Source organism: Salarias fasciatus, chromosome 9 (assembly GCF_902148845.1).
Source record: "Salarias fasciatus chromosome 9, fSalaFa1.1, whole genome shotgun sequence".
Classification (NCBI taxonomy): Eukaryota; Metazoa; Chordata; class Actinopteri; order Blenniiformes; family Blenniidae; genus Salarias; species Salarias fasciatus.
Genome location: NC_043753.1, coordinates 6,049,383 through 6,193,561, shown reverse-complemented (window position 1 = coordinate 6,193,561; position 144,179 = coordinate 6,049,383). Strand labels below are relative to the sequence as shown.

The 144,179-nt window shown below is 43.8% G+C and overlaps 4 protein-coding genes across 4 annotated transcripts; 3 read left to right on the top strand and 1 right to left on the bottom strand.

Annotated features, from left to right (window-relative positions):
* Positions 1 to 26,962: 26,962 nt before the first annotated feature.
* On the bottom strand, positions 26,963 to 93,157 carry sugct (succinyl-CoA:glutarate-CoA transferase). The gene is given in 17 exon segments (XM_030100045.1): positions 26,963 to 27,222; positions 29,640 to 29,767; positions 29,769 to 29,811; positions 33,324 to 33,387; positions 70,132 to 70,234; positions 71,459 to 71,556; positions 72,345 to 72,382; positions 72,385 to 72,415; positions 78,971 to 79,066; positions 84,593 to 84,736; positions 86,020 to 86,134; positions 90,916 to 91,034; positions 91,327 to 91,377; positions 92,182 to 92,267; positions 92,366 to 92,439; positions 92,538 to 92,586; positions 93,025 to 93,157. Coding segments are annotated over 17 exon segments (1,632 nt in total).
* LOC115394688 (B-cell receptor CD22-like) lies at positions 93,156 to 103,511 on the top strand. Its single transcript, XM_030100044.1, is given in 10 exon segments — positions 93,156 to 93,177; positions 95,554 to 95,736; positions 95,739 to 95,831; positions 95,834 to 95,935; positions 97,265 to 97,348; positions 97,351 to 97,578; positions 97,657 to 97,911; positions 99,564 to 99,639; positions 99,759 to 99,795; positions 102,452 to 103,511. Coding segments are annotated over 10 exon segments (1,338 nt in total). The 3' UTR covers positions 102,710 to 103,511.
* A 5,195-nt stretch (positions 103,512 to 108,706) lies between these two features.
* On the top strand, positions 108,707 to 116,953 carry LOC115394686 (B-cell receptor CD22-like). The gene is given in 8 exon segments (XM_030100043.1): positions 108,707 to 108,785; positions 110,188 to 110,301; positions 110,304 to 110,355; positions 110,357 to 110,544; positions 113,954 to 114,109; positions 114,112 to 114,267; positions 114,345 to 114,622; positions 116,696 to 116,953. Coding segments are annotated over 8 exon segments (1,281 nt in total).
* Positions 116,954 to 120,016: 3,063 nt separating this feature from the next.
* Positions 120,017 to 125,715, top strand: LOC115393937 (B-cell receptor CD22-like). The gene is made up of 7 exons (XM_030099049.1): positions 120,017 to 120,090; positions 120,198 to 120,584; positions 122,599 to 122,913; positions 122,992 to 123,246; positions 123,934 to 124,009; positions 124,124 to 124,160; positions 124,603 to 125,715. The coding sequence occupies exons 1-7, from the start codon at positions 120,057 to 120,059 to the stop codon at positions 124,855 to 124,857; spliced, it is 1,359 nt and encodes a 452-aa protein (XP_029954909.1). The 5' UTR covers positions 120,017 to 120,056; the 3' UTR covers positions 124,858 to 125,715.
* Positions 125,716 to 144,179: the final 18,464 nt, after the last annotated feature.

Sequence of the window (144,179 nt, the reverse complement as noted above, 5' to 3'; positions counted from 1 at the left end):
CAGCTCTACAACATTAGCTCTCAGCATGTCTCATCCACTCCTGAGGCCTTCAAACCACAGAGGTCTTTCAGCTACCTGGTGACTTCCACCAGGTAAATGGACGTGGACCCCAGAAGCCTCAAACCCTGAATCCTGTAAGAGAGGGAAAAGATCCTCAAAGTGTTCCATCCACCGCCAGATGATATTCCCATTTCAGAACCGAGGGTGTTTCTTGAGAAAGACCCCTCTAACCCCTCCTGAGCTACCCAAAAGTCTTTGTCCATAACTTGTTCTGCTTCTGCAGCCCTTTCTGGTTAGCTAATTGTCTCCTGTGCCAGCTAGACCCTAACAACCCCCTTTGTCAGCCTGATACCTTCCCAGACCACTGGGGTCCACCAGCGGCCTTGACAGGCACCAATAAGCTTCTGGAAGATGGAGGTTTTGAACAGAGTTGACTCAGACTCCATGTCTCCAAACTCCTCTGGTGCTTGGGAGAGATTCTCCCAGAAGTGGGAGTTGAAAACATTTTGGACAGAGTCCTCCAAATCCATCGCTACTGCTTTTTTACACATTTCTACTAGGGGTGTAACGATACACAAAAATCTCGGTTCGATACGTACCTCGGTTCTGAGGTCACGATTCGGTTCGGTTTTGATACAGTAGGGAACAAAATGCAAAACCAAAATGTTCTTGTTGTTGTCCATGCTTCCCATGTCCGTGTCTGTGTCCGCTTTGCGGCACATCACCGATGCGAACGCTCTTCTCTCCTGCTACATTTGGGCTCAGCTGTGTACGTTTCATGCAGGCGCACTGATCCACGCATCCTCAAAGCTTTTCCGGTTCTCTAGACTGTTTATCTGCTCCTTTATTTCAGACTATTTATAGGAAATGAGGCACAGACATTGTCAGTACGTTACCATTTAGTATCAGAGTTTATTTAGCCTTATTTTTTCTGTTTCTGAATCTCGGGGCGGAGCCCGAGCGATTAGATACTTTCACTCAGGGTGCAAACTATGGGGGAGCCAGGGGGGTCTCAGCCCTCCTTGATGAGACATGAGCCCCCCTGAAAACATGATTTGGGGAAATATTGGGGGGGGGGGGGGCCTAAATATTGTAAAAATGCTGTTTCCCCCATATATTTCCTTTAATTTATTATTATTGATTTTGTATGATCATATTCAAGGATTATATGCAGAATTCAGCCAGTTTTAATGGATGATTTTAATAAAGATGCCGGCCTGCATGCAGTACTTGTCCTCACCATTGAAGCGTGGGGGCACTATGCCTTAGCGTCACTTAAAGCAGACATATTCCCTCCGAGGCACGCGCATCCCCCCCAATAAGTGAGCCCCCCGACAGCCGCGGTACAGTTCGCACACTGCTGTCACTTCTGTGACAGACCTTCTCCTCCTCCTCACAGAGTCTGCTCTCTCCGTCCTCCAGCTTTTCTCTGAGTTTCTTCAGACAGAGTTGCAGCCTGTTCGCCTCACAGACTCACTTTACAAAGTTGCCGGTGTACCGGTGTAGCGTGTACCGGTGTGACGTGCGCATACGCGCAATGTGGTCACAAAATCTGTCCTGCGCGCGGACGTCCGTGGACAGAAATTCATGACATGACGTCCCAGGGACCAATGCGCCACGCGGACACGTCAAGCATGGACGAAGCTGCTAGCAGTAGCAATCATGGCTGCAGGTGTAGCTGCACATGCTAGCCGCAGAACGTAAACACACGCACCATCCGACCCGTGAGCCGGGGGGAAAAAAAAACAAACTTTGGCCCGTGAACTCACCCGTGCACAGCCCTGTACCGAACCGAACAGCCCGGACCGAAACGGTTCAATACAAATACATGTATTGTTACACCCCTAACTTCTACTGCTCCCATCTTCCCTCCTCTCATCCCATTTCTATTGCTTTCTTCTGTCCTGCCATTCATTCATTTCTTTCTTTCTTTTCTTTTTTTTTTTTTTTTTTTTGCTGTCCTTGCTTTGTTGACCTTATTGAATGAACTTTTAATTGACACAAAGTGCAAATTTCAGAGCCTCCTTGAATGCACCAGTGTACAACGCTTCCAAATAATGACTATTATCCTTTCAGTCCAAAAAAGACTCCTCCAGGAATCAACTCTGACAGATCTGGTGAAAATAAGCTCGATGATCCCCCCCAGAGTGTCAGCTGACCTCAGGCCGTGACGTCAGGATGTCATCAGACTGCTTTTGTTGTTCTGGTGGGGTTTTTTTGTTCCATTTTAAAGAGATTTATCCTTTCACGGCAGGAGGGTGAACCAAGGTCAAACGACCCACATGACACCTCAGCTCCACAAACACACTGACGACCTCTGCAGAGCTTTATTATGTTGTTTCCGGGTGAGAAAGTTTCCAGAAGCAGAAAGTTTCCAGAGCGGTTGTTGTGGGGGGATTCCTGCAGAAGACGGAAATGAAAACCTGCGTTTGCTTCTGTGCTGTCTGCAGGATATGAGTGTTTTACTCAACAATGACTTATCTCTTATGGAAAATATCACATCATACATCCATTTATAATTCACTAATAACTAATTAGCAAGTAATAAGTAAGAAATAAGTTGCTACATTGACTTTCAGCGTTTTTCTGCCACCAATGGTGGGTCGCAACCCCCCGGTTGAGAACCACTGCTCCGCAGTGCCCTCTCCCTCGGCCAGTCGTGCAGCAGATCATCTTTCAATTGCAAGGTTGCAGGTTCGATCCCATACCTGCTCCTGTCCAGATGCCTTTGAGCAAGACGGCGAACCCCAAACGGCTCCCAACGGAAGGATTGAGCGACTTGCGTGGCTTTGCTGTGCGGGTGTGTGTAAATGTGATTAACAGTGTGAAGCACTTTGGGGACTACTAAGGCAGCGGAAAAGTGATTTATAAGTGAAATCCATTTAGCCAACCCAAAAACAACTTCTGCCTCGACGCCATCACTCACCGCTGACAGCACCGCCCGGTCCGTTCAGAACTCCGGCCACGTTCTGCCGTGGTGAACGTAACTCGCCCTCACATGATTAAAGGAAGGAAAAAAAACATGCACCTACAAACTTCATCTGGTCCAGAACTCTGCTGCGTCTGACCAGAAATCTCTCCACACAAGGCGTCATGCACAGAGCAAGAAGAGGAGGTCCAGTCAGTCGACGAAGTGTTTTTGGTTTGTTTGAAGGAAGATGTTTGAGCTGATCTGCTCCAAGTCTGTCCAACTTTAAATCACGTTTTAGAATCGGTTCAAACGGGCTCATAAACACTCTCAGCTAACTACTGCACAGTTCTTCCCTTACATAACGGATGTACTTTATATTGTAACCACGGTTTGTATTCTTCATGATCCATCAGATCCTTTAACCTCCGGTTGTCTCCAGGTCCATTTGGCCAAATTTCAAAATGCTAATAAACTTAATACTTAAACTTTTAACAATTCAAAAGACAATAACTTCAATTTTCTGTCATGTAAATTCCCTAAAATATCAAATATTGTTCCAAACTTTGCTCTCCTGCAAGTGAAACTAATGATGACTATATTTGTTGAATTATGTGTCCCTGCTTTAGAAAAGAAGGTTAAAGTATAAAATTACAGTCTACTTTTGAGACGACATCCTGTCTAAACGTCAGCATGTTCCAGTCTGGAGCTTCCAGATATTCAACTTGTGTGTTCCTGATACTGATACTGTAGTAATAATCCATCTTCTTTCATGTCTGAATAAAGTATAGTTTTATTTAAACAAGGCCTGTATAGAATACTTAATAAATGCTGAACTTCATGAAACTGTAGCTGTAGTTGTGAATATCACGGAGGTGCTTTTCTGTGTGTGTCCTCGGCTTTGAATGGGAAACCATGTGTTTGTGTTTAGTTGTAGATAGTTTGGAGATCACAGCGCGGGGCTTTGGCAGTCTTCCTCTGCCTCCTCTTGGTCTTTATCTTCTGTTTATAATAATGGTCCATCTCCGAGGACTCCGCCCACCCCGAGGAGAAGCTGCCGGTCCTCTTCACCGGCGTAAAGGTCGGATGTCAGGAGCGCCGGCGTGTCGCCCCCTGCTTCTTCATTGTGCTTGATACAAAGATGTTTCTTGATTTTGTTGTGCGCGTCCACTCCGGACGCGGCGTCCCCCGAGGGAGGCAGTTCACAGCCAGCTTTAAGAGGGCCCGGCGCACATCCCAAGAAAGGCTTTTCCACTCATGACTGCAACGGGTGTTTCCAGTTTGAGTCTTCAAGCAGACGTGTTCAGATGAATCCAGCTGTATGTGTTTTCCCAGAGCTCGGTCTCAGGAGGAAACGACCCAGACGGGCCAAATCCGTCCGGATCAGCTCCTTGATGGCTTTTATGATGACCTGCAGGTAACGGCAGCTCCGTCACTCAGATAATCATAACCACGTTAGAGGAGAACTGCCTGAGAACTGACAATGGACTTTACAAGAGGGGCCATTCATCAGTTGTCGAGACAAATTGGCAGATTTATGGCGGCCTGCGGTGGATGTAGTGACACACAGCAGCACGAGGACTGGTCGTGGTGTGAATGTTTGGTGGCAGCATTTCACAAAAGTTGTGTTTTCCACGTTTCTCAGGACGTGGAGTCAGAGAGTCAAATTTAGACAAAAATACTGGTTTTGATTACAGTGTTTATCATAGTGTTGCCAACTCATAACAGAGTAGCTATCCACTGATTTTGGTGCGGGTTGACGTTCCCGGTTATTCTAAAGCTGGTGAGTAAAATACAGAAAACAATGTTCCTTTAAGACTCATGAGAACCTTTTGGTGGAAGAAAATCCCAGAGTGAAGGCTACAGAGTTATGAATGAGAGGGGGAAGTGTGTGTGTGTGTGTGTGTGTGTGTGTGTGTGTGTGTGTGTGTGTGTGTGTACACTCTGTAATGGAAGTGTATGGGCCCACTGGGAGAGCTGAGTCACTTCTCTCTCTGGCTGACCTGATGGTGAGCGCTTCAGGTCTGGGAAACACATCGGAACTGACGGCCGACGCAGACTAAAGGCTTGCGCACACGCACACACACACACACACACACACACACACACACACACACACACACACACACACACACACACACGGGCACACACACGCACAGAGGCTTTCCCTCAACATTAAACCACCAGGTGTTTGGGTCAAAAATGTAAAGATTTACCTTATGGGTACTTTTACTTTATGGTCACACACACACACACACACACACACACACACACACACACACACACACACACACACAGATATGAACGAAACTTCTGGGGGAAAATATCATCTGGAAACAAAACACAGGAAGTAGAAAGAAACAAAGACGAGTGTTTGGAAGAGAGAAGATGGAAAAGAAGAGGAATGGCTTTTTAAAGAAGTCCAGATCGGTCTGGAGGACGAGGCCGGCATCGCACTATATTTGCTGTTGCCTTGTGTCTCTTTGCGGTTGTGTGTTCTTCCATATTTCTTTGAAGGTTTGGTGGTTGTTTCGGTCTCTCTGTATCTGTCCTGACTTTGTAGTTGTCTTATGTTTCTCCAGGGTTTTTTTTTCTTTTTTTATGTTGCTATTGACTTATTTACATTTGGTTGTTCTTTCTCTAAGGAAAACAACAATCCCACTATTGAATGTGTTATCTATTCCATATATTCTGCCACTTTTTAAAACATAAAATAAAACTGCATCTCAACATTAAATCAGTTGGCTAAGAAATGAATAGTGTGGAATGACTTTTCCACACTGCTCGTGGCACGGCTCTCATAAAACCTTCCAAAACACAGAGGAAGAAAAAAAAGAAAACACACACCCTCCACTTGAAGTGATTGAAACCAAGACTGACCGATCCAGAGCGCCTTTAAGTCCTCCATCTCATTTCCCCAACAGGTTGTGAGAGCTTGAATAAATCTGACTTTTAATATGTCTAATAGTTTTTGCCACATCTGGATTCAGGTTTCGATGAGATGTTGGACTGTTTATGAGTTTTTAATAGCACGGATCAATGGTGTCAAACTGATTTTAGATCAGAGGCCACATACAGACCAACGTCAAGTTACATACGAATCACCGGTAAAACAGTGGACCTTTGAATTCAAGCTTTAAAATTTTTCTTTGTTGTTGGGATATTTTCACAAAACCTAAAGAATCGACATAGAAAATAACAACAATCTCTACATGAAGCTAATTCTAATGAAACCGTCTGTGACAAAATGCAGTGAAATATCAAAAAAACATCTAAACAATACAACAATCTCCCCCTGACAGCTTGGCTTTAGGGCTAGTTTGACAGAGACGAGTTATTTTGATTTATTCGCGGCATCACTGCTATCTCAGTCCGGGTCTTGTTGTGTTGTGCTACTTTTAAGAAATTTGTTAAAATTTCTTTGAAACTTTGATAATTTTCTCGGTGGTTCGGTGGGCCGGATTGGATTTTCTTGGCTTAAGATCACTTCCAGACTTCACACACAAATTACACATGAAATGGGAGGCTTTACTGCAGTCGGTTTGGCGCCCGTGTCTTTTAAATGCACGCTTTCTTCTTTCAGACTGCCGCTACTCCATTCACTGTGACAATTTAAGAAAAAAATTCTGGGCTACTGCTAAAAAAATCAAAAGTATAACCAGTTCTTAACAAGCACCTTTCTCAACGCACTCAAACCCAATGAATTACGCATAAAAGTTTCGCTGCACAATTCGAAAAGACACATGCAACACAAACGTAAGGACACGCACATTTGTTATGCAAATGCACCACAAACAGTGAGAGAGACACACGGTTTTCTACAGCTTTCTGTTGCATGTTTCTGGCGTGTAAACATTATTTCTGAGGGACGTGGCTGCAGCAGCTGTGTGTCGCTCTCACACCAAACCAAGCCGACCCACACACACACACACACACACACACACACACACACACACACACACACACACACACACACACACACACACACACACACACACACACACACACACACACATCAAATCGTGAGATGAACGTATAGACGGAGTCCTCGCTCGACAAACATTATGTAAACAAATGTTAGCACCCCTCGTGTTCATGTAAGACTCTCCAACATGCACTCCAGCACTCCCCGGGGTGACTCACTGCACACACACACACGCACACACACACAGCAGGATGTGTTCAGGGACTCACTCACACCTTGTTTTGTTTTCTCCACATAGCTGCGCAAACATGAAAAAGCACAATTACATCCCGACGACCTGCGGACAGTTTCACTGGAAATGTCCTTCGATTGGAAACACACAGCGCATTTTTCCACAGTGGAATTCTGCTTTACAGCTGGGTGTCTTTCCACTGCAAACTTCCCGTACAAACTCTTCCTGCTCTTCTAAGATCTTCAATCTCAAGATTCAGTTTTTAAATACAAACAATTAATTCAAGAATTTTTTCTAGTTATTTATCATAATTTAAGTTGTTTGAGTAAAGTTTGAAATGTACTATGTACTGTACTGTACTGCATGAAAGGTACTTACAAATGGAAAGTGTTGCACAGCAAGAGGTGAATAAAAAGATAAGGCTGCTCGAACCTGAACATAAATGCACATTTCAGAATCAGGGAACAAGAAATGATTCAACAACTCCAAGCTGTTCTGCAGCAAACGATGCTGATCGAGCCTTGAACGTTGGTGCTACCAGTTCCTACAGGCGTTTCAAATTTTCTGGATTACTTCCAACCTACTCTGTTTGTATAAAAGCAGTGCTGGACACACTGAGGTGCCAGACCCTCGTGAGCATCAGCTGAACGGTACTGAACTGCAGAAGAGTGTTCACCATGGAAGACAGACAGACCATCAAAACACTCAAGATGTCTTTTCAATGAGGAAATTCAAAGAAACTCAAAGTGTCAGTGATTCCAGGTTCCTTCAGAAACTGAGACAGGAAGAAGTCTGAAAGACCCAAAGCCAAGACAAGCTTTGACAAGAGCGAACAGCTTTTCTAATAGGTGGATCAGACGGCCACAGCTTCAAGCACAGATCAGTAGTGATCATAGCAAGAAAGTCTCAGTTTCCACAGTGACGAGACGACCTGGAGACCTGGGTTTGACAGGTTTGCAGCCAAAAAAAAAAAATCACTAAGATGTCAGGATAAGATAAAGAGGCTTGTCTGGGTTATGAAACACAGCTATTACACTGTTCTCTCTGGTCACCAAGTAAGACCCTCCGGTATGAGGAATACCCTCTGGTTTGGGTCAAGATGGGACCTTTATGAACTGGAACAGAGAATGAAGAACTGTCTGAAGAATGTTTGATTCCCATTATCGCAACAAAGCCACACGTTTGCTGTTATATGCTGTTATATGCTGTTATATCTCCAACATAAAGACTGCTATTTTGATATTCAACGATCTCGATTCCACTTTTGTCCATAAATTGAAGAAGATTGAAATATAGACAGACTGATGTTAGAGGTGAGAAGGTCATATCTGTGAGGCTGACATCAGGCGTTGATAATATTTAAAGCATTTGGCTTGTAAACCTGCAGAGAAATCTGAAGAAACCGAAGGCAGATGTTATGTAACTTGGCGTTACTTGAGCTGAAACACAGAAAGCGCGTTTACGGACTGTAAATTAGTCCGACGACAGCTGACGAAGACGTACGGGCAGCGAGGCCGTCCCTGTTTATGCCTCGCCACTTCCAGCGGGCCGCCTCTGCATCGCCCATTAACACCTCCACACCCGTGAGCGCAGGGAAAACACGCCAGCGAGGACAAAGGTGTAAAACAAATGTTGCTGCAGGGATTCATTCGCACTGCGTGTGTGTGTGTGTAGGTGAGGAGGGCGCCAGATAGATGGGTGGTGACAGTTTGACCGCCTCTGGGTCTCCAGCCGGACACACACACACACACACACACACACACACACACACACACACACACACACACACACACACACACCTCTGGGACGAGGCATATCTTGTTCATCGCTTAAACACACAGCATGTTTAAGTGTGTGCATCAAACTCTCCCTCGTGAGGCGGGACTTGCCGACAGGTTGAATTTATAACTGACCAATCAGGGAGTCGCAAGCGACCAATTAGAGACGTGCGCTGATTTACGAGCCGCAGCACACCTGTCTTCACCGGAGCCAATAAGAAGCACCGCGGCTGCCGTTGTAGAGGAATGTTTGTAACTTCACAGCTGTGGACGGGGACGTGCTTTGCTGCAGTCGTAGTAAACAGTTCTTCCCATTCTCAGTAGACGGACATTAAAAACACTGTTTCCGGTTTTCCTGCGAGTTTCCCAGGAAATTGACATATTTTTCAGAACATTGCTATGTAAAGGTGAAACTTTTTGGAAATGAAAATGCAAAAAATGGTGCGTTTTCACTTGAAATGTTGATTTGTAATCCTTTCTTGTCTCACTAGAATATCACCTTGTCACATGATAAAGTTGAACTCAGCAGTCAATCAGCTGTTCAGTGGGAAGTAATGACTGATGAGTTTAACTCAAGTTGTATTATTGGATCCATAAAGTGTCATTAGGCTCCAGAGCAGCTCTGCGATCAGCTGTCGTCACCGTGCACTGTGGGATCCGTCACAGAGAAGGGTGGATGCTGTCGTTTTCCATTCACACAAACTGTAACTGATCTTCATTTTCTCCTTGGCAGCCATTTTTCTTTGGGGCATTGTGGGGATTCCCTCTTTTCTTCCAGAGCAGACGTCGCAAACATCCTCCCTCCTCCGTCTGCACTGCCACGACCTTCACATCTGCGCCTCATAACACGCTTTAATCCCGAGTAAACAGCCGCTGAATCACTGGCTTCGAGTGACCAGGGCCCAGAGATGATGTGTGTTCACAGCTGACACACAACAATGAAGGAAGCCGTGATGTTTACCACAGCGCGTCTCAAACGGAACTGTTTTGTTCCTCAGTACAGCTGCAGCAGAGATGAGACTGCTTGAGGTTTAGGAAGAAAAACTGATTTAATTGTATTATTCATGCGTTGGAGTTGCTGCGTCTCTTTGAGGCTGTTTTGTGTCTCTTTATAGATTTTTTTTTTGTGTCTCTTTGTGGTTTGTTGTCTTTTGGACATGGCTATTAGTGTGTTATTTTTGTGTTCCTGTATTTAATTTGTCTCTTTGAGGTTGTTTTTGTCTCTTTGTAGTTGTGTTGCCCCGGTTTGTAGTCGTCTTTACAGACGTTTCTTTGCTCCTGAGATCTTCAGATGTTACTTACGTTACATAAAGGTTTTGGAGTTGGACCAATCCGGGACAGGTGTTGTCCAGATAGAGGTCTCTATGGCGACGCTGATTGACGGCCGTCCTGCAGGACGCAAAACAAAGATTATAAACATGAAAAAAAACCAACAGAAGAACAAAGAGAGAGAGAAAAAAATGGAGGGATTCTCTCATCCGTCCACACCCGCAGCTTGACATCTCTCTGCTGTCCACACACAGCTGCTCACACACACACACACACACACACACACAAACGCATACACACACACACACAACTTTAGATAGCATCACGCCCCTAATTTCCCATGGTGCATTGTAAACAGAACACGCCCGTCCGCCTGTGGCAGCCCTTCAGACATCCAAACACTCACATATATTTAACACACACACACACACACACACACACACACACACACACACACACACACACACACACACACACACACACACACACTGAAGCTCATCCAGGCGCTGCTTCCTGATGCGAAGGCTCATGGGAATCAGGCGTTTTTATGAGTGTTTGGAGTGTGACGGTGTGAGTCTGCTGATTTTAAGGATGCAGATCTGCTTCCAGTGTGTCTGCTGGTCTCACTGCTCTGTGGTTTCTGGTCTCGTTTCATTTTGTCTCTGTGTAGTTTTCTATGTTTTGTGCATCTCTGTGGTCGTTCTGTGAATTTTTCTGAACACTTCCTGTATCATTCTTGTTTATTTGTGTAATTTTTCACAGGTTTTGTGTTTGTCTTGTTTGTTTTATGACTCATCGTGGCTTTGGGGATGTTTTATGTCATTTTTTAAATCGTTTTTGTCTCTTTGAGGTTGTTTTGTGCCTCGAGCATTAGACTGCATCCACACAGCGCTAACAGAACATAGAGCATCTTCCTCCCACCCACTGATGTAACTGCAGCTCATGTCCAGCACAGAGAGCAGCTTGTTCCATTAATTGAAGCAATCGTTGTCATTAACATTTTTCACAGCTTCAGTGTGACTTTTTATAGATATCCTTTACAGGCAGCTGGAAATCCTCACGATTTTCCGTTTTATTTATTTATTACTAAAATCCACCCACGGGTGTCTGCATATTTAAAAATCAAACTTCTGCTCATTTCCACTGGAGCTCTTGGAATCACAGTGTCTCTGCTGGATGATAAATGTTCTCAAAACTCATAAATTGCACTCTGGAAAACATGAATGCTCGTGAGAGATGAAACACTTGATTGAGAGATACATTTATGGAGGGCTTTTTTTTTTTTTTTTCCTGCCTTCCCTTTAACCTTGAAGAAACAAAAAGCTTTGAAATGTTTAACATGAGTGAGCCATGTGAACTCCTCCGACAGCGGAGCACAATAGGACGTCGGAGTAGGAAACAATGGAGGCTGTGGAGTTTAATATTTCGCAGCTGTGCGATCCATCAGAGAGCGTCCTGTGTTTTATCAGCCTGACCAGCCTGTCAGACCACACCGAGGGCAAAGCGCGCCCCGGGGGGGCGGCGGTTAGCGGGACGTTTCGGGACGCGGGCTCGCTCGCTCAGACGGGTACACGACGTTAACAACTCGAAAAACTCACAGTGACGGGCTGGAGGAGGGAGGGGTCAGAGGTCGGTCGCCTTGCCCGAGGACACTTCGGCAGGACAGAGGTGACCGGCGAGCCCTGAGAGGGAGGGAGGAAATCAGGAAAATCATTTCAAACTCGACGGGACAATGAAAAGCAGGAGACAGTAAAATAAAATCCAGATCTGCTTTAAACTTTTACTTCTCCTGAGAGAGCTGACCGAACTCCACCCCGCACGCACACACACACACACACTCACACACACGCGCAACAACACACACACCTGTCAGTTTGAACCACTGATGAACCAGTTTTCCAATTTCACCGATGAGTTCAGACTCCTTGCGCTCAGTAATCACATTTGTTTTGTGCTGATTAAAGAAGAGAAACACAGATGTTCCGGAGAGTGAGCAGAATAACAGACGAACAGGGGAGGCGGTTCCAGTTTGGAGCAGTTTGCATCAACAATCACCTTCAAATAAACAAAATATAAATGCATTTGACAACAGTGTATTAAAAAAAGTGCAAAAAGGTCAAATAAAAAAAAAAAAAGCTATTATTATTAGTAAAACTACCAACCTATTGATAACTATTGTGTCATTAGTAACATAGTTGCTGAGATAGAAGACAGTGAGACTGGCTGCAATACTACTGCAATGCTACTTGTTTCATTTCAAGTGATAACAGAGCCTCTTCCTCCCTCTAAAATCCAGATTACAGAGCATCTTCCTCCTACTATTCTCCCACTAAAATCCAGGAACTCATCACATTAAAACAGTCGAGTTTGACGGACATGAAGTCTCGGTTTGATGGAGACTGAATTCTTCTACCGCACCACTGTAACCAGAGTGTTTTTTCCTCTTTGTACATTCAAAACCACGTTTGAACCTGCCGGCCATCCTTTGAAGACGAGACGTGAAGAAAAGGTCTTCAGCACGCGGTTAAAGTTTCTTCATGCAAATATAGAAACACACACACACACACACGCGCGCGAGTGGACGCGTCCATTAGGGCGGTGGAAATGGCCCAGGACAGTTTCCATCCGACTCGCGGCTCACCTCTCACCTCACAGCTGGATCAGTGTGTGTTTATTGGTCGGTGTCGCCTCCAGCTGCAGCCGGGCTCACACCCGGCACACATGGAGCCCATTTACACACACACACACACACACACACACACACACACACACACACACACACACACACACACACACACACACACACACACACAGCGGGCAGATGGAGGACATTTGCACACTGTGTAACTGATATTGTAAATACCTTGATCACATCACCATTATATAACAGGACATGTTCACTTCCACACACACACACATGCACACAGGCACACACACACCCTCAGGTCAGAGTGTTTCACAAGAACTGAAAGGTTTACATAAACTTAATATATCTTAATTAAAAGCCATTAATTACCGCCTGTCAAGTCTTGAGCTTAACTTTATACTTCAAGGATAAATGTGGATTTTGATCAAAAATGAAACTAGTGTGAGACTAACTGTGTGAGCTTTATTTTCCCAAATTAAAAACAATTACTTAAAAGGGAGCGATACATTGCTCACCACTATATATTTATATATATAACTATATATTATATATAGTTAAATTATTTACAATATATTTAGTTAAAATCAAGGAAAATGGTAGCTGTTGTGAAGCGTAATCTTCTAAATGTTAACATTAGACGACCATCCAGTTTTAACAGAGATTCTAACTCTCTCTTACCAAGCTAATTAGCCTGTTCGCTACCAAAATGTTTGAAATAAACTACATGCCTAATTAAACGTGAAATGTTGGTTTCAAAATATCAAAACACATAAAGGTACCTCCAATTAATGGGTAGAATAAAGTTTACATGGTGGAACAGTAAGTTTTCATCACTAATAACAGTAGGTTTATTCCTACGACAGGATTGAGAGTGTATTCATATCGATCGTTAAAACACACAGAGGACAGACTCACACAGACGTGTCCAACAATAGGCCCTCAGTGTGGTCTGACAGGCTGGTCAGGCTGATAAAACACAGGACGCTCTCTGATGGGACTCACAGCTGCTCAATATTAAATATTACTGCCTCCATTGTTTCCTGTTCAAACTACCTATTGTGCGTCTCCCAGTTCACAGAGCTCCACACAAAAGAAGATGAAACAATCGCATCCGAATCCGTTCAGCCAGAAAGATCTCAAAGATTCAGAGTAAAACATTCAGAATGATTGAATTTCATTTCCCACAGACCAACAGTTCGGCTGAGGTAAAGATGAGGACTTCGGTCTGTCCCATATGAGCCATTACAATCCAACAGCCGCGAGGATTAGTCACGAAAGGTTACAGCGTTTTAACAGGTATTATAAAATGCTCAGTATGACCAACGTCACATATTATATTAAACTAATATTCAATAGTTATGCAAAATTAACAAAAAAAAAAAAAAAGGACTGATACAATTGAGTGAAAATTAATGTAAACCTCAAATATTCTTTGGAACAATAGTTTTATTATTATTTTGTACCAATTTCAGTTGTTTAAATCTCTTCCATAGGAAGGAATCCGTTTCAGGCTGTCCATGATAAGGCCTTGTTTATGTATTTTACAATAGATTTTATGTATTTAAAGATGCAAAAGGTAAGAAATTTACTACAGAGACAATAAAAACTATTCCCATTTTCCACCTGTCACTGAAGAAACATTCCCTTTAAGCAATCTGTCGTCTCCATCAATAACTGTCCTGATAAAGTTTTTTTTACTGACATAGCTTTAAAAAATGTAGCTCTCAAATTCAAAAGGCTTGACAAGCGTAATGTTACTGATATTTAGGTTGTCTCGTCTTCTTTCCAGCATCGTCATTTTAAATGACCTTGAGGTTAAGTTAATGAATTGATCACACTGACAGGAAAACACCAATATTTTACTTTACGTAGTAAAATACCGGGTTTAATGTAAGCAAATAAATAATATTAAAGGAATCAAAGGAGTCCATGATTCTGAACAAGGTAAAGTGTTGTCGAAGTTTGTGTTTTATGTCTGAAGGTAGAGAATTAAAGTATTTAAGTCATTCAGAAAAGTCGAGGTGAGTTCAAGTTTCCTCTGCTGACGTCTCCAGCTATCAGTGACCGGAGACATCAACTTCTTCCACCCCGAACGCCTCCATCACAGTCTTCTTTCAACCCACAGTAAGACTTTCTTTCGCCTCCGTGTTCCTTATTCCATTATTTTGCCAGATTTCACGCTAGAAAACAAGATTTTGAGGTTTCCTTTGGAGACAGAGGCAGAAGATTCTGTCTGAACCTCAAGAGGAGACTTTAAATCTTTGCAGGCCAACGTGTTATCAGATCGACCATCTCCACGCTTCATCCCCACAATGTGTTCTGGATTATTCACACAATGGCTCTCAGTCAGATGCGTTTTCTTCGGCTTTGTGCCGCTTTCACTTCAGACAGCTGCAGAGACGCAAACTTTCTGAACCTGCAGAGGACGGGCTGTGGTTTGAAATAATCTGGAGGGATGGAGGGAGGACAGGGGATGGATGGATGGACGGATGGAGGGAAGGGTGGAAAATGAAGGGATGGATGAATGGCTGGGTGGGATAGATGGATGGACAAAGGGAGGAATGGATGGAAGGACTCAAAATCTTACCTTTAACTGGTTTTCGGTGAATATCTCTCACCCCACTTGACTTATTCATGCTAAATGCATCGTTTTCCGTGTTTACAGGCATCTTTTTCAAAACGTTGCTGCGTAAACCTTAAACTCCTCTGAAACAAAAACTCAAAAACGATGCGTTTTCAGTGTAAACGGGGCCGGATGCTTTTACAGTCTTGTGCTCGGTTCAATTCTAGAACTTAATTTGCAGCGGAGTGACAGTTCTCCAGCTATTCCTTTTACCATCCCATCATAACTAACATGCTGGGCAGAGCGGTGACTGAATTGCTCTTATTTGTGTGTAACTCAGTGATGGACCGTCCACCTGTTTAGAGTTTTTCCCACCAATCAGCTCCGGTCTGTGTGACTCTAACATGAACGAAGGAGGATGCGTTATGGGCTTGACGCAGTTTGATGACCAGATTGCTCGCACCACATCTGACGAGGGGGGAACGACTGACGGGTAGAACGCTGGTACTGTGACGTCAGTCCGACGGCGCTGAGTTTATTTTGTGTGAGAAAGTTAGAAAAATTTTTTTTCATGTTGCAATACATCAGTGTTCATCGCAAACTCACATCAAAAACTATGAGTCAGACACATTACCATGATTTAAAAGAAGGAATTACAATGATGGCTTTGACTCCAACTTTCTGGCCTTATTTTGAGTTGGAGGGGTTTTTTTTTTCTGGCTCATACCAGTCATCAGTGAACGGCCTATCTTTGCCATTGATGTGATGTTCAGCTGGCACAGAAGCCGCGGTTGGAGTCGTTGGGAGTTGTTAACATTTAAAATACCCGGACTGGTTCAAAGGGCTTAAATAAATCAAGACGGCGGGCAGCAATTTAGAGTCTGTGAAGGAGGATGATTCATCCGCTGCTCAGATGGAAACTGTTATCTAGAGTCCAATTTGAAGTGTTTTGAACAAATGGAACAGCAAAGATATGCGACCACTTCCAGTTTTCAGGCTTTGGCTGAGAAATCCTTCGACTGTTTTTACTGTGAGAAGAAAAAAGTGACACCACATTGTGCTTTTCGAGCCACATCTGCATCCCAAAGGCTGCAAATGGAAGCTGCTTTGATATTTGATGGGATGCTGAATGGAAGGCATAGTGGTGTAGCGGTTAGCACTTTTGCGCAAGGTTATCTTACACTTCATCTTTTTTATTTTAATTCATTATGTGAATGAAACTGACTACTTTTGTTGAAATCCATCAATGGGCTCACGTGTAAGTGTCCAGTCTGTGATAGTTAGACCAAGATGAACCACAGTTTCGGGTGACTCTAAACTCTAAAACTACCACGTTCCAGCAGAAAATGGGCTGGGAGCTGGACCAGGACCAAGACCAGGAGAACATGGACTGAGTTATGACACTCTGGAGTCAAACGTCAAACGAACATTGTTTCTATAAGTCAGAGTGTTTTCAAAAAGTTGTGCTTTCCCCACATTTCCTCAGAGACAGAATGTTTTAGAAGACTTACCTCCCCTCCCCCATTTCCATCGAGACAGAGATGGAGCGTTTTCAAAATTAACACAGAGATCGAATCAGAGCATTTTAAAAAAATTTGTTTTCAGTACCTAAAACAAAAATATTTTACACTCACTTGTTCAATGTTGTGTAAACGGGGGACACTTTAGGGGCGGTACGTTGTCAGCAGAGATGCTTGTTTGTTAACTTTGGGAAATCACGCCTGATTTGCTCTGGAACCAGGAAGTAGTGATGGGCTAGCCCCGCCCATCAAAGTTGTTCCGCTCCTTAACTTCCAGTTTGAATGAAAAAAAAAAAAAACACTTGACCAAGACACTGACCTTCAGTGATAAAATAACCGAGTTTTTCGTCGAAAATCACAATTTTTGTCACTTTCCAGAAACTAATTAGGTGAATAACGCAAACAAATGACAGAAATTTGATTTTATCTCTGAGAGTATTCACCAAAAATTTATGCATTTTAATATGCATGTATACAATATGTAGGGTTAGGGTTAGTTCAGGGTTGGTAGGGATTAAACCTAAGTCACCCAACTGCCCCAAAACTGGAAGCACTGAATTCCCTCATGATGTTACAAGGCTTTTTTTTTTCAATCAAAAAATAATTATAGTTACGCCACAATGTAGGCTTTGTCCAGCGCGTGGCAGGAGCAGACGAGGCTTGCAAGTCCTATTCCACATGAACTACTGAAGATAACTTGAACATCAAGGATATCGTGTTCCTGGTCTTTAATGCACAGTTTAAAGGGCAAAACCAGTAATTTTCTCTTGGTTTTCAGTACAAGCAACAAGGAAAAACACTTCCAATGCAGGAACAAATAAAAGTTGAGCTTCGGTGACGTACAGCTGTTTGTTTGATTCTCTGGCATACAAGAATCACTCTCTGACCCTTCAATAAGCTTTTTGCCTCACTGATTCCAACCAAACGCTGAAAACACCCAACAGCTCCTACAGTGAGAAAACATGGCCTTTAACTGGACTCAAAAACTCATTTCAAGTGACCTGCAGAGCTCTGAATGTCTGAGTGTGCTCGACGTGCCTGTTTCTGGGTGTCGGCAGAGCGAAGGGGTGCACGCGGGGTTCAGGTGAACCGCTGCCACTTGGACCAGCGAACGCCTCGCAGAGCTTTTATTGAAGCTGGCTGGCTGAGTCAGGCGACGATCTTTAAAATATGGAGTGGAAACGATGATGTGTTGAGCTATAAACATCACGCAGGTTATATGAAAAGGATTGGGGGTGTTTGGATGAACATTCTGGAGTGTGTGTTCAGATGGAAAGCAGTCCTGACGGCCTCGCCTGGTCCCGGGCTCTGCCACCGCCTGTCCTCTCTGTTCCGTTTGTGAATGGTGCGATGAGGCCCGTTTCACCCAGAACAACCCCCTCCCTCCTCCTGCCTCCTCTCCGTTTCTTGCCTGTTGTTCACTTTCTGGAGGTCAGTGTGTTTCAAACATGTGGAAACTTCCACGGAACTCATCGCGGGGTGTGGTGGAGTCAACAGGCCCGACGACCAGAGTCACAGAAAGTTCATTCTCACTGCTCGACACACGTTTATGGAGCTGTTCTCTGATGCACTTGTGTGTTTTTAAACTTTAACCAACTGAGGAGCACTAACACAGTCCAGACAGGGTTTTTTTCTTCATTCTTAACATCGCTCTGTGGGGGTTCAGCAGAGCTCGAAGCGGAAAATGACGCTGCAGTTAGCCTTCAATTTACAGCTTGGCAGCCGAAGGAGGAGAAGTCCAGGGAAAACCTGAAGTGAATAAACGTGATTCAGCTATTATTTATTTCTTTGCTACTTACACTGTTAAATGTTAAATAGTTAGGAGCTGAGATTCTCGGAAATCCCCCATGAGAGATGACCAAATGTGGTAATGTCTTCCACTGTGGCGTAGAAGCAAGAGACTCATGGCTACCAAAGGTTCATTAATAAAACTGAAGTTTCAGAGGTGAAAAGCTACATCAGTTGTGGGAGGAGGATGCTCTCTAATTTAGATGCAGGCTCTTCGTTAAAGAAAGATCTAAAAAAAAAAAAAATGACAAAGACAAGAACCAGAAGCAAAGCAGGTCTATCTGTTGTCCTCTCATCATCTGGTGTCTTTAAGAAATGTGTCCTCCTTTATGCAGATGATGGTCTGCTAAATCATACTGAAAACTATTTTAGAAAACTGAGCAACACTGCGCCCCTGCAATCCTCGGATGTTACTGTTTCCGATCTACTCATGCATGTTCAAAAACATTAAGTAATGGTTGTGATTTTCTCATTTTTACTTGTTAATTTTGAAAAAAATGCTACACTGTGGGAGTCGTGTTCGAAAAGCCTTGCGTGCCATTCTCAAGTGAACAGCTAAATCACAACAAACTATAATCAGTTGTTTCCTAGTGGAAAAGGAAGGTTTCATATGAATGGAAGGGCTCAATAATAGATGCTTAAAAAGCATATGTGTTTCATCAAAAGTAGGTTTTACATGTGTTTGTAAGTCAAAAGTTGCAATAAAGCGACAGTTTGGTCAGCGCCATGGATGATGGAAGTGGTTTGGATGGTTGAAGGCCTCGAGAATACGTCATCAGAAAGTTCTGAATAACATAATGCAATGCAGTACATGAAGATCGTTTACTAACTTTGTAGGGTCATAAACAAAACAGCAAAACCACACTTGTGGAGTCCTTCCAGTCTCATCGGGGTCTGACAGACAGGACATTTATGTGTTTTCAGTGATCAGATATGGTTTTGGGGCAAAAGTCACAAGTTAGGAGCAGGACAACAACCCTGCATATTGATTGTTAAAGGTGAATTAATCAGGGACGGCTGGTATAGATGGGTTAACAGGGCTGAGCCCTCCCAGCACAAAAAGACAGCTAACACAAAAAGATGAGAAAATTATTTTTAAATAACTTCCAGCAGAATGTTTAAAGTTTAGGTGAAACCAAAGGTAGCAACAGCTCCAATCAGTCAAAAGAAAAACATAGAATATCTCTAAATGGGCTGTTTTTTACAGCCCCCAGCAGATACATTCATTTTCGTTCTTGTAAGTGATTGACAGGTGTCATGTCCCGCCCCCCCCGTGGTTTACTGAGCATTTTGGGCTAGCTTCAGTCAGCCCACAGGCCGCTGACTTTTAACCAACAGCAGTGATTTAACGCAGCGGGGCTGCTATTTGCGCCAGAGTTAGGAAGGAGGGAGAAAAAGTTCAGCTATGGCGGCGTCAGCATGAACGAAGTGGACTATTTGCTTTGATTGAATGCACTTGCCACGCTGTCTATTGAGACGGACTTCATCCAAAAATTTACCCAACTTCAACGACATGGTGATTAACCTGTTTGCGTCCCAGAAAGGCGTCGATGTGAGCTTCTTTTCAAATAAGGTCGGCCCATGTTGACCTGTTAAAGGACTGTGACGCCTTGTTTTTTCTGAGGTGATCTGCTGTACTGAAGTCGTGTTTAGCACTGCATGTCACCAAGCAGCTGTAATCAGACAGTTGCTGCAGGCTGTCTGTGGGCAGCCGTTGGAGTTGGGTTGGAACATGTTTGTAGTGCGTAAATATATATGTAATATATGTGTGCGTGCGTGCGCACGTGTGTGCATGAGAGAGACAGAGAGAGAGAGAGAGAGAGAGGAGAGAGAGAGAGAGAGAGAGGAGAGAGAGAGAGAGACTGCACTAAAAAAGTACAGTGTACCTGTAATTGATGTAAGTGTGTGTATCATAGGTGATGTTGCTTTTGCAACTGTTGCTCTGTTAACTGTTAAATCGGTAATATTTAAGCATTTGTTAGCCCCCCCTCCCAACAAATTCCACCACCATCCGCCACTGGAATTAATGATCAGTGGTCACAAAAGTCACAAAAGACCAAAACAAAAGTAATGCTGTATCAACAACTGTGTTTTTCTCCTTGTATCTAGTACAATGATTAAGTTACCCTCACTTGACTGCCTTGTGGAGTCTAGAATGATTAGAAATTAGGGTAAATTCTAGAGTCGAGGGGTAACTGAAGGGTAACTCAACTTGTCCACTTCACACACCAATATTGGGGGTTCAGTCCCCTATACAACATTATCCAGATGTCCAAATAGACATAATATGCACTTATGGTACTTATTAAAAATCAACAATGATAGAAGTCTTTTTTAACTCAAATCTTAAATTGCTGGTGGAAGTGAAATCGGCAGTGATTGAAGCGACTGCAGCTTTGTTTGTGCTGCATCAGATTTAGTGGATTTTCACTTTAGAGTGTTTTATTATCATAATTCTTGCTCATGCCACATGCAGTCTAACATGCCAGGCGTGAGTCCTGCTGCTGCAGGGGTGTTTCGGGTCTCACGTTGACCTGTCGATGGGGACACAGATCTGAATTCCTCTCTTTTTTTTGTCCTCTGCATGATTCTTTTATCCTGATTGTTCAGCCTCACTTCACACAAAGCAAAGACATCCACTCGTCACAGCCTCTTTCATTTGCCTCTTTTCACTCGCTCTTCATCAGTCTCTCTTTCCATCTTCTCTTTCTTTGAATCCAGAGCATCAGCCGTGACTCTCAGTCCAATTATAACCCTCCGGTCATTACATACCGATCCCCCACCGGACCTCCATGAACCCTCCGACCCCCCCTCTGGCCCCGGTCTGAACTCTTGACAGCGAACATTCGGGATCAGAGACGGCCCCGGTCGGCTGAACAATGCCGAGGTCGTGACCTTTACGAGTGCAGCGGGAGGGCCCCATCCCTGCTGGGACCGGTCACGTTTCTGCCCGTCCTCCGGGACTCTGCCAGGACACAAGCTGAGACACATGTCCTCCTCACTCGCAGTGTCACAGTCAGATCACCGGACAGGAATCAGACGCTGACGTTGGTTCCATTGTGAACGTTTCTGAAGAGTCTGTAATGGGCTCATTTGAAACTTTGCTGGCTTCTGAATCGGAATCATTTGTTGTCGCTTCAGTGCTTCGTTCTGAGTGCTCAGGGGAGCAACACGACCGTCCACAGATCTGTCCATCTGTCCGTCTCTTAGACTTGAGTCACGTGGAGACGGATCATATCCCAGGAGGTACAGGGAGAGGATAAGTACTATTCCAGGTGTTCACAGAGTGAATACTAACGATCACTGACACATAAACACACTAACTAGGAAATGTTGCAGAATGAAGAGTACCTGAGAAAAGTGACAGAACAGGGTAGAACATGCAACTGCCACATAGAGAAGACCAGAATCAATCCAAGACCTTCTCAATTTGAGACAAAGGTATTTGCAGAATTCATAGAAGAATAAAATCTACAACAATGTGCTGCAGTGGTTAGGTCTCCAACATCACAGTGAGAAAATCTCCAGCTCCAGTCTGGGTTTGTTCTTGTCCATCTCTAAATACGAGCACTCCCGGTTCAGTGGGAAGTTAACCGTGTGCATGAACACCAAAGGCTACCGGCTAATGGACACGGCTCCTCTTTTGTACGAGTTATGAAATGAACACACTCTGTTGACTCCATTATACACATGGAGGTATTACTGGTGCCCTCTACTGGCAGCAGGCATGACGACTTCCGAGATAGGAACCAACATTTTCTAAAGAATGATCAGAACAAATGTCATGAAAGGGGTAAACCTCACTTCTGTGGGACCAGTGGAAACAAAAACACAACATATGGATAAGTTAGAGATACTGACATCAATGCAGTGTGGTGGTTAGCTCGCTCACATTCACTCAGAGTATCCCTGGTTTGATTCATGCATGCTGACTCTGTGTGCAGGAGTGAGTGTCCAACCTTTCAATTGAGAAACAACCCAGCCCAACCAGCTGAGCCAAGCCCATGACGATTGGAAGATTTTAAAGTGGTTTATGTTATTCTGGAGTTTAGGGTTTGCTGCAGTCGGTAGTTTAGCAGTAAATCCATTAGTTTAACCAGAGGAGGCAGGCTGGTGAGACTTCATATGAAAGAGTCTGTGGACGAGAAATGTTCGGCCCTGCACAGGCAACTCGACTCCTCTTCCTTTCTACTCCTCTTGGAGGATTACAGACCCCTGCTGTTGTATCGCAGTTTGTATCTCACTCCAGATAAATTGCGCTCGTAGACGAGCAGGCACCACAGAAGCGAGAGGCCAGAAGCTCGACGGGGAGCCTGTCAGGTTTACGCTGCAGCTGTTTCCATTGACTTGTAGCGGTAATAGCTTCAAGACGTTTTATAGCAAGATTTGTTTGCATAGCTGATAATTTATTCTGTTTTCTTTTACAGGACCAAGCAGCCGATCAGGCCGCCGTCGTTAAAATTCTAGCTGTAAAATCTGTTTTCGTGCGGTGGACGAGCTGCTTCGGTTACCTGCAGCAGCTTCTGTCAAAACACTCCACCACTGCGTTTTCACCGCGTGCCATCAATCTGCGCCTCGGACCGAGGACGTGGTCCGGCGTCCGGGTTCTCGTGTTGAAGCTGAAGCAATCTGAGCGGTGTCGGGTCGGTCCTTTAGCAGCTGGAAGCTGCTGAGCTGTTCGCAGCCCGACACACACGAGCCGCTGTGTTTCTGTGTGGAAACAGGTGGGTTCCTCATAACGCCACTCGGTTTTCCGTCGTCCCTGCGTCTGTTTTATCGTCTGCCCTCGCGCTCTCCCGTCCCGCGGATGCAGTGAATCCCTTTCAGATTAAAAGTCTTGGCTTCAAATTTAAAGCGAGCTGTATCTCCGGGGGTTTCTCGCTCACCCTCAACCCCAAACACCAAACAGTGGCCGCCAAAAAGTTGCAGTTTGGGGATCCGTTAAATGACAATGGCGCTCGGAGTCACTGAAAATGCAAGTCTTTGTTCTCAAGGTGGATCTTTTCGAAATGCTCAGACTTCGTCTCCGTGGAAACGGGGGAAAACTAAACTTTTCTGAACCGCTGCTTCTGCACATGGCAGCCATAGTTAATAGTTCTGCAGGTGATCGGTACATGGACAATAACAACACCTGGTAGTTTTAGAGTTGACAGTCACCCAGAATAATGAAAACTGTGATAAAAGGTATACATAGAGGACAGGATGAGTCGGACTGGAAGAAGACGATACTGGATGCGTTCTGTTACCTCAGACAGACATCTCCGCCGAGCTGCTGCTTCCACTTCTTGCCAGCAGATCTGGTTCTCATTGCAGAAAATCCGCAGTCGGCCGCCCGGCTCTCGGAGGAAACAGCAGATGCCATCCTGATTAGTTTATTACACACTTTCAGCAAAGCATAACCTTCAAATGAGCGGTAGGAATCAGACCTTTGGATTTCCTCCGGACTTCCTTGCTGAGTTTTCACATGACGTTTAAATTGAAAAGGAAAAAAAAAAAAGAAAAAGATTGAAGAGTGCTGAACTGGCAGCGGAAGTGACTTCCTGTCCAGGCTGGATCCACGTAGCTGGTCCAGGTGTGTCGGTATGTGTGTGTAGATGTGTTCCTGTTGGCTGCAAGAAGGTAAATCAGTCAAGTCCGAGTTAAAAAGTGACTAAGCTCATTTTAAAACCTTCTGTGACTCTTTGCTTGAAAACGGTCATACTGTCTACTGCATTTGCTTCGTCTGTACAAAATGATGTTTTCTAGTTAAACACATCGATCAACAACGCCGCTGAGAATGATAGATGTATATCCAAAGAGTCCAGCGTTTTATGAGCGAAGCCAAAATCTTGTCATCATTTCACAAATTTCAGCCGTCCGACACGAGGAGCATCCACGTCAGTGTTCAACGCGGCCCATCCATCACTCATTATGTGCCTGCCATCTGTTTACTATTGTTAGGCTGGACCAAACGGAGGAAGTTACCGGATGGAATCTTTCGCCAAACGAAGGGTCAGCTCAGGCCCGACGGCCACATGAGGCTCCTCAAAATCCACAAAGCTCCCATAGTCATGGATTTATGAATGCAGAGAAACACAAAACACACGAGAAAATGCAAAAAACACTGCGTTTCACTTGAAAGGTTATCTAAGAGAGTTCAACAACGAACTTTCTGCTATTCTGGTATTTAATCAAAGTTAGCTTTTGGCTTTGATATTTATAGTAATTTCCTCAAGTAGGAAAAAAAAGACATTATTAACAATATAACACAGGAAACAGTTTGAGACTGGCTTTGAAGGCTCCCCATCGTGTCTCCTGCCTGCAAACGGCAGCACCAGAAATCTTAACATAACACAGAATAACAACACATTTTTTAATAAGTACTGCACCTCAATAAATCCTGAAATTCCTCTCAGGTGACTGCTTCAATTTGCTGTATTATTAATACGGTTACAACTTTTTATATGTAGTTTGTGAGTCCAGGAGGTGCTGAGCGGCTTCGCAGTGTCGAGAACAGAACCCTGAAAATTCAAGCCCGTTGAAAAACAGTGGCGTGAGGCGGGAGCGTGACCTCCGCGGCGGCGAAACCAAACCTTATATCAGCGGCGTCTCTCATACGACTCTCGTGTCTGCGTTCAACATTAGGCTGGACACAAACCCTTTCATTTCCTGCACACACACACGCACAGGACACACACACACAGGGACACGCAGATACACACACAGGCCAGATGTTGGGGAATAAGAGACACTTAAAGAGCTGGGTGAGTTACGTACATCCGAATTTCTCTCACACACACCGAGTTCAACACAGAGGCAGCCAACTGGGCGGCGAGCACGACGAGAACAGAGGAGAGCGAGAGAAGAGAGAGAGAGAGGGAGATGGGTCCCTGCTCACCTATTAAAGCAATGCTGCAGCAGCGGCGTCCGTCGCATGTTCACAGCCTCTAATTTCATCTGTGAAACACACCAGTGAGGATTTAGAAACAAAAAACAAAGCCAATCACTCTTCTGGTTTGGGCCCGAAAGTTTTACATACCCTGAACTGTGTTCACACATTCATCAATTCTCTTCACGTTTTACGGATGTATTGAAGAGGATTAAGGATGAATTCTGAGGTCAAAAGTTGGCTGCAGGCAAGTTAGACGCTTCTTATCTGTTTCGACGTCATTCTGGAGTAATGGAGTATAATCAGTTCTCACAGTTGCATGTTTCCAAATCAACAAAGAAGCAAAAAGTCTGCACATCACTGTTTGGTCTGCTGCCAGCTGAACATGTTCACTGGATCTCAAAATATAAAAGGTTTAATCAATAAATGTTTTAGCAGTCGTAAATTCTGAATCTCAATTTGAGATTTATTTGATGTAACGCTTCAATATACTTGATAACCTTAACAGTAGACAAATATTCAAGGCGGAACGATGTGGACACTCGATTCAGGTCCAACCACTAAACTTGTCCTTGATAACATTTTCTACAACATAGCATCTTAAAACAAAAAATATGTTTTTTGTGTCTTTTTTAAATGATTTTTATGGATATATGAGAACATCCTAGATGTTCTGGGTATGAAGTAGCGTCCAGAAATGTGGACGCGTCCATGAAACACTCCTACGCACCTGTGCCTTTTAACCAGATTTTATTAATTTTCTTGAAGTTTTAGGTAATTATGACAACGTGTTACCAACCAACCAAACGCTGACCCTGAAGCACAAGGGTGAAGTATATAAACCACACAGAGCTGATCGATTTCAGGGAAATCTGACAACCGTTAGTTTAATGGACACGATTAAGGCTCTGAGTCCGTTCTGATGAAAACAACTGAATCACATCAACGAGACTTGGTTTGATGAATTTCCAGACGTTCTGCCTGTGATCCCAGCGTCTCCATCAGTTCCAATTGTTTCAGGGAAATAATCTGACGGATCTGACTAAACGGTGTGAAACTCAGGTTTCAGATGTTCACGGACCACAGGGACCGGGTGCAGCCCAGCGATATTCTATCGATTTAATAACTTTCAGTGTGGCTGTTGGAGTCACACGAGGGTCGGGCGAGGTTATGAGTGATTGTTCGTGACCCTCTGAATATCATACAAATAACTGGATTAATTCGGTTTGGTTAGACTAGCCAAACGAATGGAGGGGACAGCATGAACTGCTGAAGCCACTTTCTTAGAATCCACTACAAATTGCTTTAAGCACGGTTTCTTCGTTTTGTACTTTTGGTACAAAATGGAGGACAGATAACCATTCTTTTGGTAAAACAGATGTCCATTCCTGTCGCCTCCTGAAAGTCTCCAGTCCCTACAAATCTTTAAAATGATTCTATTTTATGAAACTAAGATTTGAAGCTTCAGGCATTCGCTCCATTTCCCATCAGGCCCGTCTGCGGGAGGCGACGCTCCCTCTCGGAAAGATCCAGGAACGATGTTTTCTGCCTGTTTTTGGATGGCGAGTCCAGCGAGTGAATCATACCTGCGCCTCCCTTCCTCACCTCCCAGAAGTCAAACAAACACGTCAGCCGGCAGGTCCCTCCGCGACTCCGCCCGCCGTCCAGATGCACCCGGCTCGCTCGACCTCGATCAGCACGGCCGAGGCTGGAATCCTCCTCTCCTACCAGAGGATTCTTCGTCGTTAATCAACCTGTCATCCCGCCTCTCGTCCTTCCTGCCACTTCAGCAACACGCTCAGCGTTCCTTCGTTCATCCCGGCAGCCTCATCTGACCTGATGAGGTTGTGATTCATGACTCGAGGCCGAGCTGCGAACGACGATCTGGGACGACTCGGGTCCTAACCAGCTCAGCGGCGCCTGTTTAGATTTCTGACAACAATATCTGCAACGGTGTTGAGAATCACTCATTCGGCCTCAAATCTGCAAGAAAAAAACATCTAAAGCTGCATTCCTCACATTTCACACCAATAATTCAACTGTGTGATGACAAACTGGAGTTTCTGGTGTATTTTAGCTCCAAGTGTTACTTTTGCAAGACAGTTGTTTGAAAAAAGCATAAATTTCGCTGGAAGATCTCAGAAAGACTGTTTAGAGACAGAAGCTAACATTTCCCGGATGAAGATGTGTGGTCGAAACCAGCAGTAATGTCTTATCAACCGCATGAAAACTGGAGACAATTGGTGTCTGAATCATTTTCATGGTCCTTTGAATAAGCAGAATAAGACTTTTTGGTTGTAATAACTATGCTCATTAGACACATTGTGCGACTTTAGCTTTGGGGATGACTGAAAATGGGAAGAACCATTATTAGCCCCTGAGTTCGTTAGCTGTTTAATTGTGCGACGGATGCTACCGGTGCCTTCAGGAAGTAAATAAATGACGTGAGCAGAGAAACGGGACATTGTTCTGGGCAGAACTCATTTGTTCGAGTGGATGGAGGATGTGGACGTGGTTCGGTGCGCAGCTTTGGTCGTAGTTTTCTGCTCGATGCCTGTTGTTCTCTCTGCCTTCTGCAACACAGAAAGTCCATTTTCATTGTTGGAAAAATGTGCGAGCGGTCGCACACGGCCAGGTGTTCAGAACGGGTGGATTTACTTTATAGAAATTGTTCCTTGAACATGATATTGTTTGCAGGCTACAATCCAGTCTGAATCTTTGAACTCATGCGTGCATCCTTGATTGCAGCAGCCCGATCCCGGCCTGTTGCTTTGAAAAAAAGTTGGTCAACGTAGTCGGATTCTACAGGGTTCTTCTTTTTTTTTTAGGTAGTGTTGTGCTCAAAATCCCAGTGGAAATGTGTGGTCAGTGGTTTGTGTGTTCAGATGAAATCCACATGAAGACGAACGTCTCGGTGGACATCTGAGATGTAAACAAGTCAAGAGAAGGTTGCATGCACGCTAGCTGAATCGCTAATGCTCCGGTGGGCGACAGGGTGTTTGTTTCAGGTTCTAAAGGACTCGGCAGAATCTTCTAGCTGGAAACCAAGTGGAGAAGAATCCTGAAGAATCCTCGGACTGGTCTGCTGAGAATTCACTCAACCTCTAACTGCTCCCGGATGGACTGCATGGCAGACGTGCCTTCGCTGGTGTGTGAATGTGTGTGTGAATGGGTGAATGTGACTAACACAGCAAAATTTCCACTTAAACTCTGTTAATAAACTTGGGTGTATTGAGTAAACATGGACCAAACCATTATGAAGGAAATGTTGGGGGAGGTTGTTATTTCTCTGAAAATGGATTTCATTATTTAAATTAGGTGCAACACACAAAACAACACATGGGGGACTTCATTGTAGGATTTATCAAGATTGCATAGCCTGAATCCTTCAGAAAACATTTTAATGCTTCCTCCCTTTGAATCCTGCTTCCACAGTTACTTTTCTAAATGCATGATTGATGACTGTTTACTTGGGTTTCTGACGTTTATTTAAATACTTTTTTTTTCTTTCCTAGAACGTCGTGCACGTTGGTCAGACACCTGCTTGTTCACTGAAATGCACCATCGGATCAGGAAATCCCATTAAAGAAGACAAATACCAACATCCACGCTGCTGAAAAACAACTATAAAAGTGTCCGATCATCAGATTCTGATGTGCAGATGATGGAAATACTTTATTCACAACCAGCTGCTCGTAAAAAGTTACAACCACAGTCATAAAAACACATATTTTTACAAGTGGTGGAGTGACAATGGAGAGAACTGGGCTTTAAAGCTGTTTATGAGTCCAGTGTTTGAAGGAGCACAACTAAAGTTGCATTATAAATGTTGCTTTTACATTATTGGACTGTTGCTGTAAACTGATCGGAGTGTTTGATTTCAGTTATCCTGTTGAGTTGATTGTATGATTGTGATGAGGTATTGTTTGTATCACAGAAGGAGTGATATTTATAGTGCATACTGTGTAAAAAACACAATTTATATACATATCACAGTAGAAAATCAGCAATAATCACTTCCTAAAGAGAAGAATTAGCTGTGAAAAATGCTCTTCTATGAAGAATAAAAGTGGAGTGCAGCTCTGAGGACATTCAGCTGGATTGAACCTGTTTGTCCTTGTTCTTGTCGGCGTCTCGTTGCCTCTGAGCCAATCAGGACACTCGGTTCTGGCCACCACCCCCGACTCCAGCAGGGCCTGGATGGTCTCCTCACTGTAGGCCAAGGTGTCCCGGAGCACCTGCACCGTGTGCTGACCAATCAGAGGGGGGCGTCGGCCCGGCAGGCGAGAAGCTGCTGAACCGAACGGCTGGACCTGAAGACAAACAAACAAACAAACAAACAAACAAACAAACAAACAAACAGCTCGTATGTTCGTGGGGTTTCTGACACGGTCACAATAATATGATTCAATAACCTAAAATAATCATTCAGTTCAAAGCCAAGATTTTCAAATGTTGCACTTTTTCAAGAGATGAGAGAGAAAAATTAAAGACATATATTCAAAATCTCTGGTATTTTAAGGTTAATTTAAATGTTTCTAAGATAAAACTGGAAATCATCACGCAGAATTCTCACAAAAAAAAATCTCACAAACAAAAGACAAAAAGCTCATTGAATGTTTGTTTGAATCACTGTACCACATGCTTTTTAAAGCTGTGCACGCTCGTTAAAAAAAAAAAAAAAAAAAAAAAAAAAATGAAGAAACAATGACCGTTGACCTTGTGAGATTCTGTTTTCGGTTTATTCTTTGTCTTTTCTGTTCAGCAGCGAGCGAGGAACGACGGGAACAAAACAGTTTATTTGGGGAAACTCATAACAATCCGCTGATTTTAAAGAACAGCACTAATGAGCCGAACTCTCACAGTGTGTGTGTGTGTGTGTGTGTGTGTGTGTGTGTGTGTGGTGTTGGAGGCCACTCGTGCATCATCACAAGAGTGTGTGCGTGTGCGTTGGGGGTGTCAGGGCAAATAATTAAGGAATAAGGTTACGTAATCATTTCATTCAACCATCACATTTCTCTCTCTTCTTCTTTCTTTTTTTTGTTTTTTTACATCCAAACTGCAGAGTTTGTGTCGAACTAGAACTGGGATGGATTAATCCATTAAATCTGATTAATCACAGAAAAAAACCTACTTGAACTTAATGGTGCTTCACTTTCACACACAGAAGGTTTCTCGGTGCGCCTGAAGTTCATTACTTATAAATCCAATGATTGATTCACTGGTTTACAAACACACACACACACACACACACACACACACACACACAAGCCCTGGCTCGTCATGTTCTAGTAGAACCACCAAGAAACTAATCCTACTGGTTAATTACAGATAATCCCAATTACTGATAAGTGGTCATGGGAAGTTACAGAATACTGGTTAATGATTAGTTGGACAGTTCTGAATAGGTGTCAGTTTAGCGCCACCTGCAGGACAAAGCCCTAATTTTCTTTTTGTTCATCACGTTTCAGTCTTTCAGCTATTTTAATTATATAACATCAGCTGTGGCCTCTATTAATGGACACACACTTCTGTTACTGTTTGTTCTCAGTTATTTCCTGGCTCGAAAACAGTGTGCGTGCACGCGCACGCGCGCGTGGACACACACAAACACACACAGGAATGTCATCAACAGGGCGGCCAATGAATGTTCTGAGCAGCACGTTTTCACACTCAATTAACCTCTGAGGGACAACCGACACACACACACACATATGCACGAACGCACACACGTAGACATGCACAGTGGACAGTTTCACACAAACATCGTACACATGCGCACACAATGTGCACACTGGCATGCACTTGTGTCTGGTGTTGTTTACTAAACAGGGATGAACAGAAGAGTTCAGAGCAAGAAAAGGATATTGTTAAGGCTGTGAACACACACACACACACACACACGCACACGCACACGCACACGCACACGCACACGCACACGCACACACACACACTATGGTTTGTTGTAAATCACAAGAGGAAAGAAGATAACAGGACAAATGGAAACTCACAAGATGTCGTATTACATGGTGTGTGTGTGTGTGTGTGCGCGTGTGTGTGTGTGTGTGTGTGTGTGTGAGAGTGGGAGTGTGTGTGTGTGTGTGTGTGTCCATCAGATGGAAACCATCCGTTCCTGCTGTCAGTCACTGTCACTCTCTCTTTATGTCTTTGAATGAAACCAGAAGCTTCATAGATTCATGAAATCCAGACTTTCGTTACTCAGACTGTCAGACAGCTCAAAGAAAAAAAAAGAAAATAAAGAAGGAAAATAGAGGATTATCCATATTTTTCTTCAATGGGAACAAACTTATTAAGCTTTTACAAATCAACCAGTTCTTCTGAGACTTTCCATCCCTAAACATGTGTTCAAGTGGAAACGGAAACTTTGTTTAGGTTTGTTTACATGACAACGGTGCTCGGAGTCACTGAAGCATTCTGAACTTTTTGAAAACTCCATGGAAATGCCACTTTTCTGAAATGTTGTTAGTGTGCATGAACATCGCAGCCATGCTAAATGGAGTTTGCATGGTCAGTAGATGGACTGAAAGGTTTTCCTCCACAGTATCATGACTCTCAGTCCAGATTCTCCTGGACTTGGTAGTTTTCGAGTCGATCGTCACTGTAATAACAATCCTACTTGGTCGTCTGTCCATATGAATGACCGTGTTCTCATCGTTGTTGTTGTTTATAGTGTATTGTTGTCCTCGCATGCCTGTGTGGTTTCAAAAAGGTCACAATCTATTGAGTATTGAGTCGTTTGCCTGTTCCTGAGACTATCAGGAAGCAACTTGAAATGGAATTATACTGGTGCATATCACTGGTGACCACTAGATGTCACTGTATGACAGCAGAAAGTTGCTACAGTATTTCTGTTCTTACCGTATTTAAGTAAAATTCGGAAACAGAAAAAGATAATCGGAAAGAGTCTGTGAGAAACTTGTGAGTGACTGAAGAAAAGCAATAAAACAGATCACGTTAGGCTATAAAGGCCAAAACAAGAAAACAGATGGTTATTGAAGAGAAACCGAGGATAATCTAATGTCCAATCACTTCTGCTCATGGAAAAAATGCTTGGGACGTGTGACCATGTGTCATTTTCCACTTCAGGATGCATTTTTTGACAAATGCAACTCATGTTGTACGACATGCATTCTGGAAAATACAATATTTGAAATCATCAAGTTAATGTAAACTATTCAAGTAGTTAATAAAGGTCTACTGATCCAACCTGAGGGGGATTTGTTCCCCGACACGAAGAAAAGAATCTGGCAGGCAAACAGTTCAGTAAATCTTGGTCACCTGATTATTTTCATGGAAAAAATTTGACACTGGTTCAGAAGGCTTCATTGAGGAAACGGCCTGACGCCAAGCCGACACACACCGACCTGCCTGCTCGTTATGGATGTCTTCCTGCCGGGACCGACACACACTCGCGGGTTCGAAGACGGATTAGACTGTAAATACGCAGAGGTGGACAAACAGCTTCCTCCGAGTGGAAACACGCTGAGATCCATCAAACCCGCTGAATCCCCGCGGACGAGGCCGTGTGTGTGTGCGTGCATGCGTGTGTGTTTCTGCTGAGCTCAATCTTGTGGTTTTGATGAAAGTATTTGTTTGTGTGTCCGTGAAAAAGTTCAGACAGAGGCTCGTCCCTTCGGAGCGGCTTTCTGTGGCGTGTCGGCAGGACATCCATATAACTGCATCCCGATGAACAGAAAAAACAAACCTTCTAGGAAAAACGCCGTTTAACAAGCTGGTGTCAAACAGAGAGGGCTGAGGGTGAGGCAGAGGACAGCTGTGTGTGTGTGTGTGTGTGTGTGTGTACCAGGTACAGCGATGCGTCCCGCTGTCGGATGGTTCATCTCCTGGATAAGACCGTTGTGTTTGACCTGTAAACAAGCAGACATTGAAAACACGGCCGTCAGCGGAGGATACAGACTTCCCATTAAATCCTCACTGTTGCCTTTCATCAGTCTCATAAATATTAGAAAGCAGATCCTAACTGGACCCAGAAGGCAGGATTACACAACATCCCGTCGGCCTGTTTGTCTTTGTTTGGGCTTGAGTAAAACCAGCAAACGACCATCTCGTCATCTGGACCTTTTCTGAGATTTTCTATGACTTGCAGATATCCTCTCATTTGTCAGTACCTGTTGGTATCTGACGTGTGTTTGGTCGTGTCTGGGCACTTGTTAGTCTGATGACTATTTTGTCAATTGCTGTCATTTGTTTTTGCCTGACTGAAAGTGGTAAGAAGTTTTTAATGAAGTCCACCAAACCCAAAACCAAGACCAAGGCAAGACCAGGACTTCAAGGGCCAGAGATCCTAGAAGCCCTTGAAAATGTGGTCTTGAGACCAATCTCAAACACTGCAAGGAATAAACATGACTGTTCATTACCTTTATTAGGTGTCTCCATAAAAGAACGAAAAACCTGACAGAGAACCGACTTTGTCTTGTTGGAACCTTTCTAAACGGTTCTGTCATTTGCTTCTCTTTGTTGGTCTCTGATTTTAAACTGTTTAGTAACCTTCTTGTCTGTTCTCAAATTAATGGACCAAACATACTGAAAACCTGTTCTGATGTAGAAATGATGTACCAACCACCACAGTCTAATCCGAAGGAGAGCCCTCATTAAGCACCGAGCTTTAAACAATCCCACGTGTATTTAGGCCAGATGAAGTTGGGAAAGTTTTAGAGAGGAAAATACATCACAAGCGCTCCGAGGTGACATTTTTTTTTTTTTTTTTTGTTCCACAGTTAAATGTGTCAGCCTGGATGCTGCCGGGTGAATGTCGGGAGCAGAAAGCTAAATGTAGAGCTCCCAAAAAACATGATGGAGGATTATGTAAGGATCACAGAGTAGAATGTGGAGCATGAGGAGGTGGAGGGGACCGAGTCACTGGAGTAAACCATGCAGGGCGAGTGGGGAAACATATCAGCTTGGTCCGTACAGAGAGCTGGAGCCTGTTTGGAATGTTTCCCCTGTCTCTACACACACTCAAGGTGTATCGTCAGCGACCTCAGAACTCACTCCTTTAATCCGCCTCAATATCTTTTTCCTCCATACCTCATGATGAATTGTTCTGAAGATTTTCAAACTCCTAAATGTAGATTTATATCACTTTGTGAAGATGTTTTTAACCTTTCACATGCAATAGCAAGTCTGCACTCACATTTTATGCATCAGAAAAATCCCTTACCGGCTTAATTTGAAGAAAAAGTTAATCCGCAAGAAGAATTTTATATAATGCAACATTATGCCAACAGCATGCAGGAATTGGAATCAACCTTATATGAGGCCAAAAAATCAAACTGAAAATAAGACGTCAAATCCAATGCGAAGATTCACGATGACATCCAAAATAAACCACCAGACCTTTCAAAGCGACGTGAAACTGAACAATATCACACATAATTCACCATTTAAACACTTTTACGGCCCTGTTTGGAAAAAGGTTTAAGTGAAACGTTTCAGAAAAGTTTCACAAGCAACGTCCATTTTCACAAAAACAGCAGAAACACTGAAGAAGATGCAGTGAGCATGCCAGGCCACGGGCTGGCGCTGCTGGTTGATTTCATGATTAAATTTATGATTACAACCCAAGAAGCTACTGCATGTCAAGCAATACAAATAAGGATAAACCATTCACTTCCACTTGAATGTTTAACGTTTTGTTCAGAAATGGGTGAAAATACGTCATCATCACTACTGGAGTGACTGAATAATGTCAAAACACACAAAAAGCTACGGCTGTTTTTGACTTGATCCATGAAAAGGTCTGAAACCAGATGTTCATCACGATCAACATGCATCAGCCTCCTGAATCACAGGCCAAAGTACATTCAGTGTGAAAACCTTTACACACCCCATATTTTCACTTCCCTGGCATGCTGACCCGCAGCTGTCACCAAACACCGTCACCACCGGCCGAAACACGGCAAACGCAAACCCAGAAATTTAGAAAAACAACCGTTTTTAATGAATAAATCTCAAAATGGATCTCTGTTTGTCGGTCCTGGTTGTCCTGACCTGCAGGTCTCAGGGACCTGGAAGTTTTAACAAGTGGTGACAGATTTAGACGAGTCTTCTATCAGGGGAGATAAAGGAGGGGAAAGAGAAGAGGAGGGCTGCTGACGCGCCGCTCCTCCTCCGGTAACGAGGCCGCCGTGACGTTACAGATAAATCAATTGAGATGAGAGAATGTGATGAAACGTGGAGCGTCAAACGCTGCACAAAAACAGCTCGGTGACCTGGAAAGTGCCTTCCTCAATACATTTCTAAAGGTCGAGTTGTTCTCAGGTTAGATTTATTAGAGAGAAGTGCAGCGCTCGCAGCTGATTCACACAAAACAACAAACAAAATAGCTTCTCCAGCGTGATGCTCTCTTACTCGTGGATCTGTAGGAAATCTTGAAACCTGAAGGCCCCTAACAAAGTGCGCTGTGACTTCATTTTTCTCTGTTTAACGACTGAAATATGGCTGGAGCAAGTTGGGTGGATTATTAGAAAAAGAAATGACAAGAAACAGAACAAGTCAGTTTAAACATGCCAGAAATGAGGCTGAAATATGACAGACTGAGCCTGAGAATGTGGTCGAAACAGAGCTGAAACTGGGCAGAAACAGGGTCTAAATGTGTCATAAACAGGCTCTAAACATGAGGGACAAAGGTAAGCTGTTAGATACGGAGCCAAAACAAGGCTAAAACAAGGCTGGAACAGCAGTGAAAGATGTAGCAGGGCTGTAACTGATCAGACACGGGCCTTAAAAACGTCAGACATAGGATGTACTGCAAATATGATATAAACACGGATCAAACTTAAGAGACAAAGGGCCTAAGTAAGGTGGACACATGTAAGAAACGGGGTCATTACATGGGCTACACATGTCAGAAACAGGGCTAAAACAAATACAGGAGTACTAAGACATGTCAGAAAGGGGTGAAAACAAGGCTGGAACAGGAGTAAAAGATGTAAGAAATGGGTTGTAACATTTCAGACACAGAGCTGAAACATGCCTTAAACATGGCTTCAACATGTGAGAAACAGGGCTGAAACATGTCAGACACAGGTAAACAGGACTAAACATGTCGGAAACAGGGTTAAAAACCGAACAAAAACAGGAAATAAGCAAAGGCACACAGAGACCAAAGGCCAAAGTAAGACTAAAAAATGTCAGAAACAGGCATGTTACCTGGTCTAAGGTGTCAGAAACAAGGCTGAAACATGGCAGACAAAGAGCTGCAGCATGGCTGAACAGTTCTTAAACATGTTGGAGACAGAGCTATGGCGAAGCCCACATGCCAAACACTGAGCCAAAAGAAAGGCTGAAACGAGTCAAAAGTTACAGCAGCTGTTACTGAGTTAAAGTAGTAAGAAATATGACAATTTATCACCAATACAATTTTTCTCTAAAGCTTCTAAATTTTCTGGCTAAACACGTTCAACCGGTTGTTGAAACTGTTCAGTTGTTTTGGGTTTTTTACAAACCAAAACAGGAAGGCGGAACCAACGAGACCCGTGCTCCCAAAGAGCACATCACACAGGAAACAGGTGAGACAGGACCAACAGATGGACAGGGCAAATCACTACGGATCCACACACACACACACACACACACACACACACACACACACACACCCCTCCAGAGGCGAGGGTTTAATAAGAGCCTACGTCTGATCGATGGTTTTAATTTAAACATCAACTGTGCAGGAAGTCAAGCACTGCTAAACGAATTACACCGTGTGTGTGTGTGTGTGGTGTGTGTGTGTGTGTGTGTGGTCACATGTACTGAATCAGAATGCAACACAATTATTTCTGGTCCTTTTTTTTGTATTTAAAAGCGTGACAGAGTCTTCTGAGTCGACTGCTGGGAGACCGAAGCTTCGGCTGATTGCTGAAGGAGAATTATCATTAAAGACGTCGCAGGAGTCCAGAGTTTAACTTTCAGGATGGATCCTGCATCAGATCGGCAGCGCCTGCCTCGCTCACATCGCGTCTAGGAAACAGTCGTCATGGGCTTCCTTCTTCCTGTGAGATGATGATGAATATGCGTCAAGGATCAGTCGAGTGTTGATTTGCGTCGCCTGCTGTGATCGAACGGCCCGACTCTCCAGAGCTCCTGCAGGTGTAGCTGCTTCCTCTTCCTCTTTCTCTCTTCTCAGAGTTTTTCCTTTCCTTTGGATGCCAAGTCAAAGGGCAAAAGCTGACGAAGTCAAATCCATGAGAGGTGAAATTCTTTCAAGAATGTGACTCAGGCTACGCTAACTGAAAGCCGAAAACCTCTGCAGCGTTTTGGATGTCCGTTTACATGACAACTTTTTGAAAATGGCCTCCAAAGTGAAACTTTTTAAATTGCTCTAACTCCATCTCCAGAGAAACAGGGAGGAAAGGCGTCTTTTTGAAAACACTCCGACTAGATCTCCATGGAAATGGGTGAAAACGGTCATTTTCTGACTCCATCTCCGACGCAGGGACATCTCCTCTTCATTCACGCTTGTTAAAACATTCTTTGATGGTGTGGGCTGCAGCTTACAGGTAAACCACAAACCATTGGAACCACTAAGCATTTGGAAGTGGTTCCTCCCTTCGATGTTCTGAGGAGGTGTAGATGAAGATGCTGAGTCAGTGTTTTTGATGGGATGGAAAAAACGACCACAAAGTTAAATGAAGTGGGACCGTTCACCTAAATAAAGTGCTGTGAAGGATTAGCAGGCAGAGTGATGAAGTCAGACTGATAATCAGCCAGTGAAGCTCTTCAAGCAAGTCAGTCAGATAATAAGAGGATGAAGTTAATGGAAACCCTCAAACAAATCTCGAGGAGCCCTGCTGCTGCCTGAAGCCAAAACTGGAAAATAAAGGCGAGATCTAAAGGTTCCAGTCTCATTCAGATAAATATTATATTTGAAGATTAGCTTGTAATCATTCTGAATCTGGATTCAAGTTCGGAACTAGTTTTGGGATATTTCAGACCCGATTCTTTGGACTCGTCAGAGACTAGTTTTGGAGTGATCCAGTCTGTGATGGTTTGAACTGTCGTTCGGCCCGAGGTTGTTGGACGAGTCAGGGATTAAACTGTGGGTCTACTTTGGGCTATAGCTTACGACTGTAAAGCAGGTTTTAGAACAAACTAGTAGTAAATTTCAATCAGTGTAGAAATAATTTTAGAATGTTTGAACCCAAAACTGTTTTTTTTTTTTGTTTAATGTAGTTTTCGGTACTTTGGGTGCTGCTGTCCAGTTGGGTTTTGTGAACTTCAACTGGATCCTCTTTAAAAAGACTTGAATCTGCACTTACGTATGCCCCAAAGAACTAATTACCATGGCCATTTTGGACATGCTCAGTAACCGCTTTTCAAAAAAGTTGCATTTCCAGGCTACGAAAACTGAAGTCGAGTAAACCCCCTCCCTAAAACGCTCGGAAAGTCTTCACTTTTCACTTGAGAACATTGTGTAAACGGAGCCTTAATGTGAGAGAAAAACATGTCTACTGGGAGAATTGGTGGGGATTTGAACACCGTTTAGTCTGAATGAACTGAGACGTGCTCTACGAGCCGGAGGCGGTTTGACAGCCACAACCAGCTCGAGCTGTTGTTCCGTGATCACGAGATGTTTGAAAGCAGCCGGCATTAGTTCATCCCTCTTTCATGTTACACTTCTCCGAGCTCATCTGGACTTTTGTAAAGTAATCAGAGAAACATTTCGCATGGTGAAGATCCAATTTTGTTTGGACACACGCTTCAAGAATTTAATGGAGTCGAGCATCAAACAAGTAACGCTCGCTGATTTCTATGGCTACAGAAAACAAATGGAGAAGGAGGAAAAAAATCAAAGTTAGGAGGCTTATACAGGACATATGAGGTGGCTCCTCTATGCAAAAACAGATATACAGTGTGTGTGTGTGTGTGTGTGTGTGTGTGTGTGTGTGTGTGTGTGTGTGTGGTACATGCGTGCATACAAGTATGATTGCATGCATGTGTGTGTAATCCTATCTGCTTGTTATGCAGGGTATCATTATGTCCATATGGGCATTACACACACACACACACACACACACACACACACACACACACACACACACACACACACGTGTGCGCGCACACACTTTATTTAGTATTTCTGGTATTTGTTTTAACAATAAAAAAAGAAAAAATTAACCCAACAAATTGTGCCAGTGGAAAGCAGCAGAAAATAATGAGTGAAGATGAAACGGTTTTCAGGATCTGCTTCCTGAACTGGAAGTTTCTCACTGACAAACAGGAAGTTTGAATTTACCTTTAGGTTTGATTTTAGACTGAATTGGGAGTATTTCATTGGATTTAATGACTTTGTCCAGGAAATTGGCAGTATTTCAGATGGATTTGGTCTGGTTCTGGACAAAGGGTTGGATATATAGTGTTGGACCCACTTTAAAATAATTGATTTAATCTGATGTTAGAATTTGACTGGTTCAAGACCGATCGGATTTTAGAAATGACTTGTTTTGGATTTTATTTGGACTACAGTTTGCAGACTGCTTCGAGCTCTTTTTTCTTGACTGAGCTTTAGATGTGGTTTTGTTTTTTCTGAGTTATTTTGGATGTTCCAAAGCAGGGTTTGGGATTCTGGTTTTGGATTCTTTGAACTGGCTTTGACTCGGGTTTGGACCTCTTTTGTCTCTGTTCTTTGATTTTGCTTTATGCTGTAATTTAAATTGATTTGGGACTATGGATTTTCCTTTCATCTTTTTATACATGGTTGGTACTCATTTTTAACGGTGCTCATTCTAGTTATGGACTAGTTCTAGTTTTGGACCTCGGTCTTTCATCAAGGCAATTTGGGACCTGGTTCTGAACTTTCCAGTGACTGGTTGGGGACAAGGCTTTTAACTTGCTTGGATTTGAAATTGGTTAAAAATCTAAGGAGTAGATTTCTATCAATTTTTGGAAACAAATAACTTTTTTTTTTTTGCTCTACTTTTAGATCTAATCTTTGACTTGTTTTGTCTGATTTGGATCGTCAGGTTTTGGTTCTGATGTTGGCTCGTTCACACTTCCCGATTCTCACCAGGCCAGTTTCAGGATGTGAGTTCGAACCGGGGGCCGTGAGCGGTCCTCACAGAGACAGTTGTACAAACATGCCTGTATTAGCAGCAGAACGAGGGAAAAAAAGCCGTGAAGCAGAGTGGGAGGGTGTCTGTAGGCCGTTACCAGCCCGATCAAAGGAACAATGATCACAGAACAGCTTTGTGGTTTGTCCAGCCACGTGCCTCCTCTCTCCTCCTCCTCCTCAGTTCTGTTTCAATCTCCACCTTCCTCAATGATTTACCCTTCTTCTTTCTTATGCCGCATTCCACAGCTGCAACCACCTTGAAGATATCACAGAGCCGTGCCATTGTTCAACGTTCTCTAGTGGACACAGGAAACACCACCAGAAATCACATTTAACGAAACACCAGTTTCCAAACAATCGACTCGGGAAATTGTGTTCATTTGATGGACTGATTCTGTTAATCTACAACTTATTCAGTCTGGGATCACAGGAAGTGTTTCCTATAAACTGTTCTGATCCCCTACATGTAGATGTTTCTGGTGTGTTAAAACTAGATTTTCCCAGTGAAAAGGGAGGTGGATGTGCCACACAGCACTGCCACGAGAGGCTTCATCAGAGCTCTTCGTCCAGCAGTGGGGTTGTAGGTTCCCACGTTTGGATCCCACAACTGACAGGTTACATCCATGAGAAAGACCTTTGACCCCCGGAGGTTTGCCGAGCGCTGACCTGCGACAGCGCACTCTTCCTAGCCGACTAAAGTTAATGAGGATTACGATGGGTTAAATGCTCCATCCCGGCTCTAGATGGGTGAATTCTAGCGGTGGGAGGGCGAGTGAAAAAAACCGGGCAGGTGGCTTCCTGACATGTGGACGAGGAGCGGAGGAGGCATTTTCCCAGTGAAGATTAAACCAAACCCCCGAACATCTGCGGAGCTAACGTCTCCGCGGCTCCTGTCAGCCCTCCATCAGCTCAGATGATGACTTCTTCACCCTCCCTGCTCTTCCAGCTCTTTTAACGCCTCCTCTGCCTCCCCATCACTCTCTCCTCCTTCCCCTCCGCCCTTCATCCCCTCACTCACAGGCTTTGAAGCTTGCTGTGGCAGTCCATTAAGTCGACTAACCAGCACCCACGGGAGCCATCCGGGCCCGCTGTTACATCACGTTACTGCAACATCAAGGAGAGGAGGATGCCGAATGTGCTCAGCGGCAGGATGTATGTTGACTGAGCGTGTGTGAAGATCTGAGGTTGCCTGAACCTGCTGCTCTCAGTTTGACCTCGCCAATCAAAGAAGCCTCTGAATATGGCAGTGTTTTTATTCCTGTGAAGTGTCAGAGCTCCAGTTTTTTCCCCCTGCCATAGTAGGCCTCATATGAGCACTTGACAGGATTTTTAGATGTGTTACATAAAGCCGCGGCCCGGATGGTAAAGGCCCCCGGTGGTTTTCGGTTTTTCATGATTTCAGCTCATAATGAATAATGCTCTTCATGGTGTTCTGTAAATGAGAGTGTTTTAGTTGGAGAAATTTCATTTCTAGCTTTGAAAAGTAAAGCAGTGACGTCGTGACTTCCCCTTCAAACGCGTCCTAAAATAAGATCAGACGATGGTGATTTGGTCTCCCGCAGAGTGACAGTCGCGGTTTCTGTGACGTTCTTTTTTTTTTTTAAAAGGCATGTCTTTGACTGATGTGCAGGTCGCTGTCACTGCACCGACGCCCCAGCTCTTCTCTGGAATGAACCCATCACTCCTGTCCTGTCACCGCTGAGAAGATTTGTCATGGTGAACTTTATGATCCCAATTTCTGGTAAAGGAACTATCAAGAGTGATCCAATCACTCCAGTTAGCTTCTTTTCATTGGTTTCCTGATAAATCTAGAAAAAACAAACAAACTATTAAATTCTTCTTTTAACATATAAAGCTCAGAAAAACCAGGCTACATCATATCTGTTAGTCCCATACTGTCCAGCAGAACACTTGGTTCTGAGAATGCTGGCTTAATGGAGGTTCCCAGGTTCTCTAAAAGTAGAACAGAAGACAGAGCTTCCAGCTATCAGGGTTCATGTGGAACCAGCTCCCAGTTTCAGTTCGGGAGGCTGACAGTCTCTAAGACTTTTCTATTAAGTAAAACTTAAAGTTAGGGCTGGTTCAGGACTCCCTGGATTTTCTAGTGAAACTGCTATAGGTTAGACTCCTGTGAGACCTACTCTGAAAGTTCCTGGTTTGAGCCTCCATCACATCTGAATCAAGTAGATTTGATTTTGATCTCTGTCTTGTATTCATTTTTTTTTTTCCTTTTTCTCTCCTCTTTCCCTAAACCCCAACCAGAAAAGCTGAAAGTCTCCACTCTGTTGACAGGGAGTTTTTTCCACCATCTCCTCTGGTTGCTCATCTGGAATTCTTGGGTTTGTTGCTTTTGTCGCAATGGAAATAAAACTGAATTCAGTTGATGATTTGAAAAAAGTGACTATCATCAAGCATAGAAATAGAGCTTTGTGTCCGTTTTTCACTTCCTTGGTACAATGGTTATCTCAGATAAGATTCAGTAGCAGGTGACATTCTCAGTACTGTGTACAATATTGCACACTGCAATATTGAAAAACTTCCCAATGTTGAAATTTAACAACTCTAAAGCAATTTAATCAAAATAAATCCAGGTAACTATAAGGTTTAATGTCTGAAAATGGGAGCAGGTAAGCTGATTGAAGTCAAATTTATGATGTTTGTATCAAAATTCATTATCTAGAGTAGTGAGTTCATGTTTCAGTGTTTTTTTTTTTTTGATACAACAGAGACTCATTGAGTAATCTCAAACTGATTCTAATCCCTAAACAGATCTTAGGTTTCAGAAATTTAACGAGAAAAATCTGCCTTCAGGTTTCACACTCCTCCGTCACACATGCAGGTTATTTGCAGACTGTTGCTGCATCTAAACAACGTCCACCCCCGCCCTCAATTTGCATTCAAGAGAATCTCCTGTTTGTAATTCGGGCGTCTCGTTTCGCAACTGTTTCGCCATCAGCTCTTCCTAAACCGGACACACCTGTGGATTTTTGAGGGAGAAGTCAGGAGTTTACATCTGAGGCATTCGAAACCAGCCGACGGCAGAGAGTCGCGGTTTTCATTGGTCACATTTTGCGTTGGATTTCACCAGAATGAGTTTAACAAACAAAGGTAACATGTTTCCAAACAAGTAAGCCGAGACAAAAAGAATGGAATTGGTGTAATAACAGAGACTTTGGATTTCTGGGGGATTTATGGCTCCTGTTATGAATAACTCTTTACGCAGATGATACTCTATTTTATAATCTGATATTGTTTTCCCACTGTGGGCCATTCAAAGCTGCTTTTTATTGATTTTGTTAGAAACAATCTCGCAACTGTATCGTCTCAGTTTCTTGTCTGTTAACCACATAACTTTATTAAAAATGACTAGATTTTGGTGGTGATAAAAGATATCCAGTATTGAGAGTCATCTTGATGATGTGCATGGTTTGGACCCACGTTCTGACTTTAAGTCTAGCATTTTATTTTTTGCATTACCAATGAAAAATATCTTTTCTCCCTGCATTTTCTTGAATAACATTTTCCAACTTGCTGTGATCAGAGCGAGTTGGAGGTGGAGGCAGAAATCTGAGGAAATTAAATCTGAACTGAATCCAACTGTGAATAAATCACAAGTAACAGTTCAGTTAACAAAGTCCAGATTTAGTTTAGTCACACAGATGATTATTTGGAGACAAACCTTGTCATGTAATCTGTTCAACATGTCAGAATTATGTGAATGCGAAGCAACAAACCGGCTGAGAAAGGAGATATTTCACACCTGATGTTTATCTCACATAAAATAATCGCATTTTGAGTGAATATTCCCGTTATCCAATATCTTACTTTAATGACCCATGTATGTTGAGATGTTTCAATCACGCTGAAGTACTGAATGGTAAAAGGTCAACAGACTGCGCTTTCCTGAGGCTGTGTTTCAGGCTTGGTGCGAAGTGGAAACAACGTGCAATGTGTGCTTTGGATCAGACTGCTGCCGTATAGAAGAAAACTGAACGTAATGTATGAGTTTGTGTATGTGAGCAGCAGCTGTGCAGCACGGTGACCTCCTGTCAGCGAGCAGCGACACAGTGTTAAATCCCACTGATGCAAACAGCCAAAGATGATTTCATGGTGGATGTTGAGATCCCAAAACAGAGAGCCGCAGAGAAGCGACACTGACAGTTTCAACATGGCCTGAAAGACGAGACTCGGGGACGACTGACAGAGACAAACGACCTGAGGACCACAGCAGACATTATCTGACATCATCTTCCCTCTTCGGACCTTCAGACCGACTCCACCTACTGCCGAAGATCAGCTTCTCCAGCCCTTCAGCGACTGAAGATGAAGTGATTAAAATCAACAGAGTTTGTATAATTTAAAGTGAAAGATCACACAAAGCTCAAAGCATGAAGACATTTACATCATCTACAAGTGCCATCTACATAAGGGTATTTTACGTCTACATATTAGAACTTAGAGTTGTGTAATTGTGTGAGTCAGGTTTTCTGGCAAAACAAGCTTGAGATAATGACTTATGGTCATATTTTATTTCCTGACTTAAGTGTTAAACACACAATAGAAAATTGGATGAGGCTCTTTTTCAGGTTGTTGATTTTAATATTCAAATCAGAAAAAGGAGATAACATGTTTCCTGTTTTTGGTTTTCTCAAATCTCAATTCTACTCTCCTTGAAGAGTCTGAATCGGGACGGGAGGACAGAAAGCCGTCTGCTCCCTGATTGGACAGTTCCTTTTATCACATCCAATCAGATAGAGGTATAAATAAGGACAAAATTCACAACCTTCAGAGTCTTGAACACAGTTTTGTACTTTGTGAACAGCATTATTCTACATAAACTTCAACTATTTTTCACAAATGCAAATCTTGTTTAAACTATAAAATCCATTTATACATTCACAAACTTGAATGGCTGATTTGTTTACAGGGTGGCAAAACTTGATTAACAAATCCAAATATTTATTTAAAGTTCAAAATGGCTTAACATTGAGCCCACAGTTTATTCTCAGCTGTTTTCTCGCAGCTGGTTCTTGGTCTCAACAGTTACTGTTTTGCTAATCTCCAGCTCTACAATAGCTGATTGTGTAAAAGTTAGCTTCTGTTGTTCTGAGCTATCTGCACATTTTCTCAGCTTTATGTTTCACTCAGCTCCTCATTTTATCACCCTGTTGTTGTATGATACTCATGTATTCTCTGAATGTACAGTTGTGTTGAGAGATAAAGTCCTGATTAACACATTTAATAGAAAAGCTTATTTTTTTGTGGCTGTTTGCCTTAATAAGAGTTAAATAAACTTCATTGGAACTATGAGGACGGTAAGGGATTGTGCCACAGAGGTCAACAGACTGAGAGGTACAGGAAGAGGTGAACGAGAGGTGAGTCTTTGATGCACATCCCTGATGAAGTGGTGACGGAGGCGATAAACTCTAAGTGGGCAAGAACCCGGAGCTGATCGGGATTTCTGTGGGATAAAAAGCGGTTCAGATGCATTCTGGGGTTTTATGAGGCTTTGACGTTTCGTCGCAGACTTGCTGCCAGCCGGAAGAAGCTCAATAACATCTAAATCTCTGCAGAAGGTGCTGGAAAAACAGATGTAGCGAAGGGAGACCCTGCTGTGGCAGCCAGTCACCGCAGGTCAGTCAGTCAAAATGAAATGATCAAGAACCGATAAATATCTCCGCCTTTCCCGCATCCTCGATTTTAAAGATGCCAAGTGCTGATAAATGCCTCGATATGTCTGTCCCGCTCAATAAAAAGAGGAGGAATTCACCTTAACGCTCAGGGCTGAAGTGAATCTCACACCATGTGTGGAGACGTCTCCCGTTTCGGTGCAGAGCTTCTCCGCATGTGAGTCACTGAAACCACTTCCACAAACAGCCGGCCAGAGACACATCGAGGAATGGATGAGTGACTTTTGTCTTGGCTTCAGCCACCAATAAAAATTCCTCCTGAATGCACCGCAAGGCCGACGCAGCTCTCCGAAGAAGCTTCGTATGGAAAAGTGTGTGTTACGGGCTGCTTTCAGACCAGACTGCATGCTTCATTGTCCGTACAGCACATTCGACGACATCAGCCTTCTTGGTAAAACCTTGTGCTATAACGAAGCGCCTTGGTTTTCAATCTGCTGTCATTGTTTTCACACATTTTGGCCAGACCAAAGAAAGACTGTTTATGCAACTTTTTAAGTGAAAAAGCATGTTTTTTCTTTTCATTTCAGAAAAGTGCTGTTTTTCTTCGGCAGCGATTTCAAAAAGACGTATGCTGAAGGAGAACTTTGGAAAAGTTGTGGTTTTTCTATGTCTACACAGCGACGGTCAAAAAGTTATGTTGTCAGTGGCTCCAAGCACCGCTGTCTTGTAAACAGACGAAAGTAAAGCAACTAAAGTTTTTTGTTTCCACATGGAAATGTCACGTCGACGGGACCACAGCCTTCCCACATGTGTACATTGAGCTATCTGGATCATGCTACACCTCCAAAACAGGATTCATTCTTGATTGTGGATCAAATCAATTTTTCATCTGGATTCTGGATCCAGAATATGTCCCAGATCGTACAAATCGCTGTTTCTTTGCCCCATTTTCTGTCAGCCTGTCCATTTTTTCACAAAATCTATCCACAAGTTAGTGAGTTCCTGCTAACCACCCAACAAACCAACATCCGTCAATACATATACCTGCTGGCCAAGGTAAAGTAGTCAATCTAAATACTGCTGGTGTGAAAGCACTCCTGTGTCCATTCACCACATACAGAAGTGTGTGTGTGCACCGTTAGGTTTTAGTAAATGGAGTTTTTTAAAGCTCCTTCGTACTGATTATTAGCCCCCAAAGAGCTTCATATTGTTGTCATATTGTTGTTCAAGGACACTTCCACATGTGGACAGATGAGGGACAATGTGTGTTCATACACACAAACTATTGAGATTCAAGTGTTTCCGTGCAAATGCAAAACTTTTCTGAAATGAAAACAGGAAAATGATGAGTCAGTCAGATCTTATCTTCTTCACAGTTAGTTCTCTCTCCTGCTGGTCTGAGGACAATGTGAGTGATTGACTATTTATCGTCTGTGTAATTTCCATTTTTTATTCACAAAAAAAAAAAAAAAAAAAAATTAGAGTAAGCGCGGAGAGCAACAGACATGGAGGCCACTCCGGGCTGAGCTTGACTTCAGACGGACGGCGGGAAATAAAAGTGTTGCTTTCCAAATGTGGGACAGATGTCATTAAACTCCGTCCTGGTCGATCGCTCCGCTCACATGCATGTTGGTATTTTAGCTCATTAGCTGCTGTTTCATCCACAGTTACATAAAACACATTTTAAGCTGCAGAAAGAGTCCAAAAATAACATGGAATGGCAGCAGCGACGGGCCACATGTCTTCCTCCCTCCCTGCTTTTGTTTGAAACTCCGTCCACTCCTGATTACTCCCCGTCTGTTTATCTCACCCAGTGTCACCGTTTAATTGGACGCCCCCTCCTCCTGCTCCCTCCTCCGTCCCCATGGGAAAGTATGCAGACACTTTTGATTTGATTATGGCGCACAAACCCAACTATGCTCCGTCACATTCCAGCTCCAGCGACCGGGGAGGAAAGTCGAGGGGTCTGTCGAGCAAGGCAGCGAGCGGAGGGCCACTTCGAGGGTTTGAATCCCTCACGCCGCATGTTTAACCTTTAACTCGGGCAGCAAACCTCTGCCCTGAGAGCCCAATGAAGCCAATCAGATGTTAATAGTTGAGGCAGCACACCCTCTAGAGGCGAGGGTGTGTCACTGCAAACTGCAACACCACTGCAGCTCAACTGGTTCGACACCTTATCACAAACACCTGATTTGGAGAAAGCAGCTCCATGCACCATCTCTACAGCCATGGATCTCTGGTGATACTATGGCAATAACATGTTCAATCTTTGGTTTCATTTAGGAAAAAAATAGATGAAAGGATGCATTCATATTGTAGAAACTCTTAAAGTTCAACAAAAGAAATGTGCATTGCAGCACATCGCCAATTCAAAGTCTGCGATGAGAAAACCGAAGTCATGCCAAATCATCAATGGTGACACCGACATCCTGGCTTAACAGATTTTAAAGATGGAGGAAGAATTTGTAAGCAGTTTCATGGATATGACAAGCTCTCCTGACAGAGCAGATTTGAAACGTCAGAAATGATCGAGTCCTCCATTTGATCAATGCCCAATGGAAGTAAAAATAGAAAAACAACCAGCAAAGAGCAGCAGTTTTTAAATCCTTTTTTCATATGTTAGGTAAAATACCAGTAGTAATCCAATCAGACATGATCGGCGGTGTACACCGCAGCCCTAAAGTTTCTAAACCTTCTGAAAATACCACAGAATGACCAGGGGTTCCTATCATCGAAATTCAGATTAAATGTCAACAGAAACATGTACGCATCGTGAAAATCCTCAAGTGAATGACAATGATCTCACTGATACCAAGATCATGTGAAGGTGAGGAGGTGAAAATCACATTTGAACATCGTGACACATTTTAATCCACAGCTGTTTGTTCGTGGCTAATGAAGTCTGAAGCATTTTGAACACGTTGTAACCATTAGATTCTTGAAACCTCATTCATGCCATTTTTCCAGAGTAAAAACGTTCTTTCCCTCTCCACATTAAAATGTTCCCTTTTCCTTGTTGCTCACGAACACAACATCATCCATCTTCTACATAGTCCATCGCAGGAAAACACAGAGACAGACAATCAGACACAAGCACGAATCCGGGCAAGTCAAGGTCACCAATCAGCCTCATTTAAACCTCATGCATGCATGTGTTGAGACTATGAGAGGAAAGTATGAGGAGAAAGCCCATGAACCGAGCAAAAAAACACACAAACTCTCACAGAAAGGACCGACTGGGAGTTGAACCATTCCCACCATGAAGCTGTCATGTGAAAATGACACCACCATTTGGCCTCAGTGCACAGCAGACTACATTTAGACTGGTTTTAAATGCTCCATTCAGATTACGGTTCTTTCAGATCATAATGACTTTTGGACTGGTTCTGCACAACAATCAGACTGATAGATTCAATTCGGGCTTTGGTCTGGTTGGTCTTGGTCTGGTTATTGGACTAGTCTTAGACTCTATTCAAAATAGTTTGAGGTTAGTTTTGGATTTCTTTTAGACTTGATTTGGTTTTTGAATGGTTTTAGACTTATTTTAGACCAGGGGTGCCGACTGAATTCCTAAGGGCCAGCATCCTGCATGTTTTAGATGTTTCTCTGCTTCAGCACACCTGAATCTCATGTTGGTTTCATCCTCAAGCTCATAAAAAAGCCCAATCAGGAGCACCTCATCGCAATCAGCTGTATTACAACTGGGAGAGACCTAAAACACGCAGGATGCGGTCGTCGAGGACTGGAGTTCAACGCGTGTTTTATACGACATCAATAATTTTAGACAATATCAGAATAGTTTTGGATGAGTTTTAGACTTGTTTTGTATTGGATTTAGTGTTTTAGTCTCTAATGAGTTTTTGAATGGCACTGAAATGGTTTCAGACGAATTTAAAATAGTTTTCCATGGTTTTTGGATTCCTTGTTTTCTCTAATGCATTTAGGTTGGTGTTGGAATGGACTTAAACTTAATCTAAGCTACTTTTGGGCTCGAACTGACTCAGACCTTGTTTTCTCACTACATCAGAGTAGTTTGAGCCAATTTTGAGTATTTTTGGTCTCTATCGAGTTGAATCTTGGTGCTGGATGGTCTTCCACTCCTAAAATAGTTTCCCCATTAGTTTTTGGATTCCTTGTGGGCTCTTTTTGGTGGTTTTGGATGGTTTTCGCCTGGATGTCAATGGATTTCAGACTTGTTGGATTTAGAGGAGCTTTGTTCTCTACTGAGGTTTCCAGTGGTTCTGGATCAGGCTGGTTTGTACTTGACTTGTTGAAGTGGTCCTGGGCTGACTCCAGGCCGCGCTGACAGGTGAGTCTTTGCATGTTTGTTATGAGGCAGTTTTAGGTTATTCAACCATGGATATTAAAAGTCGGCCAGCCGGTGATATAAACCTTCCCTCATGTTTACTTTTCATTTCCAGAGGAGGCTGACGTGTTGCGCTGTTCACACTTGGCAGGCGGCGAGGCGTTCACACCTCCGGAGGTCAGGCCCCGTCATGGCAGCCGGACAGGTAGAACTCATCGACTTCTTCTCTTCTTTGAATTAAAGGCCGTCCTGCGAGTGCGCAGCAGATGTTTGTCGTCGCGTCCAAATGTCTCCCAGCTTCCCAGAGCGAGCCCGAGGTCGTGCGGGGACGCAGACGGGATGATTCACACAGATACGCACAGCCTCGCTCTCTCCTTTTTATTTGATCAGAGAGAGGGAGAGTCTTCCTGTTTTCTTCATCCTCCTCATCCTCTCACCTGCCTCCTGCCACACACATTCACCTCCTCAACCTTCATTTCCTCCGCTCTGTGTTTACTGAACTTTTTCCACTCTTCAACTTCGTTTTTTTTCCTCCTGCATAATATTCATCATTTTTTCCAACGGTCCTCCCGTCGCCCGCCGTTAGATGTTGTGAGAAGAAATAGGTGCACACAGAAAGACTAACAACCCCGGTCTTTGTCTCCTTTCCAGCCCCGTGACGGACGAAATCAAAGCGTTTGTAAGGCTGATGGAAAGTCGTCAAAGAGACCACATGAAAGGAACGATGTGAGTCGCTCGGCGTGAGAAGCCTGCCGTCCAATTTACAGTGAGGAGAAGAAGGTGTGAGTCACAGCAGCCATCGGTCACTCAATCTCTTTGAATGTTACAGAAACAGCTGCTGCAGATGTTGGATGTCGTGTTTTCCACGACGCACGGGGAAAAAAAGCCTGCAAGTTTTAATGTTTTTAATCTGCGCGCTGTTGAAAGATGGTAAACAGTCGTCAGCTTATTTGACATTCTGTCCTCCGGGCTCGGGATCCTTTGTGGAAGTTGTTGTATTTTAAGAAGTAACCTGCACCTGCTGTGCGCGCCGCTCCAAGACAGTTTTTTTCGACATATAAATGTGAAATTGAGACGACTGACCTGCAGAGCATGTCAGATCAAACTCTCCAGCAGAAAACACACCTTGAACCACTGGCCGGAGTACTAAACTTTGAACAGGTTTCACTTTTGGATGAGGTTTGGAAAAGCTTCAGCGTTTGTGAGAAATTTTAGAACTTGCTTTATGTTTTGAGACTCAGTTCTAATCTGGATCTTTTGGTCAATCTAGTTCAGAAACCCCTGATAGTATTCTTCGGCACGACGTCGTTTCAAGTCAGAACGCGTGGTTTTTGCATTTTCATTTAAAAAAAGTTCCACCTTTACACAGCGACGTTTTGAAAACAATGTCTGTTTCCATGGATACGGTGACAAAGATGGAAACAATGTTGTTCTAATGCCAGGCCACGAGTTGGCACTGGGGACAAAATGTCAAAAACCTGCACAATATATCAGAGATTTAACGCTGTCCCAATCCAGACGTGTAAAAAATGATGTTTTCATGCGTTCATGCTTTTTAAGTCAACATGTTCGTCATCAGATGAGTCCTGCTGCCGACAGTCTGACTGTTTCCACACTCCAACCAAGATGAGACAGATTTCTCACCGCCTCTTGGCGATACTGTTTTCTACTTCTTAACTCAATGCAGACTTTCTTAGGCTTAAACCAATCAATCAATGGTTATTCCAATGCTTTTGTTTTCACTTCTAATTTCGATGTTTTTGCTCCGACAGCTCAGATGTCCCGGCTCTGTCATATCAGTATTATAATACAGATGAGCCTCTGGATGTTTGTATCTGACAAAGAGAAGGAGCAGTTCAGCCGAGTTCAGACGACCCAGATCGGTTTTGTGTTGGCTGTTTGATAAGACAAAAGTTTATTCCACCTCTCAGATTATCTTTAAATCAAATCTGATTTTCTTCCAAAATAGACTTTTTCATCATGATAATGGCCGAGTTCGTTGCCTTTGTACTCAGTGTTTAGATAGTTCTGAAACCTTCTGGCTTGCATTGCCCAAAGTGTCGTTCAATCAGCTGAGCTTCTGGAAGTGAACTGCAACTGTCTTCATAACAACTTGTAACGAGCAACATGCAAGGGAGACATTTATACATTCCCATTTTCACTCCCAAGTCATTTATTTATGATTAATTTATCCAATCTCTCAATACTCTGGCACGTTTCAGAGATCTGGATGTGAGGGCTCGTACAGAACACTGTTTTCAAGTGAAAATGCAAAACTTTCATTGTGTTCTGGGACTCCGATTACTCGAGGGACTCCGATTACTCGAGGTCCCCCTTTTCAGCCTTAAAAGCCTGAAAAGGGGGACCCAAAACCCTGATATACCCTCAAAAAGTACATGACCAAAATTGCATGAATATTTGAAAACATCAAAAACCCTCAAATTTATTTTTCAGAGGTGGTTATAATTACAATGTGGACCTTGTCCAATATTCCAAGCCTTGATATTTTTCTATTACAGAATCAGAAAAGCGCCTCGCCTGACCATCTGATGGCATAAACTGACATTATATTTTCACGGATTTCTCTCACAGCGTCCAGAGGATTTTTCTTGGGTTCTTTTCACTTAAATACATACTTTACTTTTAAATAGCAACAAAAACAGCTATTTCCTTGCAGTAACCATTCTTCTGCTTCGTTCTGGACTGAAAAACGCCCTTGCCATTAATCAACTGTCAAAACCTGATTGTCCTCCAAACAGGTCAACGCCTGACTCAGCAGCTCAGAGGAGAAACCAGCTGGTTGGAGCTTTTAGCGGCAGCGCTCCGTGATGTGAACACATTTCGTCCGTCCCGACGTGTTTTCACAGTTCGCTCTCAGCGTACCTGGATTTTGTCAAACCCGACCTTCGCACTTTCCCAGATGTCCCCGAGCAGCTCTCCGCCGGCCGCTGAGGCTTTCCCGCTGATTGTTTCCTTGCTTTACGCTCCCTCAGCTCCGTCACTTCCTCCGCCCACTCTGATTACCGTCAACAAAAAGCCCCACTTATGTCTTTTCCACAGGTCGACGAGAGGTCGCGTCCAGCGTTTCGGATTCATGACCTGACTGTTTCGTAATCCTGGTCAGTCAAGAAAGACCAACCTGTTTTTGTCAAACCACATGAAGATCATATTTGAATTTTTCCCTTCAGAGAGCATCACGAAACTGGATTTCTTTAGATAATTAATGTAAAATCCCTGAAAGGATCAGAAAGCCATAGACTTCATAACTTTTCACTTATTAGAAGTCTGACGAACAGTTGAGAATCACCGTAATAACAATCCAACTTGGTCATATGTCCGTTGATGCTGCCAAGCATCACATTGGGTTTAATTAGTTCAATAATTTTTATATATGATAAATCTTTCTTATGTTCCATATCACGCGTATCTACATTACAACCATCACAACAGCTCTTTCCACTAGAGGGCACCACTAACCCGACCTGCAGGAACCTGCATGTACAGAAAAGGCTCGGATCCTCCAAGACAGAAATCAATAACAGCCGTTCAATTGGGCAGATAATATTTGAGGCGGGTGGATTAGCAGCAGCTCTCCCTGGCTGAATAAAGTTTTAACGAGCAGGTGTTGCCGCGTCTCCCAGCGCTCCCGCAACGAGCCACTGTTGGGCGTCCGCCTGTGATTGAATGACGACCTCTGACCTCCAGCCGGGGCCTCTGAGTCAGGCCCTGCGAACACGCCCTCGACTCTGGACAATGCTAACGCCATTAATTATCCTGCCTCACGTCAAAAAAAATCATCCTCGGGAGGAAGAAACCGAACCGCAGAGCGACGGACTGACGGCTGCGAGCGGGGGAGGGGGGAACACAAACAAATAAGAAATCAAAGATAATCCTGAAGATTTTTCAAATGAGAAAAGCTCGTAAATAACTCTGGCTATTTTTGTCATTAAAGACTAGAACAAGATAAAATTTATTGATTAGAAAAGAAAACATTTCAATTCCTGGAAAGCAGCATTAAGTGTTTCCAAGTCTTCCAGGTGTTTCCAGGACTCCCCCCTCCTCTGACCTGCTTTCAAACTTAAACAGCTGTCACAGCCGATGATTAATGCATCGAAGCAGAGAGCGCTCAGAGGGGCTGCAAAGTGACGGATCACAAAATTAATCCGGCCATATTTCACCCACGAGACCGCGACAGAGTCGCTTTGGTTTAAACCGACGCTCACAAACAAGGCGCGATCGTAGCTCCGCCCGGCCGCCGTCACAAATCAACCCTCCGCATCGGAACCAGCAGTCGAACAACACAGAATCAGGAGGCCGATGCCTGATGTCTGCTCAGAGGAAAACCTCCATTAATCTGCTCAGAAGTCAGAGCGATGACGTTCCTCATACCTGCAGAGAAGGTTTTAGTTTTAAGGAGTTTTCCACCGCAATGCAAAAAAACAGAATATAAAAAAAAAAAAAAAAACTCCACCAAATGCCAGAATTTGTGTGTTTGAAAGCGAGACTAAATGAATGTTCCCCGAGTTCTTCCAAGGTTGTCATTTTTCATGCTAATGCAATGCAGGAGCAGCCCGAGAGCGGCAGCGCTAACGTCACAGAGCCATCTGAGTTTCATGCTTCTGAACTGCTCACTGCGCCGTACAGGAGCTGCGACTGCTACTGTAATGAGAGTACTTTCTCCAGGAAAGCTTTAGGAGCTGATTACTATCAAGAACTCGGTTACTCACTAAACATCCAGTTTATATAGCGATTTTAAATAGATTATAATGTTTGTCACTTTACACTTCACTCTCAAAAGTCAATATTACCATGAGTACCATATTATAATACAGTCTACATGTTGTGTTGATTCCTTTTGTAATAAGATTAATGTGGTGTGTGATGAGTTTTCTCAGAAAAGCTTCAGTCCTCACTGCTGCCCGTTTCTCCTGTTTCTGTCCCACTGTTCTCCAGGAAAACACTCCGAATGAAATAAATGATGCAGGGCAATCACGGTGAAGAGGGAACAGACTGTACACCGCAGAGACGTGTCCAATGATGGGAAAAATGATGAAGGGGATGACGAGCAGAGATCGTTCGACACACCCACGGTGTGCCCGAAAACACAAACATCGTGAGGGGAAGTCTGTCAGCTGCATCGAGTCATCATCAGTGGTACAGTCTGGAAATGACTTAAATTTTGAGAGAATATCAGCTAAGTTTAGTCATCTCAAAGACGACCGTGTGTTGGGCCGCACGATGCATTATTTTGTGTTTTTGTTTCGGGATCATACGTTAGCATTTTGAAAAACTCTTTACTACTAGCGTGGTGCACATGCAGTGACTCAGTGTTTCAGAAAAGTCGGATTTTCCCATTTCCACAGAGGTGGAGTTGGACAGTTTTTCAAAAAGTTGCATTTTCCCCCATTTCCACTGAGATGAAGTCAGAGTGTTTTCAAAAAGTTCCACCTTGGGAGCCAAAAGTTTTCAGTGTTCACTGGAAATCACTAAGAGTTTCTTAGCCAACGATAACTGCAAGAATTGAACAACTGAAAAGTAAATTTCCACATGGCAGACTAAATACTGAAAGTGGAAGACAGTTGGACGGCTTACCAACTCGAACCCTACACCGCCATCAAGTGATTCCCTCGATCCGCCCCTGCACCTGACGTGAGCTCTGCCATTCTGCTTTTCAGTTTCGTTCTGGTCGAACCCTCGATGCAACAACAGCTTCATGCTTTCCCTCCGAATGCTGTTTGAAAGTGAAACATGACTTCAAGTTCATCTCACAGAAAGAAAATCAACATTTTGCTTCACCGGGAGCCAATAAAAGACTCGGTTTTCAAAGCACGCGCTCCGGCACGAGGGTCTTCGTAGACGGTTAAAAACGGGGATAAATCCGTCGCTGTGTGCCGCGGATGATAAGAGGTATTAGTCGCAGGAGACGCCGGCGGCCTGGAACGCCTGCTCCTCTAATTGAGTTTCAAGAGTCTTCACGGACGGAGGGAAAGACAAATGTGCTCGGGCCATCATTCTTTTAGCAGACGCAGAGAGGCAGTAATAGCCGGAGGAAACAAAACCGCTGGAATTACAGGGATTCAAGAGCTCCTCATAAAAACACTGACACAAACCAGGAGGGTTCCCCGCTGCCAAAGAACCGCCCGTCAATCACCGGGAAGAGTCGCACATGCCGGCATCTGGAGAGGCGACTCCAGAAGCATGAAATATCTGAGTCCCCACTGTAAAATCTTGGATTCCTAATCATTATTATCTACTATATCACACCGGATCGACGGATGTTTTCGAGGAAATAAGAGAGGAGCACCAGAAAATGCAGGACCTGGAAAATCAAACCCAATCCGCTCCTGTTTTCTCAGAAAAGCATTTTTATGTGCACATCTGTTTGGTTGTGAGACTGCTCAGAAAAAAGACCTTCTGCACATTTAGATAATGTTTTCAGGCACATAAGAATGCTGCACACAAGAATCCAACACGGAAATGTTGAGCGGATACACAGTCTTCTGCAAAAAAAATGAGGACATCACAGATAAAGTGAAGGGTTTCTTTACTAAAAATCAATTTTTGTTACGCTGACTGTGGAAATTTATGACTAATGATCCAGTATAATGATTTGTATCATTTAGATTAATGAAAACTAGACTTGCGTTCTTGCTTTTGCTCCAATGATCTAGATGTTAGCTGAAGTTACATCAGTAAGTGGGAGGAAGATGTGCTATAAACTAGATGTCAGCATCTGTCACACCGTTATTAATCTCATCATTGGACTCACTTATAGGCCGTTCATGCCAGAAGTCCTGGTGCTTGAGTGATGCTTGATTTCATGCTGCAGTGTTTTGAAGAAAGTATATTAAAAGTTGCACAACCAATATGATGAGGGACGAGCTGCAGTTAACGTGAAGAGAAAATAATTCAGGAGAATCTTCACGTCATGTGGTCGTGACAGTCAGCCAAATAGAAGAGTGTTGAAGAAGTCCAACTGCATTTATCCATCCGTCTTCCACACTACATTATCCTGGAGGGGGCCCGGCGGGGGGGGGGGGGGGGGGGGGGGGGGGGGGGGGGGGGGGGGGGGGGGGGGGGGGGGGGGGGGGGGGGGGGGGGGGGGGGGGGGGGGGTGGGGGGGGGGGGGGTGGAGAAGAAGATCCCAGCTGACTCATCCACATGGACACGTCTGCAGTCCATCACAGAGAAGACATCCACACACTCACATTCACACCCAAGAGGCATCCAGAGTCCCCACTATCACCTCACATATGGACGTGAGTGAACAGAGGATCAGCGCACACACACAGGAGAACATGCACACTCCACACCGCAGCCAAAGGCTGTGGACAGCGATGGACGCCCAAAGAAAGGCTTTGTGCTTTCAACTGAACTCACTGCCGTGTAAATGGGCCCTTAGCGTGGTCGAGGTTAAATCAGAGCGAAGTGTTCTTACTCAGCAGGAGTCGGTTCATCATCTGCAAATTCCATCCTAAATGATAGATCTCCCGCCCAGGACCGCCGACAACAAACATCCTCCGAGATCTGGCCGAAGCTCACGGTCAAAGAAAGAAAACAGCCACTGAGCGTTTACCTACATGTGTGTTTTCCCATCACTTTTCATGCGGATTTCATTCTCCTTGTTGGTCCATTACTGGAAATAAAAAAAAAAAAAAAAAAAAAAAAAAACCCACTGCCGGTTAGCCAACCTGTGGCAGAGTTATGAGAAGCTCTCCCTGCTGATTCAGCACTCCCCTCTGATAACAGCCCGACTCATCGAGTGACACGGGGAGAAGAAGAGGGAGAAGATTTATCTGGTGGAGAGAAGTGTCTCGCAGCGGAGGAAGAAGTTGGACCGGAGTGTTTAGAAACTACCTAAATCCCCCCTGGGGAGGTCAGATGAAACTCTGCTTACGTCACGTTTACTTCAAACACAGAATTGATTTGACACGATCCAGCTGGTATTCATATCAAGTGCTTAACTAACCAAGTCATCACTTCACATCTCCAAACTCGGAGAACCGCAGATTCATTTCTACTGTTCAGCATCGTTTGAGTCTCCGAATTCAATGTAGCATATGTAGAATAACTTTCACTGAGAGAAACCTGAAGCTCGGTCCTTGTCCAGGACACTTCGGCACAGGAGCAGGTCCAATCGAGGATTGAATCTGGTTATGAATGTGAACAGGCCGGCCTGGACGTCCATGAGAGTGAAAACAAACACTGATTACATTTCAAGTCCCTGATTCATCTTGTCCCTCGCTGACGCAACAGCATTCACAAGCGAAAACGTTCAGGGTGTCTGTTTACACGACGACGGTGCTCGGAGCCACTGAAACCACAACTTTCTGAAAACGCTTTGAGTCAGTCTCCATGGAAACGGAACAACGCAACTCTTTAAAAATACATGAACTCTAAGCTCCCAGAGGAGAGACAGATACTGGGTATAGAGCTAAGTCTCATTATATCACAGTGTTTCAAGTGAAAACATCGATTTTCATCCATTTAATTTCAAAAAAGTTTCATATTTACATGGTAACGATTTGACTACAGTCGGCCTGTCTGGCCGCAAGTGGTGCTGTCGGTTGTTTTGGCAGAAAAAAAACACAAACAAACAGAACAACACGCAACAATAGTGAGTACACTGATGTTCTTACTGACAGATGACAAAAGTATCATGAAAACAAACCTCCAGATGCTAATTTTTGTATTCACACATGAATTAGGTTTGCAAACACCAATTCGTTGTGGAAAAGTCTTGAAAAACGTCCGGAATCAACTTGAAGTTCGTCTGTTGTATCAATTTCATCTCTGATACCTCAACGAACAGGAGTGCAAGTCTGAGGAGCTCAATTCAGGCAGATCGTTCAAAACGCTGCTGAAAAAACAACGAACTGGTACTCAGAGTAAACAGACATTCGTATAAGTTGGATTGCTATTCCAGGTGACTCTCATCTCTAAATCCACCAGGTCCCAGGAGAACATGGACTGAGACATGATGCTCTGGAGGAAAACTTTGTTGTTATTGTCCATCTAGTCGTGCATGTACAGTAGCAGCATCTCGGAAAACATCCTTTCCTCCATTTCTACGGAGTTGGAGTGTTTTCAAAAAGTTGCTTTTCCACTGTTGTGTAAACACACCCCAAATCACGAAAGTTTTCTTGCATTGCCCAAACAGAGCCTCAATGATTGCGAACTTGAGGCAGAAAACTTGATTTGCATCTGTATCTAACAAATGAGCCCTCAGATTCATTTCTCGATGTATAATTTCATCACACAGAAACTTTTAACTAATGAAAAAAAACCTATCATTTGTTTTTTTTCCCCCCAAATGGTGGAAAGTTAATTTTGAAGTTCCAGTTCGTCCTCCACATCAATCAACTCAGCGCTCCTCCAGAGCAGAAATATATTTCCCCCGAGCCCCCTCACCCGGCAGCTCGTGGTTCATCCCGGGTATCTGGAGCGCGCGGGGTTTTAGCTTAGGTCTACGTGACCTGGAGGAAGCCTCCACTCTTGTCAGCGTGACTTTAAATTCTTTCTACGCTGAAAATGATCCGCCGCTCCTCCACTGACATCCCTCTCTATCTGCAGAGAGAGCATCCGGCCACGCGGAGTGTTTCCTGAGTTAAGGGGGGCGATCAGCCATGCTTCCCGATCGCGGTCTCAGTGGACGTCGGGGATTTCCACCTGAACGATTATTCAGCACAGTTATTGGAAAACAGAGTTTTGGTCAAAGTAACTTCGATGGATCGTGACTCGATGTGACGTCTTCTATCTAGGAACTGTTTCTTCTATGAGTCGACACAGACGTCTATTCAACATGTTTTGATCGTTGTGACAGAATACAAGTTATCTAGAAGTTGAACACCTTGCTCAGAGGTTCCACAGCAGTGGATTGTTGGCAGTGGGATTTGAACCACCACACTTCTAAATAAAAGCTTCTCAAATTTGCTCATTAATCCTTGTGATTTCAGGTATTTCTGCCAGTGGAGAATGGTAAATAAACTTCACTGATACGGATGATTTTCACCACTTCAGTTCTCAAAGTGCTTTACATTGTTAGTCTGAGTCATGTATTCACACACTCTAACACTAATAGTGACCACTTCCATTCATGATTCTCAGCTTCCACTGGGCTCAGTTTGGGTTCAAACACACGGACAAAGTGGATATGGCATCCAATCATCCGACCAGCACTACCAAACATCTGTTTGACTTCAATCCTTCGTCAGTTTTGGAAATCTTATTTCCAAACAGCATCTTCAAGCAGCAGGATACAGTAACACCGTGAAGACACACCATCACTCATGTTTCTTCACCACTAATACAAATATATAAAATTTGAATAATATAATTTGTTACTCTTGATAACATTTAACAGACATTATTCTCACTGCACTACCATCATCTTAAAATATTTTATTAGGAGCTCTTTACAAGAAAACATTTCAAGTGAAGTGATGCATTGTTTTAACGTTTTCTTTTCAGAAAAGTTCTGCATTTACACAACAAAGTTTGGAAATGATGCACCTGTTCCCACAAACAGCAGAAACACTGGAAATAATACATAATGCACAGTTGTGTTTTACTCCGTTTCTACAGATATGGAGTCAGAGTGCTTTTCAATAACTGTTTTCAGTGACTCTGAGCAATTTTATCATGTAAATGGACCCCAAAAAGGCAAAGAAAGTTTTCCATTTTCTCTCGAAAATGTTTACGTAGCCTAATCATACCAATCTGGATCATTGCTTGGTAGTTGCAGTTCAAGATGAAACCCTTACCTACACTCTAAACAGACATGGCAAACCCAGAAAAGTGAATATCTACACTATTCATGATTTTGCATGCAATGGTCTTTGTGTTGTGGCTTACAATGTGCTTCAGACAAATTTAGACAATGTCACACTTTCGAAGTTAACTCTGAAAGTCAATTATGCAAGAAGTGTAGGTGCAGGAAACTAACTGATATGCAGTTTTAGTGTGAGCTCTGTTGGCTTTTTTGTCTATAAAATAGGGTGAGTTGATGAGAGGAGTTTTAAAAGATTCCATAAAGTGCAGCTTGGGGGAGAATGGGGTGGACATAAGCACCATATGAAGCATTTTCACCCAGAAGATGGAATTTCAAGCCAGGTCAACAGGTTTGTAAGAAAGCAATGTCGTCAAACGCAAACTGCATTTTTTTTCCTGTCTGAGAAGGCTTGGTACGTCACTCGTACAGAAAGCAACCATTGTACGGAGCCTTCTTGTCATTACAGTGTGTGAAGACTTTCCACTGCATTCCGCAGGGTCATTCATCCATCCACTCAACGCAGACAAATAAATCCCGTCGACGTCCTCAAAACGAGGCTCTCTGGAGTAAACTAGATCACATCAGCTGCAGCGGGCCTCCAGGAGTTTGAAAGATGAGTCCGGACTCCAACAACCTTTCCATTATCTTCCACCAAGGTCCACACAAATACCGTCGCGCTCGATAAATTTGAATAAAATCTGACATTAACGTTCGGCGTGTTATCTTTCTATCACCTTTATGTGTGGCGTCTGACAGCCTGCAGAAAGATGGCCGAGGGTCCGTCTGTCCGTCCGTCGGACGGTCCGTCTGAAAGCTGAAGTCCAACCCGTGCGAAGGGAGTGTTTCCCAAGAATGTGACTGGAGGCCGTCTTCCCTTTTCCAGCAGACGGTGTGAGGTCCTCAAGGCCTGGGAGTGGGAGTTCGCTGGAAAGCTAACGTCTTCTTCTGTAGCATCTTTTTTTTTTATTTTTTTTATGGCATTTCTGCTCTTAGTTGACAATTTCCAGACAGTAATAAAGGTTATTTGTGGAACTCTTGTCCAAACGAAGATACAAAGGGCTTTAAACATGACAAACAGACTAACTCACTCAAACCCCCGAATGGAGGAAATGAATGGAATAAAAAAAAAAATAAATAAGAAACTCCTGTGGTTTAAGCAAGGCACTAAAACTGCCAGAGATATGCTAGAGGTTGAATTCCCAACACTATTACGGGTAAATGCTTGTGTTTCAAAGCTCAACTGGGGTTATGCGCTCAAAATCCACGAGAGAGAAACTATTCCAGGTTCGAATGTGTGACCCAGATTTCAGACCCACTGAGTAAAAGGGTAATAACTGCACTGTGAGGGTTGGGGGTTAAATTCCTTCGGAAGTCCACCAAGAACAAGAGCAACATTTATAAGCAACTGTTTGAGTTAAATCTTCAGCTTTAGTGCATAAAGGGGAAAAAAAACATTTTGAATAATAAGTTTAAAGCCCACAAAAGAGAGGGAATTGAGTTTATTCTCTTCAGAAAGGCACTAATATCATATAAAAGGTTACGTTCCCAAGAAAAGGCCCCACCCAACTGCTGATAAGTGCAAACACCTTCTTGGTTAAAGTTTCAAAACCCCGGAAATTAAAGCCTGCATTAAAGGCTTGGAAATACAGAAAGCAATTCAATCCAATTGTACAAAGTGGTGACAATTGCACTGCTAAAGGTTCTGGGTCGAATTCCCACCGCAGTTTACAGAGAAAGAAAATACCCAATCGGGAGCACTTTTCTCCATTTTTCTTGCGGTTAAATTTATTCATATAACAGCACCGAGGTCACGAGCTGGAAAGAATAAGACATCAAACTGGTGAAAACTTGAGCTCCCCTTAGTGAGGTACTAATATTGTGGGAATCAGGGCTTCAACTTGCCATAAAAGTGACCAATACAGTGGCAGCTTTTCAGAGTCAATACTGCTCAGAGCCACTGCTGAAAACCAAACTGTGTGAAAATGGCTCCCCAGATGAAACTTTTTGAAAAGGGACTCTGCCTCCGTGGAAACAGCCAACGGTTGCCTCCAGTCCATTTTCTCCTGGGACGTCTGAGTTTTCCAGTTGAGAAATGTCCCCGATCCGATCAACGTTCAGACAATATTCTCCAGAGAGGCTCAGACACACACGCAGGGTTTTTAACCCATTGTTCATCATATTAACCCCAGTTCAACAAAATTTGGGAGTAATGTCATCGTATTATGTACCGTCCAATCTCCTTCCTCAAGAAAGTTATGTTCCCTGTGGACTAGAAAATGCATTCACCTTGTTCAGGTACACCTGACGTCAGGCTGCAAGCCAGACTTGCGTCACTGGGCTTGATGAGATGGCCGAGAATTTAGCAAGGCACTGCGACCAAAGCAGAGGTTCTGCTGAGGTTCGCTGAATAAAAACAGAAGTCAGATCAGTCGCCAATGTGGAGGAAACAGCTCTCATAACAGCTGTAGCAATGGATTACAGGTACCACACTGACTTAGAGGACTGACACTGGGTTGAGGGTTGTGTGCCCTTGAGCGAAAAAGAAACATAAGAATGTAACTCCTCTTTTAAGTCCCTTCAGAGTGACACAGAGGTAAAAATGTCTATAGCTTCAAATACTTCAGTATCTATTGAGCTGGAACAATCGACGATGCTGCCAGAGGTGGGTGGTTCGAGCCTGAAGAGGCTCTGATTTATCCAATCCTACATGTTAGGTATCCCCTTCAGAGGCTGTTTAGGTTTCAGCTGGAATAAATCAAATGCACCTCCAGTAGTCAGGATATTGAAGCCATATTAGCTGGATAGTTTCTTCAGGACCTGGCCGCTGCCCAGGCGGCCTGACAGATACATGGACCGAAGGTCTGCAGTCGTAAAAACGAGGTCGAGCGCTGCCGAATCCGAAGGGAGGGCGAGCAACGAAGAGGGCAGAGGGATGGAGGTGGAGTAGCGAAATGGTAGAAACTGGCCTGATTTTCAAGATGTGAGAAGTGTAGAACAGTGAAAGTGGAAGAGAGGAAGAAAAAATTAAGACACGACGGAAAGACAAAGAGGGTGAGGAAAGGTAAGAGGTACTCTTCTCTAATGAGTAACGGCACAACAGAAGAGTTTCCTCTTCAGATCAGAAAATTCAAACTGACAGACTGTAAATTCCAACATTACAAACATTAAACTCAATGAGAAGTAGAGAGAGGTGAAAGAGAGAGAAAGAGAGAGAGAGTCGGAGGGCGGAGGAGGGCATCTGGCACTTTTCCAAATGACTTCCAGATTTTGTTTTCGGAGCGGCGACTTCCTACCGTCCTGATTAGCAGCAGATTCATGCAGAGCCGCTGTCTGGAGGGAACCTGCAGCTCCACAAAGTGTGCTCATGTACTCTCACACACAGACACACACACACTCGCACATTTTACAGGATTAAAGGGACACACTGCTGCTTTTATATGTTTTACTCCATTAACCTAAACGTGTACAGTAGCGGGGAAAAAGAACACCTTGTTTTCTGCATGATTTGGTCATAAAACTTAAACTAATCTCTGCCTAAGTCACAAGCACAGACAAACTGAATGAGTTTAACCAAAACCCACAAAACCGCCATTAAACAATCACAGAGCTGAACCTTCAGGCTAGTGACGAGCAAACTGATGAGGGGAGCTAGAAAACCAGACGACTTCTCAGAGAAACAAGCCGTGAGCCAAATGTAAAGCTATTTAGACTCATTAATTAAATGCTCCTACCTCACAAAAAGAGATTTATCGGGACGTCTGATCCAAAACTGTGCATTTACATCAGATTACAAGTCATCATGAAGACTTCAGGTAGTCAGCCAACATTGATTCAGGACAGTAGCAACCGACCCAAGAAGGCATGTCCGGTCAGGCGGACCCAGAAGATAAAACCAAGATGCTCAGTGAGCTAAAGACAAGCTTAAAGCAACAGCTAAAGGCTTAAAGAAATCAATGAAGCAGGTTAATATCTCTGCTCAGGGGCTGGAAGCATTAAACACACGGTAGGTGGCCCACGGTGGATCACCAAAAATGAAGCTACTTCGTTCCAAGAACTTTTCATATTGTCTGCTTGTGGATGGACCCTGACAAATTTCCACAGCGTTTGCCAGCGAAGTCAGCCTCACTCAAAATGTTTCAGGTTGTAGGTAATTCATGGAGAGCCGTGGCACATAATTCATTTTCACTAAGGGGCCACATTAAATAAAAAAAACAAAAAGAACTAGAAATGCTTCGGACAGCCGAGGCTTTCATTCCACTCAAATCTGCTCAAGATGATTTCATCTTTTCTAAATAAAAACCAGTTGCATTAATGAGCAGATCGGTTGTTTTTCATGCATCACGCTGAATGATTTTTGTTTGATTCATAATTTCTAATTGACCACTTACGGTCCGCTCAGGAACCATCAAAGGGCCACATGTGGCCTGCAGGGCTCACGGTGCTCAGGTGTGGCGTAGAAATAACTGACAAAACTATTAGTAATTATATTCCGATATGTTTAGGTTTTTCCTTTGTAGCAGTAGCTGGAATGTGGCTCAAATCACCTTTTCCATGCAGTAAATAAGTGAATTTTGAAGGCTCACAGGATGTTTTACCATATCTGTCACAAAACAGACGGGGTATGGGCCACATGTGACCAGAAAATCAGAAAAGGTCGCTTTTTCCTGCAGCGTGAAAGAGCCTAAAGTATGACTGATACAGTGATTAACAGTAAGGTGAGAATGTGTGTAGAGTCCATACGGTGGCTGACTGGATGTGGTTCACAGCAACGCACAGCCTTCGCATACTGTTTGCATATGAATGGTCTTCAATAACTATTTATATTGGCATGTAGCTCAAGGTTAGTACTTGTCCTTTCTCTAACTCTTCTTTCGAGATGCAGAGATTCATGATTCATGTTTCCAAATTTAACTTCCACCCAAAACGACTCCGTCCAAATGTTGGAAAACTCCCCATAATGAATCCAGCGGTGCGTTTGATGACAACCTCTCAACACAGAAGCATCTGCTGAATGAAGCTGATTTAGAGATTTGTTGCTGGAAAATCGCTTCCAGAACAAAGATCAACACGAGGATGATCATTTCAACGCCTTTAATTATGATTGCATGCAGATATAATAAATGCACCAATATGAGAGGCTTTTCAAACAGCTCCAAACAGGCCGGAAAGTGTTGCCAGCTGAAGACATAACCGAGACGGAAACAAACGATCGAGCCGCATTAAACTAACACCTCATTAACAAGAAAATAAACTACTCAAGAAATACCTTCAGAGAAGGAAATCATTGAGCATTTTAAAGGAGAAGTGTGGTTTAAATCTCTTTTCGTGCCGGTTTGTTGATCCAACACGTTCACTGACCGTAGGAAATAACCGATACTGTGGGACTCGCAGTTCAAAGGACCGTGGATGTAAACCTGAACCTGCTCCTTCAACGGAAAATATAAACTCAGAATTGAAGAAACACGAAATGAAACCATGCGGAGAAATAAACCGGCGGTGCAGCTTTGTTCGGTTAACTCTGACATGATCTACAGTCTGTGAAACAGGAGATCTGATGTGGTTCTACGTGTTTACTGCTTGCATGCTAATGCATGCCGCTCATTTCCCAGCATGCCCGGTGTAAACAGGACACTGCGATCTGCAGAGCTGGAGAGGGACTTTCAGAAATGCACCTTTTTTTTTTTTTGGTTTCTTAATTAGAACCATCGTGTGAGGAACGTTCACCGCCAGGGAGCTGCAGATCATCATGAGGGAGGAATATGGCGGCGAGCCGCCGCTGGTCGGAGGCGCCCCGGGGCGTCCAGCTGCACCGGGAGCAGCAGCTGAAGATTTCCTGAGGATGATCCCTCGTGTCCTTTGGCGCGACCTGCACTTTCTCCAGACTGAATCCCAGAGAAGACCTCTAGGATCAGGCTCGTAGCTCTGGACTCAGAACCTGAAGTGGCCGGCTCTGAGAACGGTGGGATTCCATGCCTTAGAAAAACAACAATGAGGCTTTTCCCCCAGCACCTACTCGACTCGTCTGGCCTCGGTTTTTCATCCTGTAACTAGATACTTTTCTAGTACCTGCTCAGCTGCGGCTCTCAGCGAGCAGAGTCAAGCCGAAAACGTGACGCCTGTAGACGGCCGGCTACTAGACAGGGACGTTACTAGTACCCCTTTCCCACTGGCCAAAAAGCCCGTTTAAACCCGCTAAGTCATGCAGTGGGAAAAGGTTTGACCCGGGATTTCGACCCGGGTCGTTCACCCTGCAATCAACCCGGTAAATTCCCGGGTCAGCTTTCTACCGGCTTTTAGTGGGAGGAACTTACATGATGACGTCGACGCAGCGCGGCTAAATTAGCGCGCTAGTTGTTGTTTCTGGACACAGCGTGAGATTTCCTTCGTCCAGACCCAGAAATGGCAAGATAGCGAGACCAGAGAGCTTCCCCTGATCCGTGGGGAAGAGGAGATTCGTCTACAGGTAACAGGGACTGTTTTCCGCTGCATTGTTTACTTTCGTTTTGCTCCGTCGCGCTGATGATGTCATCAACGTGGGACACGATCAGTGCGGGAAAACGCAGCGATGCGGCTCGCCAGCAGGAGGTGAGACGCGGGTCTGCAGGCGGTGGGAAAGGCGTCTAAAAAGGCGATAGTTAGCGGGTCGCAGACACGGGTCGACCCGCTAGTTGCAGTGGGAAAGGGTATAGATGAGTCAGGACAGCGGCTCATCTTAACAATCAGCCCCGCCATTTTTGAAACACAGGAAGGATCATGATCAGAGATGGACGCACAGAAATCAACCTCGTGGAACATCAGCCAGTGGAAAACCACTGGAACTGAGTCGAGCGGTGCTAAGATATGTAACGCAAAAACACCATAAGTCCACCTGTGAGCTGCAGGACAGGTTATTGACACAGGGACAATTTTGGTGTGGACGCACCATTATTGTTTAGTCTCAGTAAATTTTCTGAATGCCCTACTTTCATGATACATTATCACTGGAGCATCCTTTGTTAGATGTTTCATAAATTTCACCAGATGACTTATTTCCTTCTGGCAAGCGACCCAAATCTGTCCAACGTTTACCGCAGACCAAGATCGCCGATGCTGTGAGTTCAGATGGGAGACATTCGAGGGAGCGTTTCAGTGTTTCATGTCATGTAATTGTTTGTCCACATGTGCGTAAACATCTGTCAGCACACAGGGAGGTGTGTATTGTGTGTGTGTGTGTGTATTTGAAGTTAGTTGAAAACAAGTCGTTGCAGCTTATGGAGGCAGATGGGCCGGTCTGACACACACACACTACACACACACACACACACACACACACACTCTGAGTCATAGCTTTTATATGACGGTTGCCTTGCCAGGTGGTGATGGGAGCTGTTGTCCAAAGTCTGCGAGCAGACAGACAGACAGACAGAGGACGGCGGAGCGGAGTCACATGATCAGCAGCAAAATGAAGGATTCACTCAGGTGTCAGTTTAGAAAAGGAGCCATGAGGATTCAAATCACATGAAACACAACGAATCAGTAAAATGCCAAACTTTACTGCTTTAATATGAATAAGTGCAAAAACATCCTGGATGATGATCTGAAATGATTCTATCAAACTTGATGTCTGTCCATTCGAATGTTCATTCACTCCCATTCTTAGTGTTATTATTCTCAACCATTTGAGTGAATTCATTACAAAAATAACAGCGCCCACTAGTGGTTCTAGACGCTAACTAAGTAGTTTTCTGACATTTCCGAGTAAATGGACATCATTTTCAAAACGTTTCTATATAAAAGCAAAAAACAATGTTTTCACTTGAAACATTAGTAAACAGGGCCAAATATCTTTGGCTTTCCAATCACGAGGGTCTATCCTGCAGGCCGGCTTGGACAAACACACAGAATGGGTCTCGTATTCCCCATCTTCTGTGATTTCAACACAATGAAACAACCTGAAAACCTGACATTTTGTTCACTATCTTCTTCACCTGTTGAAGTTAACTCAACGTCTCAGGAGGATGGAGTAAAATCCATAAGACAAAGTCAAAAAATCCGGTTGAACTCTGAACCAGGTGGAGGTGGAGACACCCGTTAGCCTAATCTGCACCCAATGGAAACCCACATGCGTACACAGGGACATCATGCAAACTCCACATTGAAGGACTCAGATCACATTCGAGCCCCTCGGCTACAACAACAGCCCCGTGGATTCGCTCCGTTTGTGTTTCACACACACTCGCTCAGCAGGCCTGCAGCAGTGTGTTATTGTAACATGCTGAGTTGTGTAATCTGCGAGCAGTGACTAATGTGTTTTCAATCCATATGGAGGGACAGTTTGACGAGTAGCAGTGACACACACACGCGCACTCACACACACACACACACACCATACTTTTTATAGTTTACCCCAAATCGCCCCCACTACATATTTTAGGCTTATATTACTCATTTTTAAAACTTTAAGTGTCCTGGCACATCCTGTCTCTGTCTCTTTGACCTTTTATGTGTCCTGCAGACACAACGTTGCTACAAAAACTGACTGAACAATTATTTGTCGCTAAAGCAGCAGCAGGAGGAGCTGACTGAAGTCAGACTCACCACACTCAAAAGTCTTTTAAATCACAGCGTCAGACTTTAAATCTTCAAAAGGCTTTTAACGGTAGTGATTGTGGGTAATTACTATTTAAAATGTCTCTTCACCACTTCTAGTTAGAAGATGGATTTTTTTTATTTTTAGACTGCTGAGAAAATCAACCAACTGAACGAGAAACTGACTGACTGAGCAGTCAACCGACCGCCGACCAATGGACTAATAAACAAAAAGAAAACCATCAGGAAGCGTCTGTGGAGGAAACCTACCTGTGGGTCACTGAACACCTGCTGGATGCTGTTGATTGGTCCCACAGGAACGCCTGAGCCCTCGAACCTCTTCAGCCAATCAGCCGTCGTCTCCTGCAGGAGCCTAAAAACACCGAACAGGACAAAATGGAACAATCACACCAACCTAATGAGGTTAATGATGCTCACATCTGAACTCACATCACACAGAATGAGTCAGGGTTTGGAGCGAAGGGCAGTGGGTGGACGATAAAGATCCTCCCTCAACAGGTTCTCGAACCTCTAACCCTGCATCTACCATACGAGACAATTCAATGGCTTTTACAGTGTCTCTGCTGAGGGTCTCAAGGAGCCTTAGAGGGTCTCAGCAGGAGAAACCTGAAGGCCAGGAGGGACCTCTTCCCCCAGCATGTTTTTTTTCTTTTTCTAATATTTTTAAAGAATTCTTGTCAAAATGAAAAAAGCGCTGGTTACAACAAATAATGATTTCTTACAAACACATTTTTAGAAGTCAATTCATTGGGCAAATCAGAGTTATAGCAATTGCGAAAACGTTGTAAAAGGCTGGGTTTAAGTGACGGTATTTTAAGGGAAAAGGCATTGCTTTTGTTTTAGAAAAGTTTCACTCGCACACACAAATGTTTTGTTACTGTAACAGTAACTGCAGAAATACTGCAGTTAGATGATGCTGCAGCAGCACATCAGAAAAGTTGCATTTTCTTTTGCTGCATGGAGAGAGAGTTGAAGCGTTTCCAAAAAGTTTAATTTTTTTCTCCAGTTTTGATGGAGATGGACTTGAACTCCTTTTGAAAAGTTGTGTCTCCCCCCATTTCAATATTTACAGAGTCGGAGGGTTTTCAAAAATGTTCATTTTCAGTGGCTCCCTGCACCACCGTCATGCAAACGGACACCAAAAACACAACAAAACATTTTCACTTTACTTAAAACTGTTGTGTAAACGGGACCTCGGACTGCAGCCAACTAGATATTTCAGATTGTTCATGGATTCCAAAGGTAGCTGAGGATAATATGAAGGCTGAACGCCTTTCTCACATTACAAATGCTGCTAGCTCTTCTCTCTCCTGTCAGTGACTGATTGTAATCATCACAATAGTTTCAATCAATCAGCAGGTCTGAACCACGCTGAGCTGCAGCGATGTGTGTGTTTTCTGCACAATGTGAGTTTATTTATCCAGCTGTGCCAAAACGTGCACATCAAGTGAAGCGAAAGAGAGTTCGTCAGAAACGCTCGCTGAATAAAGTTGCTCGCAGAATGTTTGCAGGTTCAAATCCCTGCCAGCAGCTGCCAGAGTGCCACTGAGCTGTGTGCCGACGTGTGTGTCGGTACCTTTGTGAGAGTGTGTGCAGCAGCTGTTTGCGGTTCTCCACCCTCAACTTGTTGGTTTTGTACTTTGGTTCCTGTGTGAGCTCCAGAAGGTCCACAACCTGGAAACACACAAGCAGAGGAGTGTTTATATCAGGATATAACAAACAAATAAACACATTGTTTATGTCGGGGGTATAACAAAAAAGACATTAGTGTTTATGTCTGGATATATCAAACAAAACTTGATACAAAACAAACATACTTTAGGTATGCACACAAAACAACACAAAGACACACTGAATATCAAAATATCTAAAACAGACATGCCAAGAGTGTACACACAGGAAACACAAGGCATGAATGCAAAAACAAAACAAAAGACAATCATAATAAATACATAAAAACAAACAAAAATGTACCAAAGAAAACACAAAAACTGAAATGGAAACAAAGACATGCAAAACAAACACAAAGAAAAAATGTTAAAACAAACAGAAGATGTAAAAGTAGTAAGCAAAAAGAAAGGAGAATAGAAACAAAATACACAAAATCAAGCAAAGCGTGCCAATCCGTCTTCTGAACAAACACACAACAGAACATCTGAACAACACTAAAACATAAGGAAACAAACAAAAACAATCAGAACATAACAATTATAACAAATATTAATATAAAATAAAAAAATGGAAATTTAAATTTTAAATGAAGATAAGAATACTAGAAAAAGACACCTGACAGAAACAACAAAGTAAAATACAACAAACAAAATAACCCTACACACACACACACACACACACACACACACACACACACACAGTTTTTATTGGGTCCAGAGGAAACCAAAGTCACACATCGAAAACACAAAAACTCGACAGATCAAATCCATGCGACAGGAATCCCGTCTCACCTCGCAGGCTTTCACAAACTGCTTATCGTTTCCGCCCCGATGACGATGTACCCGTCTTTGGTTCTGAAGGCCTGAAACAGAAACACGCTTTCGTTCAAACTAATGACGTTATCACAAAAATACTAAAGACTTGAAAAAACATGTAAAAACGGCCTGTTTACTGATGAGAGTCGGAGACGAAGAAGCCATAAAATCTAAACCGTCCTTTGAGCAAATGAAGCATCTTCATGACTTAATGAAGAGAGAAGTTGGAGAAGTCTGTTTATCTGGAAATGAGAGATTTTCACTGCTCTCAGGTTTTGCCGGTGCCCTTTCGGTTTCCGTCCAGAGCTCACAGGTCAGACGTTACGTCGACTTCGGAGGTTAGAACCCGTTTTCCTGAAGCGGATCCCTCCCAGCAGGTAGATATGAAATTCACTCTAATTAAAGAGGAGGTTTGGGGCATCGGGGGTGAGGTGATGGAGGCTCGGATGAGTTTTAAAAAAAGTTTAATAAGCTGAAGCATGCCGGAGGAAACCTGTTTGAAAGGCCAGCTGGTGGAGGTTCCTCCTCCTCCTCCTCTTTCCTCCCCTCCAGCCATCCCCCCACCCCTTCTTTACTTTCTCCCCCTCCTTTTCCTCTCTCACAAACGCCTGTAATAAAAACTCCTCGCCACATGAAAGCGGGACAAGAGACTGCTGTCATACATCACGGCGCACTCTCCCACATCCCGCTGCGGCGGCGGCGTGTCCTCAGACCGCTAACCCTTCAGTCACACCGCTCCGGGCGCTCCGCCGCCACCGCCGCCGCCGCCGCCGCCTCGCTTTCATCCCCGGCCTCGGGGGAGCCGAGGGGAGCGCGGTCCACGGGGACTGCGCCGGGACGTTCACCCGCAAAAAGCGCCTCGGCTGGGGGGGGGCCGGGCCTCCTGCCCCCTGCTGGCTGTGGAGCACCTCCAACACCACCACAGAACAACATGTTTCAGGCGTCGGACGCGCCGATGCTCCGCGGCCCTCTCTTTCTGGATTTCATTTTCTGGTCGGTTGTGCAGAAACACCGAGATGACCGGACGAAGACAGTCAACCATCCGGCCCCAGAAGGTGGTGGAGACGAAAAACAGCAAGAAAGAGAGGAGAAACGTCTTCCGACACACAACTCACTCGACCTGGTTCAACTGCACTGAGAGGCTTCTTCCCGGACCGGATGAGGACTGGGTTTAGACTAGTCTTCTTCAAGTTTTGGACTGCTTTCAGACACATCAGACCATGTCCACCATTTTATTTGGGCCAGATTGGAGCCTTTTGCGTGCCAGGTCAGGCCCATGGGCCATATGTTTAACACCTATATAGTGTGACCAAAAACAAAGGCTTGCTAAAAGTGACAAAAAAATCTGAAATCTCACAATGCTGTATCTTTTTTTTTAATCAATTACAACAAAAATCATTGATTAATCCTTGATTGTGTTGCTCTCACTGTGGAGGCAGCAGAACGTCCTCACACACACACACACACACACACACACACTGAAGGCCGTTCGTCCACCAGGGGAAAATAAACGACTGTATTGTCTCAATGAGGAGCGCACGGCGGCATTACCAGCATGTGTTCAGCATCTGCAGGAAAACACCCAAGCTGCAGCTGAAATGAAACGATGAAAAGATTACAAGGCCTCTTAACCCAGAGAGACCCGGGGCGAGCGCCGTGTCCGTCCGTCTGTCTGGGAATCACTTGTGAGCGCCTCCGAGTTTCACCTCGCCTGACACGTAATTCCGCAGGTCACCGTGCAATTAGAAGCACACCGAACTTCAAAAAAACAAATGATATAATCCTGATTACATGTTTTGTTATTTCGGTACCGGACTTTGAACTGTACATGTGTCAGTAAAGCTCCGAACGGATTAAAGCCCAGTTTTAAACATTGGAGCACATTGTTGGAACAGGTTCACGAATCTGCGTCTGTTTGACTGGAGCTTTTAATCCCGGCCATCTTTTGATCCTGTTTCATTTCATTAATGCACTGCTTTGTTGCTCTGATTCCGCTGCTTTAGATGAAAGACATACACACACGGTCAGCTGCGTTATTATAACCACCTGCCTCTGAAGGTGAGCTCTGGTTTCTGGGACCAAGATGTTCACAGCAGCTGAAATCCTCACGCTCCTCCGTTTTTCTGCTCCTCACATAAAGAAGTCTGTCACGAACACCCAAGAGACGAACTCTGACCATCCTCATCAGCCTGTTGAGCTCGTAACATGATGGTTGAGAAGTTGTAATTACAGCTGCTGTGGATGCAGGATAACTTCTCACGTTGGTCAGGAGAACTGAATTACTTCGGGATCAACGAGGAGCTCCTGCTCCAGAAAACAGGAGTTTCATGGATCGGTGGTTTTCAGGACAACTTGTCTTAACGCTGAAGCTAACAGTCAAATGTTGTCAGTGTATTCTGCATTTTTTTCTTATTAATAACTTAGCAAAAATCAGTCTCCTGTGAGAAAACATATTTAACAAAAGGTAGGTTGAAATAAAGCGACTTCCGTGTAGACAGGAAGAGAGAAAACTTATGAACAATTCAGTGAATTCAAACTTGAGTAATGGGATCATTGGTGAAAGAAAAAAAACAAAACATTGAGATGAAAAGAGATTTTTTTTCTTTTAATACAGAACTTTATTAGTCTGTTTAGATTAAAATACATTTCCTAACCTTTTTCTTAATAGAAAATAATTTCAAAATAACTGAAATAAAATCATTGATTATTTCTGGTAAACACAATCCTGTATTTTATTTCTTATTTCCACCAACTTTACTTTCTTTGTAAAAAGAAAAAAAACTTGAAAATTTGTCTTTTCTTAAGAAAAAGCAAATAAATTAACTGATTTTGAAAACAAATCTCACATAAAGTAAACTACGAGAAAAACCTCTTCACAAACAACCGAAGGCTAAAAGTAATGTTTGAGATTGTTTTGTTCTTGCGTCGTTTCCGACCTCAGAAAGACAAATGCTGAAAAGGGAGAAATGACTCCATCGGTAAAAAACTGTTGGATCTGCATTCTGGCCTTCTGAGTGTGTTGAACAGGCAGATATATTCGACTCTCTCTGCTTCTAAAGACAAATCAATGGCGGCTCACAGTTTTTCCAGCTTTTCACATGATGTGCAGCAATCTGGGCAAATTATCTGCCGAGCATCTGTTTTCAACAAACCCAGCCTGGTGCTGGTCGCTCAGACTGGGAAGTATTTCTCCAGTGTGGCTTCCAGAACTTTACAGGCTCTTTTTTTTCAAGAACATTAAGTAATGAGACTGGTCGGTAGTTTCCACAGTGTTGAGGGTAAACGGTGAACGGTCGCTTGCCTGTGTGAATGGCGTCCTGATGAAGAGCCTGAAATTCCATGGGGAAATGTTTGACTCATTCTTTAATTAAAATCTGACAAAAAGCCATTATTCTCTGGAGTGTTAACATAAAACAACTGCATTTTTCACCTTTTCCCCAAAAAAATACCTTCTTCTTCAGCTAAAGAAAAGAAGAAAAGCTCTTTTTTTCCTTTTGGCTTTCCCCGAGCTGTATATAAATCTTGTTATCTTGTCATACTGGTTTTCATCTTCTTATCAAAAATAGAAGGAATGATATTGCGAATGAGTTTAACCCTCTGAGCTCAGACCTTACCGTTCGCCTTGTGTGTAACACTTTGATTTGTACAATGGAAATGTGGGTTGCTTTTCTTTGCAAGACGTTCATTTAACATTTCAGTTCATCTTTATCCCAAATGCCTTGCTTCACATGTTCGGACACAGGTTTTAAGACACGGGATGCTAATGCTACGCCACTTTAGATAGAGTGTAAGAAGTGTCTCAGTTCAGTATTAAAGAGGAAAATATCTTCGAAGCAGTGAAACAGTGAAGACCGAGTGAAGCTGTGACCGTCAGGCAGCATCCGGCGAGCAGAGACCAGGACGTCACGGTGCAGTTAACACAACATGCAGCCAGTACTTTAGCAATTTGTTTCCACTTATCTTGGACGTTTTTGAGCTTTTCTAGTCGGAGGATTGAAAAATGAGATAGTCTCCTTTTTTCTTTTCTTTTTTTTTTCCCTCCACAAACCAAATATAGATTTCAGGCCAACAAATCATCGGCTTCTCCGAGGCTTTGAAGTCGGAGCGTCGTCCTGTTTCCATTTTTGCGGTGAGTTGATTACAGTTGTGCCGCTATCTGAACATCAGTAATAAACCTATGAAGCGCGGCGGAGATTTATGTAATAAATACTGCTTTATTTTCTGTTTGGACGCTTTGAAGCCTGCAGACGGCTGTAAGCGCCCGGCGTCCCGTTTCTTCCCCGGGAGGCTCAAACACGACTTTATTCCCTCGCCTCAGACGCGTCTGCAGGTTCTCGATCCCAGCTCGGCTTTTTTCACCTCATGTGTCTCTTCTTTGACACGGTGGATGTCTTGGGTTGTTTTTTTTTTTTTGGAAGGAACTGTGAATTGACCCGTCTCAGAAATCGAATGTGAGTGAACTTGAGGGACGGCGGCGGGGACGGATGACTTCTTCGGCTTTAATATCTTCCTCAAAAGCCGGCAAACCGCAACACCAATAATTCTGTTGTTTCGACTGTCATGATCTGCGGCGATGCTGCCTTTCATCTCCGGTGGCGCCCCAAGGGGGGAGGGAGAAAGCGCGGCATTGTGGGTAAAGAGGTTCACACGAGGATTAGATCTGAGAGGGGAAGACGGCGACCACAAGAATGGAGCCGCCGCCGCCGTCGCCGGGCGGAAGGAGGGAAGCATCGGGAGGAGCTGACAGTTTATCTGTGTGTGTATGTTTAACGCACACATGCGAGTTATGAAGCGACACAACGGCTCGGTAACATCTCCCCCCGGCTCAGAGGCTAATGCGAAACACACACCTCAAACACGGCTTTCAATGTACAACAAAGACTACAGGATGCTGGACGCTCCCCACTTCTGACCGACCTCTACTCAAAATAGCAAGAAAACTAAATCATAATTGATTAAACTGAGAGAGTTTGATGCATTCTAGAAATATCCTCTCAAAAAAAAGAAAAAACTTTAGTACAGCAGCAGGGTCGGCATTTAGAAGAACACTCTGGAGATAAAGAGAGTTTCAGTGAAATGTTTCTCGTTCTCGATTAAAGCCAGACTTCAGCGGCTCCAAAGTTCAGGTTCTTCTCAAGCAGATGGAGATTTTCAGCAGATGGTAGTTCTGGACGACAGACAAGTCGCTCGTCTCGAAACGGTGAAACCAAGTTCAACACCCGGACTATTTCGAGAAAGAAGGTCTGGCAGTGAAAACTGAAATCTTTTGTCGTGTACTGTGGGTCCGTTGACACGAAAACAGTGATTGGAGCCACTTGAAAACTCAACTTCCTGAAAGCAGCACCTGGAGCTTTGGGAAAATGATCCAACTCTGGGAAAATGCTTTTTATTCTGAACTGAAAATGGTGAGGACTTCTGCTTCAGCAGGTGTGACTGAGAATAACGAACCGTCGGGTTCATTGAAGCCATCAGGAGCTGAAATCCCAGGAAAAAAGTACTGACGCAAGATCAACAGAGTAAAAGCACGTTAAACATCTTTGATAAGAGACTTCAGCAGCTCGCAAAGAACTGGAAGTGTACGCTCTATAAGCAGATCACAGGGTGAATTCATGAAGTCACCTCCACACAGGAGACGCTGCAACACTAAACCGCTGGAAGAGACTGACACTAATGGCCTCTGACTGTTTAGAAACTGTGTCACTGAATCGCTTCTCTGAAAACCTGACGCCAGATTTGAGAATAGAAACCTTCTCCAGCTCTCAAATGACTCTAGAATGGGATTTCTTCGTAAACCTTTGCAACCATGTATTTTCTGCATTTCCAAAAACGATTTTGAGAACTTGCTGACATGAAAAAAACTCATAAACCAGCACTGAGACAGGCATTTGGGGAAGTTAGTAAAATGTTGGCAGATTTTGATGCCTTCATTTCGGGAAAACTCAAAAAAGGTTGGAATCCAGCTGCAACCTTCAGTGAGGTACAAAGTGTGTGGATATTTTGCATGTGAGGCATTCAGGAAATACAATGTTTGCACAATTTACATTTCTCACGTGAAGCGTTCAGGGACCAACAGATACATTTATCTGTAGTCTGCAAAAACATAACGTGGTGATCTGAAAGTCAGAGCTTGCAGTTTGGTTTTCTACTGAGTCTGGTTCTGCAGAAAGTCTCCTCCTCTGAGTCTGGTTCTGCAGGTTTCCTCTTGTTAAAAGTTAGTTTTCCTTCCTTTCCTTGCTTTTTCATGTGGAATTGTTGGATTTTTCTTAGTAAAAATACCTTGATAGGACCGGATTGTATTTGACACTAAATCAATAAAAACTTTGAGAATGGCAGTTCAGTGAATGTGAGGCTCTATTAGACATCTTCCTGCGCAGCATTTAAGGCGACATGTTCAGATTGTAGAAACCTTGTACAGACGCTCACACTTAAAGGTTTAATTTGAATTGTTGGAGGATGAATCAACTTCCATCTATAAAGTTATGCTAGAACAACGTCCCCCTGACCCCCGGGTTACTGCAGTGGTTTTCAGAACCACTGCTGTGCGTCCTACACCTTGAGGTTCTCTAGTTTCTGACGGAGAGACGGGGGGGTTGGGGTGTTACCTGGTACGGTACGATGCTTCCGTGGGCCGTCCCCCAGCGTCTCGCCTCTTTCCCGGCAATCAGATAGTTTGCAGCGATGTGGCTGATGCAGGAAACCTGAGCGGGAGAAGCAGACGGGAGGTGTTACATCTGAGCTGTCATCGGCCTCATTGCTGCGCGCCGCCGATGGAGGCCGGCGCTCGCCCGGCGCTCGCCCGGCGCACCGTCCTGAAGGAAAACCACATCTCTGCTCTCCTTCCCCTCCACTCTGGAAAACACCTTCAGTTCACTACCAGAAGATCAGCCGCGGTCGGAATTCCACGACTCTTTGGGCCAAGCAGCGTTGCTCCCAGACTACCGCCACGCTCCCGTTTTACCCAACGGTCAGTCAAGCCTCACCGAATCTGTCCGTCTCCACCTCGGCGGCTTTTCCCAGCTCTTTAACGCCTCCGACGCCCCGCTGCCGCCGGCTGAAAGCGGACACGGGACATCCTGCCACGGCCGCCACAGTCATCACCGAGCTACTCCCCTCACGTAGAGAAAACCGCAGGAAGATCAACACAGAGCTGCAGCCGCCGAAGGATCGAGTGAAGGCTTCATCAGACGGAGCCGGGAGCTGAGCAGGTGTCTGGTTGACATCTGACAAAACATCCTCGGCGTCCTTTTAGGCAGGCTGTACAGTAACGGCACTCTGTTACAGTATTCCATTTTGGCTTTTCCTCCCGACATGTGAAGACAAACGTCTGCACGTTCTCCTCCTTACATTCTTCAAATTGTTTTAATCTCTATGAGGAGGATCACATCTGCCGACAGTCCGTCATGCTGGAGTCTAAGACTGATGAAGTTCCATTAATGGGTTATCAGTGGCCGAATGCCAGGACTTCCTGTTCTAACGATAACAATCCCTCCAAAGGAAACCTCTTAAGAAGCATTGCATTTGACTTCAAGTCAAGCTAGATTTTACCTTTTTTAATCTAGAAAATACTTGAAGCGATGAATCAAATGATGAAATATGTTGATTAGGTAAAACTTGTGTGTGTAGACATGACTCCCGTCTCCTTCTGTCACGCTAACTGAGCTAACTGTTGACATGAGGTCATTTCTGCCAGACAAGAAGAGAACATTTAGATTATAGAACATCTTCCTCCCACAGTGAAATCTACAGTCATCCTCTCACAGCGCACATAACTTCCAACATAACACATGAAAAATGTAGTAATAAAAACTTTTGGGATCTTTAGGCCTGAGTGTGTGCTCCAAGCTGGTGAAAGAAGCAGCTTTACCTCATGTTAAGCTGGAATTCTTGGCTGAATGTTGGAATTCCTGCATTTTCCCAAATGAAAGAAACCGTCCATATGATACCGTGGCGCAGTGTTTCCCGATCTCGCTCCACGAGGACCGCCGAGGTGCATGTTGCAGAAACCTATCAGCTCCACCACACCTGACTCACAGGAAGGGCTCGTGGTCAGGCCTCTGCAGGGCCTGATGAAACAGCACTTATCTGGGTCAGTTACGCTGGAGCAGAGAGACATCTGCACGACCTTTACACTGAAAGCTGCATCACTTTTGCATTTTTTGCTTCAGAAACATTCCAAGTTCACAGAAATATACAACACTGTGGTTTGGATGCACGGCCACAAGGAGGCGCTGTGTTTTCATAATAGTACAGAGAAGAGTGGGACGTTAATTTTTTCTGAAATTCCGCATCGCAATGCAACTTTTGAACTTGTTTTCTCAAAAAGTGGAACCTCTTGAAAACCCTCCAACTGTCTCCGTGGAAACGGGGCAAAATTCAACTGGCACTGCACGTGCACACCACAGCCATAGTGAACAGTCCTTCACAGTCACCTTGGCCTGTTCCACTTGAGCTTACTTCTTCTGTAAATCATCTTTATTACATTTACATTACATTGAGCTTTCACATCAGAATTATTCGTTTGAACAAGTTTTACAGTTCTCTTATCTCCTAAACCCTTTATCGCTTCAGGATAAAAGACATCGCTCAGACTTCAAGCTTTTAAATGTTATCTTTGATTAAAAAAATCCTTCTGAATATGTGGTCTTTGCCTCGCCGTAGGAATGTTGTTAAATGTCAGAATCCTGCAGCGTTTTCCGAGGCGGCGTCTCAGGAAACAGAGAGCGACAGAGGGGAAACGTGTGATTAGAAGGAGCGGCGGAACGTCAGCGGAGGTCGTAACACTCTGAAAGCATGTTGACGCGAAGGAAAAAAGACTCGGCCAGGTCCTCAGATGGGTGGCGCCGTCACTCAACGCTCCGCCAGGAACCCAATATTACTCTGTTTCTGAACAGGGAATCCCACAACAGGGCCCGGCCGTGCGCTAAGCGCAGGACAAAAGGACCGGGAAGCCACATGTGGAGCAAACTGAATCATCGACGCAGCTTTAAATCAGATCCGACAGTCGACTTGTAGCAGTTTCAATGACACTGTTGAAAACGATCGCTTACAGCTAAATCATAAAAGACGAAGCAGCCGCTGGGTTAGAGGTCAAAGTAGAACACAAAACCCGGAGCAGAGGAAAATGTATAATATCTAAAAGGGTCACTCTGCGTTATTCCAGCATCTACTGAGAGGACAAGTTCACAGGACATCTGGAAATTTCAGCTTCAATGGATTCCAGTTATAACATCTTCGTTAGTCTGTCTGTGAGGTGTTCAGGGAACATCTGTAAGTCACAGTATGTGGCAGTAGCTGAACATAGAGCATCTCTACGAATGAAAGCTGTTGCGTAACTACTGTGTATCCTAAACGGTTTGATCCTGGATTTTGCAACATCTGATAACGTGAGACATTTGAGGAATGTTTTTAAAATATGTATTTGATTAATGCAGATATCAGCATTATAGCTGTGCATGCTAAATAAATGCTCAGTCTGTGCCTGAGCATTTCAGGGGCTTTGGTAAAATACAGCTTCATCTGACTGTCATCTGATAGGTTGTATTAGGTGAACACATTACTGGCTTTACATGAGGGGGTGTCCTGTCATCATGAGGCTTTTTTAAAGGACATCTGTAAATGTCAGTGTCCACCAATCGTCTGCACGTGCTGATGTGAAACTGACGGCTTACTGATGAGGCATTCAGGAAACTTCAGTAAATTACATTGCCACCTGATTGTATGACTGTGAAGCATTCAGGGAACTTCTGTAAATTCCAGGTCGAGCAATTATCTGCATACGAAGCATTCATTTGTTCAAGACTAATAAATTGCAGCATCACATGTGAGGCCTTCAGGGACCTTGTGTAAATTATAGTGTCATCCAATAGTTTCCTTCTGAAACATTCAGCGAGAAGTTGCGGATTATTGTATTTGTTAATATAATGGAGGTGAAGCCACGCTTTTCTATAGATCAGTCTAACTTCTGCTACTTTTGCAGCACAGATAAAGTGGAAAAACTTTGTAGGAAGTCAAGATTTATTATGTGCTTATTATTATTATAGTCATTCATATTGAAAAAAGACTAAAGTTTGATCTTCTCTCTTTCTTGGATTGACGTCTTTCTCCAGAAACTCCAGTCCTCCATGAACGCATCATTTTCCCGATACATCACTATACTGTCTGGTTGAACTTGGGAGACTTCTGACTTTTCAGCCTTTAGTGTGGAGTTTTTTTTTTTTTCTTCGCAGCCTGCAGGCAGCTCGCGGGGACGCCGTGCAGCGGTTAGATTTCCCCCGACGCCTCCAACTAAACTCCTGCACATGGATTCATTGTTCACTTCTGTGGCCAGCGCGCCTGCGGTCGCAGCGACTTCATACAGGAATGCATCATGGGATACGAGCGGAGGGGAGGACTGTGGGTTTTTTATGTGTAGCAGCCCCGGGAGTCGACCGCAGGGATCGAGACCTCGAGCCTCGGAAACCAATCGCAGGCTTGCTTTCACGGTCATGTTTTATCAATAACGTTTCATTGATTTATTGAACTCTGTCCATCGATCACTCCTGAGCCGAGTCCAGCTCAGACTCCCTGGATAAATCAGCCAGAACCTCAATCATTCAATGGAGGGTGTCACAGGCAGCCATGGTCGGCTGTGATTGGCTCAATTCAGCAGAGAGTGCCCAGTTGTTTTGTTCCTACTTTTTGAAGAATTATTTGGGAGGAGTGTGATAATGCGAGTCAGTTACCCTGAAAACCTGAAGGAGAGTGTGTTAACTGTGTGTTACTCACCACTATCGACAGACTGAGTGGTGTTTAGTGCTCATGAAGGCACACTAACACACTCATCACACCAGGGTTCGCTTGAATCGGGCCAGACGTGACTGGCTTAAATATAGTTTTCACTCCGAGCTGTTTTCTCAGCAGGAAATTCAGAAACTGAATTTCCTGCTGAGAAAACAACTAGGAGTGAATGTCGGTCAGAGTGAAACTGTCTGAAATGAGCTGAACTGGTATGAATCGTGGCATCAGAAGTTACAAAAAAATCCTTCAAGATTTAAAGCAACACTGAAACACAAGTGGTCCGTCCTGACCCGACAAATCAAACAGGTTCCATCCATTGTCTCTAAATCCCCAAGTTTTCAAAGGAAATGAAAGGCTGAACTCAGAGAATTAATGACGACTCTGGCTCAACATTTCTGCAGGAATCAGCAGTTTGCATTCGGACGCTCACTTCTACCGAGACTCAGTGGCTTCATTTACCAGCTGCCAGTGAACACAACACTGTAAATTAGCGTCATAGTAAGGGAAGAAAAATTCTGTTTATGTGAAAATTTACTTCAAGGTAAAACTCTGGTCAAGTTTCTACATGTAATGTGCTGCTAATGTTCAAAAGATTAATTGTTTGGCGTCACTGAAAAAGCCACTTTTTGAAAATGGCTCCCAAGGTGGAACTTTTTGAAAATGCTCCAACTGCATTTCTGTGGAAATGCTGGAAAAAAATGCAAAAATATTTTTTTGAATTTGAAAAGCTGTTGGGGAAAGAAGGCTTTATTGTACCAGTCCTTGAAAGACTGAATTCATAAGTGATTCCTGGTACCACCTTGTGGTAAAAGGTGGTACTGCAAGGCTGGAGAGGCCTTAAAGGTGCTGTAGGCAGGATTCCGCATCTCCGCGATTTGACCCATCTAAGATGGCGATTTGAAACCCAGCACAGCCAATCCGGTCCTGTTTTCTCTGACATCACGCCCTTACACAAGTTAAGCCCCTCCCACAAGAACGTGTTACGAACGCCCCTCGACCAATCACGGTTAGAGCCTCACGGGCTCTTCTGATTGGTCAAAGATACCTGGAGCTGTCAAGATTCCTTTTCAGCTCAGAACAGAGACAGATGGAAACGCTGCGCCCTCGCGGTAGTGCAATTATGCTACACTCATAAAGGATTATCAATGGATACTCTAACATTTAATCCAAAGAAAACACAGAAAAATTAGCACTGACTAGCAAAATCCTGCCTACAGCACCTTTAAGTTATTAGAGTGAGACCAATTCCAAACATATTAATTCACAAAAGCTGCATGAAATCAGTGAAGTTTTTTCATTAATTGACAATCCAAGCCATTTCATACCGGGTGGCCACTGGTAAGGAGCACAAAAATCCCCCAAAATATGGCAAGAGAAAGAGCATTGTTCTTCACAAGAATGAATCTGCAGGTGAATGTTCAGGCTTCAGCACGTTTCCTGCCGGTTACCTGAGAGGACAGCAGGTTGCAGTCGATGTGCGTTCCTCTTCCTGTCTTGTGTCGCTGCAGCAGTGCCGCCATGACGGCTCCGTGTGCGTACAGACCCGTCGCCAAGTCCGTCATGGCAACGCCCGGGCGCACCGGCTCACCGTCCTGCACGCAGAAACAGTGCATTATGGGAGGGGACATGGTCTTCTATTATTGGTTGAATATTAAAGAAACGATTTATGGACATGACAAATATTTATAAATTCTTGTCCCGTCATAGAAACGTGAATGAAACTACAAATTTGACCTTTATCTTGATGAAGATGCTCGTTCATCTGTATTTCTTGCTATGAAAAACAGTGTCATACATCAACCCCTACAAATTCCGGCTTGATTCATAGAACAGATATAAAAATTAGAAGTGCGAACATTTCACAAACCATAATTTGGAAAAGACAAGTGCAGAAAATAAAACTTAAATCTGCTTTGCTAATACATTGGGAAAATAAAACTAGATCCAATCAGAACATTTCAGAATAACTTCATATTTGTTTTCAGAACCAGAAACAATACTTGGTTAATCAACAAAAATAGAGCTGAGCATCATCTAGGAAAAAGTGTAATCTAATATTCTGAAAAACAGGGAACCGAGGACTAAACCCTGAGGTACGCCACAGTTTAATTGTTCTAAAGAGGAATAGAAGTTACGAGAATAGAACTTGGGATTTTACTGTGTGGAGTTTACATGTTCTCCTCTTTCTTCAGGTTCTCATGTTTTCTGCATCTGTTTCAGGATCACTGGCGACTTCAAGTTGTTCGGAGGTGTGATTTACAGCAATTATCCATCTCCCTTTATTTGCTTTGCACTTAAAGGTATAATACACGATTTTGATTTCCGGGTGGATCACCTAAATAATTGGTGGGTCTGTTTGTCAATCATTCTGACGAGCTGCTTTCGTAAGGCGGTTCTCCGTGCTTGCACCCAATCAGCTTCTCCCTTTTGCGCATGCGCATTCGGAGTGTTTATGTAGCCGGTGAGCTTCTGAGCTCGTACTTACCGATGGCGAGTCTGACATAATGAAACTGTAACTGTTTCGGAAAAAAAGCTTTATTTATGAGCGAGGCCAATCGCAGAAACTGTAAACAGAGCCGTGCACGTCCAGAGAAGAGGAGATCGCGCTCGTACACTTCCGCGTTTCCTGGGAGAAGCAGGAGAGCCGGCGGATGGTCTGGCGCATGCGCGTTGTTCAAAAAGTGAGTAACAGACTTGGGGCTTCGTCTTTTCGAGAAAATCGTGTATTAGACCTTTAACTTTCCAACTGTCCAGTGTAACCTGCCGTCACACACACATTCAGCTGGGTAAGCTCTAGCATCAGCAGGCCATCAAAGACAGATGAAGAACAGGAAACAACGGATTACAGAGCAGTTACATAGGAAAAAAATCTGACCTCTGGCCCGGTGATGTGCATCATTCCCGACGCGGCCGAGACGATGGAGTCGTAGCCTGGACTCTGAGACTGAGGGCCAGTCTGTCCATAGCCTGAAAACACACAGAGATGATTGCTTTAGTGGCAGCAGGCTGGTTTCTGTCCTCACTGAGAGCGAGACGCAGCAGGGAAAACCATCAGCCTCCTGGCGGCTCCTCTTCCAGGAAAAAGCCACATTCCAGCTGCATGTTGAGTCTGCCGCTCTGACTAAACAACCAGATAGATTTCCGAAATAGTGCCGACTCTGCACTCGCTTCACATCAAAAGGATTAAAGAAAACTGCATGTGATGTTTTTAAAATGATGATTTTAACTGTGAGGGAAGAGCGAGCGGAGCTGCGAGCACCTGCACATGAATCAGCGCGACTCAAGGACGTAAAAACATTTCTCTTGTCTTTGGACGTATTTATTCATCGTAAAATACACAAGCAGAGAACAAATGCGGCATTCAAGTGGGTGAAGAAGACACATCCGACCTACAGAAGGACAAATCAAAAACCAGGTGAGGACGGAGTCCACCATGTCTGAAAAACCACTGAAGCCAAAACAGACCCAGAAACAGACAATTGGCTCCGCTTTAATGATCTGAATCTCATTGCATGAGTGCACGAAGCCATGTCCGGGTCCGGCTCTGCGGTTTAAACCGCCGACCGGCTGAGCACGAACAGCGCACGGTTCAGGAAGCGCTGTACAGATCAAGGACCCGTCCAGTCCCTGTCCCAGTTTAGACTATTTGAGGGGAACTTTGGAGCTAAAATACTGTACCTTAAACAAGCGGAAAAAAAAAGGCTCTTCCAGTTCAGGAGCCTGGTTCTAGTCTATTATTTCTTGGTGAAAGAAGTTATAAGACACAAAAATGACCTTGTGGTCTACCTAGATTCATGAAATTGAGGATGTTTATTTAGAAGGTGACCGATACTTTTAAAAACAGTCCACACTGTGAAAACCATCCATCTTCAGGAAACACAAAGTCCACTGTGATTTAAATAAATCTCTTTTTTTCCCCCTCTTTAAAGTTGACTTTTTTTTCATTAACCTGTCAGGAAGTGCAGGTTTTTTGGTGAACAGAGACATCAATCTGAGCAGCGTCCTGTTCTGTGTCACACAGCTCAGGATGAAACCATAAATCTGCTCGCTGCGTCCAGCTGCTGCTGCTTAATGAGGCCTCCTGGGTAATGTAGTCCTTTCTTAAAGAAAGGAGAGGAGGACAAACATGTGGGCGTTGTGATAAAGCTGGAACAGAGAGAAAAAAGGAGACAAAAGGAAATGAAAATAATAAAAATGAAGAGGAAAAACATGGAATGTGATAAAAACAAGTAATAATCCAAACTGGTCATAGGTATTGTTAAGCGAAATAACAGAATTTAATCTACCGGTACTTCCCTTTTCCCTTTTTCCATGATTTGATTGAAAAACGGTTTCACTAAATGTCTTTTTTTAAGTAGTAAGAAAAAAAAAAAAAGCACATCAAACTGGAAAAAGGCCCAGTTTACACAATGATTTGAAGTGAAAACAGAAAGTTTTGGTTGGTTTTCAGGAGTCAGTTTAAGTGAAAAAGTTGCCCGGAGTCAAACAGCTACACAAACTTTGGAACTTTTTGAAAATGCTCCATCTCCATGGAAACGGGGGAAAACAACTTCTTCAGCACATTTGAGAATAGATGGATAATAACAATGTCATGACACCTAATCCAAATTCTCCTGGATTTGGAAGTTTTGGAGTTAAAAGTATGCATATTCCCATTGTTAATGTTTGTAGTGTGTTGTTTTCCTCATGCATGTGTGTGTTTTAATGACAAAAAACAAGCAGCACCAACCTGTGTCCTGGCATAGTAACTACATGTGAATACACATATAAGCTTTTCTGACAATTGTAGTAAATGTACCCGAATTTAACTTCAACTGAGATTTACTTTATTTGCTGTAACTGCAATCTATATATTTTTTTCAAGGGAAATTTGAAAATCCTTCAGAAACACAGTGAGGCTGCATGCAGAGGACACCTGATGTATGAAGACAGTTTCAGGAATGTAGTTAACGATGATGGGTGAGGTCTGAATGAGAGGTTGGATTAACGGTGAAAGTGAACGGTTGAGGTCGCAGAGGTCGAAGTTCTGAGTCAGAGGGAACATCAGCGAGGGCGTTCAGGAGAAATGAAGTGAAAATCTGACGTTTGTGCAACCTGCAGGTAACAAAGTATGAAGACTGTGAGGCCTCAGCGATAAGTGAGCAACAAATCAAAGAGGAGCGACTCTGAGCGGCAAACAGCTGCTGCTTCGGCAGTAGAGAACACGGTTCAGACATCCGGAGCCGACTGAGGCCCAGTTTACACAACAATGTTTTCCAGGCAAATCAGAAAACTTTGGGTGTGTTTTGGGCGTGCATTTACATGACAACGGTGCTCAGAGCAACTGAAAATGCAATTTTTAGAAAACAGGTCCCAAAGTGGAACTTGAGCTGGGTCCGATTTCATGGAAAACGATAAAAACAAAGCTTTGAAAATTCTCCTTCTCTTTCTCTGTGGAAATGGAAAACGTTGCTACTGTGCATGGCATGCACACCACAGCCAAGAACAGGCAACACATTATAATGGTATGACACCAACTAGTCAGCAGATTAATGTCACTAAATATTTGATAACAAATTCTACATTTACACAATACGCAAATATATTTAAAGGTGCATTGAGGAGTTTGCACATTTTATGCGAAACAGCGCCCCCTGCAGGCCTTGGGCGTAACGCAGCTTAGTGAAAAACTCGCCCCTGTGGCTCGCGTGCACGGAAGGGGAACTCCTTCCTCGCTGTTTTAGTAGCGCTCAATTAAAATTTAAGTTTCTTTTACCTGGTGGGGTCTGTGCTGGAGCTGTGGCAGTGCTAGAAGCCAGTCTTTTCCTACTTTCTGGAAGATCCTGCTCAGTTGTTGCTCACTAAGCATCTGGCGGAGTAATGGCGGACAAAATGAAACTTAACAAGCCGGAGCGTGCATTACGTCATTCCTTTCAAATTCTACCCAAAAAAATGCTGGTGCCGGACCGGCACTGCAACTTTCAAGTGACAATTTAGCGCTGTTAGAGGTACTTGTAATGAATATGTCAGGGGACATTGCACACATCATTAAAAATATGTAACATATTTATGGTGGAAAATAAGTATTTTTAAGGTTGTAAAACTCCTTAATGCACCTTTAATGTTTTTAGTAATCAAACCTCTCTCCCCACAGAAAAACTGACCTGCGAAACTCACATTTGATTTCTTCTTTCTCTTCTTAATGTTTGCTTTTGCATGTTTGCAGCAGTGGGCATGTCCATCAGAGTTTGGCTCCACTGCAGTGAGATTAACCAATCAGAAACCAGACCGGGGGCCTTTCTTATTGGGCTGGGTACTGCAGTTTTATGACTTTGTGGCGTACCTCAGGGTTCAATTCTCGGTTCCCTGACATTTTTCCTTGTCGACATATCCATGTGGGCAAAATTACGTGAACTACACAAACTACATATTTACACTTGTTACTTTATATGACTGTATTGTTCTGTTTATATTTGTATACAAAGAAGTCAGTTTCATCATCATACATTATGTAATAAAAATGTAACTATTCTGAATTAGATCCATTTATTTACTTGAGTAGGGGCAGTACTTACTTTAATTAAAAGTTGGAAACCAAGAATTTCTGCTTGTATTTCTTCCTTTTAATCATGTGAGGATGCACAACCTCCTGTGTTATTACCAAATGGGTACACTTCTTCAACCTCAAAACAAGCTGGATGTCAGAACCTGCAGCTCCTTCTTTTCTAGTTGGGCTGAGGGAAAACTGCAGGGTGGAGGGATTAACTCCACCTTCATGTGGGACAAAGGGATTTCCAGGAGTGGGCAGCCTGGTAATCGATCCAGAGTTTGCTCATGCTACTTATGTGGTTTGCAACAACAGTGAGTTCGTGCTGGACTGAGGAAAGATTGGATGGAGGCTTGACTCATTTGGCCAAGTCGTGATACAAAGTCGCATTACAAGATCAAACTGTTTGTGGTAACTTGATTATCCTCCAAACATAGAAACACCGAGATTTTAAACTTTTTCTTTTTTTTTAGATTATTTGGTTTGCTTTAGGAAATTCAACACAAAAGTACATTTATTTAAACATTTGCACATATTGCACCTCTAAATTAAGCTACCCCATGGCCCATGATACCTTACAGTGTCTAAATTGCAAGTGCATTTTTGAGTAACAGCCATCTCATTCAGCATGGATTCGAGTTAAATCTGCTGTCTTGTTTAGCTGCGTGAAAGTACATAAATATCAGAATATTTCAACTGCAGTGACACAACAGGACACATTTCTGCTACAGAACCCATAAAAACACACTTCAGGGCAGATCAGAGGCCTCACAGTGAAAGCAGAGGTAGCAGTCCTCCGTCCACACCTTAATAAACCCATCAAGAAACGGTGTAAAGACAATAAATCCTCACATGAAGCGAACCTGCCGCCCGCCTGTCGTTACTGTGGAATATATCCCCATCTAGTGGCTCAGATGAGGAAGTGCAGCAAGCAGAGGCCAGCACAAAGGAGGGGATTGCACAACTAAATGAAAACATGTGGGATCTGAGAGGGAGGATTTCTCAGACGTTAATGAGCAGCTTTGCATTTTTTAAGCAGTTGGCCTGGACTGCAAAAAAAAAAAGAAGAAGAAGGAAATCCAGGAAAAAAGATGAGTTGGTTTCTGGCCGGGAATCCAAACTTGAATCACGTCTGATTCCACGTGGATCAATACAGACTCATCCACTGCTGCACTTCTCACATCTCTGAGGATGAGGCAGCTTCAGGGGTCGTTTGAGATAAGGCGGCCTGAGGCGAGTTAGTACCCGAGATGGCAGTAGATGAGCCGCGGGTTCACTCTGCTCAGCTGCTCGAAGCCCAAACCCATCTGCTGCAGCTTCCCCGGCAGGTAGTTCTCCAGCAGCACGTCACACACTCCTGCCAGCTGGAACACACACACACAACATTCAAACATCGTCCTTACATGCAGCAGCACCCAAATACCTGTTAACAAATACTGAACCGATACAATACAGCTGACTGGAAGAAGTGTGTTTTGCTTTCAGGTCTGCAGACTGGACGGGATGACTCAGGGTTTTAGAATGTTTGATTTAGGGCTGGACCATGTACCGAAACGAAAACGCAAAAACGATGATTTTGACTTGAAGTGATGCCTGAATCCCTCAATCTCAGATGTTACTGCGTCAAGTGAAACGCTGCAGGGCGCTCAGAGGTACCTGCTGGACGGTCTCGGCTCCTCTGGGATGCTTCAGGTCCACAGCGATGCTCTGAAATCACACAGCAATTAATGTTTCACAGCTTTTTTGTAACGAGAGACTGACAACGTTTCAACCTTGATCACACTTTGATGATAATGTTTTATTGTTTTATCGACTCTCGCCGTCTACACTGCTTTATCAGCTGGTACCAGTCACTCATTAAATTATAAAATCAGATTCTGTATCACAGGAATTTTTAACACATTTTTCTGCTGGCCATGAACACACTGTCGAAGTTGGTGAAGTTTAATTTTACCTTGGCATGACTGTTCTGTGTTCTGTGTTGTCATTGGTTTTGTGTGCGTGTTTAAAGTTTGTGTCAGAGTGAGCGCTCCTGTCTCTGCGTGGATCTTTGTGCTGCATGGCAGGTGGAAGTGTGCGACTGAGGCAGACCTTTGGACGATCAGTGGAGAGTCTTCGAATATACGTGAATCATCTCCTCCTGTTGATGCTCAATCAGGGTTAATATGTCTCCTTTTTGGAATCACTGGTGAATAAATTAGACGAGCGGCTGGAAATACTTTAGTTTGACATCCAGCTCACAGAGCGTCTTCCTCTCACAAACTAATGTAAATTCAGGTGGAATACATTACACAGAGAATCTTTATCATGAACTACTTCAAAGTAACTAATTACTTTTGTCTTCACTGACTTGTTAAGTAACTTTAGCATTCTGATGAAACTCTTTTCTAGAATTAAATTTCAGTAGTTTTTTTTTCATAGATTGGTTGATCCAAACCAAACAGGTCAGTGAGCATCACATTAAACACTTTGGTGGGTGTGTGTGTGTGGTGTGTGTGCTTCCCACCTCACCTTCTTGTTCCGGTTGACACTGAGGAAGTAAGCACTTTCTGAACCCACAAAGGGAGGACCCCAGGCCCGAGTGTCATCGCCGGCTCCTGCTCGACGACACAGAGTTTAATGTGTGAAAGAAACTCTGAATAAATGGAAGTGATGCTGGGCTGAGTGATGGATGGCTGGAGGCGTGACTTCTGACCTGGTCTCTCCACTTTGATCACCTCGGCTCCCAGGTCTCCCAGGATCATGGTGGTGAAGGGACCGGCCAGAACCCTGGAAACACTTTATTCATTAACTTCAACTCTGATACTGAGGGGAAGAGCTCAGGTTAAAAAACTACATGCGAGTTGAGTCTGAATCGCTGATCTCACCTCGTCAAGTCCAGGACTCTGACGCCCTCTAGTGGTCTGAGGTTTCCTCCTGAGAAAAACAAAACACGAGTCTTTTCAGGTTGAAGTGAAAACAAAAACAAAACAGAATCAAATAGTCTCGGTGCTGAGACAAGAATAACACTTTCAGGTGCCAAAACTGAGTAAAGACCAGGACCAGAGCATCCAGACCGAGACAGTTCAGATCAAACTTCCAATCTCTGGAACTTCCTGCGTCTCCTCCAGCTTGACGCTCCAGACTTTCGATATAAACCAAACTGTGGATTAAAGTTCCTGCAGCCGCTTCTAAAGAGGCTCATTTCCGGTCTGTGTAGAAAGTTTTACAGATCCATCCTCAGTCCCAGGCTGTCAGCAGCTGGTTCTGTGAGCAGCCGGTTCCCCCTGCAGGAGTCCCCGGTGGAACCAGCCTGTTGATCCCCGGTGACGGAGCGGACACGCGGCGGGGAGCTCCGGAGGCAGCGGTCCGTACCTGTGAGCGAGTCCGACATCCAGCGCCCGACCCCCGGACCCCTCCTCGGCTCTCTCCCCCGCAGCAGCGAGCTGCAGCCGGCCGGACGGAGAACTCCGACCGCGGGTTGAATCACTCTGAGAGACGCCGACATGTTGAACCTGCAGCCGTCAAGTCCGAAAAAACCACAACAACACAGCAGAGGAAGGATCTTCAACATAACAGCACGTGGAAACCACACGGAGTGTTTCACTGTGGAGCTGACTGAACCGAATACTCGGTTGTTGTTGTTGTTGTTGTTTTTTACCAAAAGTTGGAAACAACAACAACAACAAAAAACCCTCTAGAAAATCGTAATCATATTACTGCTTTTTTTCCTCTTTGCTCTGTCCATACTTTTCACATTATGCTTCCTGTGCAGCAGCAGTTTACAATCTTTTTCTTGACAGACACAAATTAAAGCAGTTTCTCCATGTAATCTGTTCCACTTTCATCCCTTCACAGTCTCCTGACTTCATGTCAAAGAAAAACTTTGTTTCTGTAAAGCATGAACACAATGATTGTTTGGAAAAAGATTTTTAAGTTTTCTGTTGTCATTATTTCTATGATCATTACAAGAGATGCCAAGCTCACAAGACCAGCACGAAGTGGAATAAATGCAACAAAATCGAGATGAAACCTGTTTAAATGTTCACAGAAAATATAAAACTTCAATACATTATCTTCAGAACATAAACAGACATTAACCGTTTAATACTCTATATCTGAAAATAAATGTGATAATCCTCTGCAGAGCTCTCTCTCTCTCTCTCTCCTCTTCTCTCTCTCTCTCTCTCTCTCCTCTCTCTCCTCTCTCTCTCTCTCTTCTCTCTCTATATATATATATATATATATATATATATATACATACACACACACACAACACACACACATATACACATACATATATGTATATATGTATGTATATACACACACACATATATATACACATAAACATATCAGGCCTGGTTATTTCTGAGACTCAAAAAAAAACTGATTTCATGACAAAAATGACAATCATGCAGGTTGAAAGGATCTGAAACAACATCTTGGTCTTCTCCATTTATGCTGGACTTTCATTCGCTGTGTTGACGTAGTCTGCTTCTGATGTGTCCTTGTGGAGATTCTCATGGTTTTATGTAAAAGAAAAATCTTTGTTTCTGTCAAGCATGATTTCGTGGAAAAACAAGAAAAAATAATTCAAAAAGAAAGATATGTCTAAAGGTTTTCTGTTGTCATTATTTCCATGCTCATGACAATCAATGCAAGCTCAAACAAAGTGTAAAAACCAGAAACATTGACAGCCATGCCGAGCTGAGGGAGTCCATGATGGAGGCAGCGGCCTGCCTCCCAGCTTCACCGCAGGGGTCCATGACAGAGGCCCGCCTCACAGCTTTGCCACGGGGGCCCAGTGGTGTAGAGCTCCCCCCTGTGACCAGCCTGAAAATGTCAACACTGGTGGTCAACAGGATCTAAAATAGATGATCTCTTGAATGATTCATTCTCAGTTGTAAAGAAAAACTTTGTGTTTTTTTTTTTTGCGGGTTGAATTAATCTATGAAACTTGGTGTTGCAGTTTCTTTCTTTCAGGTCTCCAAACGTTTAGCTTGATTGTGTACATGTTTCAGAAAGTTTTAGATTTACTTTCGATGGCTTTAGATGGCACAGTTGATGAACAGTTCCCAGAATATGAAACCATATTTGTGTGACGAATGATCAAAAGAGAACAAAATAAGGTCCATCTGATAAACGGCGGAGGTAAACCATGGTGTTGGCAGAAAACAAAGGAAGTTGGTTAGTTTGTTTCACAGTGACTGAAGTCTTGTGGTTTTCTGAAGAGACCGTTTTTCATTCTGTGGAGCTGAAGTGTGATTATTGGTAACTTCCTCTTTAGACAACAAATCAGGAAGGTAGAAGACTTCGAGCAGCAGCAACTCTGCTTCTGTTCACACTGTAATGAGTTACTGGAGAGATCTGACGACTTTCACTGCAGCTCATCAGCTGGAATACACACTTTGGTGAGAAACTTTCAGCACAGTCGACATTTTGACTTGAGATGTTTGTTGAAATGCATAATGTGTATTTTGAATTATTATATGAAGAATTAAGGCTGCATCATGAACATTTTGTTCTTAAAGCTTTCATCAGAATGTTTGTGTGATTCAAAAGAGAAATAGATTCAATGTTATTTTGAATACATGTGAACAACATGAGCAAAGCACTGTTTCAGGTCTGAATTTATTAAGTTTGAGTCCCAGAGTCTCAGATAACAACTATTTCCAGTTCTGCATAGGGAAAATACAACACACTGAATGTCTTCTCATGTGTCTTTAACATGTCCACTGTGTGAATGTGCAGGTTCCAGTCAACATGTTTCTTCTTGTGAGTGTTTTCTTCCTCCCAGGTGAGCTCTCTGTTGATATTATTTCACATGTTTCTTCAATAATTTGAAGGTTTTAAATCAATGTTTCAGAATTGTGATTTCAGCTCACCAATTGTTTGGTTTTCCAGCTGTTTTGGTTCATTGTGCCGTTGAAGAAGCACAACTCTTCATCACTGCACCGAAGAGTCTGGAAGCAGTGACTGGATCCTGTTTGATGATCCCGTGTCGCTTCAGACCTGCTTCAGAGGAAAAGTTTGACAACAAGAGAAAATAGTTGCTGTGGATTAAAGATGACTCAAATTTTAAAGATCATCCAAAACAATAGTTTTTAACAGCAGTGTTGCAGTTAACTACCCTTATATCAGCATCATTGGAGACCTGAAAGAAAGAAACTGCACCACCAAGTTTAACAGATTCAAACTTTGAATACCACAAAGTTCTTCTTTAGAATTGAGAATGAATCATTCAAGACAACAGCGATTTCAGATCCTGTTCTAATAAAACTGAAAGGTAAGACTGCTCAATTAATGTACTTTTCAAGGGATAATTTTAAAATTTAATGTAACATTTACGATTTGAATTTGACTCCATGAAGTTTTTAACAATTTAATCTTTTAATGACTGAATTTTTTCTTTTTTGGATTATTTTTGGCTTTTGTGTCCTAATAATGTCTGCACTGCTGTAGCAAAGATCAAACTGTCAGTATTCAGAGTAAAACAACCTGCATATTATTGTAGTTATTGACTGAAAACTCAGTTCACAGCTTTCTCTGGATTTATTCAATGTTTAAAGTGTTTTGTCTGATTTATATTTTCATCTGAAATGTCAAAGAATTAGTTGAGCTACTAGAAGAATGTGTCCAAACTGTAATGTGTTGTAGTTCTTTTTCATCCCTCCTGACCACCAGAAGGTGGGCTGAAAGCACAGAATGTTCCATTTTTCCAACAATGCTACCTGTGACCCCTGGGTGACCCTAGAAAGGTATTAAGTTCTAGTATCACCACATGCTCAGCTCCTGTTTCTCCTCTTGCGTGCAGTTTGCAAACAGTTTTAAAGATTTAGGGAGGAGCCTAAACGGCATCATAGTGCATCGCTAGTAGCCTTGCGACCGTGTTGGTCAGATGTCAGAAGGGGTTCAGGTTGCTGAATCTCTTCTCCTTGACCGAGTGTCGGGAGGGCAGCGGCCTCGCACTCCTGCCCTGAGAATGGCTGATGCACCGGGGCTTACTAGTGTGCGGCATGCTAGCTTAGCCACTGCAGTGACCCATGCTTGTGAGACCGCATTAATTCCCCAGCTAATTGACTAATTGCTCCACCACTCCACCAGAGTGGTGTCTACATCTTGGGCCTCCCTGAGGGGAGTACCCCTCGACGACATATGCACCACAGCTTCCTGGGGGATGCCCTGCACCTTTCTCTAGGTTGTACACCATGGGCTCTGCGGAGACTTCTCAGGAAGGTTGATCTCTTGGATTCCTCACTGGCATATGCCACTCAATGCTTTCAGCAAGCCGTCTGGCAGTCACTTGGGATGAAATAGAACCAAAGCTAGGAATGTAACTATGGTTCTATGAATCCGCCAGACTGCTCTGTCACTCAGAATCCACGTTATCACACGAGAAGATTCTGCAGGAGGTGAGCCAGTGGTCCAAATGGAACTTAATACCTTCCCAGGGTCACCCAGGTGACTTTGTTGGTAAGCATGCTCGAACTGCGTGAAAGGAACATTCACTGCTTTCGGCATCGTCTGCTGGTGGTCATCCGGGATTCAAAGAACCGTAATTACATGCATCTTTTTCGTAAAATGCATTAAATGTGTGTTTCATGTGAAACTGTAGATTCTCCTCCGAGGCCCAGATTAGAAGTCTCAGGTGATCTGAAGGACCTGAAGGAGAAGGAGTCTGTCACGATAACCTGCTCAGCTCCACTCCCTGTCCACACTCCCCTCCTCAACTCACCTGGAGCCTCCAACAAGACGCTCACAGCCAAACTGAGCAAAACACAGATGGAACCTTCAGCACTCAGATCCAGAAGACCATCACTCTGTCAGACACACATGATGGAGTCAACCTCAGCTGCTCTGCTGTGTATCCTGTTGATGGAGGAGAAGCTGTGAAAACACCTGAGACAGAGTTAACTCTCAGTGTTTCATGTGAGTGATCCTGTCAGCTCATCACAGTTCAGATGTTTCTGATGAATCAAGTTAATCTGAGTCTTATTTTTCCCTCAGATGCTCCTAAAGACACGACAGCCTCCATTAGTCCATCAGGGAGCTGGGTGAACCTGACCTGCTCCAGCAGAGCCAAACCTGCCGTCAGCAGCTTCACCTGGTTCAAGAACAGCGACCATGGAGCCATCAGAGTGTCTGAAGGAGACTTTTACACCTTTAATGTGGCCGACATAACAGATCCAGCAAGTTTTTACTGTGTGGCTGAAAATGCTCTGGGCAATCAGACGTCATCGTGGATTCATGTGAACAAAACAGGTAAATGGGACGACACCACTGTGGTCTGGTCATGCAAATTTTTGAAAATGGCTGCCAACTTGTAACTTTTCAATAACTCTTCAACTCTGTGTCGACAGAAGAACCGCTGCCACTGCACATGTGCATCACTGTTGCAGTAAATAGTTCTTCAGAAGGAAAATAATAACGTTTGCCTCCAGACTGCCATGACTCCCAGCTCAGATTCTCCTGGACTTGATAGTTTAATGGTGTGTTTCCACTCTTACGCGACGCAAATTTTTTGGGCGATGAGATTACATACAAAGTCAATGTAATGACGTGATTGTCGCTCAATCAAGTGGCAGGTGGCGGACGGCGAGCGATGGTGCGGCGGGCAGCCGGCGGCAAGCATTTCAGGCGAAAAATCCGCGCACCCGTCAACTTGCACTGCCACTCGCCACCTGCCACCCGAAGCCCGCCACTTCATCGCTCCACACTTGTCGCTCGAGTTGAAATAATTGAACTTTTCAAGCGAATTCGCGCCAGGACAGCCTGGCAGCGTGGAGGTCTTCACGAACGTGCTGGCAGAGGGCATGCAGGGCTCCAACCACGCTAAACAGTTGGCGTGATGCCAAGGCGAGCGGCTTGCAGCGTGTGCGATCTCATTTGTTTATCATTTGTTGTTGGAAACCGGGCGTCAGCCTGAAGCAGCGCTGGAACCGGCAGTCCAGCCGCAGCCCCTGCAGAAGACAGTGGAACTCACCGAGCTCAGACCGCCACCGGAGGGCAGCAGGCAGCCAGAAGCGATGCCGGAGCCTGGCCTGCAGCCGAGCTGACTCCTCCATGACAAATACAGAGCAGCCATGGTGGCAGGCGGAGCATCTCAATCTCAACCTTTATTTGTAAAATCACTTTTCATATTCATAAAAACAACGCAAAGTGCTGAACAGTAAAAACAGTCATAAAAACAAAAAAAAACAAAAACCACATTATCAATCAGTATGCGCGCGCACACACACACACACACAGACCGACAGACAGCCGGGTGCACACAGGACTGTGGGACAAACATCAGAAGAATCCTGCCCACTGTGCAGCAGACGGTGATGTTTCTGCAGGATGTTTTGTGTTGCATATTTGTACCAGCTTGACGCGTCGCGCGAATGAATTCACACACCAGCGATGAAACTTGTGTGTCTGGCGCGGCACGGTGTCATTTGTCGTGCGAATGCAGTCGCGTTAAATGCGTCCAGTGGAAACACACCGTTCATCCCCAGGACAGGAGTCACCTCTGGTTCCTTCCTCTGGTTCCTCCTGGACTGGGGCTTTGGTCATCTCTGAGTTGATACTCTGTGACCCCCTCAGGTGTAGTGGAGTACCAGGTGCCTGTGTTTCAGGATTCTGGGCCTGTTTGCCTCATTTACCAGCAGTGGTTTTGCTACAAGTCGCTCCACATCAAGTCCCAGTCAAACCCAGAAGAAAAACCTTGTCCTGTTAATTTGAATATGGAATAGTTTCTGGTTCAGGCAGAAGTTTAGATCTGTCTTTTTCAGAACTATGCCTAAGAGAAAAAATCTCCTCCTCACCCCCTCAGTCTTTTCCTGCTGGTAGAGCAGAATCTATTTCAACACTGAAAGACTCTCAGTCATGTAATAATGTTAACCTTAGTGTGATTTTCTTTTTGCTGCAAACAGGAAGCCTTGATCCGTTGGTGATCATCATTTCAGTGAGCGTCGGCTTTGTGTTCCTCTGCCTGGTTTTCTCTGTCTGGTCAGTACCTTCAACTAAAACTTCTGACAGCAGCAGCTGTTATTGTCTTGATGCTGGATTGACCTCAGTCTGGACTTCTGCTCACTTCATGGATGTTTTCACTTTCCTGATTCTTTCAGGTGGTTGAAGAAGCATCGACACCCACAACAGACTCAGGTCGGTACATTTCACAGCGTGTGGTTCGAGTGTACTCTTTACTCACAGATTATTGAAAGCTGTCCAAAGATTATATGAAGCTGATATACATCAGTCAGCCAAAACATTATGACCAGCTGGCTCATCTCCTTGTTTTGCTGTTAAAGCTGCTCTGACTTGTTGAGTGACGAACTCCAATAGATCATCTTAGGCTGTGATGTGTCGTCTGGCTCTAAGGCCCTGTATTTCTCTTTTTCACCCTGCTTTAAAAGAAGCATCTCTCCCTGTTTATGTATATCAAGTTCTTTTGGTATAATTACTTTATTCTTTTCCAACTCATTACGCTTCATTATTATCTCCGCCAGGAGGTTATGTAATCATGTCAGTTTGTTGGTTTGTTGGTTGGTTGTTGTTGGTTGTTAGCAAGAAAAAGTAATTGACGGATTGCAATGAAACTTTGTGGAAAGGTGGGTCTTGGGCTAACTTAGAATTGATTAAATTTTGGTGATGATCCGGATCACTGTCTGGATCCAGGAATTTTTTAAATGATTCTTTATCATTGACAGATAGGGAGTCTTTCACATGGTTGGGCAGGCCTGCCGACAGGGGGCGACAAACGCCTGGTTCACACAAGACGCGCCGCTTTCAACGCGGAAGTGAGAAGCGCCGCGCACCGACTGTCGGATCGGCGCCCCTGTTAACCTATCTGACGCTTCGTACAAGAGGTGCGGGACAGCGCCGCGTGCGTCGCGGCTCGCGCCGTGGACCGCGGCCGCTCCGCTCCTCTCTATTTTTCCGCGAGCCGCGAGCGCCGTGTAGGGTTGCCAACTCCCAGAGATTGAAATAAGGAACGCCTCTCGCGGACAGCTGAAAAAAACTGGGTTTTTGGGGGGTGAAAAACGCATATGTAACAGCATTTGCCACAGTTATACCTATTACAGACTAAAAAACACATTAGGCTACTGCATTACACCTACAGTAGCAAGATTGCAATAACTCATGATCAGCTTGATCTGTTTGTATTTGAGGCCTACAGTGAGACAGTTATCATTCAAGTATCATCATCATCATGGACAGCAGCTCTCAGCCACTGCCGGACGGTAGAGGAGCTCAGCAGCTCCTTCAGAGGCCGACTGAGACCCTCAGAGCAGGAAGGAGCTACCACAGGTCTCTCATCCCCACCGCTGTCAGACTGTACAATTCTACTGTGTAGAATATGTGCAATAATCCTGGACATTATAATATCCTGCACCCGCCCTTTCAGAAATTCAGCGACACTTTATCATCCATTCACTCTGCTAAAGCATATTGTGCGTATTTTATCATACTGTATCATATATTGCATAATGTATTGTGTGTGTAATATATATATATATTATATATATATATATATATATATATAATATATATAATATCCTGTTACATTTTTAAGACTCAGGTTGTACATACAGTTAGATCTTCATTGTCTTTAGCTTCTATTATCAATCCTAGTATGATTTGCACTATAACTTGTTAATTTTGCACCATTCATTACTTTTGCACCCCGCTGTGGGTTCTATGAGCCGATACACCTGCAAATTTCTCCACTGTGAGATTAATAAAGTCTTTTATTCCTATTCTATTCTATATTTATTGCTAAATGTGTAAAATAACATCAAACAGCTGCTGTCTTCTGGATTTTAACATGTTCCTTTTTTTTTATTTTCAACTAAAAAGTGCAAAATCAAAACTGTAAAACCTTCTGAACAAAAAAACCAACAAGGTTCCGTTTCTAAACTGAAAACACACCACAGTCTGCAGCAGCAGACACAAATCAATGAACTAAACATAATATATCCGATTTGGAAACGGCACAAACTTACATGTCTATGGACGCCATGCTGCGCGCTGCTGTAATGTTTTGATTTCCTTCCTCCCATGCGCTCTGTGACCAAACTGACTACTGGCCAATGAGCTGCCGTAGCCTGCTCGGAAAGGCCTTTTTTGACCAATGAGATAAGAGTGATTCTGTGTTGTCGAGCCATCTCTGTCAGCTCATTGGTCACAGAACGTCAGAGAGCCGGTGAACAATTTACAGTAAGTTTTCAAAAAAAAGCGCAAGTTCCATTTCTCACGTTTTGACTCTCACAAAAATGCGGAACAAAGTGCGTTCCTTTTCAGCTCAATATGGAACGCACACTTCTACATCCAAATACGGAACGATTCCGTTTTTCAAGGAACGGTTGGCAACTCTAGCGCCGTGCATCGCCAGTTGTAAAGCTGGACAGAGCAGATCGCACCACACAGGAAGTCGGGAACGGAAAATACGAGAGAATCCGGTCAATTAAAATGAAGTCAAATAACATCAATTATGTTGTTTTTCGGTTTTCCTTTTCAGATAAACACACACACACACACACACACACACACACAGGGACAGAGGGCGACAGGGTGACAGACAGAGGCTCCGCACGCTGCAGCGCTCTGCTCTGATCACACCTGATCACAATGTTGTGTGATTATATGGTGTTCTTATGGTTGTGGGTGACTGATTTGAGCTGTGGCGGAGGTCTGCGCTCTCTGAGTGCCAAATTCTAGTTCCTCATCAGACTGGTTGATAGTGAACAGAAGCTGTTAATCAACACTGAACCGGACAATCTTGCTCACGCCAGTTTTCATTCAATCACTTTTTCAACAGACCCAAACAGCAGAGGAGTTTTCCAGCCGATTGGCGGCAGATGAAGCAGAGAAGGACGTCAGCGGCGACGGGGGCCTTCAATATGAACACGTCAGCTTCTCAAAGCTGAGAGATGAAGCTTGGACCGTGTCAGCTCAGAACACCAGACAGCAGGAAGAGACCGTGTACACACAGGTCAAAGTTCACAAGCCAGAAAGCCACTCAAGTCAGGTCGCTGACGTGCCCGACGATCTCTACGCTAAAGTCAAGAGAAAATGAGTGTTTCTTCAAGTCTTTTCTGTGACCTCAACCATGTTACAAGTGTCAAATCTGTACATTTTTTTTTAAATCCTGGAAAAGTTTCCAAGAGAAGAATGCTAAAGTTTTGTGACGTCATTTTATCACAAGCTTGATGCAGTTAATGCAAACAAAAATATTGATCCTTCACTACAGGGGTGTCAAACCCTGGATCGGACAGGAGGCAGGGACCTCGTAGGAATTCTCCAGTTCAAGTCAGCACTGCTCCATGAGCTGTGGATGGGTCGAGGCTGAAGGCTTTCGTTTGGTTAATCGGTTTCTAATAAACATATTGTCATCATTTTAACACCCAGTGAAATACTGAATGAGACAACATTTACATAACCTTGTTCTTAGTTTGTTCATTTGCTTCCAAAACGTTCGTCTCTTGATCTTCACTCACGTCATCAGCAGGTTCCAGGTCTGACCACCAAACAGGAAGAAGGCGGTTCTTCATACTTTCATGGAGAATTGAGTGGAGCGTCCCAAGTGTGGCAGAGGTTAGAGGGAACATTGATATTGTTAAACGTTGTAAACTCTTTGATTTTCCTGGATTCCTGTTCATTTATGTCTCTGGTGAAACTGTAAGATGGTGATGAGTGGCTGTTGTGTGAATTTGTATTTTTGCTCCATTGATGGTCACATGACAGGGAAATCAACAGGTCTCCTGCATACAGAACCACACCTGAGGAAACAGAGCTAACCACTGCTCCACTGTGCCTCAACACACTTTACTGTTACATGTTTAAAGTTCCTTTTTTCCATCATTTATTCCTGTTTGAAAACCGTGTTTGCTTTTCTGTCTTGTTTGATATTTCACTTTTTTTTTTCAATTTCTTCTGTGTGAAGCAACATTGTAACAAGAAAGTATTTCTATTTTATCTTTATAAGTGCAACATGTGTATTTGATAATTATCACATTTTTATCATGAAACTGCAGTAATTGGAAATTGTAACAATCAGTTCTTATGAACATTAATATTAATGTTTTCAAATGACAGAAAATTAAACAAAATAGGCAAATTTAAATCTGAGAAATATAAAGCATATGAACAATTTATTGTTTGTGTTTTTTTGGTGAAAAATCAGTTTATTTCTGACTAAATTTGCCTATTGTGCATTTCTTGATGAAGAGTTGCAGTAAAAGAAGTCACAGTTTCTGCAATTAATCTGTTTATTCATTGCACCATAATACAAATTTTGCCATTCACCCTCTAAAAAATGAATAATAATCTCAGTCGTATTTTATTATTGGTATTTATTTTCATAGCTCCTTTTATTTGATCATGGACAAAATTTCAATTTGTACCATCCGTTTTGTTTTAGTTGTTATGATTTTACTGCTTTTATCTCACTGTAAAGCACTTTGGTGACTTTTTGTGTGTAAAGGGCTATACAAATAAAATTTGATTTGATTTGATTTGATTTGATTTGATTGATTGGTCCAGAATCTCACGTGGTGTGTGTGTAAATGATCAGTGTACACTCTTGGAGTAGAACTGAACCATTTTCTTTCTACGTACGAGAAACCAGGTTTAATGCATCTCTTCTTTATTAACCACTGGTCAACACATGAAGTTTGTGGATTGATTTAATGTAAGTTTGACATCCAGATTATAGAGCATCTTCCTCCCACTAATGTAATATAATTCCAATGTAAATTCAGATGATACCGATTACACAGAGCAATCCAGAATTAAGAGAGCAAGAGAGAGAGAGAGTGAGTTTGTGTGTGGTGTGTGGTGTGTTGTGTGTGTGTGTGTGTGTGTGTTTTTCTGGCTCACCCTTGTTCAAACAGACACTGACACCTCTTACCTCTTTCACACCAGGCTGCATCCTGAGATCGTGAAACTGACTGCTGGTACGGGTCCTTATGAAATGTTCTGCAAAATTCTGCAAGGTCAGTCAGTCACTGTCTGACAGAAATTTTAAAATGATTAAAAAGAAAAAATCAAACATGTTTAATTTTTATTTGCACACTGTGGTGGACTGACTGGTTCAGGGTTATATGTGAACAGTCTGAGATCAATCTGCAATATTTCAGAAATGTGTGAGATCACTGTGTCGTCAATTTCTTGCTTTCGCAGTTGAAAATGACCTTGAACACCATTCCAGTGACAGCAAAACTCCTGAAGTCGGCGTTGACCATTCAGGCCACCACAGCATCGGTGGAGAGGTCTGCAGCCACAAGAGGACAGAGCAGGGAGACTTTCACCTCTGGATCTGATGTCCATGGATGAGAGAGGCTCATCAAACTGAAGGTGAACAGAGGAGTTTTACAACTCTGTGGCAAAGAGCGTTATCAAAAAGGATATGTGAATGGATTTAACCTTCAACTAAAGTAAGTCTAAACTCTTTCCTGATGGCCGTGTTTATTGTGTAAGACATATGGTGATTATTGTGTAATGTGTTATTGATTAATTAATTTGAAATGTGTCTTCTTAATAGCGAATGCCAACTAGATAACCGTGTGAATGCACGAATTAAAAACACACAGGTGAAGTAAGGCATTGACAATAGGCCTGTTTTGTTTTCTTGGCTGTTGCTTTCAGGTATTATTTTATGAAACGTGGATCTCGGGTGTGGACAAGGGAATGAGACGTTTCAGCACCACAGACAGCTCTGCGTCCGAGTTTCATAATGGTGAAGGGACCGGCCAGAACACACACATCAGTACATGTCAGTAGAGTTTCAACTAGACAGTCCCCACGCTGCCGAGTCTGTGTGTGTGCCGAGTCTGTGTGTGTGTGTGTGTGTGTGTGTGTGTGTGTGTGTGTGCGCGCGCGCATTGGAGTGGATGGGAGAAAATCCTGCACTCTCCTTAAACAAATGCAGCTGGAGAGAGAATCGTTTCAGATGGAGACAAGGTGACTCAATTTTATGTGTCACAAGAAAAATTCCTACGTTTTGAGCTAGAATTTGTGAAGATTGAGCCAGAAATGTGGCCAGGAGGATGAGAATAGAATTTTTAGGGGTTAAATCCAGAGCCTCCCGCACTGTAAATTCCTTTCTCCCACTCTAGCTTCTCCAATACACACCCATTATACACTTCAGAAACGGCTGAAATTCTCTCCGTACTTGAAGGCTGACCGTTTAAATTTGATAAAAGATGTTGAAATGAGGGTTTCGCGTCTGCGTAGAGGACAAAAATGCCTACGTTTTGGTGAAAAAATGACATGTCTACGTGAAAGTATGACAAATCCCCGTGTAGTTGTTCGGGATGAATTTTGTGATTTTCGGAAAAAGTCTATGGGAAAAAATTCCGGGATTTTGGCTATTTTCTCTGTGATATTTTAACCGGAACGCCAACAAAAGTCATAGCACACCATTCCCGGAATTTTCACACGTTCTGATGTGACTTTTGTGGTGCTGCTCCAAACGTTGCGGGACGAGTTTTCCAGCAAAGTTTTTGTGTCAGAAGAAAAAGTCTTATTAAAATGTTGAAACTTGACAAGGTCCGCCGAGGATAGTAATCTTTGCGCCTTCCCAAGGCAGGCGCAAAGAATAACTGATCTGACAATGTCAAGTCCTGGACTCTGGCGCCCTCTAGTGGTCTGATGTTTTCTCCTGAGAAAAACTAAAGGCCTCCACCACTACAGGATAATGAGGCCGAATTTTGCCCCGATCTTCTCCTCCCGATCCAAGCCGACAGGGGCCGATTGTCGGGAGTATGCAACTGAGTTCAGGTCCGATCTTCGTGTATGTGCGGTGTGTTCCGAGAGATTTTTTCCGGTCGGAGCCTCTCGGGAGGCGTCGGAAGGGAGAACATAGATAATGAACATGTTTAATATTTCCGATCGCAAATCCTGTAGTGTGTGGAGCTCCGAGAGGCGCCGATCAGCTCCGAGTAGAGCTGTCCACACCCTCGGAATAAAGCTCCTTGATTGGATGAACAGCTCCGTCTCACCAAGGTGCCGCTGACTAAAAAATCCACTCACAGCTGTCAGAGCTGGATGAATATGTCTGTGAAATATATTCACTATATATGACAGTGAAACAGAAAGCCAGCTCCTAAAACTCAGCTGTACAGGAAGTGATGGTTAGTCCTGTCGCTCCTGGATGAACTGGCTGAAGAATCTGCTGGTGTGTGTTCTGCTCCAGAGCGACACCACACACTAGAAGATCAGGAGAGGAAGATCGGGTGTGATCTGTCCTCTGTTGTCTTGTAGTGTGTGGTGTCTGAATCGGGGAAGATTGAAAAAATCCTGTAGTGTGGCGGGCTTAAAGCGACACTAAGGAACTTTTCAACCTTAAAAAACATTTTTATCTTTTGTGATGATACATCGACTTACAACCAGTTGAATGAGCCCTGTCACGGGCTGAGGGCGTCAGTATTGCTTTCACTTGGACTCAGCAGCTGTGAGGAGGGTGGTAGGAACCCTGCACACTAAAAAACTCCAAATGTGCGGACTGCTTTACGGCATGCGTCACATCATGATATAACATTGTTTAGCCACCATTAGATTCATTACCTTGTCGCTATCCATCCTTCACACAGCCACTGGAAACAAATGAAGGCGAGTTCAGTCCGACAGCACACCACCGGGAGCAGCAGTTTATGACGCTATGCGCTAGTCCTCATGGGAACTGTGGTATTCCTTCAGGCAAAACTACCGCTTTTGTCCACTGGCGCCGCCAAAAATCACAAAAACTGAAAGTTCCTTAGTGTTGCTTTAAAGCAAAGGGAGAATCATGAACATGAGTCTTTTCATGTTGTACTGCAGGACCAGAGCATCTCCAGACTTTCCACAGTTCAGATCAAACTTCCAGCCTCTGGAACTTCCTGTGTCTTTCGATAGAAACCAAACTGTGGATTAAAGTTCCTGCAGCCGCTTCAAAAGAGGCTCATTTCCGGTCTGTGTAGAAAGTTTCACAGATCCATCCTCAGTCCCAGGCTGTCAGCAGCTGGTTCTGTGAGCAGCCGGTTCCCCCTGCAGGTCCCCGGTGGAACCAGCCTGTTGATCCCCGGTGACGGAGCGGACACGCGGCGGGGAGCTCCGGAGGCAGCGGTCCGTACCTGTGAGCGAGTCCGACATCCAGCGCCCGACCCCCGGACCCCTCCTCGGCTCTCTCCCCGCAGCAGCGAGCTGCAGCCGGCCGGACGGAGAGCTCCGACCGCGGGTTGAATCACTCTGAGAGACGCCGACATGTTGAACCTGCAGCCGTCAAGTCCGAAAAAACCAACCACAGCAGAGGAAGGATCTTCAACATAACAGCGCGTGGAAACCACACGGAGTGTTTCACTGTGGAGCTGACTGAAATGAATACTCAATTGTTGTATTTTCTTTTTTTTACCAAAAGTTGGGAAAAAAAACCCTCTAGAAAATCGTAATAATATTACCGTTTTTCCTCTTTGCTCTCCATACTTTTCACATTTTGCTTCCTGTGCAGCAGCAGTTTACACCTTCTTCTTGACAGACACAAATTAAAGCAGTTTCTCCATGTAATCTGTTCCTCTTTCATCACTTCGCAGTCTCCTGACTTCATGTCAAAAAAAAACTTTGTTTCTGTAAAGTATGAAGACAATGATTTTTGGAAAAAGATATTTAAGTTTTCTGTTGTCATATTTCTATGCTCATTAGAAGAGATGCAAAGCTCACAAGACCAGCACAAAGTGGAATAAATGCAACAATAAATCAAGATGAAACCTGTTTAAATGTACACAGAAAATATAAAACTTCAATACTTCAGAACATAGACATGAGCTCTGTTTAATACTCATGGAAAAGATAATTTTCTGGAAGATTTTGCGATTTTGATTCGATTTGCAATATTTTTTTTAAAGTCAAGCTTCAGTGCAATATTAAACATGGTATAAAACAGATGGAAAACACACAGAATTACATATACCATCAGAACATTAAATGCTATGATTAACTGATAAGACAATGGATACTGAGAGGTGAAACATGTTATTATTACAGAGAAGCATGTAAGCACATCCTTTAAAGTCTTTTTTTTATCACAGCTGAAGAACTAATGACGCCATGTGCTTTTTGTCCAACCAACAAAGATCTGGAGGAGTGGCTCGCCAAGGTGGACAAACAGGACCAAATAGGCAAGTTCAAGACCGTCTTGGTTTACGAGGCTGCAACCAAATCATCAAGAACCCTGAGTATATAGAGTCAGCATTTCCCTCAGAACTGGATGATTCCACCTCAGAGCCTGAACAGCATCGCCCAGTGCGGACTGAACAACATGCTGAAACTCCCCATCAGCAGACTGGATGAAGAACTGAAGGTGAACCGAACCAGCTGAAGCACAGGGAAGACAGTGACTTTGGGAGAGAGCGGGCCTCTGAACAGCACCTCGCCATGATCAGACAAAGGTGAAGGATTCTGACACTGAGACTGTCCTGACGGGCCAGACTGATGCTTCGACAGGGAGTGTGTGTGTTTCTCAGGCCGTGGGCTGTGCAATCCCCTCACATGAGGGTTTCTAGTTTTACTTCTATGCTCATGTAAATGTAGGGAGTGTGCACAAATTTAAATGTCTTTTTAAATAATAACTGCTTATGTTTAAAAAAAAAAAATTGGAATCCTCTCATCATTATTTGATGCTTTAGATGGCACAGTTGATGAACAGTTCTCAGAATATGAAACCATATTGTGTGACGAATGATCAAAAGAGAACAAAAGAAGGTCCATCTGATACACGGCGGAGGTAAACCAGGGTGTTGGCAGAAAACAAAGGAAGTTGGTTAGTTTGTTTCACAGTGACTGAAGTCTTGGGTTTTCTGAAGAACCATTTTTCATTCTGTGGAGCTGAGGTGTGATTATTGGTAACTTCCTCTTTAGACAACAAATCAGGAAGGTAGAAGACTTCGAGCAGCAGCAACTCTGCTTCTGTTCACATTGTAATGAGTTACTGGAGAGATCTGACGACTTTCACTGCAGCTCATCAGCTGGAATACACATATTGGTGAGAAACTTTTCAACACAGTCGACATTTTGACTTGAGATGTTTGTTGAAATGCATAATGTGTATTTTGAATTTATTATGAAGAATTAAGGCTGGATCATGAACATTTTGTTCTTAAAGATTGCATCAGCTATTGTCATGCTTATGTGATTCAAAAAAGAAATAAATTCAGTGTTATTTTTGAATACATATGAAGAACATGAGCAAAGCACTGTTTCAGGTCTGAATGTATTACATGTTTGAATCCAGAGTCCCAGATAAGAACTGTTTTCAGTTGTGAAATTTGGGAAAATATAACATATTGGGGATCTTATTATTCTCTTCTTATGTGTCTTTAACATGTCCACTGTGTGAATGTGCAGGTTCCAGTCAACATGTTTCTTTTTGTGAGTGTTTTCTTCCTCCCAGGTGAGCTCTCGTTGATATTATTTAACATGTTTCTTCAATAATCTGAAGGTTTGAATCAATATTTCAGAATTGTGAATTCAGCTCACCAATTGTTTGGTTTTCCAGCGTTTTGGTTCATTGTGCCGTTAAAGAAGCCCGTCTCTTCATCATTGCACCGAAGAGTCTGGAAGCAGTGACTGGATCCTGTTTGATGATCCCGTGTCGCTTTAGACCTGCTTCAGAGGAAGAGTTTGACAACACAAGAAAATAATTGCTGTGTGGATTAAAGATGAATCAAATTTTAAAGATCATCCAGAAACAAGTTTTTAACAGCAGTGTTGCAGTTAACTACCCTTTTATCAGCATCATTGGAGACCTGAAAGAAAGAAACTGCACCACCAAGTTTAACAGATTCAAACTTTTGAATACCACAAAGTTCTTCTTTAGAATTGAGAATGAATCATTCAAGGCAACAGCGATTTCAGATCCTGTTCTAATAAAACTGAAAGGTAAGACTGCTCAATTAATGTACTTTTCAAGGGATAATTTTACAATTTAATGTAACATTTACGATTTGAATTTGACTCCATGAAGTTTTTAACAATTTAATGTTTTCATTACTGAAGTTTTTCTTTTTTGGATTATTTTTGGCTTTTGTGTCCTAATAATGTCTGCACTGCTGTAGCAAAGATCAAACTGTCAGTATTCAGAGTAAAACAACCTGCATATTATTGTAGTTATTGACTGAAAACTCAGTTCACAGCTTTCTCTGGATTTATTCAATGTTTAAAGTGTTTTGTCTGATTTATATTTTCATCTGAAGTGTCAAAGAATTAGTTGAGCTACTAGAAGAATGTGTCCAAACTGTAATGTGTTGTAGTTCTTTTTCATCCCCTCCTGCCGCCAGAAGGTGGGGCTGAAAGCACAGAATGTTCCCTTTTTCCAACAATGCTACCTGTGACCCCTGGGTGACCCTAGAAAGGTATTAAGTTCTTGTATCACCACATGCTCAGCTCCTGTTTCTCCTCTTCTGTGCAGTTTGCATACAGTTTTAAAGACTTCGGGAGAAGCCTAAACGGCATCATAGTGCATCGCTAGTAGCCTTGCGACCGTGTTGGTCAGATGTCAGAGGGGTTCAGGTTGCTGAATCTCTTCTCCTTGACCGAGTGTCTGGTGGGCAGCGGCCTCGCACTCCTGCCCTGAGAATGGCTGAGGCACCGGGGCTTACTAGTGTGCGGCATGCTAGCTTAGCCACTGCAGTGACCCATGCTTGTGAGACCGCATTAAAACCGCACCCCAGCTAATTGACTAATTGCTCCACCACTCCACCAGAGTGGTGTCTACATCTTGGGCCTCCCTGAGGGGAGTACCCCTCGACGACATATGCGCTACAGCTTCCTGGGGGATGCCCTGCACCTTTCTCTAGGTTGTACAGCATGAAAGCCGCCACTCCAAATCCACTGGTGTGGTCCTGGGCTCTGTGGAGGCTTCTCAGTTGGGTTGGTCTCTTGGATTCCTCACTGGCATACGTCATTCAATGCTTTCAGCAAGCCGTCTGGCAGTCAGTCGGGTTGAAATAGAACAAAAGCTATGAATATAACTATGGTTCTATGAATCCGCCAGAGTGCTCTGTCACTCAGAATCCACGTTATCATACGAGAAGATTCTGCAGGAGCTGAGCCTGGTCACACTGGAACTTAAAAACCTTCCTAGGGTCACCCAGGTGACTTTGTTGGTACATTCTGGAAATGCACGTGCATGAAAGGAACATTCAGTTCATTCAATTCAGCTTTAATTTATGAAGCGCCAATTACACATGGTTGTTTCGAGACACTTTACAGAGAAAACCCAACAGATCCACATGAGCAAGCATGAGCGATTGTGGAAAGGAAAAACTCCCTTTTTTTTTTTTTTTTCCCCCTTGTCCTGTTCGGCAGCTGGGGCGTGCAATATTGTAGATTGTAGCCTTTTACTATCTGAACAGATGTTAATGTTAGCAGCAGGACGAGAACGAATCTCCTCCTGCTGCTGCCTTTATTTAAAGCTGGCATCTGGCATGGCTGCCGGACAGCATCAGGACGAAAACGTTCAGAGAGCGAGAGACAGGAAGAGATAAAGATAAAGGGAGGGGGAACGGGGGGGGCGCACAACTTACGTACAAATTCACAATACAAAACAGTGTTGTTGACGCACCACACGCAACCAAGAACAATCCCAAACCCCCAATCTAGACAACACCAAAACAGAGCCGACAACCAACACAAAAACTGACAGAACCATACATATACATGTACATACGATTTATTTTTTTCCCCCTGACAAACCAAGGCAGTGAACAGACCAGGCCACAAAAATAAAAGGGCGTGTAGGGAAGGAAGGAAATGCAAGGACACCATGAACTATTTTTTTTTTTTTTTTAGTAGTAAGTTAGTAGTAGTAACTTGGGCGTGCATCAAGAGAGGGCTACTACAGATCACCATTAGTCTAACCACCACAAGAAGACAAGGTAACCGAGTATGTGAAGAGTGAAGAGCGCCGGACACCCGGGGCGGGCAGAGCCGAGAGCCCAAGGCCCCAGAGCCCAAGAGCCGACCCCCCCCACACAGGTGGAGGGCCATGACCCACCCGGGAGAACCGGCCCACACAGGCGGCTACCCACCCCAGGCCAGCACCCCCCCGCCAGTGCTCCGGCCACGCACCCCGAGATCCAGGGCATCACCCCCCCCCCCCCCCCGCCCCACCCTGTCCTCCCCCACCTCACTCCCCCCCGCCCAACACTCACACCCACTCACTCACACTCACACCCACTCACTCACACTGACACACACACACGCAAGCGCACACACACACACACACACACCACACACCACACACACACACACACACACACACACACACACACACACACTGTTACTGGGAGTTAAAACAACACCATCTAGCAGGGCTGGTCCGGGCGTCTCTGGCGCCCCAGGCGAGCCCGGCACGAACGGCCCGTGCCGAGAGTTGTTGGGGGGGGGGGGGGGGGCAACGATTCCGAGCGATGCCGAGCAAACTGATGCTCACACGGACCGTCAGGGCGTCCCTTGTACGGCCACAGTGCCCCCCCCCCCAGTACGTGACGCCCCAGGCAGGCTATTGTTTCGCCTGTAGGACGGACCGGCCCTGTCATCGAGGGTCAGTATTTGATTTGATCTTTTTTTTTTCTCTCAGGTGTTTTGGGCCAAATAAAATAAATTCTGTTTTATCTGAATTTAACAGGAGAAAATTATGACTCCTTCAGGTTTTTATGTCATTAAGACAAGCTTCTAATTTGACAAGTTGATCGGTGTCATCTGGTTTCAGGGATAGGAAGATCTGTGTATCATCTGCATAACAGTGGAACTTAGTAGAGTGTTTCCTGGTGATGTTCCCTTTAGGAAGCATGTATAATGTGAAGAGTACAGGTCCTAAAACAGAACCCTGTGGGACTCCATATTTAACTTTGATCCAGGCTGAAGAATCATCATTAACATTAAGAAAGTGGAACCTGTCTGTTAAATATGATTGAAACCACTTTAATGCTGAACCTCTAATCCCAATAGTATATTCTAGTCTCTGCAGTAGAATATCATGATCAACAGTGTCAACAGCTATGAATGTAACTATGGTTCTATGAATCCGCCAGAGTGCTCTGTCACTCAGAATCCACGTTATCACACGAGAAGATTCTGCAGGAGGTGAGCCTGTGGTCCAAATGGAACTTAATACCTTCCCAGGGTCACCCAGGTGACTTTGTTGGTAAGCATGCTCGAACTGCGAGAAAGGAACATTCAGTGCCATCGGCATCGTCTTCTGGTGGTCATCCAGGATTCAAAGAACCGTAGTTACATGCATCTTTTTCGTAAAATGCATTAATCTGTGTTTCATGTGAAACTGTAGATTCTCCTCCGAGGCCCAGATTAGAAGTCTCAGGTGATCTGAAGGACCTGAAGGAGAAGGAGTCTGTCACGATAACCTGCTCAGCTCTCACTCCCTGTCCACACTCCCCTCCTCAACTCACCTGGAGCCTCCAACAAGACGCTCACAGCCAAACTGAGGAAACACAGATGGAACCTTCAGCACTCAGATCCAGAAGAACCTCACTCTGTCAGACACACATGATGGATTGAAGATCAGCTGCTCTGCTGTGTATCCTGTTGATGGAGGAGAAGCTGTGAAAACACCTGAGACAGAGTTAACTCTCAGTGTTTCATGTGAGTGATCCTGTCAGCTCATCACAGTCCAGATGTTTCTGATGAATCAAGTTAATCTGAGTCTTATTTTCCCTCAGATGCTCCTAAAGACACGACAGCCTCCATCAGTCCATCAGGGAGCTGGGTGAACCTGACCTGCTCCAGCAGAGCCAAACCTGCCGTCAGCAGCTTCACCTGGTTCAAGAACAGCGACCATGGAGCCATCAGAGTGTCTGAAGGAGACTTTTACAGCTTCAATGTGGCCGACATAACAGATCCAGCAAGTTTTTACTGTGTGGCTGAAAATGCTCTGGGCAATCAGACGTCATCGTGGATTCATGTGAACAAAACAGGTAAAAGGGACGACACCAATGTGGTCTGGTACTTCATCTGACCTTATTATACATACTGAAGATGCAACTTTTTTTTAAAATGGCTGCCAACATGGAACTTTTCAATAACGCTTCAACTCTGTGTCGTCAGAAGAACCGCTGCCACTGTACATGTGCATCACGGTTGCAGTAAATAGTTCTTCAGAAGGACAATAACAACGTTTGCCTCCAGACTGCCATGACTCCCAGCTCAGATTCTCCTGGACGTGGTAGTTTTAGAGTTGAAAGTCACCCCAGGAAGGAGTCACCTGTGGTTCCTTCCTCTGGTTCCTCCTGGACTGGGGGTTTGGTCTTCTCTGAGTTGATGCTCTGTGGCCCCCTCAGGTTTAGCAGAGTTCCAGGTGCCTGTGTTTCCTGGTTCAGAGCCTGTTTGCCTCATTTACCAGCAGTGGTTTTGCTACAAGTCGCTTCACATCAAGTACCAGTCAAACCCAGAAGACAAACCTTCTCCTGTTAATTTGAATATTGAACAGTTGCTGGTTCAGAAAGAGGTTCAGATCTGTCTTTTTCAGAACTAGGACTAAGAGAAAAAAAATCTCCTCTTCAACCCCCTCAGTCTTTTCCTGTTGGTAGAGCAGGATCTATTTCAACACTGAAAGACTCTCAGTCATGTAATAATGTTCATCTTAGTGCGATTTGCTTTTTGCTCCAAACAGGAAGCCTTGATCCTTCAGTGATTATCATTTCAGTGAGCATCAGCTTTGTGTTCATCTACCTGGTTTTCTCTGTCTGGTCAGTACCTTCAACAAAATCATCTGACAGCAGCAGCTGTTATTGGTTTGCTGGTTTGACCTCAGTCTTGATTTCTTCTCACTTCAAGGATATTTTCACTTCCGGACGACTTTCAGGTGGTTTAAGAAGCATCGACGCCCTCAACAGACTCAGGTCGGTACATTTCACAGTAGGGCTGTCACGATATCAAATTTTCTCTTCACAATTATCATGGGCAAAAAATGTAACGATAACGATATTATCACGATATCAGCAAAAATTTAACTAATAATGGTACAAACATTCAGATTCATCTTTAATTTTATTTTTGTTTGTTTTCTCTCTTTTCCCAGATGAATTACATTCAGAATACCTGTCAAATGAGGTACTGAAACAATATGAGAACAGTTACTGTACAACTGCATACAAAAAGTGTAGTTACACTCAACTAATTGAAATCTGATGAACTGATTAACAGAGGATCCACAGTGTTACCCCCTTTCACAGATACTTTAGCTCGGCATTTCTTGCAAATTGGCGTGTTGTCAAACTTGTCCGCTTCCACTTTTAGGAACCCAAAAAACTCCCACACCACTGACTTCACTTTTTTCGGGTTAGGATAGAGCGTCTCGCTGTCGTTGTCGGCCACCGCCGACATGTTTAGTTCACTCGTGACGCTCGCTAACTGGGAGCCATGCTAGCGAGGAGCCGTGCCACTACCGCTGCTCCTGCTGTGTTTATATGTGAGGGTTGGGGCGCTGCAGCAGGGAGACGAAGCATTGTGGAAGAACAGGAACGTATTTTGAAAATACACTTCAACACGTTTCAAGTGGCACTGGATCCTCTATGCGATATTATCATGTTTTGAACACGATATTGAAATTTCATTTTTTAATACCACGATTATCGTCGATACCGGTATAGCGCGACAGTCCTATTTCACAGTGTGTGGTTCGACCGTACTCTTTACTCACAGATTATTGGAAGCTGTCCAAAGATTATATGAAGCTGACATAGATCAGTCAGCCAAAACATTATGACCAGTTGGCTAATATCTTTGCTTTGCTGCTAAAGCTGCTCTGACCTGTTGAATCACGATCTCCAAAAGATCATCTTAGGCTGTGATGTGGCGTCTGTCTCTAAGGCCCTGTTTACATGCATTTCTATTCATCACCCTGCTTTACAAGGAGCATTTCCCACTGTTTATGTATATCTTTATTCTTTTTCAACTCATTATGCTTCATTATTCCTCATCAGACTGGTTGATAGTGAACAGAAGCTGTTTTTCAACACTGACCTGGACAATCTTGCTCACGCCAGTTTTCATTCAATCTCTTTTTCAACAGACTCAAACAGCAGAGGAGTTTTCCAGCCACTTGGCGGCAGATGAAGCAGAGAAGGACGTCAGCGGCGACGAAGGCCTTCAATACGAACACATCAGCTTCTCAAAGCGGAGAGATGAAGCTTGGACCGTGTCCGCTCAGAACACTAGACAGCAGGAGGAGACCGTGTACACACAGGTCAAAGTTCATGAGCCAGAAAGCCACTCAAGTCAGGTCGCTGACGTGCCCGAGGATCTCTACGCTAAAGTCAAGAGAAAATGAGTGTTTCTTCAAGTCTTTTCTGTGACCTCAACCATGTTACAAGTGTCAAATCTGTACATTTTTTTTTAAATCCTGGAAAAGTTTCCAAGAGAAGAATGCTAAAGTTTTGTGACGTCATTTTATCACAAGCTTGATGCAGTTATTACAAACAAAAATATTTATCCTTCACTACAGGGGTGTCAAACCCTGGATCGGACAGGAGGCAGGGACCTCGTAGGAATTCTCCAGTTCAAGTCAGCACTGCTCCATGAGCTGTGGATGGGTCGAGGCTGAAGGCTTTTGTTTGGTTAATTGGTTTCTCAAAACCATATTGTCATAATTTTAACACCCAGTGAAATACTGAATGAGACAAAATTTACATAACCTTGTTCTTAGTTTGTTCATTTGCTTCCAAAATGTTCATCTCTTGATCTTCACTCACCTCATCAGCAGGTTCCAGGTCTGACCACCAAACAGGAAGAAGGCGGTTCTTCATCCTTTCATGGGGAATTGAGTGGAGCGTACCAAGTGTGGCAGAGGTTAGAGGGAACAGTGATATTGTTAAAGGGGCTGTATCATGCATTTTTAGCTAGTCCAAACCCTAGAAATGGCATTAACATGGTGATAGTTTATTTTTGGCGCTAAGGAAAAGTCATTTTGTGTGAAATGAAAGATTTTCTGGGGCTAATTCTGAAACCCAGAAGAGAAAACGTGGGATTTTCACTGAAAATCTCGCCTCTCCCCCTGTGGACTTTGACTGACAGCGTACTTCAACCAATCAGCGCTTCAAAACAAATACGCTGGTTAGCTTTAGCTCTTTAGCTCAGGCACGAAGGAAAAAAAACACTTTGGAGGTGTTTTTGGTGAGTACATAGCTATATAACAAGGTTAAAACATACAAAAAGTGAATTTGCATGATACAGCCCCTTTAAACGTTGTAAACTCTTTGGTTTTCCTGGATTTCTGTTCATTTATGTCTCTGGTGAAACTGTAAGATGGTGTTGAGTGGCTGTTGTGTGAATTTGTATTTTTGCTCCATTGATGATCACATGGGAGGGGAAACAGGGAAATCAACAGGTCTCCTGCATACAGAACCACACCTGAGGAAACAGAGCTTACCACTGCTCCACTGTGCCTCAACACACTTTACTGTTACATGTTTAAAGTTCTTTTTTTCCATCATGTATTCCTGTTTGAAAACAGTGTTTGCTTTTCTGTCTTGTTTGATATTTCACATTTTTTTTCAATTTCTTCTGTGTGAAGCAACATTGTAAGAAGAAAGTATTTCTATTTTATCTTTATATGTGCAACGTGTATTTTAAAATGTTCACATTTTTATCATGAAACTGCAGTAATTGGAAATTGTAACAATCAGTTCTTATGAACATTAATATTAATGTTTTCAAATGACAGAAAATTAAACAAAATAGACTAATTTAAATCTGAGAAATATAAATCATATGAACAATTTATTATTTGTGTTTATTTTTGGTGAAAAAGTCAGTTTATTTCTGACTAAATTTGCTTATTGTGCATTTCTTTATGAAACGTTGTTGTAAAAAAATAAGTCAATGTTTCTGCACTTAATCTGTTTATTCATTGCACCATAATACAAATTTTGCCATTTACCCTCTAGAAAATGAATAACAATCTCAGTCGTATTTTATTATTGGTCCAGAATCTCACATGGTGTGTGTGTAAATGATCAGTGTACAGTCTTGGAGCAGAATTGAACCATTTTCTTTCTACTTATGAGAAACCAGGTTTAATGCATCTCTTCTTTATTAACCACTGGTCAACACATGAAGTTTGTGGATTGATTTAATGTAAGTTTGACATTCAGATTATAGAGCATCTTCCTCCCACGAATGTAATATAATTCCAATTTAAATTCAGATGATACCGATTACACAGAGCAATCCAGAATTAAGAGAGCAAGAGAGAGAGAGAGAGAGAGAGAGAGAGAGAGAGTTGGTGTGTGTGTGTGTGTGTGTGTGTGTGTGTGTGTGTTTCCTGGCTCACCCTTGTTCAAACAGACACTGACACCTCTTACCTCTTTCACACCAGGCTGCATCCTGTCAGATCGTGAAACTGACTGCTGGTGCGGGTCTTTATGAAATGTTCTGCAAAATTCTGCAAAGTCATTCAGCCACTGTCTGAAATAAATTTTAAAATGATTAAAAAAAAAAATCAAACATGTTTAATTTTTCTTTGCACACTGTGGTGGACTGACTGGTTCAGGGTTATATGTGAACAGTCTGAGATCAATCTGTAATATGTCAGAAATGTGCGAGATCACTGCGTCGTCAATTTCTTGCTTTCGCAGTTGAAAATGACCTTGAACACGATTCCAGTGGCAACAAAACTCCTGAAGTTGGCGTTGACCATTCAGGCCACCACAGCATCGGTGGAGAGGTCTGCAGCCACAAGAGGACAGAGCAGGGGAGACTTTCACCTCTGGATCTGATGTCCATGGATGAGAGAGGCTCATCAAACTGAAGGTGAACAGAGGAGTTTTACAACTCTGTGGCAAAGAGCGTTATCAAAAAGGATAATTGAATGGATTTAATCTTCAACTAAAATAAGTCTGAACTCTCTCCTGATGGCCGTGTTTATTGTGTAAGCCATATGGTGATTATTGTGAAATGTGTTATTGATTAATTAATTTGAAATGTGTCTTCTTAATAGTGGATGCTAACTAGATAACCGTGTGAATCCATGAACACACAAGTGAAATAAGGCATTGAGAATAGGCCTGTTTTGTTTTTTTGTTTTTTTTGGTTGTTGCTTTCAGGTTATTTCACGAAATGTGTATCTCGGGTGTGGACGAGAGAGAGAGACGTTTCAGCGTTTCACTTATTCCCTGTCATTCAACTAATCCATATGTGAGACACGAAGATGTAACATTGAGTATTGATTGTGAGAAGGGAACGGCGGGAGCGAAACAACGACCGAGTCTGAGAAATAGAAGGGTGTTTATGCCTGTTTCCCAGCGGCAATAAACAAGCCCAAACACCGACCCCTTATCTTCGCATAGGCTTTATGCCTGAATGCGGCCTTATCAGATACACCTCTAAGGTGAGCCTCAACTGTTCGCAGTGTGAATGTGCAGGTTCCAGTCAACATGTTTCTTCTTGTGAGTGTTTTCTTCCTCCCAGGTGAGCTCTCTGTTGATATTATTTAACATGTTTCTTCAATAATTTGAAGGTTTTAAATCAATGTTTCAGAATTGTGAATTCAGCTCACCAATTGTTTGGTTTTCCAGCTGTTTTGGTTCATTGTGCCGTTAAAGAAGCCCGTCTCTTCATCACTGCACCGAAGAGTCTGGAAGCAGTGAAAGGATCTTGTTTGATGATCCCGTGTCGCTTCAGACCTGCTTCAGAGGAAGAGTTTGACAACACAAGAAAAATAGTTGCTGTGTGGATTAAAGATGAATCAAATTTTAAAGATCATCCAGAAAGAATAGTTTTTAACAGCATTAATGCAGTTAACTACCCTGATATCAGCATCATTGGAGACCTGAAAGAAAGAAACTGCACCACCAAGTTTAACAGATTCAAACTTTTAAATACCACAAAGTTCTTCTTTAGAATTGAGAATGAATCATTCAAGACAACAGCTATTTCAGATCCTGTTCTAATAAAACTGAAAGGTAAGACTGCTCAATTAATGTACTTTTCAAGGGATAATTTTAAAATTTAATGTAACTTTTACGATTTGAATTTGACTCCATGAAGTTTTTAACAATTTAATCTTTTCATCACTGAATTTCTTCTTTTTGGGATTATTTTTGGCTTTTGTGTCCTACTAATGTCTGCACTGCTGTAGCAAAGATCAAACTGTCAGTATTCAGAGTAAAACAACCTGCATATTATTGTAGTTATTGACTGAAAACTCAGTTCACAGCTTTCTCTGGATTTATTCAATGTTTCAAGTGTTTTTTTCTGATTTATATTTTCATCTTAAGTGTCAAAGAATTAGTTGAGCTACTAGAAGAATGTGTCCAAACTGTAATGTGTTGTAGTTCTTTTTCATCCCTCCTGACCACCAGAAGGTGGTGCTGAAAGCTCAGAATGTTCCCTTTGCGCAGTTCGAGTATGCATTCCAACAATGCTACCTGTGACCCCTGTGTGACCCCAGAAAGGTATTAAGTTCTAGAATCACCACATGCTCAGCTCCTCTTTTCCTCTTCTGTGCAGTTTGCATACAGTTTTGAAGATTTCGGTAGGAGCCTAAACGGCATCATACTACATCGCTAGTAGCCTTGCGACCATGTTGGTCAGATGTCAGAGGGGTTCAGGTTGCTGAATCTCTTCTCCTTGACTTAGTGTCGGGTGGGCAGCGGCCTCGCACTCCTGCCCTGAGAATGGCTGAGGCACCGGGGCTTGCTAGTGTACGGCATGCTAGCTTAGCCACTGCGGTGAAGGTGCCACCCATGCGCCCCCTGCCCGGCGTGTCGGACAGTCCTGCCTGTTAGCAACCGGGCTAGTGGTAGCTTATCGCTGCTTGTGAGACTGCATCATTACTCCCCCCCCCCCCCCCCCCCCCCCGGCGCTGGAGACCTTGTGTCAGCCTCCCTGTGAGCCCTTGGGAACAGTGCAGCTACAGTGGGTGCCACGCATGACGACATTTTTGCTGGCCATGACCTTAATGAAACACATGGGTGAGGTACACGCTCTGTCTATCAGCCCATTGTGCCTGAGGCGGCATCTAGATGTTAGGGGTGCCACTCTAAGTCCAGACATTGTCCTTTCCCAAAGGTGGTGTCAGATCTCCAGTCTATTCAGCCTAAAAAGCCCTGTACAGACTCAGCAATTTTCAGCCCTCCCAGACGAAAGACAACGATCGTGGGAGAATCGTGGTGATAATGTGTGTCTTGGTACTAAATCCGTGGTCCGACGTCGCCCTGTGAAACTGGGCCAAAATCTTCGTCTGGGACCAAAGACAAGGTGCGATAAACCCTGGGATGCTACATTGACACTACCATGGGAATTCGCACCTCCAAACAGCCTTTGTTCTGTTATGGAGGCCCTGACGGAGGTTCTTCTCTCTCCAAGCAGCGCTTATCCCACTGGATCGTGGATACCATTCACCATTCTTATAAAGTGTGTGCTCCCACTCCACCAGAGCGGTGTCTACATCTTGGGCCTCCCTGAGGGAGAGCACTCCTCGACGACATATGTGCCACTGCTTCCTGGGGGAATGCCCTGCACCTTTCTCTAGGTTGTACAGCCACTCCAAACTCACTGGGTGTGGTCCTGGGCTCTGCGGAGGCTTCTCAGGGAGGTTGGTCTCTTGGATTCCTCACTGGCATATGTCATTCAATGCTTTCAGCACACCATCTGACAGTCAGTCGGGATAAAATAGAGCAAAAGCTATGAATGTAACTATGGTTCTATGAATCCGCCAGAGTGCTCTGTCACTCAGAATCCACGTTATCACACCAGAAGATTCTGCAGGAGGTGAGCCTGTGGTCCAAATGGAACTTAATACCTTCCCAGGGTCACCCAGGTGACTTTGTTGGTAAGCATTCTCGAACTGCGAGAAAGGAACATTCAGTGCTTTCGGCATCGTCTGCTGGTGGTCATCCGGGATTCAAAGAACTGCAGTTTACATGCATAACTTTTGTAAAATGCATTAAATGTGTGTTTCATGTGAAACTGTAGATTCTCCTCCGAGGCCCAGATTAGAAATCTCAGGTGATCTGAACGACCTGAAGGAGAAGGAGTCTGTCACGATAACCTGCTCAGCTCTCACTCCCTGTCCACACTCCCCTCCTCAACTCACCTGGAGCCTCCAACAAGACGCTCACAGCCAAACTGAGGAAAACACAGATGGAACCTTCAGCACTCAGATCCAGAAGACCATCACTCTGTCAGACACACATGATGGAGTCAACCTCAGCTGCTCTGCTGTGTATCCTGTTGATGGAGGAGAAGCTGTGAAAACACCTGAGACAGAGTTAACTCTCAGTGTTTCATGTGAGTGATCCTGTCAGCTCATCACAGTCCAGATGTTTCTGATGAATCAAGTTAATCTGAGTCTTATTTTTCCCTCAGATGCTCCTAAAGACACGACAGCCTCCATCAGTCCATCAGGGAGCTGGGTGAACCTGACCTGCTCCAGCAGAGCCAAACCTGCCGTCAGCAGCTTCACCTGGTTCAAGAACAGTGAGCATGGAGCCATCAGAGTGTCTGAAGGAGACTTTTACAGCTTCAATGTGGCCGACATAACAGATCCAGCAAGTTTTTACTGTGTGGCTGAAAATGCTCTGGGTAATCAGACGTCATCGTGGATTCATGTGAACAAAACAGGTAAAAGGGACGACACCACTGTGGTCTGGTCCTTCATCTGACCTTATTATACATACTAAGATGCAAATTTTTGAAAATGGCTGCCAACTTGTAACTTTTCAATCATGCTTTAACTCTGTGTCGACAGAAGAACCGCTGCCACTGCACATGTGCATCACTGTTGCAGTAAATAGTTCTTCAGAAGGATAATAATAACGTTTGCCTCCAGACTGCCATGACTCCCAGCTCAGATTCTCCTGGACGTGGTAGTTTTAGAGTTGAAAGTCACCCTCAGGAAGGAGTCACCTGTGGTTCCTTCCTCTGGTTCCTCCTGGACTGGGGGTTTGGTCTTCTCTGAGTTGAATCTGTGACCCCCTCAGGTTCAGCGGAGTACCAGGTGTCTGTGTTTCCTGGTTCAGAGCCTGTTTGCCTCATTTACCAGCAGTGGTTTTGCTACAAGCTGCTTCACATCACGTACCAGTCGAACCCAGAAGAGAAACCTTCTCCTGTTAATTTGAATTTTGAACTGTTGCTGGTTCAGGAAGAGGTTTAGATTTGTCTTTTTCAGAACTATGACTAAGAGAAAAAATCTCCTCTTCAACCCCCTCAGTCTTTTCCTGTTGGAAGAGCAGAATCTATTTCAACACTGAAAGACTCGGTCATGTAATACTGTATATCTAAGTGTGATTTTCTTTTTGCTCCAAACAGGAAGCCTTGATCTTTCGGTGATCATCATTTCAGTGAGCATCAGCTTTGTGTTCGTCTGCCTGGTTTTCTCTGTCTGGTCAGTACCTTCAACTAAAACATCTGACAGCAGCAGCTGTTATTAATGCTGGTTTGACCTCAGTCTGGACTTCTTCTCACTTCATGGATGTTTTCACTTTCCTGATTCTTTCAGGGGGTTTAAGAAGCGTCGACGCCCACAACAGACTCAGGTCGGTACATTTCACGATACGTGGTTCAACTGTACTCTTTACTCACAGATTATTGAAAGCTGCCCAAAGATTATATGAAGCTGACATACACCAGTCAGCCAAAACATTATGACCAGTTGGCTCATCTCCTTGTTTTGCTGCTAAAGCTGCTCTGACCTGTTGAGTCACGATCTCCAATAGATCATCTTAGGCTGTGATGTGTCGTCTGGCTCTAAGGCCCTGTTTACATGATGTATTTCTCTTTTTCACCTTACTTTACAAGAAGCATCTCCCACTGTTTATGTATATCAAGTATTTTAATATAATTCAATTCATTCTTTTCCAATTCGTTCTGCTTCATTATTCCTCATCAGACTGGTTGATAGTGAACAGAAGCTGTTATTCAACACTGACCTGGACAATCTTGCTCACGCCAGTTTTCATTCAATCACTTTTTCAACAGACTCAAACAGCAGAGTTTTCCAGCCACTTGGCGGCAGATGAAGCAGAGAAGGACGTCAGCGGCGACAAAGGCCTTCAATACGAACACGTCAGCTTCTCAAAGCGGAGAGATGAAGCTTGGACAGTGTCAGCTCAGAACACCAGACAGCAGGAAGAGACCTTGTACACACAGGTCAAAGTTCACGAGCCAGAAAGCCACTCAAGTCAGGTCGCTGACGTGCCCGAGGATCTCTACGTTAAAGTCAAGAGAAAATGAGTGTTTCTTCAAGTCTTTTCTGTGACCTCAACCATGTTACAAGTGTCAAATCTGTACATTTTTTTTTTAAATCCTGGAAGAGAAGAATGCTAAAGTTTTGTGACGTCATTTTATCACAAGCTTGATGCAGTTATTACAAACAAAAATATTTATCCTTCACTACAGGGGTGTCAAACCCTGGATCGGACAGGAGGCAGGGACCTCGTAGGAATTCTCCAGTTCAAGTCAGCACTGCTCCATGAGCTGTGGATGGGTCGAGGCTGAAGGCTTTTGTTTGGTTAATTGGTTTCTCATAAACATATTGTCATCATTTTAACACCCAGTGAAATACTGAATGAGACAAAATTTACATAACCTTGTTCTTCGTTTGTTCATTTGCTTCCAAAACGTTCATCTCTTGATCTTCACTCACCTCATCAGCAGGTTCCAGGTCTAACCACCAAACAGGAAGAAGGCGGTTCTTCATCCTTTCATGGAGAATTGAGTGGAGTGTACCAAGTGTGGCAGAGACTAGAGGGAACAGTGATATTGTTAAACATTGTAAACTCTTTGATTTTCCTGGATTTCTGTTCGTTTATGTCTCTGGTGAAACTGTAAGATGGTGTTGAGTGGCTGTTGTGTGAATTTGTATTTTTGCTCCATTGATGGTCACATGGGAGGGGCAACAGGGAAATCAACAGGTCTCCTGCATACAGAACCACACCTGAGGAAACAGAGCTAACCACTGCTCCACTGTGCCTCAACACACTTTGCAGTTTTATGTTTAAAGTTCTTTTTTCCATCATTTATTCCTGTTTGAAAACAGTGATTGCTTTTCTGTCTTGTTTGATATTTCACATTTTTTTCAATTTATTCTGTGTGAAGCAATATTGTAAGAATAAAGTATTTATATTTTATATATACAACATGTGTATTTGAAAATATCACATTTAAAGCTGGGGATGGTGATCTTGGAAAACTAGCGTTAGCATGTAGCATCTCCCCAAGGCTCCGCCTAGCTAGCTCCGCACAGCTCCCACCCCATTGGAGGAGCTCCCGTTGGCAGCGGAGATGCGGAGACGTTTGCGGCGCGTGCGGTGCACGCGGCACTTCCGCGTGCAGTGCGTTTCTGGCGTAACCTGTCCTCAGCGCTTTATTTCTTCGTTTTTCTTTATTTGCACAACGCCAAGGTATGGCGCACTGAACGGTGAGTAAACCCCCAAACATTCGTCTCCGCCATTCTGCAACGACGCTCCGTCCTTCTACGCGGGCACTGAACCAGGGTCAGAGCACGCGTACATGTACGCGCAGGGGGCAGGTCGAACGGCGAAGGGATTTGATTGGTTTAAAAAAAGGTGTCCCCTCAAGACTATTGGTTGCTGTTTTTCCCGTTTTACTCCTGCTGTAGATAGCGGATATTTTCCAAACTACTTTAAAAACACACTATGAATTGCTTCCCATCGGGTCATAAAGATCATTTTAACCAGTATTTAAAAAAAATGTATCTCATTCAAATCGCCAACCCTAGTTTTAACATTAAATTGCAGTAATTGCAAACTGTAACAATTGGTTCTTATGAACATTAATATTAGCTTTTTCAAATGACAGTAAATTAAACAAAATTTACTAACTTAAAGGTCTAACACAGGATTTTCTCGAAAAGACGAAGCCAAACATCTGTTACTCACCTTTTGAACAACGCGCATGCACCAGACCATCCACCCAGCTCTCCTGCTTCTCCCAGGAAACGCAGCACAACTGAATCTCATGTTGATGACGACCTCAGACTTGTAGAAAAGCCCAATCATTGCAATCAGCTGTGTTAAAACTCGGAGAGATCTAAAACATGTAGGGTCATCGGCCCCCAAGGACTGGAGCTTGATACATGTGAGTTAAAATAACATTTTGATACACAGACCTGCGCAACGCTCCGCGGAAGGATATACTGGAGCACAGTAGTAGAAGCCTTGTGCGCCGGTATGTCCTTCCGCGCAGTACTATGCAGTAACGAGTAGTGTAACTTCTTTACTATTTCCATGGAGTAATCAAGTAGTGTAAGGCACTACTTTTTTCAAAAGTAACGAGTAACGGGTAACTCTTTACTTTGTTGAGTAACGGACCCCAACTCTGTTCGTGAATATGACAAATGGTGTAAATATTGTACTAATGCGGTGACAGGTTGGGAGGGTTTACTTTGAGTTTCCTTTCATTTTGTTTTTGTTTTTCTACACCAGTCACTGTGCCTGTGAATCCATTCTGGTCGGCGATTTACTACAATTATTATTCTATTCAGCTTTGAAGAACTGTGCTATATGTAAGTCTGTTGCCTGCCAACTTTAAATGTTTTTGATTATTTGAAAATGAACAAACATGTAGTGGCTAAAAATCTGTTCTTAACTTCTTGACCATTTCCTTCTTGAGATTCATGCAAATAACCACTCTGTCTGACGGAAAGAATGAGTCTACTCGTGTTAAAGTTTGAACGACGGTAGAAAACAGTGTGTTCGCCCCATCTTTAATGAATTTCTCACAAAAAAAACAGTCTTTTACATCCGATAAATGCGTGAGCTCCAAAACGTCATTGCTCAGCGTCAGTTCTTATTGGCTATTTACCCCGGTAATTCTAACATTTAACTGAATGCAAAATTATAAAAGTACAAATTATAACAGTAATGCAGCTATAATATCACAGATATTCTGCAGCATGCAGAATATCTATATTCCAAATATATATTCCAAATATATTATATATATCTATATTTCCAAATAATGACAAGCAAAATTGAACTTAAAGGTGTAATACAGGATTTTCTATTTACTTTGATTTCCGGGTGGATCATCTAAATAACTGGTGGATCTGTTTGTCAATCATTCTGACGAGCTGGTTTCGTAAGGCGGTTCTACGTGCTTGCGCCCAATAAGCTTCTCTCTTTTGCGCATGCGCATTCAGAGTGTTTATGTAGCCGGTGAACTTCTGAGCTAGTACTTACCGATGGCGAGTCTGACATTATGAAACTGTAACTGTTTCGAAAAAAAAAAGAAAGCTTTATGTATGAGCGAGGCCGATCGCAGCAACTGTAAACAGAGCCGTGCACACCCGGAGAAGAGGAGATCGCGCTCGCACGCTTCCGCGTTTCCTGGGAGAAGCAGGAGAGCCGGGCGAATGGTCTGGCGCATGTGCGTTGTTCAAAAAGTGAGTAACAGACGTTTGGCTTCGTCTTTTCGAGAAAATCCTGTATTACACCTTTAAATTATTGAATAGAAAATGGCACTGATATTTCTGGCCCCTAATTGCTCATCTTGGGGATGACAATTACACCAAACTAAATAAACTCAAGAGTCATTTTCTATATTCAAATCCCCTTTATGTATTTGTACTAATGTCTAAACCAACACAAAACTAAAATACGCTATTCAGCGAATAATAAACTGAAATAAAACATCTTTTATTGTCCATGAGATTCTTCCATCTCCAGCAAGAGACACAACTTGTCAATGGGTCTCTCAAGGGTGTTGGTCTTCGTTTTGACGAGGACCCGACGAACAAACCCTTGGGCGTTGGGGATGGTCTTCACCACTTTACCCATCAACCAGGATCCTCTTGGAGCCCTTTCATCCACGATGAGTATGACGTCACCCTCCTTCATGTTCCTCTTCTTTTCCAGCCACTTCTGCCGTTCTTGTAGGAGGGGCAAGTATTCCCTTGACCAATGCTTCCAGAAGATGTCGGAAATATACTGCACCTGCCTCCAACATGTGAAACATGCCTAGTGGGAGAGCTGGCTTTCCCTTAAGCAGGAGAAGATGGTTTGACGTCAGTGGCTCGAGGTTGTTGATGTCGTCAGATGACTTTGTAAGTGGTCTGCTGTTAACCACTGCTTCCACTTCACACATCACAGTGTGCAGACATTCGTCATCGAGTAACTGAAGCTTCAGGACACTGGAAAGTACCTTGCGCACTGTTCTTATTTGGCGCTCCCAGATCCCGCAGTGGTGTGACCCAGCGGGCGGGTTGAAGATCCAGGTAACTCCTCTTTGCAGCAGAGTTTCAGAGATTTGGGATTGATTACACTCTTTTATATATTTATATATTATATTGCGGATCTCGTGCTCTGGAGCCACCAGGTTGGTGCCATTATCGGAGCTCATAACTTCCACTTGTCCTTGTCTTGCAATGAATCGCCTCACGGCATTTATACAAGAGTCTGTGTCCAGGGAGTGTGCGATTTCAATGTGGGTGGCTCTGACTGTGAGGCAAGTAAACAAAACTCCATAACGCTTGACTTGTGCTCGTCCACGCTTTGCTTCAAAGGGGCCGAAAAAGTCTACACCGACATTGGTGAACGGTGGTTGGTCTGGCTGAAGACGATCTGGTGGTAGATTCGACATCTTCTGTTCACCCAACGCAGCTTGACTCTTCTGGTATTTCACGCACCTTGAAAGCACACTTCTCATTGCTGCATTCCCTTTGCATATCCAGACCCTTTGTCTCACTCGAGCGACGGTGTGGTTCTTCCCTCCATGTCCAGTCTCCTCATGTGCATTCCTGATGATCAAAGCTGTGACATGATGGTTTTTGGACAGAATAGCTGGATGTATTGTGTGTTCCGGCAAGGCTGCCTGGTGCAGTCTTCCACCAACTCGGATGACACCATCTTGGAGGAAAGGATCCAATCTCATAATAGAACTGCTTCTCCTGATCTTTTTACCCTTCTGCAGCGCAAAAAGCTCCTCATGGAAGGTTTGACTTTGGCTGAACTGGATGATAGCAGTTTCTGCTCTCCTGATGTCCTTGACAGTCAGATGAGTTCCTTTCAGACCCGATTTCCACTTCTTCATGTGGTCTTCGACGGTCTTGGGTTTTACTCCTTGACTGTCTGGAGACTGGGTTTGGGACTCAAAGATCTTCCTTCTTTTACACAGATTTTTAAGCAGCTCCTTCAGCCTCAACATCCAGGCGACGGCCTTCCTCAAACTGTGCCAGTTGGAGTAATAATGAATCAGCTTGAAGAGAGGATCTGTGCTTGAGTTGATGGCACTGATGACGTTCATGCTGATCTTGCACTTCAACTTTGCATCATCGTCGCTTATCTCTCTTGAGAACTCTGAGAGGACTGGCCAATGAGATTTGCCCTTGGCAAGGAAGTCAGGACCTTCAATCCAACTTTGACACTTCAGGAAGTGCTCTGCCTTCATCCATCACGATGCATGGTCAGCTGGATTAGAAGACGTGCTGACATATCTCCACTGTGCAGGTCTTGTGTTCTTTCTGATTGTCGACACTCTATTCGACAAAGGTTTTAAAGCAAGTGCCGTCATTGTCAATATATCGGAGGACAGTGGTGCTATCTGTCCATAGCACAGACTCTTTGAGATCCATCCGAAGTTCTCGCTTCATGAGCTTGTCCATTTTCACCGCGATGGTAGCTGCCGTCAGCTCAAGGCGTGGCACGGTGACTGGCTTGAGTGGTGTCTCTCTTGATTTCCCTAGAAGAAACGAGCAATGGACTTGGCCGTGGCTGTTCTTGATGCGGATGTAACTGACAACGCCGTAGCCCTTCTTGCTAGCGTCCAAGAAATGGTGCAGCTGTGCTGACACTACTGGACCAAATCCCTCAGGTTTGATGCACCTCCTGACAGAGAAGCTGGCAAACTGGCTCAAGTCAGACAGCCAGGCGAACCATCTGGTTGCTACGTTTTCGGGAATCTCAATATCCCAGGAGAGTTTCATTCGACAGAGATGCTGCACAATGGTCTTGGCGAGAAGAATGAACAGCGACAGGAAACCAAGGAGGTCATAAATTGAGCTTACAACTGAAAGAATACCCCTTCTGGTAAAAGGCATGTTCTTCACAAGGATGCGGAATCTGAAGCAATCTGATTCTATGCACCAGTCCACTCCAAGCGCCCTCTCCATGGGTAGCTTGTCCTTGTCCAAATCTAGATTTTTGATTTCTTTTGCACGCTCATGTTCAGGAAGTGATGCCAATACTTCACGGCTATTGCTAGACCATTTAGTTAAATGGAACCCTCCACTAGCGCAAAGTGCAATGAGGTCTTTGGTCAAGGAAGTAGCCTTCTTCTCGTCAGACGCTGAGACGAGACAGTTGCCTACATAGAAGTGCTCAAGAACTGTAGTTGCTGCCTCAGGTGACGACCTCTCTTTCCATCCTCTGGAGTCCGCCGCAAAGCGTAATTGGCACAGCTAGGGCTGGACTTGGCCCCAAACAGGTGGACGACCATCTTGTACTCACGCAGAGGCTGGTTCAAATCTTCCTCTGGCCACCAGAGGAATTGTAAAAGATCTGAATCTTCATCTGGAACTTTCACCTGATGGTACATCGCCTCGAGATGAGTGCCACGTGGTCATGGCAAAACCTCGTCAGGACTCCAACCAGAGTGTTCGTGAGATCTGGCCCCTGTAACAACTCCTCGTTCAATGACTTCCCTTGGAATGAAGAGGCGCAATCAAAAACGACCGCAACTTCCCTTTTTGAGAATGAACGACACTTTGATGGGGAATATACCATACTTGTCCATCGTTGCGGTTGCGCTCGTTGGCAGGGACTTCCACTGCATAGCCTTTGCTCAGCAGGTCTGACATGAAGGACTTGTATTCATCATGGAAGGTGGAGTGCTTGGCAAGTTTCTTTTTCAGGCTCGATGCTCGTTGCTCTGCAACACACCTTTTGTTCGTCATCACCACGTCTTTGTTTCTCAGAGGCATTCCGATGCAGTAGTGTCCATCGATTCTCTTGGTTGTTTCAGTTACACACTGCATATTGGATTGGATGTCTTCTCATGACATTTCAGACTTCTCTTTGCAGGCTTGCTCTGGAAAGTCGTGACTGTACTGCTGCAACAGCATGCTGTCCACACTGCTGACCGATACTCTGTTAACTGAAGCACCATGACTATAGTGACTTGACTTGTGGTTGTTGTCTTTCTTCAGAGGGCCGTTCACCACCCAACCGAGGTTTTTCTTTATGGCATAAGGCCCGTCCTCTTGACTGTGGATTATCTTCCAAGGCTCCATCGCAGAATGAGCATTCATTCCAATGTGCATCTCCACATCTGCGTCGATCTGTGGTAGCTGCACTTGATTCCGCAGATACGGCCATCTTTCCAGGTCCTTCTCTACTGGAACGTTCTCCTTCGTTACAGGTATGTCTGTGTGAGTGTAAACATCTGGCAGACTGATGTACATGTTCTCTGTGAGACCACACACCTCTAGATCTGAAAGGACGAAGCAGGAAATAGGCTTCTCTTGGCCCATGGTACGGAGTAGCACTTGAGTCTTCTTACCATTGACACCAAGACGTCTCATCAATCTTTCGGAACAAAACATTGCTGAACTTCCTGAGTCCCTGAACGTGTACGCTTCTATGGTGTTGTTGCTTTTCTTGGATTTGACACACATTGGCACAATGGAGAGGATACAGTCGCTGCCTCCGGCCCCGGTGACTGCTGAAAGTTCACTCTTGGATGACACCTGCTCTTGTGGAGTTGAATGTTTACTTGTTCGAGCCTTCGTTTGACTTCTCAGATTTGGCAGTTTCTTGATTGTCATCTTCCTCTCTTTTCGTGTGAAGCAGACTTGGGTGTTTCTTGTTGCAAATTTCACATGTGACTTTCTTTTTGCAGTCTTTTGCCATGTGCCCTTGAGTCAGACACCCGAAACAAAGTCCTTTCCCTTTAAGGAATTCAACTCTCTCTTTATTCGGCAGACCTCTGATTTTGTTGCATGCATTCAAAGCTATCCCTTATTGCAGTACAAACATAGCTCTTGACATGCATTGCCAGTCTGCTTGATCTTTCTTGATTCAGAGGAATTGTCGGCTGGTGTTACACTTGTAGCTAAGCCAGTGGTTCTTTTCGGTCGCCCAGTTGCAGGTTTAGCGCTGAATTTACTCCTTTCTTTGACAGCTGAAGGGTCTCTGACATCACCGTACAGTGGGTCTGAAGCTATCTTAGCTTGTCTGTTGATGTACTCCACAAGATCGGCAAAGTCTGCTCTTCTTCCTTCCTTCTCCTGAATGTCGAAAGCTACCACTCTCCATCTTTCCTGAAGCCTGAAGGGCAACTTGTGGACAACGATCCGAAGGTTGCTCGGGCTGTTCATTTCCTCGAGGTACTCCAAGTCCTTTTTAACATTGTTGCACCCAGTGAGAAAGATAAAGAAGCTGTGAAGTGACTTAGCATCTTCTGTTTTGATTTGAGGCCATTTGACAGCCTTGTCAATGTAGGCCGGAGCTATTCTCTGTTTGTAGCCATAGTGATAGGTCAAAAGCTTTCATGCCTCCTGATAGCCTTGTTGTGCGCTCATGTGTTGGCAACTTCTCACCAATTATCTCAGTTCACCTGTGGTGAATTGTTCCAAATAATACAAACGATCTGCATCGCTGTCTGTCCGACTGTGAATGATGTGCTCGAACGCCCTCAGGAATGACAGGAACTCAAGAGGATCACCACTGAATTCAGGGACTTTTCGTTGAAGTAATTTGGCTAGTCTTTGTTGCATGACTAACATCTCAGTGATATCCTTCTGTTTCAATATCACTTCACCAAGCTCAACTTGCCTTGCTCCTAGACGTGTGCCTGCAACATCGTTGGTTTCATTCTTCACTTGCACATAAGGCGTATGCCTAGTTGGAACATGAAGTGCAGTGTTAACTGGGATAACTCTGGGATAGCTGGTCGATTTTGGTTTGACATCCGGAGCAGCAGGTGGGATGGTTGCGGCTACATGCATGTTCTCTTTAAGGTAGGAACTCATCCCATCACCCATATTCTCATATTCTTCCAGCACTCGTAGCTTTGCTATGGACTCTGCAAGGGCAGTCTCAACATCCAGCTTCTCCATTTGAGTCTTTATCTGAATTTTCTGAACCTTCAGCTGAGCTGTTAGCTGTACTTCCATTTGAGCCTCTTCCAGTTGCAGTGCCTCTTTCTTTTCAAGTGCTGATGCACATGCGAGTAAAGCTGCTCCGTGAGCTTCCTCTTTTCTACGTGCAGACGATGCATGAGATGACACGCTGGATACCCTGGAGTGTCTACTGCATACACTGCGTGCTGGGATTGAAACACGCGCCTTTTGCACCGTGGACACACTATCATCTGAATGCACCTCTTCAGCAGCAGGTTCCTTTTAGTGTTAACTTGTGGAGCCTTCCTGCTCACTCACAGCCTGTTCATGAGAGGCCTTGGCTTGCTGTTTTACTTTTATTATCCACTGCCCCAACGTGGTCAAAAAGTTCTGATACTTTATGAGATTGGGCTCACTCCAATACTGCTGGTCAGCTTTTCTTTCTTCTTCTGATAACAGTTCACTAACTGTATTATTCACTTCAATAAACTCGTTCAGTAATTTTGAGTATTCACACTAGAGGTCGACCGATTCATCGGTTTGGCCGATCAATCGGCCCGATAGGACATTCGACAAACTATCGGAATTAACGGCAAATGGCTCCGATAGTGGCCGATGGCTGATTCTTTTTGGGGTTTTTTTCGGCAGCGCCGACTGCTCCTTCCCTCGCCTGCTGCTCTCTGTCTCTCTGATCACAGAGGGGAGGGGCTGCTCTGCACACACAGCGCCGGGGCAGGGAGGGGGAGGGAGAGAGAGAGAGACAGAGAGAGAGAGAGACAGAGCGAGCAGTGCAGCAGTAGCAGAGAGAGGAGAAGGACATAGAGACGACAATTAGCATCACTGTAAGCTAAGTATATTAAAACCTTCACAAGTTGAAAGTCAACATACATAACCTCCTTTGTGGAGGAAATAAGTACCACCTGTTCAACAAGCATAAACGTGCATCATATGTTAGTGTGACACTCATTAAATGTCGGTCACATTTTATGAAGTTTTGTTTATTTTGAGTATATTATTTCTGTAGATTTGTGAATATAATCCAAAGTGATTAATTATTGCTTATCCTAAGAGCAAAGAAAATTATTTTCTTCTGAGACACTTATTCAGTGCCACCAGTAGGAGGCAGTGGCGCCTTGCTTCTCTGTGCAAACGGAAGTATCAACTTCCTCATTCTGCTGAGGAAGCCAGACTGCACCAGAAGCATCGGTCGTCCGTTTCATCTTTTCTTCCTGTTTTACAGGTTAGTGGACTGTGAATATATTCATAAAAGTTACTCAAACTGGTGATTAAATGTTTGGAGAAGATGATCATTTGAGTTTGTTCATGTTTTGAGTAGATTTGACCGTGTTTTTTTTGAATGAATGGGAAACGTGTTTCCTCCGAGTGTCACATGTGGCATAAGATGGCACAGCAGTGGTGTAGTTTTTTCCTTTGTGACCAAAACTCTGTATTAATTCATGGCTCCTGCACATTTTGTTTGAGGTTAAATATCATTCTTATGGATTTGTATGTTGTTGATTGTGTAAATAAGTTATGAGTTACAGTAATATCTTCATGTGATTGTTTGAAAATGGTGAAAATGGATCAACTTTGTCTTCAGCGCATACATTAATCCCATAATTTAAGAGTAATACACTCGTGTCTGCAATTTCAACTTAAAGAAAGGTTAAATAAGTTACATTTCATTGATTTAGATTTGATCTGAGTGATAAACAGTTGATTTGACTGAAAGGGAGCGTTTTAATGCAGTACTATACTGATGTAAGATCATATTTTGTGGTAAAATGATATTTTGTTGTTTCATTGAGGAAAATAGGATTGAATTGTTACTGTCTGTGATCAGTTGTGATTTTGTTTCTAATATGTTTAAGAAAATATGGGAAAAGAAAGAACATACTATGGGAATTGTGAATAAATTCTGCTGAGGAAGCCAGACTGCACCAGAAGCATCGGTCGTCCGTTTCATCTTTTCTTCCTGTTTTACAGGACTTCTTATCTGTTTATGGGTACTCAACCTGAGACCTGTTACAGATTTGTGGGGGCTCGTCCGGGATCGGCGACACTCGTGGTCGGAGAACGTCGTTGATCCAGTGATTATTGAACCTGTGGACCAGTGTGTGACTCATCATCAGGACCAGGGGCTGCAAGATTCCAGGGCGTCTGACGGTTGCCAGAGCGAGGGAGTTCGAGGGCCAAGGGCATCTGACGTGGGTTCACAATGGCGGACAACGAGAGGAAGAGGCTGGTTTGGACTGTCAAGAAGGGACTGTTTCGCCTTTCTGCTGATGACTTGCTCCAACTTGCAATGGCCATTCCACGGACATCTGATCAAGACTCAGCTAAGTTGAACAAACACGACGAAGAAGGTTGCATTGACTTTGTGTGTACTTACATGGACAGCAAGTGTTTACTGGAGTTGGAAGATGAGGGCATTTCACAGTTACTGTTTTTGAAAGACATGATTGATGAGATGATGCGTAACCAGGAACAGGGTAAACTCTCTGCAGAGGGCGAGATGAGTGTTACATCTGATGCAAATGTTTTGCCACCTCCACCATCTATTGTTGCTCAGGTTAACACAGACACACGCACTGAAGCTACAACAACAGACTCAGCTTCTCAGATTTATTCTCCTGAACCACAACAGAACAAGGTGCTCTCCAGTCACATGTGTTACCAAACACTTAAACAGAGTAATGCCCCACTCACTCCACATGTGACTTACGCCCAACAGACTGACAAAGACAGTGACCAGTCCCACAGTCAACATGCTAGGCTGTCACCTCATCCAAACACTGACCAGCATTCTATCGAAAGCATGATCGCTCTCAAAGACCTTCCCCTTCTCCAGAGAAAAGAATTCAAAATTCATGGTGGGCAAATTGGCGATAACTCATCTGATATCAGCTACAGCAATATCAGTAAACAGATTGACATTGGACTGAAAGAAAAACACACAGAGGATGAGATCACAAGAGCAGTGTTTCGCATCATCAAACCTGGCAACTTCAAGGATATGCTCTTCAGCAAGGATGAGATGACCATAGCGGAGTTAAAGAGCTTCCTCCAGTCGCACCTTGGAGAGAAAAGCAGCACTGAACTGTTTCAGGAATTGATGAATGCAAAACAGCATGAGCATGAAACACCGCAGCAGTTCCTCTACAGAATGATGGGTCTCAAACAGAAGGTGATATTCACATCCAGAGAGACTGATTCAGACATCAAGTATGAGGCACAAACAGCACAAAATGTTTTCCTTCGTACAGTCTATCAGGGCTTGAGCGAGAAACATGATGATGTTAGGCGTGAGCTCCGACTCCTCCTCTCAGATCCAACAGTAACTGATGAGATGCTCTTGAGACAAGTTACCAAGACAACCAATGAGGAGAGTGAGAGGAAAAGACGCTTGGGACGCAGCACCCGCCCAAAAACAGCTCACGTACAGAGTAGCGAGTCAAACACTCATGAGCCAAGCAAAGAAAAGTGCAACACTGACAGTCAGGCTAAAGATGAGTTACTTAATCAGCTGAGTGCTCAAGTGCAGGCCCTGACTCAGGTTGTAAGCTCTCTCCAGTTAAATGCTCCAGGAACAGTGAAGCAATCAATACCTGATCCTAGGCCTCCATGTACCTGTCAGTGCCCCAACAAACAGAGCAGGCAGCCAAAGAAAGAGAGGTCACATGGCTGCCCCAACTGCATTGCCAACGGTCGGACTGACTGCAACCACTGCTTCGCTTGTGGTGAAGAGGGGCACCGTGCTCTGGGATGCTTAAAAAAATCAAAGCCATCGGGAAACGCACCCCGGTCATGGCAGGGGGACAGGCTGTGACCGACAATAGTGTGAAGTCCCGCCCAGAGATCAGTAAACCAGTTGTCACTCCTCATCCTCCAGCTGAGAGCCAGTCAAAATCACAGCGAGTGGCTAAGCTAATTGGAGAAAAATGCTTGTTAAAATGTAATCTGAATGGGTATCCTGTGACTGCACTTCAAGACTCTGGTGCCCAGGTCAGTATCATAGACCGGTCATGGAAACAAAAATACCTACCTCAACAGGAAGTGCGTCCCCTCAGTGAGCTTTTGGGAGACAGACAACTTGACCTCACTGCAGCCAATGGAGAGCCGATACCATACGATGGATGGGTTGAACTCACCTTTAATCTACCTGGCAATGATGATCCAAAACTCGCCATCAGAGTACCCTTCCTTGTCAGTCAGGTGAGCCTTGCAAGACCAATAGTGGGCTTCAATGTGATTAAAGAACTCATCCTCGGGCAGGAGAATGGAATGGGTGTCGTCAGTGTTATCGCCAGGTTGCTGGAAGGTGCCATGCAGGTTGAAAGTGACAAAGCTGAAGCCATCGTGAATTTCATACAGGCCCAGGAGCCCACTCATCGTCAAGCCCTGGTGAGAGTCGGTCGGCATGAAGTCGTTGTCCATCCCGGCCAGGTCGCCCGTGTCAAATGCAAGGTACCAGCTGACTTCACCTCATCTGTGGCGCTGTTTGAAGCCAACCATCCAGACATAAAACTTGAAGAGCTGGATCTCGGTGATGGGCTGGTTGAGGTTCACCACACCAAGTGGCCTTATGTTGAAATTCCAGTGGGCAATCATACTCACCATAACATCACGCTGAACCACTTCGTCACGCTTGGTAGTATCCAACCCATTGACAAGATAGTGGAAACAGACCAGACAGACAGTATTGAGATTAATGAAGCCGACTCATCTGTTCATGACTGCAGGGGTGATCAAGGTGAAACAGAGCAGCCACTCCAGCTGTGGCATCCCCCTGTCAATCTAAGCCATTTAACTGAAGAACAACAAGAACTGGTGAAACCAATGCTCTATGAGGAGTCAAATGCATTTGCTCGAGATGATAATGATATCGGATATGTTCCAAGCCTTCAAATGGGTATAACTCTGAAAGACGACATCCCAGTGCAGCGATCCTACGCAGCAGTCCCCAAGCCCCTCTACAAAGAGGTCAAGGAGTATATTCAGGATTTACTGGCTAAGAAGTGGATAGTGAAGTCAAAGTCCCCATACTCCGCCCCAGTAGTCTGCGTGCGCAAAAAGGACGGAAGCTTGAGGCTTTGCATCGACTACAGGCTTCTAAACCAAAAAACAGTCCCAGACAGACACCCCTTGCCCCGTATTCAAGACCTTATCGACACGCTTGGGGGGTACAGCTGGTTTTCTATTTTGGATCAGGGAAAAGCCTATCATCAAGGTTTCATTGCTGAGGGATCACGCCACCTGACTGCGTTCATCACTCCATGGGGCTTATACGAGTGGGTGCGTATCCCCTTTGGACTTTCAAATGCACCAGCCGCGTTTCAGAGGAGCATGGAGGAGATGCTCACCTCCTTGCGGGATGAGTGTTGTATCCCATACTTAGACGATGTCCTCTGCTATGCCAAAACATTTGAAGATCATGTTGAGGTTCTGAGACGCGTCCTGAGGGCCCTCCAACGCCACGGAGTGAAACTCCGGCCAACTAAATGCGAGTTCTTCAAAAACGAGGTTCGTTATGTGGGGAAGCTGGTCTCTGCCGAAGGCGTTAGAGTCGACCCCAGGGATCTGGAAGCCATCCAAGCTCTGAGAAGTAAGTCTCCCTGCACTGTTGGAGAAGTCCGTAAGCTCCTGGGATTCCTCAGCTATTACCGGACTTATGTGCAAGACTTCTCGAGAGTTGCCAAGCCGATCTATGAGCTCTTACAGATCAAAACTACTCCAACATCGATGCCTCAGCCCAAGCAAAAGAAAGGAAAAGGAGCACAGCTGTCATCCAGGACTCCAGTGAAGTGGGCCGAAGAGCACCAAAGAGCCCTAGACCAGCTCATACACATCTTGTCAAACCCCCCAGTGCTTGGTTATCCTGATTTTGACCTCCCATTTGTGCTTCACACTGATGCGTCAGAACAAGGACTGGGTGCCGTCCTATACCAACGCCAAGGAGGAAAGCTCAGAGTGATTGCCTATGGGTCAAGGACGCTGACGCCTGCAGAACGAAATTACAACCTTCACTCAGGCAAGCTCGAGTTTCTGGCTTTAAAGTGGGCCATAAGTGAGAAATTTAGAGATTATCTGTTCTATGCACCCCACTTCGTTGTCTACACAGATAACAATCCGCTGACCTATGTGATGAGCACTGCTAAGCTGAATGCGGTTGGCCACCGATGGGTTGGTGAGCTTGCTGACTTCCGGTTTGAAGTGAAATATCGACCAGGAAAAGTAAACATTGATGCAGACACCCTGTCTAGGTTGCCCTTAGACATTGACAGCTACGTGGACACATGCACACAGGAGCTGTCCAAGGAGACCATTCTGGCAACATGGGAAGGCAGCAGGGTTGCAAAGCAACGTGACATTGCTTATGTGGCTGCCCTAAACTTGTCGCATCATACTTCAGACATCCAGTCACCAGAACTGCTCCCAACCATAGGTCGTGATGAGCTCATGAAATCTCAACGAGATGATCCTGCCATCAGCCAAATAATCAGATTGAAAGAGACTACCAGCAGTCTGACCAGTGACATGAGGAGGGGAGTGAGTGGTCTAGCCAGGAAACTTCTGCATGAGTGGGAGAAACTCCACCTCAAAGATGGTCTGCTATACAGAGAAACCAGTCAAAGAAGCCAACTCGTCCTGCCAAACCAGTACCGTGTTATGGTTCTGAAATACCTCCATGATGACATGGGTCATATGGGAACCGAGAGGGTTCTGGGCCTGGCGAGGGATCGATTTTATTGGCCATACATGAAGCAGGATGTTGAAGCTTACGTGACAAGAAAATGCCCCTGTATCAAGCAGAAAAAGCCTGTCTCACATGTCAGAGCGCCTATGGGGAGTATTACCACCAGCTCACCCCTCGAACTTGTGTCGATTGACTACCTCCACCTAGAGTCCAGTAAGGGAGGCTTTGAGTACATTCTGGTCATCGTCGATCACTTTACCAGATTTGCACAAGCCTATGCAACTCGAAATAAATCTGGCAAAACGGCTGCAGAGAAACTCTTCGATGATTTTATCCCACGTTTCGGGTATCCATGGAAATTACATCATGACCAAGGGAGAGAATTTGAGAACGAGCTGTTTAAAACCTTGCAGCAGCTCAGTGGTGTGGGTCACTCAAGGACCACCCCGTACCATCCTCAAGGGAATCCTGCAGAGAGATTCAACCGTACCCTGCTACAGATGCTCAGGACCCTGACAGAAAAAGAAAAAGAACGGTGGAAAGAGCATCTGTCAAAAGTCATCCACGCATACAATTGTACCAGGCATGAAGCGACTGGGTTTTCCCCCTTCTATCTGATGTACGGTCGTCACCCACGTCTGCCTGTGGACATGATATTTGGCCTGGACACTGATGAAGAAGCTACTTCTCCGAAAGGTTATGCAGAGAAGTGGGCCTCTAGAATGAAGGAAGCGTACAGACTTGCCTCTGAAAACAGCCAACAGTCAAGTTCTCGACAAAAGAGGTACTATGACCGCCACATGAAAGGTGTTGTCCTTGAACCAGGTGATCGCGTCCTGGTGCGTAACCTGGGTGAGAGAGGTGGCCCAGGGAAGCTAAGAGCGTACTGGGAAGATGCGATCCATGTTGTGAAGGAGAGAGTTGCAGATGGGCCAGTCTACAAAGTGGTACCGGAAACTGGTGGAAATAGAGTGCGTACCTTACACCGCAATCTACTTCACTTAGTTAATGACCTACCAATAGACTTCCCTCAACCATCACAGAGATCACCAGTTGGACAAAAGACGAAAACACCAAAACACTTACCTGCTCCATCAACTGACCCACTCCAACAAAGATCAAGGGTCAGACATCCAAACACAAAGAGACAGAGTGAGTGGAACCCAAGCAGTGACTCCTCTGATGATGATGGACCCCAGTACTGGCTGAGAATACCTGTGAAGACAAGAATTGAGAACACACCAGAGCCACTATGTGAGCCTCAGAGACATTCTAACCACGTAACAACTACTGAGAGATCTGACCAAACACAACCACCTGTATCTGAAAGAGAAGCTAGAGAAAAACTCCAAGTCAGTGGAGGGAGAGAGAGTCTGCCTGACGTAGAGAGCAGAGGAATGGGACAAGGGACACATGACGAGGAATGGGCAGAAGAGGAGTACTTACCTGTTGATCCAGTACCTGCTGAGCAAGAAGCCACAGAACTAGTAACCCCTCAGACAGCAAGTGAACTGCCCAATAATGATCAGGCTCGCCAGCCACAAACCCGGAGGTCCACCCGTGAGAGAAAACCCACTCAGATGCTCACATACGACACATTAGGCCGACCTTCATACCAACAACAGACTTTTTGCCAGACAGTGGGGGCCCATGGACTGTCAGCAGTACCAACTGGGGAAATGCAAACATACCCAATGACCTACCACACACCTTTCAAGGTGCTGCCATACCCCCCATCCTACTAAGTCTTACCATACACGTCAACCACACCATTTGTTGCACCACTATGGGTGTACTGACAGACTCACACATACATACCTTTGGATATTGGAACTGTTCCAGAATGTTGAACTGTAAATACAAATATTGAAAAAGTTTGAGGTTTGTGAGTATTTAAATGTCTGGAGCCATTTTCATTTTGTCAGGGAGCGTGTGACACTCATTAAATGTCGGTCACATTTTATGAAGTTTTGTTTATTTTGAGTATATTATTTCTGTAGATTTGTGAATATAATCCAAAGTGATTAATTATTGCTTATCCTAAGAGCAAAGAAAATTATTTTCTTCTGAGACACTTATTCAGTGCCACCAGTAGGAGGCAGTGGCGCCTTGCTTCTCTGTGCAAACGGAAGTATCAACTTCCTCATTCTGCTGAGGAAGCCAGACTGCACCAGAAGCATCGGTCGTCCGTTTCATCTTTTCTTCCTGTTTTACAGGTTAGTGGACTGTGAATATATTCATAAAAGTTACTCAAACTGGTGATTAAATGTTTGGAGAAGATGATCATTTGAGTTTGTTCATGTTTTGAGTAGATTTGACCGTGTTTTTTTTGAATGAATGGGAAACGTGTTTCCTCCGTGTGTCACATGTGGCATAAGATGGCACAGCAGTGGTGTAGTTTTTTCCTTTGTGACCAAAACTCTGTATTAATTCATGGCTCCTGCACATTTTGTTTGAGGTTAAATATCATTCTTATGGATTTGTATGTTGTTGATTGTGTAAATAAGTTATGAGTTACAGTAATATCTTCATGTGATTGTTTGAAAATGGTGAAAATGGATCAACTTTGTCTTCAGCGCATACATTAATCCCATAATTTAAGAGTAATACACTCGTGTCTGCAATTTCAACTTAAAGAAAGGTTAAATAAGTTACATTTCATTGATTTAGATTTGATCTGAGTGATAAACAGTTGATTTGACTGAAAGGGAGCGTTTTAATGCAGTACTATACTGATGTAAGATCATATTTTGTGGTAAAATGATATTTTGTTGTTTCATTGAGGAAAATAGGATTGAATTGTTACTGTCTGTGATCAGTTGTGATTTTGTTTCTAATATGTTTAAGAAAATATGGGAAAAGAAAGAACATACTATGGGAATTGTGAATAAATTCTGCTGAGGAAGCCAGACTGCACCAGAAGCATCGGTCGTCCGTTTCATCTTTTCTTCCTGTTTTACAGGACTTCTTATCTGTTTATGGGTACTCAACCTGAGACCTGTTACATTAGCATAAACAGCGACGTTTCCACTGCCAAGTTTAACACAACCACACATGCTTGTTAAGCTAGCAATTAACAGCTCATTGAAAACACGCTGAAAGAAAGCTGTCTCTGTGAAGTCAGTTCATCTTAGTTTGCCATGAATCTTAAAATTTGGCAATTTTAGCCTCTGTTTGAGCCAAACCAAACCATTTTTCAAAAATGATAGCCTAATTAAAAAAACAAACCATTCTTTAGTAGTGATAAAGAACACAACTGTTTAGAGTATATAATATATAAGTTAAGGATAAAGGTTACAGCTTATGGGATGATGAGAAAATCACAGTTCAAATCCCTTCACTCCATGCCTTGTTTAACTAGTGTTATTATTTTTTATGGCATACAGTATTATCATTCACAAAATGTGAAGCCACCCCCCCCCCCCCATATTAAAGTGTAACAAAATTATCCATGTCAATTTTAATAGATATTGAATACACATAAGTTTCAATTAAATATATTGATTTTTATGTTTTCTTTGCAATTTTATACATTCGGATATTGTTCAGTAATGCTAATGAAGTCAGAGAGTGTTAATTTCCAACAGTGTTGAATTTTTTCGGGGGGGAGGGGGGGTCGGGCTATCGGCTTTTTCATGCTCCAAACTATCGTTATTATATCGGCCTTTAAAAATCCACTATCGGTCGACCTCTAATTCACACAGTTGATCCTTTTCCACCACAAGTGCATGGGAATCATTGCCCATTACAGTTTCAATCTCCGCTGCTTTGGAGGCAAGG

Excerpts from the sequence above, each read along its gene's own strand:
- LOC115393937 (XM_030099049.1), top strand. The coding sequence starts at position 120,057 with ATGTTTCTTCTTGTGAGTGTTTTCTTCCTCCCAG. Across the intron at positions 120,091-120,197 it reads GAGTGTTTTCTTCCTCCCAG|CTGTTTTGGTTCATTGTGCC; the intron begins GTGAGCTCTCTG and ends TTGGTTTTCCAG. Across the intron at positions 124,161-124,602 it reads GACGCCCACAACAGACTCAG|ACTCAAACAGCAGAGTTTTC; the intron begins GTCGGTACATTT and ends CTTTTTCAACAG.